Source organism: Diospyros lotus, chromosome 15 (assembly GCF_014633365.1).
Source record: "Diospyros lotus cultivar Yz01 chromosome 15, ASM1463336v1, whole genome shotgun sequence".
In the NCBI taxonomy this organism is placed as follows: Eukaryota; Viridiplantae; Streptophyta; class Magnoliopsida; order Ericales; family Ebenaceae; genus Diospyros; species Diospyros lotus.
The window spans coordinates 24,615,018-24,759,196 of record NC_068352.1 but is presented as its reverse complement, the minus strand read 5'-3'; the positions used below and the strand labels follow the sequence as shown (position 1 = coordinate 24,759,196).

At 35.1% G+C, this 144,179-nt stretch overlaps 5 protein-coding genes across 22 annotated transcripts in view; 1 reads left to right on the top strand and 4 right to left on the bottom strand.

The window, feature by feature from the left end:
- LOC127792342 (H/ACA ribonucleoprotein complex non-core subunit NAF1-like) overlaps positions 1 to 1,861 on the bottom strand; it is a 12,786-nt gene extending 10,925 nt beyond the window's left edge. Inside the window, exon 1 of the mRNA XM_052322807.1 lies at positions 909 to 1,861. Within this exon, the coding sequence (XP_052178767.1) occupies positions 909 to 1,730 (822 nt within the window). The 5' untranslated portion in view covers positions 1,731 to 1,861. The remainder of the gene's footprint in view (positions 1 to 908) is intronic.
- A 17,639-nt stretch (positions 1,862 to 19,500) lies between these two features.
- Positions 19,501 to 20,183, bottom strand: LOC127792400 (uncharacterized). Its single transcript, XM_052322874.1, has one exon. The coding sequence runs from the start codon at positions 20,109 to 20,111 to the stop codon at positions 19,905 to 19,907; it is 207 nt and encodes a 68-aa protein (XP_052178834.1). The 5' UTR covers positions 20,112 to 20,183; the 3' UTR covers positions 19,501 to 19,904.
- A 9,367-nt stretch (positions 20,184 to 29,550) lies between these two features.
- On the top strand, positions 29,551 to 31,837 carry LOC127791508 (pentatricopeptide repeat-containing protein At1g03540). The gene has a single exon (XM_052321426.1). It carries the CDS (start codon positions 29,652 to 29,654, stop codon positions 31,458 to 31,460), a length of 1,809 nt encoding a protein of 602 aa, XP_052177386.1. The 5' UTR covers positions 29,551 to 29,651; the 3' UTR covers positions 31,461 to 31,837.
- Positions 31,838 to 32,028: 191 nt separating this feature from the next.
- On the bottom strand, positions 32,029 to 86,820 carry LOC127791935 (secretory carrier-associated membrane protein 1). 3 transcript variants are annotated; one of them, XM_052322141.1, is made up of 13 exons: positions 86,530 to 86,820; positions 84,696 to 84,761; positions 78,523 to 78,633; positions 78,356 to 78,418; positions 77,923 to 77,956; positions 77,714 to 77,836; positions 41,704 to 41,766; positions 41,507 to 41,600; positions 40,377 to 40,422; positions 40,228 to 40,295; positions 38,450 to 38,498; positions 32,586 to 32,651; positions 32,029 to 32,504 (listed from the first exon to the last, which is right to left on the bottom strand). In XM_052322141.1, exons 1-13 carry the CDS (start codon positions 86,584 to 86,586, stop codon positions 32,418 to 32,420), a joined length of 927 nt encoding a protein of 308 aa, XP_052178101.1. In that variant the 5' UTR covers positions 86,587 to 86,820; the 3' UTR covers positions 32,029 to 32,417. The 3 variants fall into 3 exon arrangements, with proteins under 3 accessions (XP_052178101.1, XP_052178102.1, XP_052178103.1); XM_052322142.1 differs by lacking the exon at positions 84,696 to 84,761; XM_052322143.1 differs by lacking the exons at positions 32,029 to 32,504; positions 32,586 to 32,651 and adding an exon at positions 38,143 to 38,320.
- A 4,031-nt stretch (positions 86,821 to 90,851) lies between these two features.
- On the bottom strand, positions 90,852 to 135,506 carry LOC127791933 (protein STRUBBELIG-RECEPTOR FAMILY 3-like). 16 transcript variants are annotated; one of them, XM_052322130.1, is made up of 17 exons: positions 135,489 to 135,506; positions 135,117 to 135,312; positions 107,370 to 107,499; positions 107,208 to 107,279; positions 107,016 to 107,081; positions 106,815 to 106,886; positions 106,654 to 106,725; positions 106,494 to 106,565; positions 106,344 to 106,409; positions 106,140 to 106,205; positions 102,970 to 103,385; positions 102,422 to 102,852; positions 101,053 to 101,324; positions 95,556 to 95,694; positions 92,408 to 92,544; positions 92,163 to 92,319; positions 90,852 to 91,293 (listed from the first exon to the last, which is right to left on the bottom strand). In XM_052322130.1, exons 2-17 carry the CDS (start codon positions 135,229 to 135,231, stop codon positions 91,198 to 91,200), a joined length of 2,379 nt encoding a protein of 792 aa, XP_052178090.1. In that variant the 5' UTR covers positions 135,232 to 135,312; positions 135,489 to 135,506; the 3' UTR covers positions 90,852 to 91,197. The 16 variants fall into 16 exon arrangements, with proteins under 16 accessions (XP_052178090.1, XP_052178089.1, XP_052178084.1 ...); XM_052322129.1 differs by having other exon boundaries at positions 135,438 to 135,505; XM_052322124.1 differs by lacking the exons at positions 135,117 to 135,312; positions 135,489 to 135,506 and adding exons at positions 108,240 to 108,432; positions 108,852 to 109,018.
- Between the last annotated feature and the right edge of the window lie 8,673 nt (positions 135,507 to 144,179).

Below are 144,179 nucleotides of genomic sequence, written 5' to 3'. Positions count from 1 at the left end.
TAACTTGAATTGATTTTGGATGGAGAAAATGAAATTAGGAGTCTTATTTATAGATTCCAAGTGTCCAATTGTAAATGGTCATGTTGTTTGATTCGGATTAATTTAGATCAGTAGATCATATCAGTTCAAATTTGGGTGTGACCTAATGGTCCAAATCGCACTCTCTCGCGGAGGTCCCCGTCTCTTACCATGCACCTCTCACACTCGAACGGATGTGTCCACTCATCCGTGCCCCGTCAGCACCCATACGAACAGTAAGGCTTTTCCCTATATTTGGGCTTTGTTAACAGGTCTAGTCTTGGAGGCTTTTCCAATTCACACATTTTAGCCAAATAAATTCATTGACCCATCAATTCCAACAATTTTTATTCATTACATATACATGCATGTAGACATGAAGTATTGAGTTTAGATGATGATATACAGGAAAACATTATTGAAGAAGAAAGTTGTGGAAAGCATTAGATCAATGTCCTGGGAGGATAATAGCCGCATGATAACAGTGAAGTAAAAATTCTCATGGACTTCCCGTAGCAATTTTTCTACTGATTTTGCGTGCGTTGGATTCTTGCTGAATCTCGCCACCAGTAGTAGCAAGATTAGCTGAAACTCGTTGCTACCAGCTGCAAGATTTATTGGGGCAAACTTGCCACACTGGCCAGCCTCCAGCTGGAATCCCAAGTTGTAAGAATTGTAGTATTATTATAAATAGTTTTATGTTTGTAGTATTTTTAAAAGAACTTTTAAGTATAGCATTATTCGAAAAACTCAACTATGTCTCAGTCTAATATTCGAAATTAGCAACCCAATGCCCCTGAAACTGAAAAGAGCATCCTAAGTTCAATAACTAAACTATAACCAACTGGCAAGAAACATAACAACGTAATTGAATAATTATTTTCGATTACCTTCAGCTCATTTTTTGATCTAACAGGCCCTTTTGGAGCACCGTCATCCTCTTCATCCTCATTATCACTCCAAGGCACCATCTTTTCCACATCAGATTCTCTTATCTCACCTTCTTCCAAGTCCATCTCTCCCTCCAACTCATTCACGGCCTCATCCTCCTGGTCCTCTTCCTCTTCACCACTTGATGAAGACGATGACGAGGAAGAACTTTCGCTCTCTGAACCCGAACTACTATCGCTTTCGTCATCGCCATCACTCTCTGTTTCATCACTCTTTTCACCACCATTCCTAACACTTTCCCTGGCAACCAAAGTCTCACTGCTCTTCAAGCCACTGCCATCAACACTTGCTGCTTCGCCATTCTTTACACCATCTGTTTGATCATTCACTGCACCAACTCCATCACTCTTCGGCTCACTGGCATCTGCCCCCGCAGAACCATCCAAACAAACCTTTCTTATCTCCTCCTCAATCGAACAACCCAATTCGTCCAATTTCGGATTCCTATAACCACCATTTTCCTGCTCAATCTTTGGACCAGCCACATCAACACCCGGCTTTCCAGTCAGGCCTTCCATCATCACCGAAGCAGCATTGTCTTGATCACTCTTCAGATCAGCCATATCAAGAACCGAGTTTTCTTCAGTCCAATCCCTTATGGAGTCGAAATCAAGGAACGAATCGACGAAAGACAGAGAGAAATCGTCGAGATCAGATACAGAGTGTCCACGCGGAAATGAATCATCCGAGTTCTTGAGCTTCGGAGCTTGCTGGGAGAGGTCCTCCTCTTCAACGGTGGGATCGCCCAAAACGCCCACCATCTCCAGGGAATAAGATTAGGGTTTTGCTCGAAAACGTCATGGCTCTGCAACAGAAGGGGCTAGGGTGTTTATATACGTGGTGGAGCTTGAAAATTGGAGGCTTTGTTTGGGCAAAGTTTATGCCTCTTAAACCCTACCGACGTAGCAACTAGGGTTTTAAGGTCGAATTCTCCGTGGCCTCGATTTCTCTAGCAAACTCTTGTCGGGTCCGGGTCCGGGTACCATTTTATGGCGAAGCAGTTTAATACCTCCTTGTACATTTTTGTCTTTTTCACATTGAAGAAGTTAAAAATGGGGAAAATGTGTTCTGATCCATTGTGATTTTAGTTTTTGGTGTAGAGAATTTTCTTTTATTTAAAAATGTTTTTAGATATTAATATAATTTATTTTTTTACTCATACACACACCTTTTTGTCAATTTAAAAATATTTCAAAATGAGGTGTTCGAGCAACAAAATTAGGCCATAATAATTTTTAGAGAAATGTTTTTTGATAAGATTTTTTTTTAAGTAAGTATTTTATTTAAAAAAATCTCAAAGAACTTATAATTTATGTTAGGGCATATTTAGAATATTATAAAAAAATTAAATAAAAAAATATTAAATCTAAACTACCAATATATATTTATATTTCTCCGAATATATACAAATATTAAAGAAAATCACCTCACTTTCACCAATAATAGAAATATAATCAAATATGGGATGATACATTAATAAGTTCAATTTAAAAATCTTCATTTCAAATTTCATAAATCATAATATTTTTTCATTTTGGTCTTGTGTGCCATCTCTTTATTAACCACTAAGTTTACTAAGTCTAAAGTGGTAAAGAGATTAATAGTAATTATAAAGAATATTATTAATTAATAAATAACTCCTAAAGTTTAATAAAGAGGTTATTAAGTGTCGGACCACCTTTTTCAAAGCCTAACCTCATAAAAGACATGAAATACATGGGTCCCCAATTTCAAGCTGGGCATCTTCCATTCACGTGAAATTTGAAAAATTTTAGAAGAATTAGGGTTTTTCTTTTTTTTTTTTTTCTCTCCCATGAAATGTGATGGTTTCAATAAAGCCAGCAAATTAAGATATAACATGAGAAAGGAAAGACAACCTTTAGTTAATATTTATGATGTTTCGACAAGGCCCTTCAATTACGGGTTTCGTTTTTGTTTTTGTGTTTGTTTTTGTTTTTTATTTAAATGTAATAATATAATTTATAGTGGGGAATTCATTTTTAAATTTCAAAAATTCTATAAAAAAAAAACGACTATGGAATATAGAATATTATTTATGCAAATACTTCACTACTTATGTTAGATTTTTAGATAGAATTACAAAATTCTTTAAAAGAGTTGAAGTGTATTTCTTAGGAGAACGAGTTCTTTTCTATTTATAGGTGAGATAGGTGGGTAGTGATAACGATTTTTAATTTTTCAAAATTAATACTGATCTCATTCATTATAATATGTTACACAATTTTTGAAAAAGATCATGAATGTATATTTGCACATCTCTGTCATGGGAAGTGCCTTGTAGAAGGCCTTACGAGATACCTTGTAGATTCTCCCAGTGACCTTAGCCTTCCTTCTTGAAGGTTTCTTACCTTTGTTACTAAAGTCCTTTGACAGAATCTCTCAAAGCACATTTGTATTGCTTTTTCTCTTGTCTTGACCTTCATACTTCTTTCTTAGTGGGTTTATGTAATACCCCATATTTTTATGAGGTTATCACATAATTTAAATGAGTTCAAAATATTGAAAAATTAGTTTGATAGTAAAATAAGTCATTGAATCAACGAAAGGGAGTGTCTTGGAACTTAGATGTCTAAAGAAAATGGTATGATATTGACAAGTGTCTCAAGACAAAATTTATGAAACTGAAAGAAGTTAAAACAACGACAATTTTCGGTACAACTATAATATCGCTTAAAAAATCAAATGATTGGAAAATGGTCAAAAAGGACTTATGGGAAAATGATGGAATCCTAATGGGGTTCATATTTTTATGTAATGATCAATCCTAAAGTGGTTTTAAGACGAAACGATAATCCTGTGAGGACACTAGGGCAAAAACGTACTTATCGAGTAATATTGAGTTATTAATTTTGAATTTTAAATATTTTGATGATTATTAAGGGTGTAGTAGAAAATCTTAAAAGATTTAAAATGAATGTAGAAAATCTTAGAAGTTTTGGAATGATTTTAGAAGATTTGAAATTATTGGAGAAAATTTTAGAAGATTTGAAATGATTGTAGAAAATCTTAGAAAATTTGGAATGATTGGAGAATATTTTAGAAGATTTAGAATGATTGGAAAAGATTTAGAATAATTAGAGAAGATTTTAGAAGATTTGAAATGATTGTAGAAAATCTTAGAAGATTTGGAATGATTGGAAAAGATTTTAGAAGATTTGCAAAGATTATAGAAGATTTGAGAAAATCTTAAATGATTGGAATATCTTAAAAAATTTGAAATAATTAAGAAATATTATAATATAATATAGCGTACTTGGTGGTCAAGTTTCAAGACCTGTAAATAAGAGATACAATTTGGAGAAGTTGGAAATAAATGGAGAAAGAAGAAAGATTGAATATATATGATAGCTAGTCAGGGTATGTTGAGACTCGGATTTGAGAACCATTAAAAGCCTAGCATGAGAATCAATGTTGGGCAAGAATCGAGATGTTCTAGGTTTCATTCAAGGTAAGAGTTCCTACTTCAAACTCGATTTTTTGTGAGTGGTTTCTCGAAACTTAATTTTGTTTTATGTAAATGGTTTTGGCATGTGAATTGTTGATTTCTTGTAGATGGTTCATCCAAAATGTTTATTTACATGTGCATTGAAATATGTGTATTGAAATGTCATTTTATGTAATGCATCATTACATGTTGTGGTTATGGCATTGGCATGTGTGTGGAAATAGGTAGTGTTTTCCAGGATGCTTTTGAGTGGGAATATAATTTCTGACGTGATTGTGGTGAGCCGGGTTCCTGTGTTGATGTTGACCCTCTTGTGGCGGGAGTGATAACGATTGTTCCCGAGATGTCGGGGAGATGCATTGATGTTGCCCTTCTTAAGTCAGGATTGTGTTACGCCAATGTGTCAATGTGGTTATGTTGCTTTTAGAGAGATTGCTCATTCCTTGTAGTATAGGTTAAGCGCTGTATGGGATTCTCTTGGACTAGAATATGTTGGGATATGTCAGTTGGTCATGGTCTCGCATATATTCATGAAAATATTTTGAACTCTCAATTAAATGATTCAGCATCTAATTTGGACTTTGTCCCTGAAATATTCAAACGTTCCAAGTGAAAGCAACGTCGCCAAGGGAAAAGAAGTTATTGAGATGTAGCCATTATTTACATATTAGATCTATAGTAGGTCTTTGATTTTGTGCGAGATATTGAGTTATCATGTATTTTGTTTTGAAGATATGATATAAAACTATGATACGATTTCTATGTTATAAATGAAGCATTTGTAGTTATGTATCATTTGGGATTTCGATCTTGCTTCAGCATTTTTGATGATGTTACCTGTCTTAGTTTATTGATTATTATGTTTGATATGCTGAGAATGTAGAATTGGGATTATTGAAAAATGATTTATGTTGAGTGTATGTTAGAAAAAAATATATATTCTCGAAATCCTGGGTTAACGCACGCTTGAGAAAAATAAGGTGTTATAGTTTACTTTTTGGGCTTGTCTTTCATGGGCTTTGTTCATAGGCTTAGACCCATGTGTACATTAATTGATTTCCACTCTTTCTTAGGGTTTCTTGGAGAGAAGAGTATTATTTTGTCAAACTGTCCTCTTCAGGTGACTCTTATGGGAAAGGATCTGTTATTTCTGTCTTTTTGTTTTTGCTCTTGGGTGATTTTTAGTTAGTAGTAACTTCTTTGCCAAAGGATAGGATCATCACATTGAATTTTTTTCTCTCGTTACTCCAAAAGCCAAGGTTTCCCACTAGTTCTCTATCGGATGATCTACATTGCTTTTCATCAAAGATAAATATTCTAAGTTCTTCAAAACTTTCATAAGACTATCGAAATCTCTCGCAAACTTTCTTATGTCCCATCTAGTCTTCCACGAAATCTCGAACACTATCAAGTCTCCTTCAAGCTCTCTTATTTCACCTTCAAATCTGTTGGTAAGCTCCTCTAGTGCTTTAAGAGAATCTTCTAATTTTTAGTGGTAGTGAGAATGAAACATTCACAGAAGCTTGCCACTCCTCAGGATATATGGATAATCTAGGCAATAGGTCTAGATTTTTTGTGCTAGATCTTGCAAGGGTCCGAACATTTCGCATTTCCAGAAGATTATGAGTTAAGACTTCCCTTAGGGGGAGAATTTGTGTATTGCCTATTGTAATACTCAAGAAATTTGAGTTATTATTTTAAGGGAAAAATAAAAATTTGGAGAAATATGGTATCTGAAAAGCCTGAAAAATTTACCGAATCAGTCGAATGGAGGACCCTAAAGCTTAAATGTCTAAGGAAATAAGAACGTCTCTAACGAGCATATCGAAGCATGATTTTTAGGACCAAAAGAAATGGAGTTAGGAACCATTTTTGGTACAGCTAGGAATCGGGTTGAAAAATCAAATTCTCGTAGGAGACTCCCGAAAAGATGACGGAAGCCTCAGGGAGCTTCGGTTTATCGAGCAGAACAACCTTTCAAAAGTTTCAGGAAGAAACGAATAGGTTTAGGGTCAAAATGAAGAAACGAACCTAAGTGTAATTTTTCAAAGTTGCCCGAAGGGGTCAAAATGTTATTTTTTCCAAAATTTTCAAAAGGGAAATTGAAAGATATGAACTTGAGGGACTTAATAGCAATTAAGGAAGTCTAGGGGTTGTGAGAAAAAGAGGCAAATTGAGAAAACTAAAACAGTTTGGGTTAAAATGCAAAACAATGAAAACCTTGGCCATGGAATCCGACCAAGCCATGAGGGGTCGCCGAAAGCTTCTGGGGTTGCATGGGCAGTGGTCAGGGAGGGCTAAGGAGTGATGATGAGCCGACAATGGCCACCGGACTGGCCGGATTTTCAAAAAAAATCGGCAAAGAAAGCTAATCGAAAATGGTGAGACCTGCAACTCGCTTTTGCAGTCAATTATTAATGCTTTTAGGTCGATCTAGGGGTGGTGAAGACGCTTAAGGCAATGGGCAAGGTGGCCAAGACCATTTGGAGCTTCAACATCACCTATAAATAGAGCACATTGATGGCCAAAAATTTCAAAAATGGGAGGTTCAAATCAAATGTATTTTTGAACGAATTGGCCAACCAAAATAAGGGACTTTTGTTTCCCATAAGGTAAGGATTATTTCTGTACATTTTGAAGCATTTTGGTTGAAAAATGAAGGGGTTTCGAAGCTCGTCGGAGGTGGGTGGCGGACCGCCTGGCCGAGAGTTTGGCCGGCCCATTGAGGGCCTTGCGGTGGTTCTTTCAGGCTGAAACCTATGCCATTAGGATCGATTCAGCATAGGCTTCATCGTGGTGTAAAAAGCCAGATTTTTCGACAAGTCGTTGCCTAAGAAGATGACCGACGCGTAGGCTCCACGCGTCAGTCTCACACGCCCTACCATGTGTTGGCGCATGCAGGCTTGGAATTTTTTGAATATTTTTTAATATTCTTGAAAATTTATTTTAGAATTTTCTATGTAAAAATATTTTGAAAAATAGTGATATATGTATTTATTTTAGTTTATTAGAGAGAAATAATTGAAGAAAAATAGGGAAAAAGGCAAAAAAAATTAAAGAAAAATAGGTTTTATTGATTATTTAAATAAATATCTTGCCTAGGGTGCTTTTGGACTTGAGGTGTAACATTTGGTGCGAGTTTCAAAGTTGGCACGCAAATCGAGGCAGTTAGCATGCTTTTCGAGGTATCCCGATTTTCGTGTAAGGTGAGTGATTTTGTCCCTATAACCCATATTCGATATGATTACCTTTCTATGCATGATATTTATATATGTTATGATCAATTTTGTCATATTTGTTCATATACTATTGCATGAGAAGTCGTGATATATGCATGACACGATATCTTGACATATTGAAACTCGTGCATGAGGTTGGGATGTTACCCTAAGAATGTAGTCGTAATTCTCCTAGGGCAATTAATGGAACAACGTTAGGTTTATCCTGCAAAGGTTCGGGATTTTGCTTAAGGTTCCGTGCCGGACTGGTAGGCTAGGGAAGTTACAGTAAATGTATCTATTTATAAACGTCCATGTATCATTCATTCATGCTTTTTTAACCGTCACTTAGAAGATGAAATCTTCTAATATTAGACTATATTCCTGGAATATTCCACATTCCAGGCGAGGCAAGCGGCCAGAAGGGCAAAGAAGTGATCAAGGCCTGATCGCGACGGAAATTTTGTGGGTCCCATGTGGGGCTAGGACCATATGTTTCATTTGGCTATATTATTTAGATTTTAAATAAATGTGTTGGGTAAATGATGTTATGAACCCATATTATGTTTTCAAGATTTCTTGTAGATTCTGATCTTGCATCCGCTTATGTTTAAAATGTATCATTTCTTTACTATGTTTGGGAGTGTTATTAAATAAAGGTTATGTTGAGGATTTATTGCCAGTTTATGTTTGATGTATATAAAAAGAAAAAAAAAATCCTAGCATATATTTTAATGCCTTGGAAGTCGGGGTGTTACACCCATGTCAACCAAGATTGTGTAGGAGTCTATAAGGCTTTATTGATAGCCAGTATTCAGTTCCCCATCTTTAAGTTCAAGATACATTTTTTGAGGGGGAGTTGCTTGGTCCTAGCTCAACTTCATCTAAACAAATGGGCCCAACTACTGACTTTCTTAGTTTTATGCTACTAGAGAAATGTGATGCCTATTCTTGAACTTTTCATCTATTTTTACCAAGTGTGAAAAGTTGATAAACACATTGATTTTTTTACTCTTCAACGACTCTCAAGAGTTGTAGACTTTTTTGTTGACCTTCCAAATGAGGTAGATGACTTCAAAGTTGGATGGTTCATGGTGAAACCTTTTAATAGGTTGGAATGCGACTCTACAATGGCGTTAGGACGGAGAAGGAAAGACACATGCCTTATTTTAAGGATGTTTATGTTTGTTGCTGCCAGGTTATCAATCGACTACTCTCATAAAACCCTTTTCATCTTCGTTAAGTGTTAACCTATGGAAACATAGCTGTGGCTAAATGGGGCCTACCTATTTGCAAATGTCAAGTTCCTACTAATCCCTAGTGTTTTTAGTTGTGGAGGAAGGTTTTCCAGTTAACCCTCTAGTAGAAAAAGGCAATTCTTCTGATATCAAGGAAGAATGGGGCATCTTGCTTGGGTCTGTCTTCTAATTCTTCCTTTGTTGATACTCTTTCTTTTGATGGAAAATGGAGAGAGTGAATAAGCAAGATAATGGTGGAAAATTACTCATATACTATCACACCTCTAAAGGAGCAAGCGTTTTTTGAGGGTATTACAACAAGTGCTATGCCTTCTTGCAAGTCTTGAATCTCTGAGGTTGCATTTATGCATCGATCCACATATTGCCTAAAAGTTTCTTGCTAGTGATGTACTCTAATGCTAGATTTAGATGACGTATAGCATGCGTGTAAATAATTTAATGTATCTTTGTATCTATTTATAAATGCAAGTTTTTCATTATTCATTACTCTCCAGTTTGTTGTATGAATGAGTCCCTAGATTTCTTATTTTGAGATTCTCATTCTTAATGTGTTAAGAATATGTTACAGGTTTCTTTGGTAATGGAATTTCTTAAATATTGTTCTAGGTTCTTAGATTTTTCAGATAAGGATTCTAATTAATCAATTATGGACTAGAACGTAGTTTACTACCTTGATTTGTATGAGATACTAATGATTAAGTGTGGCGAGTCACATACCACATAACATGTGATGCTTATAGTAAACTCGTGGGTGGTTGTTGGAGAATAACGCATTAAACGTGACACCAATGATTGATCACATGGCATAGTGGATAAAAATCTGATCATCAAGTTGCTATTGTGTAACTGATTCTTTAACTTGAAACAACACAGTTGTCTTGTGTATTGGTGTGCGAGATTTGTTAATGAGTCAAATCATTTAACTGTAAGATGGAGATGTTTACTTATGTGGTCTAGTATTGCTGGTGCATGGAGGTAGGTGCTTGTGGATATGATTCGTCATTTTCTTTAAATTGAGATGAATGTCCTGTGTGTTCTACTGTCAGTGTGATGGAAAAGTCCTTAGCCAAGGTAGTATGATTAATAAGGAAAGAGTTTCCTGAGGTGTCATTTAGTCACGCTGATGAGATCAAATACATAATTATTGAGTTTGTGAGTTTATCATTCAATGACTCTTGCTTAGTCAGGATGTTTGGTGATGGAAATATTGTATTACACGGTAATCATCAATTATAATAGACTCGCTTAAAGTTAAAATTCATTGTCTTCTATATTGTTCTGGACCGTTGCTAAATACTACACAAGACCATTAGAACGTCTTGAGAAGATTAAGAGTTCTTGAGATGGGTTCAAATGTTCAACCGGTATCAAAAGGGTTTGATGTTATATGATTACTATTAGGCGGGGAACCTAAAAAGTCACACAATGTAAAGTGTAGCATCTAGAATAGAATCTGTGCACTCGTTATGTTCTTAACACCATTAATAGTTAATGGTGGGTTAGAATATGTCATTAAGTATTAATGATAGGGGTTCGTTAAATGTTAATGGACTGGATGCAGCTATATGTGGGACCATGCACCATGTAAGTTGAAGCTGTCAACTACTTTTGAAAATGGTTGACTGGGGTTTCCAATTGCTGGGAAAATGGTCTATAGTTTAATGGAGATGGTCAATCATTTTTCCAAAGAGTTGGAAAACCAATCGAAAGCTTGAAAGAAACGATTTACCATTTTTATTGCCTTTACTAGGTTTAGTGGCTTACAAATGTCTCTCTCTTGGATGTTCTTTGAAGGAGCTATGAGGGCTGCTATTGGGCCCCTGGATTAAGCAAATAGATAGGAGATTAAGAAGAGAGAAGTAGGTTTATGTGAGAGTTACAGGTTTTCCTCTTGCCATTCCGTTTTGCATTAATTGTCCTCTTTTACTCTTTGTTCTGTAACTTGTAGCAAATGGCTCAAGTGTTGAGCTAAAGATTTTACAAAACCAAGAGAACTAAATGAGTGTTGGTGACTTGGCATCCTCTGGTTAGCACGAGATGAGGACGAGTTGATTTCGGAAGGCTTGTTTGGTGTGGATGGACTAGGTCCTCCACAACTTAAAGAGAATACAATCTTAGTGTAGAAATAGTTTCTACACCCATTTGATATTGGGCCTTCAAGTACACATTCATTTTATTACATATGACATGATGTTGCATTGCTTAAATATTCAAGCTGCATATGGTTTGTGTAGATTTCTATTGTGCATCTTTGATGTAAAATTTTAAAATTACACACACAACCATATGACAATTTCAACATTTCCTTCCTACTTTGCCAGATACTAAGCAAGTATGTGACATCATTTTTTCGTTAGTTGTTAATTATGAAGGCCTTAATGAACTCTTTTCTCAATTGCTCAAAATATGAAATATCTTTTAGCCAAGCCATTAAACCAAGTGCACGCATGATCAATTAAAGTAAAGTTAAGGAAAAAGCTCGACACATAATAACACCCTACCAATCATGCAATAACATCACCGACTCATAATTCTAAAAATGATTATGGGATCCCTTTTTCTAGAGTAAGTGGCGACTTGGGGCATTTTGAATTTGAAAGGAAAGGGTCTTTCCATGATCTCAAGAGTGAAAGGAATCCTCTCCCTTTGTTGGTCTTTTTTTACTAGCACCATTTTTTTTTTTTTTTTGTTCTAAGACTTGCTCAATTATCTTCTTCATATCTGTGACTTCACGAGCACTAAAGATGGATTCATTATTAGCCTTTTGCTTATTCCAAGGATGATTCCTTAATGTGATCCTAACTTCATCCGCAATTGTGCTCTTCACGATTTCTTGGTACTTTTTCTTTATGGGGCTATTCGATTCTAGCTTCATCTCGACTTATGGCTACACTAACTCCTCATTGCCGATTGGGTTTGGGAGGTCTTGAACACCCCTCTCCTAATAGGTCTTTAAGAAAAGGTGGATTCTCCTGCTAGAGACTCTATTGCAAGGTCTTTTGCTAGGTCATTCTACCCACTCTTTACATAGTTATATAGAGTTGATGGTAGTGAGGTGTGAAGCATGACACTCTACAAGAAGATCTTGATCTCCTGGAGAGCCCTAGTGTTTTTTCATGCTGCTTTAGAAGGACTTCATACTCATTCATAGAGATAGTTTGCGAGGTAATCTCGAAGGCCCCAGGAGTCGCCACTGAGAGTCTCCTAGTGTCTCGGAGGGTTCAAAAAACAATTAATGTTATGTCCCTCTTTGCTTTATTTATTTCCAATTGCTTGAGATCTTGTGTGAACCATTTTAAAGGTTTTTATTTGGCTTTCCAATTGAGTTCCCACATACAACACTAATTATTGTCGTTCAATTACAACAATATAGTTTATACTAGGGAATCTATCTCTAGGCTTCAAGATTTTTGCAAAAAAGAAACAATCAAAGAGCATAGGACATTTTCTATGCAAATGCTTTGATGCTTAAGTCAAATTCTCAAATAGAATTACAAACCTTTTTAGCAAGGTTGAAGTGTGTTATATAGAAGCCCACAAGGCATAGATCGAGTGGTCAGATAAGTAATATGTCAGTGTCGAGTTGCGAGTTCGATCCTTGCTCTGTGTAAAGACTAAAGACTCAACTTGCGATTTACCTTCTTTAGCATAATTGAGGGCATGAGCATTAGGGGTCGCGCAAGGACGGTCATCCCAAGTGTGTTATATAGAAGAATGAGTTCTTTTTTATTTATAGTTGAGTTAGATAGGCAGCGATAACAATTCTTAATTTCTTGAGATTGACATTGATCTCATTAGATCGAGTGGTCAGATAAGTAATATGTCAGTGTCGAGTTGCGAGTTCGATCCTTGCTCTGTGTAAAGACTAAAGACTCAACTTGCGATTTACCTTCTTTAGCATAATTGAGGGCATGAGCATTAGGGGTCGCGCAAGGACGGTCATCCCAAGTGTGTTATATAGAAGAATGAGTTCTTTTTTATTTATAGTTGAGTTAGATAGGCAGCGATAACAATTCTTAATTTCTTGAGATTGACATTGATCTCATTAATCATAATCTATTACACAGTTTTCAAAAAAAGATCATGAAGGTATGTTTGTATGTCTTTATCATGGGAAGTACCATGTGAAATATATATTCATGTTTCAAATCCAATAAAATATTTTTCAATTATTAACTATATACTTGTTAGGGTTGATTTTAAGAATATTTATACTCTTAGGCAAGAGTTATTTTGGTGGCCCTTTAATAACATAAATAAATATTAAAAATTATTTAATTTTTACTTTACTTGCCTTTTGATATGCAAAATCACTAATTAAATTTTTGTTTTCAAGTTTAGAAAGTTAATCATTTTCAATTGACAATATAGACTAGAGAAAAATATCTAAAAATATAAAAGTTGAATAAACAAAAAATGTGGAGAGGTTATAATTATGTCATGCAAATTAAAAAGTCACCAATTTATTTACATTTTTTTTATTTGATGCCCATATCAATGTGGATTCCCTAGACGAAATTTCTGGCATCCAAAGAATCATTTTATCATATTGTTCTTTTAAAATAATACTAATTATTTTATTTATTATTATTATTAATTTACACCTCATTATTCATTACTTAATATTGAAAAATAGTTCGTAGACTAAGCGAGTTAGGGGATCTCATCGTCTAAATGACATCTCATTATTCATTATTTAAGAAATTATTTCACACACATACATGGCGGATTTAGAAATTTATGTAGGGGGAGACTGAAATTTTTTTTTTTTGAGATATAAAATTGTACATCACATATTTTGGGTGGGCTAAATTTTTTTTTGACTAATTTATTAATTTTAATTGTGAGCTACCCAGGACAACTCAAATGTAAATCCGCCACTGCACACATATCAACAAGTAAATACAAACTAGCCTCAGGGCATAGATCGAGCAATTAGATAAGTAATATGTTAGTATTAATCCGGTGGATTGCGAGTTCGATTCTCGTTCTGCGCAAGAATCAAAGGTCCAACTTATAATTTACTTTATTTGACATAATTGATGACACGAATATTGAGAACCGTGTAAGGACAATTATTCCAAATAAATACAAACTAAACTTAACTTATTTATTTTCTACCTACATATATCAATTCTTTTTATTTATTTTTATTATCAACAAATACAATGTTAAAAAGTAAATACAAACTAAACTTAACTTATACTTTATATTATAAATTGTAAAAGCTATGTTTTCCGTTAATGGGCCAACAATGCCTTTTTTAACATCTATGGGTGGAAGTGATATTATTGCTTTTATGGTATAATAACGTACAAGAAGTCATGCATTATGTCATCATCAACGGGTACTTATATCCAATTCTTCCCTTTTCTCCACGCTAGACGGTACAATACCATTGATGAGAGACAGAGACATGACATTCACTAAAGGACAACACCAAAGGACAATTGATGAGAGATGATGGGCTTCCCAAACCTTTCAATTCTGCAGCAGAAATTTTATTACGAGGTTGCAACCAACCCGCCCGCCCGCCCACCCAATCAAATAAATGAATATTAAGCCTTTTGAATTTTTAGGTTCTGTGTTAAAATTCTAGTCAAAAAAATAATTTAGTAGATAATGAATGATCTTAAAATATAAAAAATATTTATTGTCTTCACATTTGTGATTGTGCTAAAGGTTGAAACATATCTGCTGGATTTCCTAATTTACTTTTCCTGCTAAAATCATGAGGCCAAACAACGAGAGCATTGGTAATGGCAAGTTAACTAAAAAATAAAAAATAAATAAATAAATATCACTCTTTTTAGAATATATGTCAAGTGATGAACTAGTGATATACTAGAATTAATATTAGTAGATAACTAATTCGATACTTGGATTAAACAAGGTCTAAAGGTTCACCTACGATTTACTTTTTCTGTCGAAATCAAGAATATAAGCAACAAAATATTGCGTAAGAACCATAATCCTAAATAAATGAATAATCACTCTCCAAAACTCTTTATCTCTCCACCCCCAACCACACAAGTTATTAGATTGAACCAAATGTAGGTTCTTTTCAACTATTTCTCCTCCTGGAGCTCAAGTTTTGAACAGGATAAAGATGTATGAATCGTAATTAAGATAGTCTAAATGTGTAAGAAGAAATTATAGATGGAGTTCTTCTAAAAATCAAATTGTTTTGAGTTGAGTAGAGATGGGAGACAGAGGTGTAATAGCTACAGTAGTTGACACATCAAAGGCGCCTCAACAATCAGGATGTAACAATATTGTTGAGGTTCTGGGCCTGGCTGCTGGCACGGCTTTATACATTATACCTCAAGAGAGTTTTCTATTTTCCATACAAGAATTATGTTACAAGTAAGTAGGACCCACCCATTATTAATATTATTACTGGTGTGTCATGAGAAAAAAATACTGAAAAATAAATTAATAAACGGATCAATTCACCTTAATCAAGACAACCTGGCGATAGAAGGTAACAAGAGATCTGTGGCAAATGGCCAACATGGCTCACAGGCTGAGAAAGGAGACAGCAAAGGGTGTTCGCAAAAGGCACCTCTGCAACCCAGGGCGCCTGCAGGTGGCAGACCTTGCGGCCTGGTCTGGTAGTCGCAAAGGGGCAGCCCCTGCGGCCTACCTAGGCAGCCCCGTGGCCCTACGAGGCCCGCAGCCACAGCTGGTCACCCGACAGACCCCCGCAGCCCCATACCTCAACTGGTCACGTAACGCACCCCCGCGACTGTGAGTTGGTCGCAGCCTCAGAGGTGGCCTGGGAAATATCGCCGCCAGAGCATTTCCCTAGTATGGGGAAGGTCTATATTGTGTAAATTAGATAATTTTGATATTTAATTTTTTTTTATAAAAAGATAAGTAATCATTCATGAGGAATTATATTCTAAAAAAAATAAGATAAACGTTATTTATAAGAATCATAATTTCAATCAGGTTAAGAAAAGTCAAAATAGACGTTATCTATAAAAGTCTTAATCCTGAGCTATTTCAAATTATTTCATATCTTTTTATAAATATTGTTTTTGAATTTTTAGCATGTACAATGTCTAACTTAAGTATCATAATGTTAGCACGAGGACTCTTTTGCGCTCTCTGATTGTTTTTTTTCTTGCAAAGTCAGATAACTTGGCGACGACTTTTTTCGTTAAATAAATTTATTGTTATATCTTGACAATAATAGTTATTATTATTCAACTAAATTAATTCTTTTATATCATATTTATCTTAATTTTTATATGTTAATTTGTACGATATAATATTGTGAAATTCTATGCTACCCAAGTTTTCATGATATTATTGTACAACGGACGGAATGTGATGTACAATATAAAGAATTTTTATGTGTACCAAGGGAAGGACGGATTGTATAATATAATTAGTGTGTTGTATACTTAAAAAAGAATCCATAATAAGGGTTCATTTAGTCTGTGGACAGGATATCGCGGGATAAGTAATGACAGATTATTTATCTTTAGAAATTTTATTTTTGGACTTTTAAGTCTTTGATTAACATGAATACATTATAGGATATTCTGTATCTAATTCTATGTAAAAGCAGTTTCATTCTCACAATTATCTTGATATAAAAAGAAAAACAAACCAATCAAACAAAAATTATAAAAGAATTCTCGTGGGGTTTAAGAAATTTTGGGATTCCGACAAGGTTTTGCGAACTTGGGGTTTAAAACTCCAAGTTTTCCCGAAGCTTCAAATGACTATAAGTTCTACACCCACATTTTAAGCATATGCATATATATATATATATGTATGTGTATACAATGTTCATGGACACATTCAACGTTCAAACTATATATATATATATATATATCATACCAATTGTAGACAAATTCAACACTCGTATCCAATCTATCATCCAAAATCACAACCAAACACACAATATGTATATATGTGTGTCTTTTTTGGTCGAAGAAGACAATCAAAATGCCTTTTTTAGCAAGAGCTCGAACCCCCAGACTCGAGGGGCATGAAGGGCTGTCATCGTAGCCAGTATGGTTGCCGCCATGACTAACCTTCTTCCCTGACTACTTCTCTGGCATTTTTCGATTCTCTAATTGTGTGTTTGTGTATATATGTGTGTGTGTGTTTGTATACGCGTTTAGATGTATCCCGATTATTCTTCTATTTTATGACTATATTTCTATTTAATTTTTGTCTTTGCCGTATCGTCTTCGATGTGAATAGGCAACTGCATATGGCGACTCGTGGGTAATTCATTAAGGGGGTGTTTGTTAATCAAGATAAGAGGGAGAAAATGTCAAATATGGAAGCATTTCAGATATTTGGTATTTCCAATGTATTTATTAAATTTATCTGACCATTTTTGAAAAAGCCTCACGTGACCTCTTATCTCTCTCTTTCAAAATAAATTTATCTGATCTCCCCTCTCAAATAAATTTATCCGACTCTTTCAAGATAAGGCTTAATTACTTATATGTCCCTTACAGGATAGTTAATGCCATTAAATGCATTTTAAAGATTTAAATTTATTAAAAAAACTTATTTATTTAAGTATTATAATTAACATTATTTAATACATTTTAAAATTTTGACAATTTTTAAAATTTAAATGGTATTATTCATTTAATTGATCTTTAAAATTTAAATTTCTCTCTCTCTATATTTATATTTTATTAACTAATATAATTCATTTAACCAATTTTTAAATTATTTTATTTAATTTTATATTTTATTATTTATTATGAAAATATGTTTTGGCCATTTTTAATTATCTAGGTGGAATTATTGTAATTTTAATGATAATTCTAATAATAAATTAATTTTTATTTTTATTTTTATTTTTTTGATAATTCATATTAATCATAAAATAATATTTTAATCATAAATTTAATAATAGGGATATTTTGATAAAAAAAACTCTTATCTTGGTACTTATCATATACATTAACAAACACATAAAAAGAAAAAAAATACAATTATCAATGAATTCCAAAAAATTTAACAAACACTCTGATATAAATCTTGAAATATTTTTAAACTTTATCTTGATTATTCTATATTTTAATTGGAATACATTTCAAATTTATTTTAATATTTCTTACAGGGACGGAGCTAGCAAATGTAAGCAGGGGGCAAAAATGGTTGGGGAGAGGGGAGGGGGTGGGGACAAGGGGCAAAGATTAATACACTGTACAGTGATGTATAGTGAAAATTTTGCTTGGGCAGGGCTGTCCCCTTGTCCACATGTTGGATCCGTCTCTGACCTCTTATCTTACTCGTTTTAACAAATGGTTATAAGGGAGAGAGTGGTTGCAATTGTGAGGAAGAAAGTAACTATAATAATGAGGGTAAAAATAAATTTTTAAATAAGTATATTTTATGTATATTAAAAAGTGATTGTGGGGGAATAAAATAGTTACTTTCAAATAGAATTTTCGTAAGACTTTTATATTGTACAACACGCTTTTATATTAAATATGGATATTATTATGTACAGTGAGACGGATTGGAGAGCTGATTAAATTCCAGGAAGCACCAACCAAACATAAATGAGGATAGCTGTAGCGTGCAGTGGGCGGTCTCCCAAAAAGGATGTGAGCAGTAGTATTGCTGGAGAAATATTAAGTCCTATTAGTACAGCCGCCAGTTGCAAGCTGTCTGCAGTTTTTGAAAGGTGATATTTTTAGGAATATTTTATGTATTAATATATTATATATTATATTAATTTAGTATTAATATTAATATATAATTAGTATTATTATTAAGATTATCATAACCAAATATCCCAACAGCATTTCTAATTTTAAAAGGGCTTTCCATTTTCACGTGCATACAGGAGCATGAAGTATGGATGGCTGCAATGTTGACAGTAACTCCACGACGCTGCCTGGCTGTGGCTGCTTCTTCAAATACAGCTATTCTCGCCATTGCTACAGCAGGCAAGGTCGTTGTCCCGCCCTTGCCTTCATTTATCTCTCCTGCCCAAGGTAGTTGGTTTCGCCTTTTCCTCCTGTCAGGTGGTTGGTCTCTCTTCTTCACCATTCAAGTTTATATTAAGATATTAGTTTGCTGTAGTCCCGACTCGTTTGAGGTTTTACTAAATTGTGACTGTGACCCCTATTTTTGACGTCTTGAAACATTGTGTTGACATCCTGTTCTTCACATTTAGTTCATTTATTTGTACGTTTTTTTATTTAAATATTTAAAAATATAATTAAAATAATAAAAAATTATAAATATAATTGACTGAAATTATAAATTTAAAGATATCTTCAAAATAATAGAAAAATTAAGTGTTTAAATTAAAAAAAAAAAAGTGGAAGTAGAGGGGTTATTTTGCCCAACGAGAAATTAATAAAATGATATAATTTTTAAACAGTGAAGATGATTAATGTAATTTTTAAAATGTAAAAGTTATTCCCATCGTCGTACAGAACATCAGAGATATATGTTTTGCAATGCTCTTGGGTCATGTAACGTGATGGTAATTAATGTAAGTGCAATAACAATAGAAAATTGATCAGAGTATATATGGAAGGGCTCTCCGTTACTTTTTTGTATCTAACTTGACAAAGAAATTATCGTCAGAATTCGAACATACCTCCACTCGGACTTAGTTATGAATGTAGTAGAGGAGTGATAAAAAAGTTATAATAAAAAAGAAGGTGAAAACATTTAATCCAGATTCTGGATTAACCAAGAAAATAATGAAATACTCATTATTAATATATAAAAATAAAACCTCGCTGAACAATAAGAGACAAGCTAATATATAGAAATTAGAAAAAAAGAAATTCATTCCTGCTTCGCTACTACAAGATAACCACATTTCTTCTTCCATACACTGCAACTTGAACTTCTATATGTGTGAGTGATAAAGAATATACATAGTTATATATATGTGTGGACGAATGAAGGAAACTGAATAGATCAGATAGTCAGCAATCAACGCAGAGAGTTCATTAAATTCCATATCGATGGATGGAAGTTAGTTCATCTGTAAGATCGGAGAACGGATCCGCAGAAGGTGCAGATGATGGCTCTCCAAGACTTCCAGTAGAACGGCACGTAACAGAACCTGGTGGCGGTCTTCATGTCGGCGACGCTGGCTCCGCTGCCGCACCTGGAGCAGATCCCTGCCGCCGGCTTGCTCCGCCTCACCTTCCTCGTCTGATCCACCAAGAAACAGAAGCAAACCATCCCAGTTTTGCGTTGTCTCGGCCGCGTTTTGGCTTTTGCGCTTCGATGCTCTGTTTCGAGGTTTGAACTCGATCTGTTGAAGAATAGGAGTGGCTACAACTTGGGTGCTGCATTATATAGACGCGGGGGAGCGGTTAATGCTCGAGCAGCTTTGATGAGATTTGGACCGGTGGATGGGACAAATTGGAGTTTTTTGAAAATGTAAATTACATTTAAAAAAATTAAAGCCCCTCTGACAACATTTCTAATTTTTTTATTTTAAATTTCACAACTAAACATATCTTAACATTTTATATTTTAAAAATTCACAAAATTTATTTTTTTAAATTTAAAAATATCAAAAAGAATATTTTTTATTTTATATTATAAAGAGACATCACAGAGATGAAATCGACCAGATGTGACAATGACGGTGGCGTCTTCTTCAATGAGGGGTAGATCGAGAAGAAAATAAGTTTGTGAGATTAGAATTTTTTTTATTTATTTTTATATTAGATCAATGATATTGTGTATTTAATTATTAATTTTATATTTAATTATTAATTTTATATATATATTTGATTATTTTATATATTTAATTATTAATTTTATTTATGCATGTATCTAATTATTTTTGTATATTTTGTTATTAATTTATATATTTAATTATTATTTTGTACATGTATAAAAATTATAGATAATATAAAATAAATAAAATTAAAGTTTATTAAAATAAATAAATAAAATAAAGAATAAAATAGAAAAAAATTATAATTGAAGCACGAATAATTTTTTAAGTAAAATTAAAATAAAAAATAAATAATTTATAAAATAATTATAAATCATTTAAATATAAAATTATTATATTATTCACGACAAATAATATAAAATTTGTTGTGAAAGACAAAATTTCCTCCGTCCTTAGATGCCCGGGTGGTGGGAAATATTTCTCAACCTAAATAGCTGCCTCTTCCTTTGCCCTTATTTTGCTGCCATCCGTCCCTTTCTCCCACATCCAGATCTGGTCACTGCCGCAACCAAATCTGCCGGCCACCACTGGCACAGCTAGGCCCTTTTTCTGCCACCGTCCACCTCCTCCTCTGCAAACTTCGCTTTTTGCCTTTTACATATTTTGTTACAAATAAAAGATGATTTTTTAATTATATAAAATTTTGTTTTCATTGAATTTTTAAAAATAATTTTAGTTTTAAAAACGAGAATATATTTTTTTTATAATCAAATGCTTTTTTAGAATTGTAAATTAATTTTTATAAAAAAAATAATTTTATAATGCAAAAAAGAAAAAAACATTCTATAAATAGAGTTTAAAAATTTTATATTTACAAATAGCAATTTTGGTTTTTGAAAGAATTGAAGGGAGGATGGGGGAGAGATTTAGGTTTGTTTTTTAGGGTATAGACTTGTTTCAATAATAATAAAATAATATTGTTTGAAAAATTCGGAGGACCCGTTGGGCATTTATGTCTTGACTCTTTCGTTTCCAACCATAGCTGCTGCCTGCTGGTCTGCATCGTGGTGAATAGACCATGTGAGGTTTGAAAATGACGTAGAGACCTGGTAAGTGGTGGGCACAATAGGTGTTCTCATTTTAAAATTTTATTTTAAATTATTTTTAATTTTATATTTTAAATATCTATTTTAAAATTTTTAAAAATACTTTCATTTTATCATTATAAAAAACTATTTCTTAAAATAAAAAAATTAAAAAATACGTTTACTTGAAATTTTAAAAAAAATTATTTTATGATATTTTATTTAATAAATTTAATTATTAAATAATAAAATTAACTTTTTAAATATAATATTTTATATTAAATATTATTATACATAATATGTGTAATGCACTTAATAATATATTATATGTTATCTTATATTTTTAATTATAAAAAATATATATATATTATATTTTTAAAATTTCAAATAAATATATAATTTTATTTTCTAAATTTAAAAATATTTTTTTTCCTTTTCTTTTTTTATTCTCTCTAGTGCCTGCATCTTCTCCATCACCAATTAGCACCGTCTGTCGAGAATTTATACAATCAGAACCTACCATTAAAAAGGCAAAATCAAGGGGGTTACCATACATAAAAATAGACCAAATTTAATAGCTGAATTTTTATAAATCTAATTTTTAATTTTTAGCCAAAATGTAAAAACACAATTAGTCGCCACCAGCCATCATGGCCGATGGTTTTAGGTGATTAGAGACCTCAAGCGCCTTTGCCATGTTCGACCAACCATGATTTTATGCATCACCATACCATTCGGTCTTTATTCCTTTGCCATGGACGTCATTTGGATGTTGCTTGGCCATCGGCATCATCAAGCTATCATCACTGGTTTTATGTGGTCACTAGTGATGGAGGATGAAGGAGAATAGAGAAGTCGGCGATGGTAGTGGTGGTAGGCGAGGTCGACAAAAGCTTGAGAAGGAAGAGAATAGAGGAGAAAATAGAAAAGAGATGAGAGAGAAAGAGAGATAATGAGTTTTGTGTGAGATTGGGTTGGGAGGGAGCGAATGGGTTTGTTTTTTGTATTTTGGTGTTTTTAGTTAGTTTTGGGGACATTGACTTGACTTCAAAGCATTAGTTAGTTATGGTCTACATTTATTTCCTCTTAAATTTCAATGCCACTTATCCAATACTCTAAAGATATACTTCTTGTGATTTTATAAATAAAAATTAATATTAATTCTTAGAACAATGTGATTACCAACTATTTTGATATGTTTTGATTTTAAAAGGTGATTAAATTTATTAAATAATAATAATTTAATAACGATGAACTAATTACTCGAGTTGTAGTATAAAATCTCCAATTAAAATCTTTCTTTTTTCTCAAACCAAACACCCTTCTCTGGTAAAGGGCGTCGTAGAGGTTGGCTTAAATAATTTTCTCAAAAGGGTTCACACATTCACGTATTTGGCTATGACCAACATGCTATGGTACATTGAACATTGTCAATTCATTTTATATCAATTGGGTTGTGGTGGCCATCTCTAATAGGACCACCCCCATTTAATATTCAACTAACCTCTTCAATTGAATTGGTTGAATTTATCACACGTAAAAAATGTTTCCTTGGCATGTTTCTTGGGGGCACAATAATGTTCAATTCTTTTGGTCAAAATTATTACACTAGTTTCAATACATTCTAATGTGTTAAATGAGTTTGGCGAGATTATGTATTTTGGTACTATGTTTGATATTTTGTGCTCGTGTTACACGTAAAAATTGTTTAAATTATTATAATAGATGTATTTTAATGTATTTTTGTTGGGTCTCTATTATAAGACGTGTATAATTATTTTAATTTTTTTTAATAATTTATGTATAAAAAAATGTAAATATGTATAAAAAATTCACAATGAGCAACTTATTCACAAACAATTAATAAAGAACAGTCATGATCTATCGTCTGTGTCATGGGCTAGCAAGCCACTGTGTCCCACCGTCTTCCCCTGATTGCTCACGTTGGGCAATTGATATGTTACCCGATACGATACGGGCAAAAAACCTTAAAAGAAAGCTCCCATAGTCCAAAATATTGTTAAAAATACTAACGAAAACCTTAAAAGAAAGGTCTGATATTGGTGTAAAAAATTATTAAGATATTATTTACGAGCACAAGTATCACAAATTTATAGCATTAGTTTTCCTCTCCACTAAGTCATAAATGATATAATTTTTGACTTACCCAAAAAATACTTCTTTCATTATCGTGATTAATATTTCTCTTGCCCGTGAATGCTATTCCTTTTGTGTGTGTTTAAAATTATTTTTGTATTTATTTTAACAATTTGTGCCATTTTTGTAAAAACCAAAAATTTGCTTCATATTTATCATTTATTTACTATTAGACTAGAAAACAAAGTGAGAAAATCAATTTGACTTGGGACTAAAACTACATTTTAGGGCAAGCTAGTTTGATCCAGTATATTGTATATATAATCAATTATATCCTAAAAGGTGTTTAGGGTTTAGGGTAGAATTACATATATAATTCATTAATTCTACCCTAAAAGTATTTCTTGTATACCAAGCTCTTAATTTTGCAAGGGATAGAGAAGGATTTTTTTTTTTAAATATATGCAATCTTACTCTCATTTTACAAATAGTTTATTCTTTACAATATTGACCTCTTAATTAAAAAAGAATATTCTTATTATTAGAATGAAAGCTTGCTGTTGAGAAGAATAATGAGATCTAACAAAGGGTAAATAAGACAATTTCTATTAAAAAAAATCTTAAATATGATGTAAGTTATAATATATAAACTATTAAATATAAAGTTGGTATGTCAGTTGCGTCTAGTGTTGGCAAATGGGCCGGGTGGCCCATGGGCCCGCCTCCCAACCCAGCCTAGTACTGTAGTAAACGAGTCGTGCCAGGCCCGCGGTTTGTGGCCCGCGGCTTGGCTCACCCCATCAAAATAGCCTGGCCCGGCCCAACAATATGACCCGACAAGGCCCTTGAAAATTCTGATTCAAGAGTATTGTAAGAATAATTTTATAGGCTTTTGATGGCAGGAACAAGCATTTTCTAGGCTCAAAAATTTTCTAAGCTTTTGATGGCAGAGAATATGACATGAACAATTTCAAAATTTTCAAACATGATTCAACTGTACTTATATTTGATGGCAAGGAATATGGTAGGGAACAATTTCAAAATTTAAACAACATGATTCAACCCCACTTGCATTTGATGGCAACAAATATGGCAAGGAACCATAGGCTTTGGCAGGGAATATGGATTTATTTTTAAATAATATTTTTTCTTGTTGATAAATTATAACTAAAATGGCAATGTTGTTTAAGAATTTCTCAAAAAAATTGCAATTTTTTTGATTATATGGTCCGGTTGAGCAGTTTTACTTTTTTATTAAGCTAACAATTGTCACTATTAAGTGATTTTTTTATACATAGAAAAAAATAACTAAATATATAAAAAATAACTAAATAACTATCTCAACCATTTTAGACTTAGAGACATCCCTAATTAATAAGTGGTCAAGAAACTTTCTAAATAAAAAAAAATATTTTTTTATCTTTTTGGCTCATAATAATAAAATATTTTTATTAACCAGCTAAATTATTAAAAAGGCTAATAAACATAATTTAAGTTGAAAAGAATTGTTAAAAAGAATTGTTGTACGCAAGGAACCGTGGGTTTTTGCAGTGATTCATTTTGAAATTCAAAGTTTGAATTTTCATAGCATGTGATCAATTGTCAATAGTTTTCTAGGCTCCCATAATTGTTGATGGCAAAGAATATAGTAGAGATTCAAGGAACCATGAAATCAAATTTTCAATAGTTTTCTAGGCTTCCATGATTTGGATTACTTTGAAATTTAAAGTTTGAATTTTCATAGCATTTTCTAGGCTCTCATGATTCAACCCCGCTTGCATTTGATGACATGGAATATGAATTAATTTTTAAATAACATTTTCCCATATTGATAAATTGTAAATAAAATAGCAATGTTGTTTAGGAATTTCTCAAAAAGAATGTCAACTTTTTTTATCATATGACGCGATTGAGTAGTTTTATTTTTTTTTAAGCTGACAACTGTCACTATTAAGTGATTTTTTTATACATAGAAAAAAAAAACTAAATAACTGCCTCAATTATCTTAGACTAAGAGACATCCTTAATTAATAAGTGGTTAAGAAACTTTCTAAATATAAAAAAAATATTTTCTTACTTTTTTTAGCTCATAATAATAAAATATTTTTATTAATCATCTAAATTGTTAAAAAAGCTAATAAACATATTTAAGTTGAAAAGAATTGTTGAAAAGGATTGTTGTATGGAGGGAACCATGGGCATGGTCCGTGATTCTCTTTGAAATTTAAAATTTGAATTTTTATAGGATGTGATCAATTGTCAATCATTTTTTAGGTTCATATGATTGTTGATGGTAAGGAATATGACAAGGATTTAGGGAACCATGGCATCAAATTTTCAATAGTTTTCTAGGCTCTCATGATTCTGATCACTTTGAAATTCAAAATTTGAATTTTTATTACAACTCGTGGGAATATTCAAATGTTTGCGTCTATATATAAGTGATTGTTGAAGTTATTCAATTACAAAAATTGCTTTCACTATCTTACTCTCTTATTAATATACTATTTTATACGTTGTCCTACTCTGTTACTATTTTGCTAATTACTATACTTTCTAGTGTCTCAATATCTTTGATTGATGTTATTACTTTATATCTACAATCATGTCTTCCCTTTGTCGCTCCCTCACTACTCGCAGAAATGATCCTCACAGTGTTTCTTCCATGGAGCCTTCTCGAGCTAGTACATCTTCTGCAAACCCCTAATAGCCTTCTATTCCATCCCCAATGGGACCACTCCCCCATGAGTTTTTTAACTATTGTAGTGGCAGTCAATAGGCATGGTCACACCTATCATTTACTGAATCAGAAACACAATCTCCCAAAATCACAAGATCTTGATATGCAAATATTTGGTAACCTTCCACCTCTACCAATTGAGCAACCCTCATCAAATAAGGGTCAGACATCCTCAAAACAACCAAGTGAGGAGCTGTTCAGCTCACAATGCAACTCTAAGTGACAAAGAAGTAGTAATGTCTGGTAAGTGTTCGAGATCATTAATATAGTCGAGAATGGTCAAAGAGCTCTATGTAAATTTTGCAAAAAGACTACTCATGCCAACCAGGGAGTGAGACTAGACACTTGATGAGACATGCCTTGAAACATGATGATGGCGGCCTGGACGCAACGCAAACACAATTGCAACAAGGTAAGGATTTGATTTTTCGATATAATAGAGAACTTGATAAATCTAGCTTAGCAAAACTAATAATTAAAACTGAATCTTCTTTTTTATTTAGAGATGATGCAATGTTTAAATGGTATTATAAAAATGAATTACAACCTATAACTAGGGGTTTTTCACGAAAAACTATAAAAAATGAAGTGATGAGGTTATATCTAAAATATTTAGAACAATTGAAAAATAACGGAATTGTGTCATTAACGTCAAATATTTGGTATGATGTTATGACAAATAAACACTATATGTGTGTCACTATACATTAGATTGATGAAGAATGAAAAATTCAAAAAAAAAAAAAAAATTGGATTCATAGAATTAGTAGAACAACATAGAGGTAATTTAATTGTAAGTAAAATTCGAGAGACTAGTTATAATTACAATATTAGTGATAAAATAATGACAATCTCATTTGATAATGTAAGTAACATTGGCTCTGTTATTGAACGACTAAAATGCGAACTTTCATTAATTTTAGATGGACAATTGTTTCACAATAGATGTGCATGCCATATTTTAAACTTATGTATACATGATGGTCTACAAATATATAATGAGGCATTAGTTAAAATAAAGGGTGTTTTGACTTTAATTCGAAGTTGTGAATCCCGTTCTCGATAGTGGAAACAACTTGTTAATGGATTTGGCTTATCATATAGAAGATTTTTAACAGATATTCAAACTATATGGAATTCAACTTATTTGTTGTTACAAAAAATTAAACTATATAGATAACAATTTGAATTATTTTGGAATAAGGAAATGGTAGAAGCATATCAACTAAGGAATAGTGATTGGGAACAACTAGATGTTATTATATATATATATATATATATTAGAAATATTTTATAGTGCAACAAAAATATTTTTTGGTTATAAATATTCTATCATACATATTTTTATTCGTGAAATATTTCCTATTGTTAGTTGTTTTGCAAAACATAGGGATTCAAATATATATGGGCAATTTATAGCCCCCATGGAAAAAAAATTTAGAAAATATTGGACTAATATAATACTATTATATCTTATGGCAGTTGTATTAGATCCCACACAAAAATAGGAAGGTGTTAAATATTTTTTGGAGTTTTACGAAACGACTATGGGAGTTGACACACAAGAAATAAAAACAAAAGTTTGAAATTTAATTTTTGAAATGTATAATTTATATGAGTCTCGTTTTGGTAAAAAATCAAGTAGTGAAAATTCTTTTACACAAAGGAAGTATAAGGGATTCTTAAAATGAGGGTGGTCCACATACCTCAAATTGAAAAAATTAAAGGGCGGTCCATAAACATCTAGTGGGTTTAACGAGCTTGAATTCTATTTAAATAGGAGATCTTCATTTTCTGATGACCAAATTAATACATTTGATATTTTGTCATGGTAGAGTCAAAATCAACACACGTATCCGGTGTTGGTCACCATGGCCCGAGATCTACTAACCCCCTGATGTCCACAATGGCATCGGAGTCAGTTTTTGTGTGTGCAGGAAATAGGGTGCTCAACTCAAAGAGATCGGGATTGTAACATACGACACTGTAAATGTGTATATGTTTTAAGGATTGGTTTGATACTGAATTTGATGAACCAGAGATAGATTTGTACGATAAATCTAGCAAATCAAAACATAATAACAGTGTAGGGCTATCCACAACATAGTGATATTTCATTTTAAAGGGAATATGCCTCACAATTATTGGTTTGAGCTTTTTTATATATTTTAATAGTCAATTATTTTCTCGTATTTTAAATTTTATTATTTTTTCTTCAAACCATACTAACTTAAGCATCGGAGTGCTCTCGAGAGCAATCTCAAGGGCAATTCTTTGAAAGTATTTATACCATTTGAAGAAATCAAGGAGATTGGGCAACACTTAAAAATCAGTTTATTTTTTTAATGTCATTTAATAATATATTATTCATTTGCATATTAATATATGTTTGTTATTGAAATCGTACTAACTTGAGCATTGGAGTGCTCTCGAGGACAATTCAGATGGTAGTTTTTTGCAGGTATTTTTTAGCATATGAAGGAATTGGGCGCCCTTCAAGGAAAGGGATATTGAAAAATACAAAATCAACAATCACTTGTAATTATTTATAAACATATTTTAAAGAATATTTATTGCATTTAAAAAAAATAAAAAAAATAAAAATCAATGACCCACGAGCCGACCTGTCTTGGCCCATATATTAAGGGTCATAGGATCGTCGGGCCTCAATTCCCATTACCCCAACTCGCCTCCCTTACTGGCCAAATTCGGTCTGACCCACTAAATGGGTTGGCTAAGCGGGAGGTGGGCTGGCCCAACCCGTCCATTTGCCATCTTTACTTGTGTCGAACAAGCGGGCTAGTAGGGAGTAGGTGGTGTGTGGGCCTCACCATCTCCCATGGGCCCATACCTCTCTCTTAAATTACTTGCGTTGGACAATTGTTATGTTATTCAACGCAGATAACATAACAATTCTTATATTCAATGTACTAGTGTCACAAATAAATATTTAAATAATATTTTTATGTGAATGTTTAAATAATATTTTTATATTTAATATTATGTATACAGTAATTAAACTATATAGATTGATTTGAGGGGTATAACATATCAAAGTATAGAAAATCAGGGTGCTAAATCAGAAGTGAGTACTCAACCACCGGATCCCCCCAAACGTTCTAAATTTCAAAAATCAGTTGATCTCGCTTTCAAATTTCACTACCCATTTCATGAAGCTTTTCTACAGACGCCATTACAGCTCTCTCCTTCATCCCAACCTCAAAACCAGCAACTACCCATCAGCCAGAGAGTCCCAAATCCTCCAACTCTGCAAATCCGGCTCCATTTCCGAGGCCCTGCGACTCCTCAACTTGGCATCTTCCGCCGAAATCTCTCTAAAACCGATCCTATACGCTTCTCTGTTACAGACTTGCACCAAATTGCCGGCGTTGAACCGTGGACTCCAACTCCATGCCCGTGTCATCAAAACCGGGCTCGAGACAGACCGCTTTGTTGGGAACAGTTTGCTTGCTTTTTACTTTAAACTGGGTTCGAATTTATCCGAGACTAGAAGGGCTTTTGATGGGCTTTTTTACAAGGATGTTGTTTCTTGGACTTCGATGATATCGAGTTATATTCGTGTGGGAAAACCCAGAGATTCAATCCGTTTGTTCTTGGAAATGTTGGATTCTGGGGTCCAGCCCAACGCGTTTACTCTTTCTTCCGTGATTAAAGCATGCTCGGAGATTGGGGACCTAGAGATTGGTCAGTGCCTCCATGGAGTTGTTTTTAGAGAAGGGTTTGATTTAAATCATGTTATCACTAGTGTTCTGATAGATATGTATGGGAGGAATTATGAACCAAGGAAGGCACGCCAACTGTTCGATGAATTGGCCGAACCGGATGCTATTTGTTGGACTTCGGTTATTTCAGCGTTCACAAGGAATGATTTGTTTGGGGAGGCATTGGGGTTCTTTTATTCGATGCAGAGGGATTATTGTTTATTGCCTGACGGGTTCACATTTGGGACAGTCTTGACTGCTTGTGGGAATTTAGGGAGGCCAAGACAAGGTAAGGAAGTTCACGCTAAGGTAATTACAGCAGGATTTTGCGGAAATGTGGTTGTGGAGAGCAGTCTTGTGGACATGTATGGGAAATGTGGATTAGTTGATGAGTCTCGACGTGCTTTTGATTTTATGACCCAGAAGAACGGGGTATCTTGGTGTGCGTTGCTTTGGGGTTACTGTCAAAAGGGGAATTTCGACACTGTTATTGAGCTTTTCAGGGACATGAAAGAGGTTGATCTATACAGTTTTGGAATAGTTCTTCGAGCTTGTGCCGGTCTGGCAGCGGTTAGACAGGGGAAAGAGGTGCATTGCCAGTATCTGAGGAAGGGTGGATGGAGAGACGTCATTGTGGAATCAGCTTTAGTTGATGTGTATGCGAAGAGTGGCTCAATCAATTTTGCTTATAGGATTTTCATGCAGATGCAGGTTAGAAACTTGATAACTTGGAACTCAATGATTTGTGGGTTTGCTCAGAATGGTAAAGGAGAAGAAGCTCTAAGGATGTTTGATGAGATGGTTAAGGAGGGGATTAGGCCAGATTATATCACATTAGTTGGAGTTCTTTTCGCTTGTAGCCATACGGGTTTTGTTGATCAAGGGAGCGAACATTTTGCTTCTATGTCTGAGCAATACGGGATTAAACCAGGGATTGAGCATTACAATTGCATGGTTGATCTCCTAGGCCGCGCTGGGCAGATTGAAGAAGCTGAAAACTTGATACAGAGTTCAGAATTTAAAGATGATTCCTCTCTTTGGGCAGCTCTGCTTGGGGCTTGCTCAACCAGTACAAACTCTGTTGTTGCAGAGCGCATTGCTAACAGAATGATGGAATTGAAACCTGACTACCATTTGAGCTATGTTCTTCTAGCTAATGTGTATAGGGCTGTTGGACGTTGGAATGATGCTCTTTCAATTTGGAGGCTAATGCAACATAAAGGGGTTAAGAAGATGCCTGGGAAAAGCTGGATTTGAAACTAAGGACTTGATTATTATGATGCTCTTCTTTTGGCATCAATTATTTTGGCTTTCCCGGCCAGAACCTCAAACGAAGGAATGATGTAGAAAATAGAGAAAATTGGCTTTGAGATTGAGCTGATTCTAAAAAAACTCTTCCTAGAGGATTGCTAGCTGCATTTTAGATTCTATCCTCAGGTCCTTTGTCTGGTTGATTGCAGCACAAGAACTATATATTAAGATTCTTTCTTATTTTTTGCCAACTACAAAGTGGACGCGATTAGAATAACTCTTTGTTAATACGTGATTTAAGTGACTATGTGAAATGACCTTCATTTGTTTCCTTGGAGGATTTCCTCCAATCTGGTTCTACATTTCAATGATAAGCCAGTAAATGCAACTTCATCTACAAAAGAGAAATATTATGCTCTACTCTTTCCTCCCAGAAGACCCTTGACAAGAGAAAATGCAAGCACCCGAAGCCTCTTGACAAATGACAACTATACACCCCTGATTCTGGCTCTTGCTAATCATGTCAGTTCATCAGAGTGTCTGACCTAAAGCATACATAAATAAATGTCTTTTTATTTACTTTGATCCATCAAAACAACAGAAAGCTCCTATACATTTATTGTCAGGACACAAAAATCCAAGGGGAAACAGATTTAACAACATAATTTCAATGCAAGGTCTGAAAACCAATGAATTCAATATAGAATCTCAAAGACAGTGTGTATCAGGGTTGGCCCCAAAGAGTCTGGTGACTGACTATAAAATGTATCTTTTCTAACTAACCTTGTCTATCAAGGTTCTGTTTCTTCACATAGATGTTAAGTAATCATACGAACACCTTCACACTTGACACACTGAGAAGTGCATGAAAATAGTGACATGAGTTTCAGACTTTCAGTTTTCTACGCATTATCCAATCAAAGAATCTGTCCACAAATTCCATTTTCAGTCCTATCTGTCACATCATAGTGCCGCCATCATGCCCCGTCTTGCAGCTTCACGCTTCATCTCTGCTTCTTTACCACTGCCCCGGAAATATGTGTATACTTGCTGCAATATTGAGATGAAGGACAGGAATATCAAGATAAGGCAGGAAAGAAGAGAAAAGAGGACTTTGTAAGAAAAACCAACCTGGATAACCCACATGCTGATCAGTGACTCGAGGCTGAAAAGCCCAAACCCAATGAGGTAAAAAGTCTACAAGCAAGAAGAAAATGATTAAGTTGCTGAAAATAAACAAGCAGCCATTCTCTCACCGGCGGATGCAAAGCGGGCCCTTGGTCCCCCCCACCGCTGTCCAAATTTTTTTTACTGCATTCACTTAGGCCCTCAAAAATAAATTTGTTTCAGTTTAGCTCCCCCAATTTTTTTTTTATGTACAGCCTCCCAAAAGAATTTGTTAGCTAATACAATTATCCAGGTTAGATACTTAAAAACTTTGCTGTTACTTATTTTTATTTTTCAAATCACAAATTATAAGTGTATGTGTCATTTGCATATAAAAAAATAGTTGGCATGCGTCAGTGTATAATCATAGTTGGGAAACTGGAAGAATCACAATTTCATATTAGAAAGAAAGCATATACATCACCTCGCCTAAGTCTAGCTCCTACATCTGCCACTATATGCTCTCTCAATACATACATGTGAATATATAAATATTAATATGCAACTATGAGCAAATTATAAATCTTTCCGCCCAATTAAGGCCATTTGAGCCCCTACTGCTCTAGATGATGGTTGACCTGGACTACCAGGCCAGTAGGAAGTTGCCATCTACTTGAAACCATTAATCATGTACATTTAGAAGTGAACACAATCGGTTCCTAAACCAGGAACCTAGGATTTGGATCGAGCAATGAGATGAAAATTCTCGATACTTTCATTCAATGATAGGAACTCTATTTATATAAGTTTCTATGCTACCTAGTCCTATTATTTAGGAGATAATGTACAACAGATTTTAGAGAATAAATTAATCAAGATAATTGCTATTTTTACTCCTATCTTCTCCTATTATTTATCCTGATTTTTAGGTGTTTATCTTCATTGCCACTTGATCCTTATCTTCACTGGATTATCCATCTCTTGCTGCATATCAGCTCCGGTTTCTTCTTTTCTGGTAATTCCTTAGCAGCTAGGACTCTCCAACCCCCCCCCCCCCCCCTCAAGCCCAGGAATAGATATCTCTCATTCCTAGTTTGTCAATGAGAGTCTCAAAACCTGGTCTTGCCATGGATTTGGTGAGAACATCTGCCACTTGATTTGTTGTGGGAATATATATCAGCTTTATATCTCCCTCTTCAATCTCTCGTTGGATGAAACTTCGATCAATCCGAACATGCTTCATTCTATCATGTTGCACCGGGTTGTCGACAATGCTTATGGCCGGCTTGCTATCACAATAAAGCCTTGTTGGTTTGGTTAGAGACATTTGTAGATCCTCCATTAGTCTCACTACCCAAATTAGTTCACAAATCCCTTGGGCAACTGCCCTAAATTCTGCTTCCGCACTACTTCTTGCCACAACTGTTTGCTTCTTACTTCTCCATGTGACTAAGTTTCCCCATAACTTTGTACAAAAGCTTGATGTAGACCGACTATCAATAACTGAGCTTGCCCAATCTGCATCAGAAAAACCTTCAGCACCTCTTTCATTTGTCTTTTGGAACATCAATCTCTTACCCGGTGTGCCTTTTAGGTATCTCAAAATGTGATAAACAGCTATCAAATGTTGTTGAGTTGGAGCATGCATAAATTGACTTATGATACTCACTGAATAAGCTATGTATGGCCGTGTCAATGAAAGATAGATCAATCTTCCAACTAGCCATTGATACTTTCCCTTGTCAACTGATGGATCATCATCCTTTCTTTCATACTTCCAATTTCTTTCTAGTGGAGTATTTCTTGGTTTGCACCCAAGCATTCCTGTCTCTTTTAGAAGATCAAATGTATACCTTCTTTGAGATATTACCATACCTTCTTTGCTCCTTGCTATTTCCATCCCTAGAAAGTATTTCATTTTTCCCAAATCCTTTACCTCAAACTCTTCTTTCAGTCTCTATTTTAGGGCTGCCATTTTATCGATGTCATCCACATATACTATTAAGATGTATCTTTTTCTATCTCCATGTTTAATGAATAGAGTATGGTCGGCTTCACCTTGCTTATAGCCAAATTGTTTCAAAGTTGAGTTGAACTTCTTAAACCATGCTCTAGGGGATTGTTTCAAACCATAAGGATATTTATGTAACTTGCATACCTTGCCAATTGTTCCTTGATCCTCCAAACCGGGTGGAACCTTCATATAAACTTCCTCTTCCAACTCACCATTAAGGAATGCATTCTTGATGTCGAATTGGAACCACTCCCAGTCTAAATTCATAGCAATAGATAAAAGCACTCTAATTGAATTTAGTTTTGCCACCGGAGCAAATGTTTCCTCATAATCTATCCCATGGGTTTGAGAGTACCCTTGGGCAACTAACCTTGCTTTATAGCAGTCTATACTTCCATCTGATTTGTATTTGATGGTAAAAACCCATTTGCAGCCTATAATCTTCTTGGTTTTTGGTATATCAACCAGTTCCCATGTTTGATTGTTCTCCAATGCCTTCATCTCCTCCATCACAACCTTTTTCCAGTTTGGATCTCTCAAAGCTTCTTGTATACTGCCTGGGATCGACACTCCATCCATGGTTGTAGTAAATGCTTTAAACTGAGGAGATAACTTGGAATAGGTTAGGTAATTTGATATTGGATGTTTTGCCCAAGACCTTACCCCTTTCCTGATGGCAATTGGCAGATTCAAATAGCTGTTCACTGTGTTGTCTTCTTCACTTGGTGGACCTGTCATTGGTTCTAACAATTGGCTGATTTGAGGATCTGGTTGTTTTTGTCTCCTTGAATATATCTTAACAGGTTTTTCAGGACTCAAGTCTCCCTTTATATCAATCTCCAATAGTTATGCTGATGGGTGAATAGGTTTAGGGCTCGAGGCAGGCAGCATTTCAAGATTATTTTGGTTATAGGTGGCTGGCTGAGAACAATCAGTAGCATCTGTTTGAACCGGATCTTCACTTGGAGTAGAAGAGGAAATAGGTAGGATGACTGGTATTAAAACAGTGGGATCCCAATGGTTTTCCTGGATTCGTGACTGATTACTTGAGTGGTAGAATTTAGTTTCATCAAATGTTACATCACAAGAGACAAAGAACTTTTGTGATGTAGGACAATAACACTTGTACCCCTTTTGAGTGGATGAGTACCCAATGAATATGCACTTGAATGCCTTGGGTTATAGTTTATAGCGATTAGGGTTTGTTTGGTAGACATACACCACACATCCAAAGACTTTCGGAGGAAGAGTGTTGAGTATCCTAATGTGAGGAAAGATGGACATGAGGTTGTGCAATGGAGTTTGATATTTTAGAACTTTGGTTGGCAGCCTATTGATTAAATAAGAGGCTGTTAGGACAGCTTCACCCCAATATTTATTTGGAGTAGAACTAGTAAACATTAGGGCTCTAGCCACTTCAAGCAAGTGACGATTCTTTCTTTCAGCCACTCCGTTTTGTTGGGGTGTGTAGGGGCATGTGCTTTGATGTAGGATTCCATTTGTGGTGAGGTATTGAGTGAAAGGGTATGAAAAATATTCCCGACCATTATCAATCCTAAGAATACAAATGGAAGACTGAAATATGTTTAGAATCAACTTGTGGAAGTTTTGAAAAATTGCACAAACCTCAGATTTTTCCTTCATTAGGTATACCCAACATACTCTTGTGTGGTCATCTATGAAGGTCACAAACCACCTAGCACCACTCAAGTTTGGATCTCTAGCTGGTCTCCAAATATCGCTATGGATCAAGTGAAACGGTTTGGAAGGAGTATATGGTTTTGGTTGATGAGAGCTATGAGTTTGTTTGGCAAGAATACAATGATCACAATTGAGAACCAAATTATTTTTATTGATGAATAAATCAGGGTATAGGTGTTTCAAATATTGAAAACTAGGGTGATCAAGTCGTCTATGCCATAACAAAATTTCTGAATTTAAGCTAACTGAAAGAGAAAAACTAGGAGCTAACTGATTTGGAGGAGCCTTGTTGTCCAATATCCAATAAAGACCATCCTTTTCCTCAGCACTGCCAATCATCTTCCCCGTGGACTGGTCCTGAAAAATGCAATATGAAGGGAAGAGAGTTACAATGCAATCCAAATCCTCAGTGAGTTTATTCACTGATAGCAGGCTACATTTTAAATTTGGCACATACAAAACAGAATCAAGAGTTAAACCGGCCACACACACACTTCATCTTCTAGTAGTTAAGGAGAACACTGAATTACCTCTTTGTGCTATAGGCATTGAAGTGTTGGCTGTAACTCCATCTGATTCCTTTGACATATGGGTGCCATTCAACAATTTTTGTAAGAACTCCACCTGATTAGCTGTAAGATTCAATCCCATACCTTTTTCTGTTATCTGAGCACCTGCTGTTACTGCATTCTGAATGCTCGCAACTGCATATGCTGGTCTTTCCTTCTCCTTCTTACCCCTTGGTTGCCAGTTTGGTGGCTTTCCATGAAGCTTCCAGCATGTTTGCTTCGCATGATACGATTTGTTACAGTGTTCACACCACTGTTTGGCCTTGGTAACTTCTTCCCTCTTAGATGCAGCAAGTGCAGAACCAGCATTTGGTTTTGGTTGAGTCAGCATAACTCGTCTCCTACTTTCCTCTCTTTTGACTTCTGCAAAAACTTCTCTGAGAGTTGGCAATGGCTTGATGCCTAGAAGCTGACCTCTTACTTCATCCAAGTCCGAATTCAGGCCTTGGAGGAAGTCAAAACACCCGCTCTTTCTCCAACATTCTGTTGTACTTCTGCCTATCACTCGAGCACTCCCACTTTCGATCATAAAACAAATCCATCTCTTGCCAAAGCTCTACTAGGTTGTTGTAGTATTCGGTGACCCTGAGACCACCTTGTTTTGTAGTCCTAATAGCTGCTCTGATCTCAAAATACTGGGCTGTGTTTTCAAGATCAGAGTATAATTCTTGGACTGCATCCCACACCTCTTTTGCAGTCTTGTAAAACAGATAGGTTCGGCCTATCTTTGACTCCATAGAGTTGATCAGCCATGCCATGAGAATAGAGTTTTCTACTTCCCATCGCTGGTATTCTGTTGATTCTTTTGGAGGAGTATAGATAGCCCCGGTGAGGTAACCGAACTTCCCCTTGCCTTTGATCACCAGGGTCACGGACTGAAACCATTCCCTGAAGTTTCTTTCGTTTAACTTGTGCTGTGTAATCTGCAGCGTCTGGTTATCCATGGTGAGGATGTTGGTAGGAGGTATGGTCGCCTGTGTGATCGGTGGTTGAGGAACTGAACTACGAGAGGATTCTTCTACCGTAGGAGTTGGGGTTGTTGGATTGGAGCCAGCCATATTGATCGAGAGTCTTGGTTATGATAACCGAGCTCTAATACCATGAACACAATCGGTTCCTAAACCAGGAACCTAGGATTTGGATCGAGTAATGAGATGAAAATTCTCGATACTTTCATTCAATGATAGAAACTCTACTTATACAAGTTTCTATGCTATCTAGTCCTACTATTTAGGAGATAATGTACAACAGATTTTAGAGAATAAATTAATCAAGATAATTGCTATTTTTACTCCTATCTTCTCCTATTATTTATCCTGATTTTTAGGAGTTTATCTTCACTGCCACTTGATCCTTATCTTCACTGGATTATCCTTCTCTTGCTGCACATCAGCTATGGTTTCTTCTTTTCTGATAATTCCTTAGCAGCTAGGACTCTCCAACAAGAAGCAATTTCCCTCATACCATTTTACTCTCTGTTCAAAGGACCTTATAAATATGACAAAATTGTTGAAATGAAAAAAATTATAAATTATTAAACTTATGATTCTTTTGCACAAAATGATCAAGTGATACTATGCATGCGCTTAAATCTTAAAACTTACCCCAACCAAAACATGATCACCCAAAACATCTATTGCTGGCAAGATTCCCCTGTTGCACAATAAAAGTGATGCTTATCAGTTGCAGCAATACCAAGAAAATAAAACAAATTTGCAAGGTATGAAAAAAATCAAACAGACATCGTCCCCATACAGTCAATTTAGTCGTTTTGCAGTAAAAATACAGATGACATGATTTACTCACTGTCTAGTTGGTCATACAGCCTAGTTGATAAGACTCACATAACTTTGTTGATAAAGTCAAAGCCTTTTATTGGGAATAATTTTTAAGCATGGCATGCTATCTTCTAATATTTTGAAACGGATTAAAGTTTTAATGGAATATTGGGTTTAAAGTTGTTACTAACATGGATGGTTTTTCCCCCTCTAGGTAAATGCATATAAAGGAGAAAGCTCACAAAAGTGGGCAAATCTGGAGAATGAATAAAATTTGAATCTCTCTCTCTCTCTCTCTTTCTCTCATCTTCTTAAATCCTCTTTTACTATCCTCTGTTCTCTTGTTGGTGGTGGTTCTCCATTCTCTCCTTCAGGTCTCCATTTTCTGTAATGCCTCTCCTGCATTCTTCTTCTTCCTCCCTGTTCTGTATGCAACTTGTTCCTTGTTGCTGCACATCATTCTTCTCTGATTTCTGCTACTTATTGTCTATTTCTCCATCTTTGTTCCGTTCAGTCCTTCTCTCTGGATCTCTGTGTCTTCCCTCACTGGTCCACTACGCTTATTCATCTACTGCCTGTTGCCAGTGAAGCCCATTTTGCCTAGATTGTTGGTTTGGCTTCTTCCTAACAGTATTAGCTATGCTTATGGACATCAAACGATTATTTTTCTCATCACACATTACAGGAAATTCTCTAGGAGTCCAAGCTACATCAGTTGGTAGCAATGACCTTGCATACAGCCAGGGTGATTTTATCAGTTTATGTTAGTAGGCTATGGATGTCTCATTCAACAACTGTTCAAGTGGTATTATCATCTCCAACCAGCAGATATCCAGATTCTGTTCCTTCTTAGCCATTAAGCATTTTAAAAGAGATGCTTATGGTGATGCTAATGATTTCTGATGTATAAAAAGTAACAAAACTCATTTGGACACGATAGAGCTGTCATAATTAGATGGAAGTGGACAAAACCCAATGTTTCTGAGATGAACAGTTTGAAGAGAACTACACAGAGCTCTTCAGGGGAATCCTTTTCTTGAAAACCCAAATTAAATGGTTTGTCAGAAGTCTAGATCATTATGAATTCGCCTTGTCTTCCTATGATGTTGGTCATTATCCTCAAAATATAGGATTGTCTTTGCTCAAATACTAATTCCTTCCCTTTTATTTTCATTAATAATATCAATCACTTTTACCCGCAGAAATAACACAAATTTCAACAGGTTATATGCAAGTATCAGAACTAAACTGGATACTAAAGCAGTAAATGTGTTAGTTCTTGGTTCAGTGATTCAGCTTCCAGTTCCAAGTTCCCATAAAATGGAGCTGGGTTCAAAATTTCTGAACTTACAGCATTAAGTGTGTTCCAGATGGATCACACCATAACAATTCAAACTGGTAGCCAGTTTTTTATTCCTTGATACAATTAAGTGTCCAGACTGGGCCACCCAGTTCAACCAGTTTCTTAATTAGTTGAAGCAACTAACGGTACCAGACCGGGACCACCTGCCAGAGCCTAGTCAAAAGTGGCTGAACGTGCCAGTCTGGTCCATTCCTGATAAAAGTGGTTGTACTGCCATTACCCCTCTGAATAAAGAACTTACGTGAGAGATTTCCCCTTGAAAATAATTGGAGGAGCAACGGAAGCAAAGACGCAGAAGGCAATGTGGAACTGTATGAAAGAAAGAGGAAAAAAGGTTAAGGGTTCCTTCAACCCAGAAAACAATTCTAAGGAGGAGGAGCAAAAGCTTACCGCATAACTCAAGAAAAACCAGCCAAAGCTCAAAGCACTATCAGTCCTGTGATAGGTTAACAAACAATTATATAACAGAGCGTCCCAGGTGGATCCCAGTTTTTATGGACATTATTATACTGAAACTGTAGATAGTTATCAATACATCAATACATCAATATCTGTGCACTCCAATTACAATCCCATTCTGACCCCTGAAAGGTATACTTTAGTCAAGCATATATAAGGAGGGCAAGTAGGTGAATGGCATTTTTTTTAGTTGATGAATCCTATAAAAGATGATCCTATCCTTTTTAAAGAATCATTGGTATGTCAGTTCACCATGAATCTAACAAAAGTTCTTATTCATGGTGTTAAGGGTATTAATTTATCAGTATTAGGGGGAAAAATGGATACATTACAAGCATCCCCATAATTGCCAAAATAAAAACTGTAATCAGCGTATTAAATTCCTAAACCACCAGGCAATTTTAGCATGAAAACTTTCTTTTGAAGTTAGAACACTATTTTTGCTGCTTCCAACGTGAAATTAACATCATTCCTATGGTTCTTTAAATCTTCAACTCACTCTCCAACTTTAGCATCCTCATACTTGCTAGGAGTATTTACAATTTCAGTTATACCAAGGCCTTCATAAAATGTTGTTTACCAATGCCATTAAAGTAGATACATTTTTTGCCACTGACTCATATTTCATTTTATAAAGAGGATAAGTTGAGCTGTCCATAAAGTCTTCTCATGTACACATTCTCTTTTACTTGAGGTGGGGTGTTTGGAAGGTCTATGGACTTTTATACCATGTAAAACAATTTCAATGATTTGAAATCAACATTATATTGTTGCTTCAAGGAAAATGAGCCTGGTTAGGTCACAGGTTTAAAAAGTTACAGGTACTGCATCAGAATGGTAAAAACCACAAATGATTATGCCCCACATGTGAATTTTCTGAATCTGTTGGACAGAAGTATCTTTCTAAAATCGCTTCCAGACAGAAAAATTGTTTCTAAAAGATAATTGTAATAAATAAAACATCTAATCCCCAATTATATTAATAAATAAACTGTCAAAGCACAAGATACCCTAAGAGCCAACAGGCCACAAGGCAAATAGAAGGAGCATTAAGATAGTACCTCATAGCACGATAAAGAGGACGGTACCAGAATACATAGGCCCCTGGAACTCCAGATATAAAGTAGATAATAGCAAGGAACCAAATTGTTGGGCCTAACGGAAAGAAAATATTGAGAACAAGATATGCATCAGTTACTAACAGTGGTTTATAAGTCTCTATAAAGAAGATAGACATGTAAAGTAGTTTCAAACCAACCTTCTCCTTTAATCCAGGCTAAGGTAACTGCTATAAAGTTCCATGTGAGACATCCTACCAAGCCTACAAAGGCCAAGAAGTTGAAAAAATTTCTTAATAAATCTTATAATGACGGACAACAGTGAGCAATACAGTCAACAAAATATACAACCCGACTCCAGAAAGAGTCATTTTAACGAGATAAATACTTGATATGTCCTACCAATAAATCCAACCAAAGACTGCATGATTTTAAGGACACATGGGTACAGTTAAATAATATATATATGTATATGTATACGGAGAGATGTTTTTAACCTTCCTGTTCATTTAAATTTCCAGATGTCATCTGGAAATTCACATAATGAATAACAGATTTGGAAATTTTAAAAAAAATTCAGAGTACTAGAATTTGTACACAAAAGGTAATTCAGGAATATAACTTGAAACTTTGCCCTTCGGCCCCTTCCCAAGATCTATAAAAAGGATACATGGTTTCATTAAAAAAAGACCTTACCACCAGGGGCGGATCCAGAAATTTATGTAGGGGAGGCTAAATTTTTTTTTTTTTGAGGTATAAAATTACACATCACAAATTTTGGGGTGGGCTGAAATATTTTTTGACTGAATTATTAGTAAAATTTATTATTTTTTACATTAAAAAAATAATTTTTAATATTAAAAATTTATTTTTAATTGTGAGCTGAGCTCATGCATGGGTCCGCCCTGCTTACCACCAAGTCTTCAAGAAAGTGTACAATGTATAAATGGGTTCTCCATTTAATACAATCAAATGTTGTTATTATGAACTAAAAAATAGAAGAATCTTGTAAAAGATTCTCAAATAGGCAAGGCTTGCCACTAGGGATGATAGTTCAAGTGTAGTAGCTAGTGGAATCAAAAAGGTTCATGGTATCAACAACGAACATCTTATCCAATAGAACCTTTTTGAGACACCAATCATCATTATCATCATCACATGCACCTTATCCTAACCAAGTTAAGGTTAGTGGCACAACATTCATAATGTCAATTGACTTCTAAAAGTCACATTGACAATAAAAATCTATGCAAAAGAACAATGTGCCATAGTTTTACATTGGATGCCCTTCCTGATGCAACCCTCAACAAGGAATGGAGATAAAGTTCCAACACTATCTTTATATGGAAAAGTTTCATGAGATGGCAGTGAAAGAAAATAATTGATATCATTGTGTTCCATCACATTGTTGATATAGTGAAACCAAGTTATATGACATGGAAACACAACATTTTGTGAGACACTACTATTGCCACAAAAAAAGGACTTATCTACTACATCAGTAGCATTGAGGTAACTAGAAACCAAGTGGATAAAATTCACAAATTTCAAAAGAACATGAATGAGAAGGCCAAATGCCAAACTCAAGTATGTAGTAAATGCTACAATGCTATTCCATGAAGAGATCTTCCACAACAAATATCTTCCATAATATTATGAGTCCAAATATCAGAAAAAATTTATAGTTAACAAATAATAGGTCTGATTTGACTAAAGAAGATGCGGAGCATCAAGTTGGAACATTATATTTTATCAGGTAATTTTATAACTCAAAATAAGGTTCTAACTGAGGGTTTATCAGGTTATGTGCAATAGATTCATCAGTATCAGTCAGTTGCTATCCAGGTATGAAACGCCCTCCCTCCTCTCACCAAAATAGAGCATACACACAAGTTCAATCAGACTATTTTTAAGGCAACCAGTGAACCGGAATGGGGTACTTTGCATTCTCTCTTCAAGCATAACATCCATGGGGGCGACAAAAAGAATAAAGGCTGTGCTTAGAAAGAACCACCTTTTGCATTTTCTTTTTAATGACATTTTGCAACAATTTGTTCATGATCAAAGTTTAACATAATCACATATCATGTTCTTACATTATTGTTGCAAAATCATTAAATTAGCTTCAGAAAAAAATATTTATTCACAACATAATAAATTTTATTTATGCACAAATCTAGAAAAGTGTAGAACTCAGAAGGAAGGTTATCAGGCAAATTCATTTTTACCCCAAATCTAGATGAACATGATGCAGCTATTAACCCAAGTTCAGACTCAAATAGCCAAACCACAAAGCAAAACAAAGCATTGCAAGTATTTAAGACTTCCCAAAAGATGATGCATGCAGGCGTAAAATAAAAAGCAAAACAAGCAGCAGAATCTCCACAAAAGCTATAAAGGGACCAGAAAAATCATCCATGGCCCACTAATCCAGAAAATTTCAAAAGGATAAATCAGAAAAGATGTGCATTAAACTTGAATCCAACCATAAGAAGTAGATTCAAGTTTGATTTTGTCAACTAGTTCCTAGACTTTTCATCATAAATAATACCTTTTCGGTATAAATGACTCATCAGAGGGACAAAGACAACTTACTGTTTAGCAGGGACCAATGTGACTATCAAGTATCAACCCTCTAACTCACTGGGGGAGAAACCAGAACTAATCGCAATTGGCCAATTTTTGTCCAAGCGAGGCGTGCTCAAGTTTTGGAGAGCAAGAAACATAGAATTCATAAAGCTGATTTGAGTAAATATTTTATTCAGCTACTTGATTAAGTGTCAGACATCCATTGGTTTACATTCTTTAGTAATGGATTTATACTTATTCAACATTGTTTTTCTCTTTCAAAAGTCTCATTTCTTTTCTTTCCTGTTCCCAAAGGTGGTTTTTAGTTTTTAGGCCTCAGATACTTTCATCCTTATATGTTAAGGGAGCAGGAATTTTGTATAGACAAACCGCATTCAATAGTTTAGTAAAGGTTTTAGAGAGTAACATACAGGTTCTGTATTTCAATTTAATTCCCCATTCCCTCTTCCTCTAAATTTGCTTTGGAGCTGATAGCTTGCTAATTTGAGTCTGCAAAAGACTAGATTTTAACAAAATTTCTTGTTCATCCAAGTTTATCCTGTCTTAGTTATCTACCTTCAACCATAATCAGGTCTTGAGCCAATCATATTAATTTTGGCTCATATCGACACTATTCAAGTTGGATGCTTATTAATTCCTTCAACATGGCTTGTAGATTGAATAATCTCCCCAACAATTCTAGTTTTAATACGTTTTACTCCTTATCAAAGCTGATCCCAAACAAAGATGCAGGAGGGTTTTATTAGGCATCCAACAGGTAGCATAAAAAACATTAGATCTTTCATTATAAATTCTAGACAACATTATTTGAGGTGTAACCTGTCAAGTTCCTAGGGTTTTAATCTAGGAATTCAAGTGACAAACAAGAAGAAGAAGAAAGGAAGAGAGAAAGGAGAGAATTTCAAAGAGAGAGCTGAGAGAATGAGAGAGAGAAGCATAAAGCTGTAAAAAGAAAATGAGAGAATAACTTCCACAATTTACTTGATAATTTCAGAAACCTAGCATAGCTTAACATATAAAAGCTATCCAGGTTCTTTTTGCGGCAGTTACCACTAAACATGGCAATTCTTCTATGTTCTTCACTCTGAACTATAAAGTAGACCTCATTCAAAGATGGCAGTTTTTCTCGGCTAAGGATCTGTGCTCTAACTTGATCAAATTCAGGGTTAAGTCCAACTAAAAACTCTACTATTCTATCTCTTTCTAGCATTAAGGTTAGAATAATAGTGTCTTCACTACATACCCATCTTAATGTCTTGGTAGTGATCCAGTTCAAGCCAAAAACCATTCATCTTGTTATAATAATCTGTCACATTCATAGATCCTTGTTTTATGCCACTAATATTGGTCTTAATCTCATAAACAACATATGCATCTTGCACCTTTGAGTATGTCCTTTTTACCGTCTCCCATATATCCTTAGCCGTAGATAAAAACATGTAATTTTTACTTACCTCGAGCTGCATTGAACTCCATAACCATGACATTAACATGGAGTCCTCAATGTACCAAGTAGCAAACATAGAAACTGAGGACTTAGGGGCTGGTCCAGTGAGGTGAGAGATCTTCCCCCTTCCCTTCAAAAAGGTCCTTACCAATTGAGGCCATTGGAGGTAGTTGCCACCATCCAATCGGTATGATTGATGCATGCTGGGCAACTCACCAGAAGATGGGCCTCCATTCGTAGATTCAATAGATATTGCCTCTTTTGTTGGCGTGAGAGATGTGGCTTCTGTGATCTCCGACATTCTATAGGAAGATAATTAAATGAGAAAGGACAGGAAGCAAGTAGGGCAATGAAGGCCGGAAAGAACAAGATCGTAGCAGGGGCAATGAAGGTCGGAAAAACAATTCTAGGACTTCCTTAGGTTGGCTCTAATACCATGTAAAAATCGATGAGCAGAAAGGAAGTTTAGAATCAAAATCGTGTATTGAACAATAGGATACATTCCCTATTAATAGGGAAGAGGATACACTATAGGAAAGTTCTATGAAAGGAAATATATGCTACACAATAAACAAGGAAACCATATATACAACTTTACAGATTTAGGAAACTATTTTAAACTATGATCACATTCCTAATCTTTGGAGAGAATCCAATATATTCTTGGAAAGGCTGCTTGCAATCTTTCTCTCCAAATCATGTGTAATCTCGTGATTCATTCAACAATCCACTTCTGTCTATTTCTCTTGATTATATTTTATGTGTCCCTAGGCCCTTATGGTCTCATTTCTATTCGTCGTCTCACTCATTCTTTGAATTGTCGTGTTATCTTTGATTCCAATTCTATTCTTGTGCACATCGGGGTATGAGACGGATGATTGGCACCATACGTGAGTTTGAAGGACTTTACCATCTTGCCCTGCCGTCATCTACGACGTTTGCTTGTGCTACTATAGAGGCATCTCCTCTTTAGATTCATTCTCGGCTTAGTCATCCTCACTTATCTACTCTTTCGAAAAATGATTCCTTCATTGTCTGTTCTAGAATGCGAGTCTTGTCAGCTAGGAAAACATGTTCGTTCTTCTTATTCTAGTTGTGTTAATAAACGAGCCAATGCTCCTTTTAATCTTGTACATTCAGACATTTGGAGTCCTAGTAGAGTCAAGTCTAAACAAGGTTTTTCCAATTTTGTTACTGTAATATCAAGATTCTGTATAGCTTGTGTGTGTACAGGGTTGTGAGAGATTAGAGAACAATACATGTAATCGTCGGTTGTGATTTCAAGAAAGTGGAGAAAGGCCAAAGGCAGTCTGGACATAGGTTCTTCATTTGGAGAACTGAACCAGGATAAATCCCGACTTTGTATGTGTGTATGTGCTTCTGTTTCTACATTTTGTTTTCTTCTGTAGTGTGTGGGAAGTCGTCTATTTTGATTGAGTGCGATGGAAGACTGGGATTACAATTTGGTATCAAAGCTGCTGCCGTCACCTTTCGAGAAATCAAGAAACTCGAGAAAAGGGCATTGGTAAGGGTAGTTCATCATGTCTTCGTCTTCATCCATCTCAAGACATGACATTGAGAAGTTTGATGGGCAAAACGACTTTGCCCTCTGGAAGATGAAGATGAGTGCTCCCCTCAGCAATGCTCCCCTCGGCAATCTTGGTCTTAAGGAGTCATTGGAAGGAGAAACGAAAATGCCTAAATCCTACACGGAAGACCAAAAGAAGGATATCCTCAAGAAGGCCTACAACACGTTGATTCTAAGCCTCGGTGATAAGGTTTTAAGGGAGGTGTCCAAAATGAAGACGGCAACGGAGATTTGGCTCAAGTTGGAGAGTTTTTACATGACAAAAGTCCCTTTCAAGCCGTCTCTACCCAAAGGCCAGGTTCTTTACTTTTAAAATGCATGATAATCAAAGACTTTAAGATCACATAGATGAGTTTAATAAACTTTGTTTAGATCTTGAAAACATAGATGTGAAGCACGATGATGAGGACAAGGCTTTAGTCTTGCTCACTCATTACTTAGGTCTTATGAGACTTTTGTTGATATCTTGAAACACGGTAGAGACACCTTAACACTAGAGGATGTGATAAGTGCCCTAAACTTTAAGGATTTAAGGACCAAGGTGGAGGGAAAATCCTCCACTAGGGATGTCTTGACTGTAAGATCTAGAAGCCGTAAGAGAGACAATAAAGGTAAGGGAAAATCTAGGTCAAAATCTAGGATAGGAAAGAACCCTATAAGATGTTAGCACTGTCATGAAGAATGCCACATTAGGAGAAACTGCCACAAGAAAAAGAAGGATTTTCTTGATAAGGAGAATCCTGATGGGGGTGTAAATGTGTGTGAATTTGGTTATGACAGTTGCGATGCACTGATGGTTTCAGAAAAAGACGAGTCTAGTGATTAGGTTATAGACACCAACTGCTCTTACCACATGACCCCTAAAAAGCATTGGCTGCTTAATTATCAAGAAATAAATGGGGGAAAGGTCTTGCTAGGCAATGACCATGAGTGCAAAGTATTAGGGATTGGTGATGTAAGGTTGAAAATGCATGATGGATCATATAGAACTCTCTCTGCAGTGAGGCATGTTCCAAAACTCAAGAGAAACCTAATTTCTCTCGGGGAGCTGGATAGGAATGGCCTAAAATTTAAGGGCGAGGGTGTAGTATTGAAAATATCAAAAGGATCCCTAGTATGTATGAAGGCAGTGCTATAGAATGACATATACCTTCTACAAGCAACCACCTTGAGTGGTGAAGCTGTAGTGGTAAGCCACAATGACCAAAAATAGGCAAGGTTGTGGCATCTACGAATGTCACACATAAGTGAGCAAGGGCTCAAGGAACTTGCCAAGCAAGGTATTTTAGAGCATGGTCAAGTTACTGGACAGAGTAAATGTGAGTCTTGTATCTATGACAAAGCTGCAAAGGTAAAATTTAGCAAGAAAGCTATTCACTCATCTAAATCACCCCTAGATTATATTCACTCGGATTTATGGGGGCCAACTCAAACCCTAACCCATGGTGGCTCTCGATATTTCTTATCAATCATTGATGACTACTCTAGAATGCTTTGAGTCTATGTCTTAAAAACAAAGGATCATACCTTTGAGGCTTTTAGGACATGGAAAAAGATGATAGAGAACCAAAAGGGCAGATCTATCAAAATCATAAGAACTGATAATGGTCTTGAATTCTGCAATAATGAGTTGAACCAAATGTGCAAGGATAGTGGGATCCTTAGACATTTAACTGCCCTGAGTAACCCTAAACAAAATGGGTTGGCCGAAAGAATGAATAGGACCCTATTAGAAAGGGTAAGATGCATTCTCTTTCATTCAAATATACCCAAGGCATTCTGGGGAGAGGCAGTTTCAACAACAACTCATGTGATAAACAGGTCACCATCAACTGCTATTGATTTTCAAACTCCCCATGAAAGATGGACGGGGCATAAGCCAAGTCTAAGCCACCTTAGAGTATTTGGATGCGTAACCTATGCTCATGTGAAGCAAGGCAAGCTAGAACTTAGGGCAAAGAAATGTTTATTCACAAGATACCCAACAGGTGTAAAAGGTTACAAATTATGGAACCTTGAACCGGAAGGGCCAAGAACAATAGTCACAAGAGATGTGACATTTGATGAAAGTTCTACCATGAAAACAAGAAATACTGAAATCCAGCCAGACTTAGGGAACAATACTAAGTACATAGATGTGGATATTAAAGGAGTAGTGTCTGAAAACACCCTAGAAGTATCTGAAAAATGATTAGGATCTAGATGATCAGGTCCAGGAAGAGGATTAGGATCAGGACTCAACTCAATATGAGGAGAGTGAAGGAGGTAGTGATGTAGACTCTAGCCTAGGAGATCAGCCCGATGTATCTCGGTACAATGTGGCTAAGGACAGGCAGCAGAGGAGCCGAAAGCCTCCTCAGTGATATGTTTTCTCAGACCTGGTGGCATATGCCCTAATAAGTGCATTTGAAAGTATAGGAGATGAATCCCTCACCCATGAAGAGGCAGTGGCCTCTAAAGAATCAGGCAGAAATTGCATCCTTAAGAAAAAACCAGACTTGGGATCTGGTTGATAAACCAAAAGGACAGCATGTAGTGGCCTGTAAATGACTTTACAAAATAAAGAAAGGTGTTGGAGATAACCCTAAACCTAGGTATAAGGCTAGGTTGGTTGCTAAGGGTTTTACCCAAGTTCAAGGAATATATTTCAATGAGGTTTTCTCACCTGTTGTGAGACATACCTCAATCAGAGTGTTGTTGGCCATCACTGCTCATTTAAACCTAAAATTGGAGCAAATGGATGTAACAACAGCTTTCCTTCACGGAGACTTAGAAGAGAGAATTCTAATGGATCAACCTAAAGGCTTTGAGACTAGAGGAGAGGTGGAGAATGTGTGTTTGCTTAAGAAATCCCTTTATGGGCTTAAGCAGTCTCCAAGACAATGGTATAGGAAATTTGATATTGTTATGTTGAAACAGGGGTATCTTAGAAGTTCCTATGACTACTATGTTTACTTTAAACATATCTCACCTAACATCTAAATTTACTTGCTTCTCTATGTGGATGACATGCTCATAGCAAGTCAATCTGAGCAAGAGATTCAGCAACTAAAGTTAAGATTAAAATCTGAATTTGAGATGAAGGAACTAGGTGAAGCAAAGAAAATTCTAGGGATAGAAATCTCTAGAAACAAATAGCAAAGAAAAATTTACCTATCTCAAAAATCCTATCTAGAAAAGCTAATATCTAGATTTGGAATGGAAAATTCTAAGGTGGCAAATGTGCCATTTGCCTCTCATTTTAAGTTATCCTTGGATTAGTCCCCCAAGGATGAAGAAAGTTTGAAGGAAATGGATAATATACCATTCTCAAGTGCTGTGGGAAGCTTAATGTATAGTATGGTGTGCACTCGTCTTGACCTAGCTCATGCTATGAGTGCTGTGAATAGGTTTATGGAAAACCCAGGTAAAACCCACCGAAATGCTGTAAAATAGGTATTGAGGTATCTAAAGGGCTTATATAATACTGTTTTGTCTTATGGTGGAGCAAACATAGGAGAACATGCTAGCATCATAGGTTTCTCAGATGCAGACTATGTTGCTGATTTAGACAAAAGGAGATCCACAACCGGGTATGTATTTAAGTTGTGGAACTCAACAATCAGTTGGAAATCAAGCCTCCAACATGTGGTAGCTTTATCTATAACAGAAGCTGAATACATAGCTGTATCGGATGCTATAAAAGAAGCTATGTGGTTTAAGGGTCTAGTTAGTGAACTCCTAGGGTCAGATGTGAAAACCACTTTGATGTGTGATAGTCAAAGTGCCATTCATTTGTCAAAGAACCAGGCTCACCATGAGAGGGCTAAGCATATAGACATTAGGCACCACTTCAAAACAAGATGTTATACTAACCAAAGTTTCAAGTGAAGAGAATGCAGCTGACATGTTTACTAAAGCTGTACCCATCGCAAAGCTAAAGCATTGCATGAAGATACTGCAAATTATTCCAGATGCTAAGTGAAGAAGAGCATGGCAGTATGAGAGGATGCAAGTATAAGTCCTAAGGAAGAATAATCCAACTCAAATGGGTGGAGAATTTATTAAATCATTTGTCTTTGATTAGTTAGAAAAACTAGGGAGGGTATTTGTCAAGGATGTATTCAGTATTTCACTAGTTAGTTTCTATTAAGTTGGTTAGTAGTGTAATGGTTTTATCGGGATATTTTCTTGTAATGACCACCCCTTATGTATTATAAATAGGGGGTCAGGGCCTCATTGGGAGGCATGGGTTATTTCCTATCTTGAGCAAGAAAGTTCGAGAATGTGTTGTCTGCGAGAGTGAAGTAGAGTGCTTTGTAATCTCAAGATTTTGTATAGCCTGTGTGTGTATAGGGTTGTGAGAGATTAGGGAACAGTACATGTAATCGTCGATTGTGATTTCAAGATAGTGGAGAAAGGCCAAAGGCAGTCTGGACGTAGGTTCTTCATTTGAAGAACTGAACCAAAATAAATCCCAGCTTTGTATGTGTGCATGTGCTTCTGTTTCTACATTCTATTTTTTTCTTTAGTGTGTGGGAAGTCGTCTATTGTTCGTGAGGATTGAGGGTTTGATTGAGTGTGGTGGAAGACTGGGATTACAGTTACATTTATTGATGATCATTCTCGTTGTATTTGGCTCTACTTAATGAAAGATCGTACTCAATTACAATCTTTATTTACTTCCTTTTGTAATGAAATTTCTATTCAATTTGGTTGTACCATTCAGATCCTTCACAGTGATAATGCCAAGGAATATTGTTCTTGTGCATTTCAGGCCTTTCTCTCATCTTGGGGTATTGTTCATCAGTTGTCTTGTCCTTACAATCCGCAACAAAATGGGGTGGCTGAATGTAAAAACTGTCATCTCATTGAAACTGCTCGGACACTTCTCCTTTACATGCATGTTTCTGTTCTCTTTTAGGATGCCCTTTTTCTCACTTCTAGTTATCTGATCAACCAGATGTCATCCACTATTCTGAATGGGGCCATTCCACATACTGTACTTTTTCCTTGTGATCCCATCTATCCTACCCCCCCCCCCCCTCGCGTGTCTTTGGATCAACCTGTTTTATCCATCTTCTTTCCCTTGGTTGTGATAAATTGTCTCCTCACTTGATCAAGTGTGTGTTCCTAGACTACTCTTGCCATCAAAAGGGATACAAGTGCTACTCCCCTAAACTTGGTAGATACTTTCTCTCTTCTAATGTCACATTCTTTGAGTCTACACCTTTTTTCTCTTCTTCGTCTGATGGGTCTTCTTCCCCCCTTCATGAGGTTTTTCTTGTTCCTTCTTTTCCTCCTTTGGTCCTAGTACATGTTTCTATTCCTCTCCAAACTTATCAACGTCGTTCTAAGCCTCCGTCAGTGCCTTCAACTCCCGCTCCTCCTATTGCAGATGATGGTATTCCTCCAGATTCGTGTCTTCCTCCAGCTAGTGCCATTATGCCATCTCCCTCCAACTCTGCCCAAGCTCCTATTCCTCGTGGTACACGTTCCACTCGCAATCCTCATCCCATTTATACTTTTGTGAGGTATCACCGTCATATGTTTATCCTACTTTTGTCTCTGCTCTTTCTTCTGTTTCTATTCCTAAGACAGATGCTGAAGCTCTTTCTCACCCTGGGTGGAGACATGTTATGGATGAGGAGATGTCTGCCTTGTTGGCTAATGAGACATGGGATCTAGTTCCTCTCCCTCTGAGGAAGTCTACTGTTGGTTGTCGATGGGTGTTTACAGTTAAGGTTGGTCCAGATGGTTCTATTGACCATTTGAAGGCTCAGATGGTTGCTAAGGGCTATACTCAAATTTTTGGTCTAGATTATGGTGATACATTCTCTCTCGTTGCCAAGATTGCTTATGTTCGTGTTTTTCTTGCTATGGTCGCTATTCAACAGTGGCTTCTTTATCAGTTGGATATTAAAAATGCTTTTCTTCATGGCGGCCTTCAAGAGGAAGTGTATAATGAGCAACCTCCTGGTTTTGTTGCTTAGGGGGAGTCCCAACTAGTATGTCTCCTGAAGAAGTCCTTATATGGCCTAAAACAATCTCCTCGGTGCTGGTTTGGTCGCTTCAGTTCTATCATCTAGTCTTTTGGTATGAGTAGAAGTAAAGCTGATCATTCTGTTTTCTATCGCCATTCTCCCAGTGGAGTCATATTATTGGTGGTGTACATAGATGACATTGTTATTACAGGAGATGATAACGTCGGTATTGGGCAGTTGAAGAATCATTTGCATACTTATTTTTAGACCAAGGATTTGAGCAGGTTGAAGTATTTTCTTTGCATTGAAGTAGCTCAATTTGCCCATGGTGTGTCCATCTCTCAAAGGAAGTATGCCTTAGATATTTTGGAAGAGACTAGTATGCTTGATTCCCAACCTATAGATACTCCTATGGATCATCTTGCAATTTCACTTTCTCTGTTGCCTGCTTAATTGTTGTGGGCTGCAGCATTTTCACGGTAGGCCTAAGTTCTTCTCTAAGGCCACTTATAAAACTTGAAACAAAATAGGTCTCAAAGAGAGAAGGGTTAGTAATGATCATCAGTGCTTTAAGTTCTTCAAACTTGGACTGATATTCTGAAACCATTCCAACTTGTTTGAACTTGTTGAATTCCTCTATTACGTCCGTCATATTCTTGTCCCCAAATCTCTCACAAAATTCATCCACAAATTCCTGCCAACACACTCTCCTCTAAGCCTAGCCCAACCTTGATACCATGCATCCACTGCATCATTCAAGTAGGCTGAAGCTAGATTAACCTTTTGAGAATCCCCTATGTTGTAAAACTGGAAAAACTTTTGGCATCTCCTTACCCTCCATCTAAGATTTTTTCCATCAAACATAGGGATCTCCAATTTTGGCATTGGCACCATACTATGAGTATAGGAATTATTGGCTGAGTTATTTTCTGCCTTTTTCTCATTCAACCTTTCAGCCATAATTTCCTTGCCATTCATGTTTTCTACCACTACTGCAGAATTTCCAGGTTGGTTAAGACATGAGCCATTACCTTCTAAGATAGGATCTCCATGCTCCTTTGGTGGAAAGTCCTCCAATAGGCTTAGTTGAGGGATCTTAGAAAACATTTGCAAGAAACTGTCCATTCTCCTAGTCAAACCCTCCATCGAGGCATCCAGCTTATTTTCCAGCCCCTCATTCCTTCCTGGCTTTTGCTCGCCCCAGCCTCCAGTGCCTCCATTTGAGTCTGCAAACTTGACACCAAGCAGTTAACCTAACTAACTTGAGCCTCTAGTTGCTTCATTTGGGCACCTTTCGCCATTTCCTTAGTTTCAATTCGTCTAACTTAACTTTGAACACCAACTAATAACTGTCTGATTCTGCCTTCAAAGATTGATTGGATTCAACTGCTAGGGACCTATATCACAGCCGAGAACTGCTACTCTGATACCAAGTTATCAAGATCCTAGGGTTTTAATCTAGGAATTCGAGTGACAAATAGGAAGAAGAAGAAAGGAAGAAAGAAAGGAGAGAATTTTAGAGGGAGAGTCGAGGGAATGAGAGAGAGAAGTAGAAATCTGTAGGGAGAAAATGAGAGAATAACTTCCACAATTTACTTAATAATTTCAGAGTTCTAGCATAGCTTAATATATAAAAGCTATCCAGGTTCTTTTTACAGCAGTTACTGTTGGCGTAAAAGGGGATGGAATCAGTCTTCTAGAAGGAAAGGAGAAGAGGCGGCAAATCCTTATTGCTATTTTTGTTTAGTTTCCTAAATCAGATTAGAATACTTTCCTAATCTTTCAATGTATAATCTTTCCTCAATTGTTGTAAATCATTCCTATTGTATACTTTCTAAAGATGTACAGATTCAACCCTATAAGTAGGGCTACATATTAATGAAATATTCTATGCTTTTCCGTGCAAGTTTTGATGGTATTAGAGCCCAACGCCTAAGATCATCTTTTGAGTATTGTTGTTTTCTTGTTTCTGGACTTCATTGTCGATAGCCCTTTTTTGATTCTTTCGATTGTTTTTACTAGCCTCCTATTGCCTCATAAATTTTTCCTTACTACAGATCTTCTTCATTGTAGCAATTTTTTTTTTCTCTCACTCATGTCAGAAATCTCGGAAATGGCTCCATTTACTGCCACTAATGAGACCAGCACTATGGTTACTTCAATTGGAGCAGTGCAAACTGGCAATCTACCAAGGATGCACCAATCATATCGATTGGATGGTCGAAACTACCTGCAATGGGCGCAATTGGTCAAGACATTTCTGAAGGGGAGAGGGAAGATGACTTACTTAACATATCTGAGTCCCAAGGAATCAAATCCGGGGTTCCAAGCTTGGGATATAGAGGATTCCATGATCATGTCATGGTTGTGGAATGCAATGCAGCCAGAAGTTAGTAAAAAATACATGTTCTCATCCACTACTAAAGAAATATGGGACACGATTAAGAGAACCTATTTTAAGGTTCAAGATGTGTCAGTTATTTTTGAGATTAAGATGAAGTTGAGTAGCACAAAAACAAGGGGTTTTGACTATCACGGAATACTATAATAAAATGAATGGGTATTGGCTAGAGTTTGACCACTACCAGAACATTAAAATAGAATGTGGAAAAGATGCAGCCACCTTCAATTCTATTCTTGAAAGAGATAGAATCGTGGAATTTTTGGCCGGCCCCAATACTGAATATGATCATGTACATGTTCAAATCCTTGGAAGGGAAAATTTTTCATCCCTTAATAAAGTTTTTTCAGTGGTAAGAAGTGAGGAAAATAGGAGAATAGCGATGCTAGGAAATATCAGTGTTGAAGGATTGAAGGATCAGCAATGTTCACTAATAAAGGTGAAGGCTCAAAGTTCAAAATGCGATAGGGAAGAGTAGAAGGACAACCCCGAGTGCACGGTAAGGAGGGCTTGTGGTGCACCTATTGTTAGAAGCCGAGGCATACTTGTGAGACATGCTTCAAGTTGCATGGGAAGGATGTTTTGTTGCAGAAGCTAGGAGGATTCAAACATATGTCCTTCAAAAATCAGGCCATGCCTAAAAATCAGGCTTATCTCTCAAATAAGCCAGGAGATGTGGTGGAAAAGACTGATATGGAGGCAGAACTGGAGCTGCAGCAACTTAATGTTGATGAAATCAGCAAACTTAAGGAGTTTCTGAAATCAATTCAACGAGGATCATGTTCCATTGCCCAGCAAGGTGAATAGTCAGGTAAAAGTGTTTTGAGTTCTTTAATAGCCTCTAAAACTAATAGGAATAACATGTGGATTTTAGACTCGGGAGCTACAGATCATATGTCTTATGATTCCAATGTTTTTACCACCTATAAGCCTCTTGAAATATCCATATAGATTGTGATTGCTAATGGAACTTCTATTCCTATCAAAGGTCAGGGACAAGTGACTTTTAACCCTAATGTCTTTGTTAAAACAGTTTTACATGTCACAAATTTGTCCACAAACCTGATTTCTATTCATCAACTCACTAGAGATCTCAATTGCCGAGTAATTTTCTCTCCTTATTCGTGTGAATTTTAGGACATGGCTACGGGGAGGATGATTGGAGCTGCTGAGGAAAAACATGGACTGTATGTCCTTAAACAGGAGCGGCTGCAACCTGTCAAATTTCCGACCAAAGCAGCCTGCATCTCCCAGTCCTCTCATTCGGATATTTGGCTTCACCATTGCCATCTTGGGCATCCTTCTCTCTACTTACTAAAAGCTATGTTTCTTGTTTTATTCAAACAATCAGATCCTAGTGTTTTTCATTGTGATGTATGCGAACTTTCAAAACATCATCGAGTCTCTTATCCTATTAGTAATAAAAGATATGCTCATCCTTTTGCTCTTGTACATTCAGATGTTTGGGGACCATCTAGGACCCAATTGTTCTGGGCCTAGATGGTTCATCTCTTTTATTGATGATTGCACTAGAATGACTTGAGTATTTCTGAAAGGATAAGACAGCTATTAGCATTGTGTTACCTCATTTTTATTCCATGATTATGACTCAATTTGGCTCTCATATTCAGAAATTTCGGACTGATAACTCTAGGGATTATTGTAATCAGCATTTGCAAAAGCTTTTTCAAGACAAAGGAGTTATACACGAATCTTCTTGCATCAACACTCCACAACAAAATAGAGTTGTCAAGCGGAAGATTCACCTCCTAAATGTCACCAGATTCCTTCTTCATTCTCATAATGTCCCTAAAAGTTTTTGGGGAGAGGTTGTCTTAATTGCAGCCTACCTAATCAATCGAGTGCCATTTAAGCTTCTTGATCATTGCAGCCCATTTCAGTGTTTGTCCTCATTTTTCCCTTCCATAAGTTTACATACCCCTCTTCCTCTTAGGGTTTTTGGTTGTGTAGGCTATGTTCATATCCCTCAACAGGCCCATGACAAGCTAGATCCAAGGGCTCTTAAGTGTCTCTTACTTGATTACTCTCCTACCCAAAAAGGTTACAAATGTTATCACCCCCCTACTAGGAAGTTATTTGTTTCAAAGGATGTGACTTTTGTTGAATCTCAACCCTTCTTTGGTCCTCCTAATCTTGGTCTTCAAGGGGAGACTCCTTGGAATGAAGACCAAGCAGCCGCGACCCTTCCTAACCTAGATCTTGTTCTTCCCACAAATTTGACCGATACTTCCAGAGCTGTCCCTACTACTTATCCCACTACAGCCACTGATCAACCAGATACAACCACTGATCAAGATAGTAACCATGCTCTTCCTCTTCCCATCCTAAGCCCAAACCAAGCCAGGCCATCAAATTTCCCATCCCTGGTCAGATTCAAGGGTACTCCTTTCGTCTATCACAGGAAACAACAGTTTATGTCTTCACCTCAGCATGAAGCAACATCCTACTCCCAGCCAGGTACTGAAAAGGTTGACTCTCTTGACCTTTTTCATTCCATTTCTACTAATATCTCTATTGCTATTAGAAAAGGAGTTAGGAGATGCACTCAGCATCCTCTAGCCAATTATCTTTCTTACTACAGATTGTCCCCAAGACATAAGAGCTTCCTAACTTCTCTTAACTCCACTATTATTCCTAAGTCGGTGGAAGAGGCCTTAAAGGATCAAAACTGGAGGATGGCCATGCAGGAGGAGATGAGAGCATTAAAGAAAAACAATACATGGGATTTGGTGCCTAAGCCGAGAGCAATAGTTTCAGTGGGTTGTAGATGGGTTTTCAACCTAAAGTACAATGTAGATGGTTCCTTGGAAAGATACAAGGTTCGATTAGTAGCCAAGGGCTATACCCAAACTTATGGGATAGATTACTTGGAGACGTTTGCACTAGTAGCAAAGATGACTGCGATAAGAATTCTCTTGTCTTTGGCAGCATGCTATGGGTGGAGATTACATCAACTAAATGTGAAGAATGTATTTCTCCATGGTGAGTTAAAGGAGGAAGTATTTATGGAGTAGCCACCCGGATTTTAGGAAGGAAAAGGAGGAGAGGTGTGTCGACTTAAAAATGCACTTTATTGTCTCAAGCAGTCGCCAAAAGCCTGGTTTGACAGGTTCTCTAGAGCCATGAGACATATGGGATATCGACAGAGCAGGGGGGATCACACCCTTTTCTTTAAACACTCGGGGAAAGGGAATGTGACAACACTATTGGTGTATGTGGATGACATCATTGTGACAGGGGATGATATGGAGGAGCAGCAAGATCTAAAGAGGAAGTTGTCTCAAAATTTCGAAATCAAGGATCTTGGGTCACTCAAATATTTTTTAGGAATAGAGGTAGCCCACTCCAAAGAAGGTATATTCCTATCCCAAGGCAAATATATATTGGATCTTTTGAAGGAGACAGGGTTATTAGGAGGCAAAGGAGTAAACACTCCAGTAAAATTAAATGCAAAAGTAGGAGGAGACATTGAGAGCCCATCAGTGGACAAGGGAAGGTATCAAAGGTTGGTAGGGAGGTTGATTTACTTATTCACACTAGGCCATACATAGCCTATGCTGTGAGTTTAGTAAGTCAATTCATGCATTACCCTACTAAGAGTCATATGCAAGCTATCAGAAGAATACTGTGCTATTTGAAGACAACCCCGAGTAAAAGAATTCTATTTAAAACAGGAGGATCATTGGATATACATGGATATATGGATGCAGATTATGCTGGATCTCTATCTGATAAGAGATTTATGATAGGCCGCTGGTGCACCGAGCCTATCAAAGACGCAACAAGCAGCCGAAGGCATGAAGATGGGAGTAGGGGGCGGTCCGCACATGTAGGTGTAACAACCAACATGTGCGCATGGGGGTAAAGTTGTAATCCACACTGCTGAGGGAACATTCAGCATGTGAATGGGGAATTCAGTTAGAGTGGGGTCCGGGAGTGGTATAAGTAGGAGGGGAGGAGGGAGAGTGAGGTAGCTAAATTTTGATAGTGAATTGGGAGAGTTAGGGCCTCTTGAATGCCCTGTTTCATTCTTGTTTTGCTGCTGTAAGGAATTGGAACTATTGATAGTGGATTGTTTTTGGAATTCAATCGGGTTCCTATCAATTTGGTATCAGAGCCATTCCGAACCTGATGGTGAACTTAACGGAGAGAGTTGGTGAGTTGGAGTCGAAGATGGAAGGCGTACAAAGGGGAGTCGAAGGCATTAGAGGGAATGTCCAGACGGTGGAGCGCAATGTAGCGGTGATGCTTGAACAATTCACTTTCATGAGAACGAAGTGGGATGAACTAGAGCGGGAGAGAAAGAACAAGTCCATGGAGCAAGAAGGACCTTCGAAATTCACCATGGATTCCGAAGTAACCCCTGGGGTGGTGGGGGGTTGCGACTCAAAGGGGGGTATCGGGGGCGGGTACTGGTCGGACTTCGTGGGAGACGACTGGAGATGCCCATTTTCGAAGGAGAAAATCCGGATGAGTGGATCTTTCAAGCTGAAAGGTCTTTTGCTGTCAACCAACTAACGGATGAGGAGAAGATAGAATCCGCAGCCATGTGTTTCGAAGCAGCAGCACTGTCTTAGTTCCAATGGGAGACAAGGTGAAGAGGAATTCGGAGTTGGGAAGGCCTAAAGCAATGAATTCTGGGCCAGTTTTGCCCCACTCAGGAGGGGTCGCTAGAGGAGCGTTTCTTGGCTTTTCGGCAGGAGGGGTCGGTGAAGGAGTATCGCTTGAAGTTTGAGACCATGGCCGCGGCAGCGCCTGATGTTCCTGAGGTATTTTTGGAAGGCCAATTCCTCAACAGCCTCAACCCAGAGATAAGAGCTGAGATTAGGGTGTTACAATCGCGAGGGCTCGATCGAATTATAGTCGTGGCCCAGAACATTGAGGACAAGAACGTAGCTCTTCAGAATTGCCATCGGGCAATCGGACCAACCAGGAGCGGGTATTCCATAGCAACCGCAATCGCAAGTTGGATGTCGCCGGTGCCAGCGAAAAGTTTAGGTTCCTCCCAAAAGTCTGTAAATTAGCCAGTCCCTAGGATTCACCCCGCTGGTAATAGGGGCAACTTTCCTTTCAAGAAGCTTAGTGAGGCTGAGTGGAAGGCAAGGCAGGAGAAGGGCCTTTGCTTCCGTTGCGATGAGAAATACTCGATTGGCCATAGGTGCAAGAACAAAGAGCTCCAAGTGTTGATGATCTATGACGAAGAAATAGGCGAGGCTACGGCAGAAGAAGAGGCAGTGCAGGGGGGCGATGAAGGGTTGGGATATGGGGGAGAGGTGATTGAATTATCCATGAATTCGGTGGTGGGATTAACTACACCTCAAACGATGAAGCTAAGGGGACTCATAGAAGGGCAGTCGGTGGTCTTTCTAGTGGATGGCGGTGCAACTCACAACTTCATCGCATCCGAATTGGTGCAACGCTTGAGTTTGCCAAGGATAGAGACAGCTGGGTATGGGGTGATAATGGGAACTGGGATGGCTGTACAAGGAGCAGGAGTTTGCAAGGGGGTGAAACTGACACTGGATAACCTGCAGATAGTGGAAGATTTTCTTCCCCTTGAGTTAGGAAGTTCTAATGTCATTCTTGGCATGAAGTGGCTGGCTTCGGTGGGGAAGATGAGTGTGGATTGGAGGAATCTAACCATGAAGTTTCCAGTGGGGGGAATGGCAGTGACATTGTAGGGTGATCCTAGCTTAAGTAAGACATTAGTCTCTCTAAAAGCTATGATGAAGGTGTTTAAAGAGAATGGGGAGGGAGTGCTGCTGGAAATTGGAGAGGTGGCTGCCAAATGCAATGAACTGCAAGTGGGACTGCCCCGAAGGTTGGAGGAATTATTGGCTGAGTTTGAAGGAGTTTTTTCCAACCCGGAGGGACTGCCACCTACCAGAAATAAAGATCATGCCATCAATCTCCTACCCGACACTTCCCCGGTTAGTGTTTGACCTTACCGCTACCCGTATCTTCAAAAGAATGAGATTGAAAAGATGGTATGTGAGATGTTGGCAGTTGGTATTATTAAACCAAGTGTTAGCCCTTTTTCTAGCCTGGTGTTGCTCGTTAAAAAGAAAGATGGGGGATGGAGGTTTTGTGTAGATTACCGGGCTCTCAACAAGGTAATAGTTCCGGACAAGTTTCCTATTCCAGTCATCGATGAATTGCTGGATGAACTACATGGCGCGAAGGTTTTTTCAAAATTGGATCTCAAATCTGGTTACCACCAGATTCGAGTCAAGGCTGGAGACAAACCAAAGACCGCATTTCGAACACATGAGGGCCACTATGAATTCCTCGTCATGCCTTTCGGATTGACGAATGCCCCGGCCACCTTCCAATCTTTAATGAATGATGTATTCAGGGAGTATTTGCGTCGGTTTGTGCTGGTATTTTTTGATGATATTTTAATTTATATCCAAAATTTTGACCAACATTTGCAGCACTTGCGTTGTGTGCTGAAGGTGCTGGCTGCAAATCAGTTGTATGCCAACAAGAAGAAATGTTCCTTTGGGCAGTTGGAGGTCGAATATTTGGGCCATATCATCTCCCACCAAGGCGTGTTGGCTAATCGTTGCAAGGTGCAAGCCATGTTGGACTGGCTTGCGCCTACTACCTTGAAGGAATTGTGGGGATTCCTTGGTCTTACGGGGTACTATAGAAGGTTTGTAAAGGATTATGGCAAGTTGGCGTGGCCCCTCATCGAGAAACTAAAGAAGAACAATTTTCGTTGGGATGGAGAGGCTGAACGAGCATTCCAGCAGCTCAAAACAGCAATGGTGTCGCTGCCAGTTCTCGCACTACCGGACTTCAATCAGCCCTACATAATTGAGTCCGATGCTTCAGGGCATGGGTTAGGGGCGGTGTTGATGTAGAATCTTAGACCGATTGCATACTACAGCCATGCTCTTAAACCATCGGAGAGGAAAAAATCGGTTTACGAAAGGGAGCTGATGGCCATGGTGTTTGCAGTCCAGAAATGGAGACATTATCTCTGGGGAAGGAAGTTCATAGTAAGGACAGACCAAAAAAGCTTGAAGTTTTTGTTTGAGCAGCGAATGGTGAGCTCGGATTATCAAAAGTGGATGCTGAAACTGATGGGCTTTCATTTTGAGATACACTACCGGCCGGGGTTGGAAAACAAGGCTACATATAGCCTTTCGAGAATTAATCAACCAGCAGCTCTGTTCGCACTAACGGTTCCAAAGGTGGTGCAACTCGATCAGCTGGTCCAAGAGGTGGCGAAAGATGCTTATTTACAGGACATCATACGGAAGTTACGGGCGGATCCGGCTTACAGCTCAGATTTTCAGCTGGTGGGTGACCAACTCCTTTATAAAGGGCGGTTGTTCCTGCCTAAGGGTTCTTCCCTAATTCCTTTGGTGCTCCATGAGGGTCATGATGGCAGTATAGGAGGTCATTCCGAGTTCCTAAAGACATATAAACGAATTGCAGCGAGTGTTTACTGGGCTGGTATGAAGCGGGACATACGCCAACATGTGGGAAAGTGTCACATTTGCCAGCAATATAAGTATGAGGCTTTAACGCCAGGGGGTCTTTTATAGTCTCTTTCGGTTCCTGGCCAGATTTGGGATGATATAGCTATGGATTTTATTGAGGGGTTACCGAGATCGGGCCATGTGAATTCTATACTTGTGGTTGTAGATAGACTCAGCAAATATGGCCACTTTATTGGTCTCAAACACCCATTTACAACAGGAGTAGTAGCTGGTATTTTCGTAAAAGAGGTAGTGCGGCTGCACGGTATGCCTCGGACTATTGTTTCGGATCGAGACAAGGTGTTTATGAGCCGTTTTTGGGAGGAGTTGTTTCGACTTCAAGGTACTAAGCTCAATCGTAGTACGGCCTACCACCCGCAAACGGACGGGCAAACGGAGGTCCTCAATCGGACCCTAAAGACATGCTTGCGCTGTTTTGCATCAGCAAGACCTATGGGGTGGTATGTGTGGCTGCCATGGGCTGAATTGTGGTATAACACATCATACCACACTGCTTCAAAGGTTACTCCCTTCCAAGCTGTTTATGGGAGGGAACCACCAACCTTGATCAGGTTTGACAAGGGATCAACGTAGGTATCTGCAGTAGAACAACAACTGTTGGAGCGAAATTAGCATTGGAAGAGCTCAAAGACCAGTTGGTACGAGCTCAAGCGATCATGAAGAGGGGGGCTGACCGAAGAAGACGGGATGTGCAGTTTATGGTTGGTGACTTTGTCTACTTGAAACTAAGGCCGTATAGAAGGAAGTCCCTAGCTGCCCGCCCTAATGAGAAGCTGGCTCCTAGGTACTATGGGCCATTTGAAATTGAACGGAGGGTGGGACCGATGGCTTATAAACTTAAACTACCAGCCCACTGCCATGTCCACCCGGGTTTCCATGTGACCCAGTTGAGAGAGGCCAAGGGTGAGGTGGGCGCAAGGGTGCAAATTCCCCTCCAGTTGCAGGCTGACTTAGAACTGAAGGTTGAGCCAGAGGCAGTGCTGGGAGTTCGGCCTGGGAAGGGTTCTAACTTACGCGGGCTGGATATCTTGATCTAGTGGAAAGGCTTGCCACCGTTAGAGGCAACTTGGGAGCCCTACAACATGATTCAGCAATAGTTTCCAGCTTTTCACCTTGAGGACAAGGTGAAAGTCTGGGAGGGGAGTAATGATAGGCCGCCGGTGCACCGAACCTATCAAAGACGCAACAAGCAGCCGAAGGCATGAAGATGGGAGTAGGGGGGGGGGTCCGCACATGCAGGTGTAACAACCAACATGTGTGCATGGGGGTAAAGTTGTAATCCACACTGCTGAGGGAATATTCAGCATGTGAATGGGGAATTCAGTTAGAGTGAGGTCCGGGAGTGGTATAAGTAGGAGGGGAGGAGGGAGAGTGAGGTAGCTGAATTTTGATAGTGAATTGGGAAAGTTAAGGCCTCTCGAATGCCCTGTTTCATTCTTGTTTTGCTGCTGTAAGGAATTGGAACTATTGATAGTGGATTGTTTTTGGAATTCAATCAGGTTCCTATCAATTTACTACAAGCTACTGCATATTCTTAGGGGGCAATTTGATCTCTTAACGAAGTAAGAAGCAAAGCATAGTGGCAAGGTCAAGTGCTGAGGCAAAATTCAGAGCTATGGCACTTGGGTTATGTGAACTTCTATGGATGAGAATTGTGCTAGAAGATTTGAAGATAGTTATCAATGAACCAACCAGGTTATTTTGTGATAACCAATTGGTTATAAGCATTATCGTATAATCCTACACAACATGATAGGATTAAGCACATCGAGATCAATCGGCACTTTATAAAGGAAAAACTTGAGAACGGTATAATACAGATTACCTATGTTCCTTCTGAGCAACAAGTGGCTGATCTCCTAACAAAAGGATTGGCAACTAGAAGATTTGAAGGCTTAGTATGCAAGCTGAGAATGATGGATATTCATTCACCAGCTTGAGAGGGAGTGTTGGCGTAAAAGGGGATGGAAATCAGTCTTCTAGAAGGAAAGGAGAAGAGATAGCAAATCCTTATTGCTATTCTTTTTTAGTTTCCTAAATCAGATTAGAATACTTTCCTAATCTTTCAATGTATAATCTTTCCTTAATTGTTGTAAATCATTCATATTGTATACTTTCTAAAGATGTACAGATTCAACCCTATAATTAGGGCTACATATCAATGAAATATTCTATGCTTTTCCATGCAAGTTTTCAGTTACCACTAATCCACTACTTCCCCAGTCCACTACCCAGTTACTGTAAATAATTCAACAACTATAATAATAACAATTCCTAATTCTGTTTCCCGACATAACCCTCTTAGAGACATGTTGCATCATCCTATTGCAGTGAAAAATGAGCTGGGGTCGCTGCGTTGGTGCCCAAGTATGGCATTAAATTTGCAAGAGTTCTCACATTTCATAGATGAACTTGAGTAAAAAAGTTAGTCCAAGACCAGAGGCAGCAGAATGAATCACGTGCAGGAGTACTGGAACCTTGATCGGAAAATTTATCAAAGTAGTGAATGCAATGATTTAAGAGAAAAATTAATATCAATTTTCCTTAAAAAGATGAGCTAAGTTGGTGAGAAGGTTAGAATATTGTTGAGTTTGGATATAAACTTTCCTACAAAAAGATCATATGAGGAATACAATAGGGATTTATTATGAAAAACTAAATAATGAGATAGTGAATGTGAGGCGGCTGCGAGATAAAATTATCACAGTTAACACTATTGGAACAGAAGAGACTTTAAATATTGTTAGTACATATGCATCACAGGTAGTAAGGAGAAGAAATATAGGCAAAATTTTTAGAGTTAGGAGGACTATTGCGAGAAATACCTAGAAGAGAGAAGATCATTATAGGAGGTGACTTAAATGATCATGCAGGCAAAAAGTGAAAGGTTATAGAAATCTCTCTGCATGGAGACTATGGCTTTGGAGAAACAAATAGCAGGTGAAACTAGTGCATAAGGTTCCCACATTCAAGCTCTGAGGAAGGTCAATTGTATGCAGTCTCATCATTTTTTTTCCTGAGATGCAGTCTTATCCTTACTTTGCAAAGAGGCTATTTCTTGACTTGAACCTGTGACCTCTATGTCAGAATGGAGAAACCTTACTGTTATGCCAAGACTCACCTTCACATTGGAGAAAAGAAAATGAGGGAAAATTTATATGTGATCAAACATTCATCCCACTTCTTGAACATGGTACTAGCTATTATAAGATCATATGTTCAGTGAAATCCAAAATAAATTTTCCCTCAGAAAAATTATTTTTATTTTGGAATTTGCCACAATGTATGTGATCTTATCGTAGCTATGTCACATGTGCCTAAAGGTCCATCCCACTTCTTGAACTATGGTATTAGCAATGCAGAAACCTTACTGTTATGCCAAGACTCACCTTCACATTGAAGAAAAAAAAAATAATGAGGGAAAATTTATATGCGATCAGACATCCATCCCACTTCTAGAACACGGTACTAACTATTATAAGATCATATGTACGGTGAAATCCAAAATAAATTTTCCCTCAAAAATATTATTTTTATTTTGGATGTTGCCACAACATAAGCAAGATTAAAAACCTACAAAAATCAAAGGAAACCCCCTCCCCCCCCCCCCCCCAAAAAAAAAAAAAAAAAAGAGTCTGGAGTGAAGAGATATAAGAAAAAACCAAAACCAAGAGAGCTTGTACAAGTCTCTACAAGCTCTCTTGGTTAAAAAAAATTAAAACAAAAAAAAAAGTTAAATATGTACATTTTGGCAAAAAGAAAGTGAAAAGACAATTAATGGAGCAAGGTTAAAAACTTACAAAAATTTGTACCACTAACTTAACAAAAAAAAACAAGAAAAGATATATATATATATAAATAAGAGATTTGAGCCCAGGAAAGTGCATAAAGATGAAAATCAAAAAGTGGTAGTAAGGCAATCAAGGATAGACAGGAGCATTTCCTGAAATTATTGAATGAATGTAAGGAAACCAATCTTATATTGGGGCATCTTGATACTTCCAAAGAAGATAGGAATTACATAATCTATAAATACATTTGTTAGAATGAAGTAAATCAAGTTAAGAAAAAACAAATCATAAAGCAATAGAACCAAATAATATCCCAATAGAAACATGAAAATGCTGGAGAGGAGAAGGCATTTATGGTTAACAAAACTATTTAATGTGATCCTTAAATCAAAAAAATACCTAACAAGTGGAGAAAAGACACCAAAATACCTGTTTACAAGAATAAAGAACTTGTTGAAAGTTGTAAAAACTATATAGGGATTAAGCTAATGAGTCGTACTATGAAACTTTGAGAGAGGACAATTGAGAAAAGGTTAAAAGACAAACCAAGGTCTTAGAAAATCAATTTAGTTTCATGCACAACGGAAAATATCTACTTCATGACATGTTTGTCAGGACCCTAGTCCTAACTAAGGTTTACTTCGAAAATAGAATTGGAAGTGAGGGAGAAATAGAAAGAAATGAGGGAGAAACAAACAGAATAATAGGGGTAAACTGAGAGAAATGAGGGAGAGATATACAGAAAGTAGGGAGAAATAGAGTGAAATGAGGGAGAAACTAGAATTATGATATTCTTTCAATTCTAATCTGATATCCTCTCTCGAAATTGTGGCATAGCCTTATATAAAGCTATCCAACAGTTATTTACAACAGTTACCACCACTCCACTACTCCATAACTATAAATTAACTGTAAATAATACCCAACTACTCCTAATTCATAACTATAAGTAACAACTGAATAAAAATAACTTCCTAATTCATCTAGGTCGTGACATTTCCTCCCTCTTAAAAGATTTTATTCATCCTTCTCTTGTAGTTAACAAACTCAAGATTCCAATGTAATTTAGCCACTTGCACAAAATCCTCTACATCGTCAGCTACCAAGATATCTCCAACAATATCATCTCCAGTGACAGAAAATAACTCAAAGTTCTCTGCAAGCCAAGACCTGATTTGGCGCTACAACTCACCAACTATAGCATGAACAAACAAAGTAGCAAGAGCCCCATTCCCATTAGCAAAACTTTTAACTTCTTCAATTATTTCCCTTAGCTTTCCTCCGGTTACATGTTGTCTCCAAGTTTCCTTAAAACTTACAATCTACTCATCATTTGAGATAATTTTGTTAGGATCATAATGCATCGGAGACCTCTTAAAGTTCCAATCCTGGACATTAGTTGGTCCTTCAAACAATGGACTAGGCACTAGGGGTAATGCAATGGACTCTACTTTCCCTGTCAATCCATTGAACAGTTTCTCAATTTTTTTCCCGCAACCTCTCAATGGGCATATCATGATTTATTAGCTCTTCTTCTGGTTTCTTCGCAACTGCAACATAACTCATTTCAACACTGCTTGTTTTAAAAATTAATTGAGCCAATTTCACATTGCGAAAGACTGGATCTCCTACTGTTGCAAGGACTAGTCTCTTTTTTTTTTTTGAATAATTAGATTAGAATATTCCCTAGAAAGTAATTCAGCTAAAAGACTAACATGATATTGTTTGGCCATTATAATCATGAGTCCATCCATTTTCCTTTCAAAACTATCCATAGAAGCTTTGAGCGTTTGGTAACCATCAACCATGGAGAAAATCCAAAAAGAGCTAGATTTGGGGCCAAGGAACTGCCCTGAATCAACAGCCGAGAACCGATTGCTCTGATACCAAATGTCAAGACCCTAGTCCTAACTAAGGTTTACTTCGAAAATGGAATTGGAGATGAGGGAGAGCCAGACAAAATAATAGAGGTAAACTGAGAGAAATGAGGGAGAGATAGATGGAAAGTATGGAGAAACAAAGTGAAAAAAGGTAGAAACTAGAATTATGATATTCCTTAAATTCTGACCTAATATCCTCTCTTGGAATTATGGCATAACCTTATATAAAGGTATCCAACAGTTATTTACGGTGGTTACCACCACTCCACTACTCCATAATTGTAAATAATATCCAACTACTCCTAATTCATAACTGTAAATAACAACTGAATAGAAATAACTTCCTATTCATCTAGGCTTTGATACTAATGTCAGGACCCTAGTCCTAACTAAGGTTTACTTTGAACATAGAATTGGAAGTGAGGGAGAAATAGAAAGAAATGAGGGAGAAACAAACATAATAATAGGGGTAAACCAAGAGAAATGAGGGAGAGATAGAAAGTAGGGAGAAACAAAGTGAAATGAGGAAGAAACTAGAATTCTAATATTCCTTAAATTCTATCAAGAAAGATGTGGAAAAAGGCTTTCAATCTTATTCCCCTTTGAAGGGGTAGATCAAAATATATACAAGACTTCCTACTAAATTAGGAAGTTTCTAAAAAACAGAATAAGAAAGTTTCCAAATCTGATTTTGGAAACCTATACAATTTAGGATACAACAAATAATAGAAAGTTACAGCAATATATCTGCTAGAAGATACCCTATTGTTTTAGGAAACAAATAACAATTAATGCTGATCTGATTTTGCTCGAGAATGAGGACAAGATCAGCTCCTTCATCGTTGACACTCCCCCTCAAGATTGATAATGGATGTCATACATCCCAATCTTGCTAATCAACTTGTGAAACATAGCTGCAGGTAGTCCTTTAGTTAGCACATCCACCAATTGGTCACTTGAGGAGATATATGGGGTACAAATTAGGCCACTGTGCAATTTCTCCCTAATGAAATGTCTATCCACTTCAACATGCTTTGTTCTGTCACGTTGGACTAGATTATAAATAATACTTATTGCTGATTTTTTATCGCAGTAAAGCCTCATAGGAGCTGTCCACTTGATCTTAAGATCATCCAACAATATTTTCAGCCATAGGAACTCACACATCCCTAGGGCCATAGATATGAATTCAGCTTGTGCACTTGACCGAACCACTGCACTTTGTGTTTTACTTCTCCACATCACAAGATTACCCCCTAGAAAAGTGTAATAGCTTGACGTGGACCTCTTATCCATAATGGATCTTGCATAATCAGCATCCGTGTAAGCCTCAAGTGACATAGTCTCTCCCTTCTTAAATAGAATACCTTTCCCGAGTGTTCCTTCAAGTAGTGTAGTATCCCTATACACTACCCTTGAGTGAGCTTCTTTTGGATTGTGCATGAATTGGTTGACCACTCTAACTACATAGACAATGTCTGGCCAAGTATGAGCCAGATAGATCAGCTTTCCAACCAGCCTTTAATAGGATCCCTTATCAACCACACTATCTTCCGAAACTTCCCCCAACTTGTGATTCGATTCAATGGGAGTGTCTATTGCCTTTCAACCAAGCATTCCAGTTTCAGTTAGGAGATCTACTATGTACTTTTGCTAAGAAATGAAAATTCCCTCTTTTGAATGTGCCACTTCTATGCCCAAAAAGTACTTCAATCTCCCCAAGTCTTTAATTTCAAACTCACTGATTAAACACTCCCTTAGCTTATTCATGCCTTCCTCATCATTGCCAGTGACTACAATGTCATCCACATATACTATGAGTACTGCCACTTCCTTTGTGGCTAGGTGATGGACGAATAGGGTATGATCCCCTTGGCTTCGCCCGTATCCCATACTAAGCATCACACTTGAAAACCGGCCAAACTAGGCCCTTGAGGATTATTTTAGTCCATATAGGGCCTCTTTCAATTTGCACACTACCTTCTCCTATGTTGTTGGGCCATAACCTAGTGGTAATTCCATGTAAACCTCCTCTTCTAGATCTCCATGCAAGAAATTCATTTTTTACATCATATTCTTCTAGTGGCTAGCCTAGATTAGCAGCCAAATATAGAAAGACCCTGACTGTATTCAACTTTGCAACCGGTGCAAAGGTATCTAGGTAATTTACCCCATACACTTGTGTATACCCCTTAGCCACCAACCTTACTTTATACCTGTCCAATGATATATCAAACTTATATTTCATTGTATAAACCCCTTACAACCCACTCAGTGTTTCCCTGTAGGCAACTGAACAAACTCCCACGTTTGGTTCTTTTCTAGGGCTGCCATCTCAGCCTCCATGGCATTCTTCCAGTTCTTATTCCCTATTGCTTCAGAAAAAGTTTTGGGAATAGGAATGGTATGAAGACCGATGAGAAAGGCTTTGTGTGGGGACGACAACTTAGAGTAGAATAAGAACAAGTGTAAGGGATGTTTGGTGCAGGTTCTAGTACCCTTTCTAAGTACAATAGGCCACTCAAGATCACACTTAGAGATTTCTGTTTCGGGTATGGGTTTGATAGGTTCAACAAGCTTATCATTAGATATTAAAGGTTCAACAAATGAATTACCTGGTGATTTGTCAGAGGTATCTAGCCTTTTCCTCCTTGAGTAAACCTTTAGTGGACGAGGAGTATCTGGTGAAGTCTCATCTGATGTTATACCCAGTGAATCCTTTGGAATAGTTGATGGGGGAGAAAAGGATGATAGATCAAGATAAGGAAGAATAGGAAATTGATCCTTATCAGTCAAAGATAGACTATGTCCTTGAGGATTGGGATGGTTAAAATGAGGGTTATTCTCTGCAAAGGTTACATCAGCTGACACAAAAAATTTCTTGGAAGGAGGGTGATAGCACCAGTAGCCTTTTTGAGTAGAGGAATATCCAATGAATATGCACTTTAGAGCACGAGGGTCCAATTTACCTCTATTAGTAGTGGGGACATGAACAAAGGATACACACCCAAACACGTTTCCAATAGCTAGACACATGAACATCAGGGAAGTGCTTGGTTAACAGTTGAATTGGGTTGTGGGATTCAAGAGTTTGTGAGGGCAGTCTGTTAATAAGGAAGGTAGTTGTTAAAGCTGCTTCTCCTCAATAACGTTTAGGAACATTATGGTGGAATAGAAGAGCTCTGATAACAACTAGGAGGTGGCCATTCTTTCTCTCGACCACTCTGTTGAGGAGTGTAAGTGCAGGAAGATTCATGAATGATGCCCTTCTGTTGAAAGAAAACAGATAGGGATTGGTTGAAGAAATCCTTAGCATTATTAGACTTAAATCTTTTTATTTCTACCCCAAACCAATTCTTAATCATGTTGTAGAATATAGGGAAAATGTTGCCTACCTCAAACTTAGTTTTCAACAAATATAGCCATACTACCCTTGTGTAATCATCCATAAAAATAACAAACCAACGTGCCCTAGAAACATTGGGAATGGTTGAAGGGCCCCAAACATCACTGTGAATTAGAGAGAAAGGAAGATTAGCTCTTTTATTAGATGGAGGAAAAGACACTTTCTGGTGTTTTGCAAACTCACATACAACACAATGAAATTTTCTAATATCTAGACCCTTAGATAAATCTGGGAACATCACCCTAAAAGTCAAAAAAGAAGGGTGACCAAGTCAATAATGGTGCAACCATAATTGATCTTTGTTAGAATGAGCCAGGTATGACACAAGAGGAACTTTCTCCTTTTTGTCCTGTTCACCTGGTTCCTCGAGATAGTAAAGTCCAGCCCTAGCTCTAGCAAGCCCAATCATCCTTTTTGTGCCCTGTTCCTATATTTCACAGAGAGTTGAATGAAAAATAACACTGCAATTAGTGTCCAAGATGAGTTTTTGGATAGAGATGAGATTAGTGAACAATTTAGGAACATGAAGAACATTTTTTAGGGTGAGATGTTCTTTAAGAAAAACATCCCATTAGCCAACAACAGTGGTTAAAGAGTCATCTGCCATTGTAATTTTTCTAGAGCTTGAACAAGGGCTATAGGTGATGAAAAAATGGGAGAAAGGGGTTATGTGATCCGTAGCTCCAGAGTCTAGGGTCCAAGAATTAGGGTGAACAATTTTTGAAGCATGTAGAGTAAGAAAAGGGAAAGAAATACCTGTGAGAGCAAGGGAGCAGGTACCTTCTAGGTTGTACGGAAACGAGAAACGTTTTTTATATGAAACGGAAACGTGGAAACAAACATTCTTCTAAAAAAATAGGCATAAATAGGGTCTGAAACGGGAATAGAAAACGTTTCCGAAACATTTCAGAAACGGGGAAATGGCTCTTCTAAGCCGTTTCCGTGCAACATAGGGTACCTTTCTTAGCCTTCTTGTCGAGGGATCCCAAAAAACTTCTCAATTTTTCAATCTTAGCCCTGTTAAGCTCCAAGGCATCTCCTCGTTTTGAATCCTTCTGCTCAGGTTGTTGGTGGTTGTTGGCCATGCAAACCTGTCCTTGCCCTTAACTTCTTAGTTGTCCTCATTTGGATGGCTTTCCATGGAGCTTCCAACATTTCTCTATGGTGTGCCTAGGCTTTTTGCAGTAGGTACACCATAAAGAATCCCTGTCCACAGTCTTCTTCTCCTCTCTAGGTCCTTTACTCTGATTATGAGCTTTCAGAGACATCGGGGCAGAGCTTTCCACCAGAGAAGTTTCCAACATAACTCCCCTTCTTCCTTCTTCTGCACAAACTATAGAAATAACTTCATTTAAAGAAGGCAAATCCTCCTTACTGAGGATTTGTACCCTTACCACATCAAATTCCATATTGAGGCCGACTAGGAAGTCATATGTCCTCTCCTTTTCCACAAACCTTGTCTGTAATGCAACATCCTCACTGCACTTCATCTTCGAGCATTGGTAATGGTCCAATTCCTACCATAGGGTCTGCAACAAGTTTGCATATTATGTAATGGATCTTGTACCTTGGTGGCTGCCACTTTAGTCCTTATCTCATATATTTGTGCTGCATCATGAACCTTGGAGTAGGTAAGCTTTATTACCTCCCAAATATCCTTGGATATGGTTAGGAACATCAATGTATTGCTAATATTAGGAACCATGGAGTTACATAGCTAGGACATCACTAGGGAACCCTCCTCATCCCATGCTGCAAACGGAGGATATCTCCTCCTTAGGACCAGTTCCCAATAGATGGCTTAGCTTCCTATTTCCCTTTAGGAATGTGCGGATCAGTTGGGACCACTTCAAGTAGTTCTTACCGTTCAACCGGTAAGCTGCTTGAAGATTCTATAATTCTCCCCCTGAGCCCCCACTATTGGTTCTAGCAAACGGAATTTATGTTGTATTGCTGGAATCAGCCAAATCCGGCATAGGGTTTTGGGTATTGGACATATTGTCCTATGAAGAAGATTGATGAAGGCCACAATAGTCCCAAAAAAAAAAGAAACTGTGACTATGATCCTATGGCTCTAATACCATGTCAAGAAAGACGTGGAAAAAGGCTTTCAATCTTATTTCTCTTTGAAGGGGTAGAAAAAAAAATATACACTTCCTACTAAATTAAGAAGTTTCTAAAAAATAGAATAAGAAAGTTTCCAAATCTGATTTTGGAAACCTATATAATTTAGGATACAACAAATAATAGAAAGTTACAGCAATTTATCTTCTAAAAGATACCCTCTTGTTTTAGGAAACAAATGACAATTAATGCTGATCTGATCTTGCCCGAGAATAAGGACAAGATTAGATCCTTCATCGTTGACAAATTCTAATCAGATATCCTTTCTCAAAACTGTGGTATAACCTTATATAAAGCTATCCAGCAATTATTTACAGTGGTTACCACCACTCCACTACTTCTCCACTACTCCATAATTGTAAATTAGATGTAAATAATACACAACTACTCCTAATTGATAATTGTAAATAACAACTAAATAAAAATAACTTCCTAATTCATTAAAATCCTGACAATGTCCGGTGAAAAGATCTAGAGAAATCAAAAGGAACTGAATATTAAATTTATAGACTTGAAAAAAAAAAACCTATGATGGAGCCTCTAGAGTGTTTTAGAGAAGAAAAGAGTTTGGATAACTTATATGCAAGTTATTAAGGATATGTTTCATCAAGCATAAACATGTATTATGACAAAGATTTAAACCTGCCTATGGGTTCCTATTTACAGCCAATCCAAAGCCCAGATAAAGGAGGAGGTTTGTGTTAGGCAGGCAACAAGCAATGCAAAACTTGATAGATCAAACAACAAAGAGTGTTGTTGAATTACATAAAGAATTTACATTGAGCCTTCTCTCTTTACTACTGTAATAGATAAACTCAAATACCTTGGTGTATGTTAATAGTGGATGATATTGTCTTAGTGGATGAGAAGACACATGAATCCTAAGCTTAGAATGCCTTAAAATTCAAAAGGTATAAGTTCACTAGGCTGAAAACCAAATATATGGAATGCAAGTTTAGTAAAAATATAAGTGTGAATAAGGTTGTGCTGAGATTTGACGATCAAGTTATTCCTAAAAAAATATCAGTTTTTAGAAATCTCAAACCAAATGTTAAAAAAAAATGGGGATTATTGAGGATGTTACTAGAAAAGATGGTTAACATGGAGAAGTGTGCCAGCAGTTATGCACTCATCAAATCTCTTTAAAATTAAATGGGAAGTTTTAATGGATAGTTATAAGACCATCTTTGTTGTATAGCTCAAAATATTAAGTAACTAAATACCAACACGTGCAAACTATAAGCATGATTGAGATACATATGATACAGTGGATTTAGGATTAGGGTTAGGGTTTTTGTAGCTTTAGTGGCTCTGATACCATATTTTGAAGAAGAGAAAAAAAGTGTTAAATATTTTATTCATGTGTTAGGTATATATACAACTCTACAAGGTACAAATCAGGAAAGCTAATAACTATGTACAAGGCTAAGCATGTACAACACTATAAGTTAACAACAACTATACAAGAAGAGAATTAGAAATGAGATTATTCGCATTAAGGATGGAGTAGCATCTATTCAGAATATAATGTGTGAGACACTTGAATATGATATCTAAGATCTGAGGAATGGTCAGACTGTCATAAGAACATATTGAACCATTATTGCCACCAACAAGAAGGTACATTATGGGGACCAAAATGAAGGTAGACATGGAAATTCAACCTCTTCATCTGCAATTTGAAGAATGAGAGAACCCAACCAAAAGATTCCCCTCAAAGCATACAAAGTCATGTAAAACCATGGTACAACATAACTTTCTTTGCAGGCAACACAGCATAAACACACTCTACAATATGTTACAAGTAAGGTGGATTCTTCCAAAACCTGAAACATGGAATGTCATGTCCTAATGCAGCGCAATATAATGTAGAAATTATTGTATTATAATGTAAACACTTTTCATACAGTTTTCTTTATTTGATATCTAATGCAATAAGAATACAGTCCATTCTTTTTTCCAAATTAATCTTGAAAAAACGTATTCATAGATGAGACTTGATTTTTCCCCTTCTGACTAAACCTTCTGCTACATTTGAAGCTAGGATTTGTAAAGGAAGGGACAATGAATGCTCTGAGCACATGCAAAAGTGCATATAGATTAAAAAAAAAAGGTGTCCCACAGTGGACAACACTCCCCGCTTTGCAAGGGTCTATGGAGAGTTGTATTTGTAAGCAGCCTTGTCCCTGTTTTATTGCAAAGAGGCCATCTCTATGACTTGAAGCCATGATCTTCCAGCCACAAAGGAGAAACCTTACCTTTGATACCAAGGCTTTTACATGTACATAAAATAACTTTAGTACATGCATAAGTTATTTTATTCACTTTTCATTTTCCTCTCCATTGAAAATCCTAGTTCCAAAGATAACCTTAAGGAAAGAATTACTGAAAAGTTTGAGAAAGCTTTGGTTGCTAAATTTTTCTATGTATGGAGTACATCTACCTATTTAGAAATCGGGAAGGTATTAGAATTTTTTCAATAAAACTCATTTTATACCTAAATGCGAGTGCTAATAAATTGCCAGTAGACATCAATAGATGTTGACATCATATGCGCCGTCTTTACAATTGCTGAGACCAACCATGGACCAAAAAGGTAAGAGGCAAGTCTTGAATAAAATTATTTCATGGGGGACAAGGTATAAAGTTAGAAGTGACAGATCCTAAGACAAAGATAATGCAACAGTTTCTTTTACCATCTCTCGTTGGTATCAACTGGACCAAGGCAGGAAAACTCAATTTGCAAGGGCTAAGTCAAAATAAAAATGCAGTGAAAATAATTCAGGAACAAACATGAAGGCGCCAAAGTGAGTGGAAGAAAGGCTTGTTTACAGATAAATGCCTTAACAATGTTTAGAAAACCCTTTCTTTGAAATTCTATCATTTTCAGTAGTGAGACAAGGTACAAAGAAGCATCAAAACTTAAAAGGTTTCAATAACAGACTGAGATTGTGTTCCTTTAATAAACATCTTGTGCAGAAATATAAAAATAAAATAAAGAGCAAAGAAAACAAAGGAAAGTCTTGGTTTTTTATAAGTAATAAAGGAAAAAAAAATTATGCTCCTTAGTAAACAACTTGTACAGAAATTTAAAAGGTTTCAATAAAGAATTGAGATTATGTTGCTTTATGATCTTAAATCATTTCTTTGAATGAGATTCCTAAAAGACTTTAGTTAGGGTTGTATGTTCCCTTTCTATTGTTGATTCTAGTTCCAGCATTCTGTGCACCTCTTTCTCGATACTATTCAGACCCTCAGAGAACTCTTTTCTACCTTCAAGGCTCAAATCCTTCATCAAAAAAATATTAACCCATTTTTGCCCTCCATTTTGTTTTCCTTGCAGTAAAAGAATTTTTAGAAGCTTTTCCTTTCATTCCATCCAAAAGGAAATGAGAAGCATATATGTCCAATTCAAACCATCAGCATCTGGACATCTTAAAAATTAAACCTCAATAACCCAAAAAAAAATGAGAGCTAAAATTAACATACCCAGCAATGTTGTAAATGCAACATACTGCAACTTCTGTAAATGGATTGGAATTTCATTTGCAATATCATGATGAATGAGGGGAAAGAATGGCGGCCAATTTTTGTCCTCTAACACAATTCCAGCTGCCAAATGGAAGGAAGAATTTATGCTATAATTACAAGACCAAGTGAATATCATGTGTGAAATATAATTACAGACATAGAACTACCTCGTGCCGCCGCATCCTCCCTCCTTTTCAGTTCCTGCATGAAATCATCAAAGTTGATAACTGATTACCACAAGTACATATAATGCCTGAAGTCCAGGGATAATAAAGGTAATATTTACCCTATAAAGGACACATCCACACGTAGTGCCCAACAATAGAAAAAGGTTCTCACAAGAAGTTTTCAGGAAATCATGACTAGTGCATAAAATGAAGGTATAAAAGTCATGGAACCTGGCTATGAAAAAAAAAAAAGTCATGGAACCTCTATTACTAATATATAAATCTCCTAAAAGTTGCAATAACAAGAACGCTCAAGCGGGAGAGAAAAATAAATAAATAAACAAATAAAATGGATTTAATGAGTTGTGTGAAACTTTTTTAGTTTCAGAAAATATCGTCAGAGGAAGAATGTAAAGCACCAGTAAGCAAGTACCTGTTCTCTCTTCTTCAATTCAGACTCCTTTACTTGGAGTTCCTTCTCCTTCTTTTTCAAATCCTAAAATTCAGAAAGAGAATAAAATTAGTGAAGCCAGCATCTAATAAAGATCAAATGGTAAAACTGTGGGCATGGAATTCAGCATCTTCTGAACTTTAACCTACCGCTGCAGTATCAAGCGGGATATCAACCGTGGCACCGCGATCATAGTCAGCAGGTTCATGAGGAAGTGGTGATAGCCTTGAGGTTGGAGCAGAGGGAACACTTCCCGGGTTCTGGTATCTCAGCAGGAATAAGAATGAACCACAAACAAAAAGTAAATCATCACAGCTAATGAAGCAGTTCATTATGCAAACATAATTTGCTTCTTAACCGCATGCTGATTCTTGAGCATAAAAGAGCAAATAATGCCATTATATAACAGAGGCAATTCCAATTGTGAAAGAGCATATGACAGGAAAAAAAAACAATCAATGATTGAGAACGGAGACCAACATGAGGATAGCATTTACATGCAGTAGCTTCAAGAAAAACACTTGAAATAGTGATTAATCTGTTCCTTAATCTCTTATTCCAGTTTCACCTCTTACCCAAAATATTTATTGATCTCATCAGGAATTCAATAGGAGCTTTCATATAAAAAGCAGTACTTAGAACACCTTCAGGGCCTCATTCATAACAATAGCTAACAAGGACTGGCAGAAAAACAAAACAAAAGAGCACCACAACAAACAATCCATCTACCATCATCACTGCCTTTAGTGACTTATTGCCTCCACACAACCAGCTCAGGGAGCCACTGCTGTCATAATGAGTATTAGCAGCAGTAGAAATTTGGCTAACAAGATATTGTCAACACCCGTTCAACTGCTCAACTAAGAGTATTCTGTTGTCACCACTGGTTCTATGAACTATATTTGCCACCATAGCAGCCACCAATTCATTAATTGATGTTAATTGATCTTACAATGCTATTTCTGTCAAAACTCCAACACCAAATTGTCATGTCCCTAGGAGGATTAGAAGGATAATATTGGATAGAGATATAATAAAAGGGGTAATATTGTAATAGGCTCATATTAGTTTGTTAGGAGATATTTGGTTGTTTGTTAGGAGCACATGGGTGCTGTTAGAAATTAGTTAAGGGGCTACGTATGCCTATAAAAAGGCCATTGTAAGAGAAGATTGATATGCTGAAAATTATTGAATTGAAATTCCATTTTCTTTCCTCTACCATTCTTCCTCTCTCGTTCTTCTTCCTCTCTTTTCTGTTCTCTATTTCTCCCTCTCTTTCCCTTAATATCTCTCCCTCTAACTACTGATTTCTCCCTCCTACAATCTGATTTTCTTCCCCAATTCCTCTTCTATCCTATCACAAACCCTAGGTTCGTGGCACAAATCAACAAGTGACACAAGCAAGGTTAGTGCAACCATTCACACCATCATGTTAATTATTGTGCAGCTACCACCCATGGTCAAAAGCATTGGCCAGCCACTATGATATCTAAAAAACTAGGACTAAATGTTGCCTACAGCTGAGTTCATGGCAGGCTTAGACAAAAAAGATAAGGGCTTGGTTTTAACAAGTAGACAAAAATTTTGATAGTTGATAGATCGGGAAAGGCTTAAATTGGTTCAATCTTTAAAGTTGCATATTTTTGGATCTTAAAAGTTCACTTAACAGCTTTTACTTACCAAAAATAAATAAATATTATGGAAGTATTTGTTCAATCGGAGAGCAATAGGTAAAGTAAAGCGTAGGACTTGCTCTGGAAGAGTTCTGGGACAGCATCAAGACTATTCTGAGCCTGTGAACCGTGAACACAAAACAATAACTAGCTTCTTCTGCCAAAGAGAAGGGGGTGAATGAAGAAAGGGGAAGAACAGTGAAAACAATCTGAATTATCTTAAACTCAATCCCCTGTCATGACCCCAAGGATCCCCAAGGATAGATTAGTAAATATAATAGTAGGAGTTTTCATGCATTATATAATAATTGTAATTTCCTTTTGTATTTTCTGTTTTAGGGCCTTGTCTTTAGCTATAGGCAGTTAGGCTATTGTTGTATTGTACATTGGTGCATGTGGGAGACTGTTAGGCTATATATAAGCCACAACTGAGAATGAGAAATTCTATTTCTCTCTCTCTCGATCTTTCTCTCCCTCACTTTCTATTCTTCTGATTCTCCCTATTCCTCTTCTAAATTTCCCCCTTCATTCTTCCAATTTCCAATCCAATCCTAGGTTAAACCCTAGGTACACAACAATTGGTATCAGAGCAGTACCATCCTTGGTTGTGTTTCTGTTGCGGCTCTGATTTGAGGGCGAATCCGATTGGGGCTCGGTGGTGTGTTGCTCACTTGGATTGGAAGGTGATTCCGACCAGAGCCGACGGTCTTGCAATCGGACGGAGGTGAGTCGACTGGCAAGCACGTCGGAGAAGCGGACGACTATCGTTCGTGAGAAGAAGATGGTGGGGTGACGCGAAAGGACGTCGTTCATGAGAAACAACAATTCGTCGGAGAGTTAAGAAAAAAACCAGGTGTCAATGACGGTAGCGGACGTCCCGAACGGGCACAATCGTTGTAAATTCTTGGGGACAAGAACTCTCTCAAGGAGGGAAGAATTGTCATGGCCCCAAGGATCCCCAATGATAGATTAGTGAATATAATAGTAGGAGTTTTCATGTATTATACAATAATTGTAATTTGCTTTTGTATTTTCTATTATAGGGCCTTGTCCTTAGCTATAGGCAGTTAGGCTATTTGTTGTATTGCACACGGGTGCATGTGGGAGGCTGTTAGACTATATATAAGCCACAACTGAGGATGAGAAATTATGTGTTTTTGATTGATAAATGAAATTCTGATTTCCCTCCTCCAAATTCTCTCTCTCTCTTTCTCTCGATCTTTCTCTCGCTCACTTTTTGTTCTTCTAATTCTCCCTATTCTTCTTCTAAATTTCCCCCTTCATTCTTCCAATTTCCAATCCACTCCTAGGTTAAACTCTAGGTACACGACATCCCCTTAATGGAACAAATAGATATTTAACTTATAAGAAGAAAAGAACTATGTAGATATTTAGAGGCTATCAAAATTCTCAAATTCATATAAGTTTTTGACCAAGGAAACGATTGGCACAGAAATTTCAACCCATTACAACTAGGAGTCAAAATCTTAAAAGTGCAATGTGAAGCCTTAATAGATCAAATCTCATCATTTGTTTGTTACATTTCTCAATCTAACATCCATACATTTGATTCTTAATAGATCAAAACTCATTATCTGTTTGTTTTGTTTGTTAAACATTGATATATCTGATTCTTATTGCTTCTTGATGTTTTAAGTTTGCATATCACTCTTATGACTTAGACATCAAGTTGTAAGTGGGATGAAATTAGTGTACCCACATGAACAACTTGTTGATTTGTTAATCACCATCTTATCTAAAAGCTTAAACTAGTAGATAGAGTGTTAACTTTATATTTTACATTTATTATTTCTACTCTCAACACCCTCCCTCACGTGTGGCCAAGTTTTATTGCATAATAGGTCCAAACACATGCAACTATTTAAATATTGCATTAGTGATGAGCTTTGAACTCAAGACCTTTGCATACTCTGATACTATGTAAAATTGTTAACCACCATCTCATCTAAAAGGTTAAACTAGTAGATAGAGGGTTAACTTTATCTTTTATATTATTATTTTTACTCTCAACACAACAATACTTTCATTAATCACAGTATTCTATACCTACTAACAGCCAAAATTAAGATCTAAGATCAGAACTGGACTTAAATTGCAACTCATATACAATATGTTGCCTAACAATTATGAGAATTATAAAAATTACCATCTCTTGCGGCCTTAGAAAATATAAAGTATGTGATCCTTTAAATTATGGCTCTAAAACTCTACCAATGACACTTTCCATTCAACCAAAAAGTTTCATTCTGGGGAGTAGATGCATTATCTTTGTTTTCATTAGAATTAATGTGTATTGTTCAACAAAGTCGAAGCTGCTTCATACATTACTTTCACTAGTACCATTACCATCACTATTAAAGAGGACAAACACCTAGAAATTGACCAGCTTTCTTTCCATTCTGTTTTAAGACTCCTGAACATCACCAAAACTTGTGACAATCCATTATTTTCATATCTAGTCATGTTGAGAACAATTTTACAACTATTGCAATATCTTGTAATCCATCACTGCAGAAACCCTCTGCTATTACCATCAACAAGGGCAGACAACATCCAATACATAGAAAGCAAGGCCAGTGCCTCTCCACTAAACAAAGCCATCACCTTTAGCAGCCACAATAATCAATACCTTTAGCACTCACCACCAATCATCATCATATCTTAACCATGGCCCAATTAATCATCATCCAAAATGCCTTATCCTAGTTGAAAAAGAAATGGAAAGAACAAAAATTATCTCACGTCCTAGTTAAAGTTCAAGCTATCAAGTCTATCTCACTCTTGATTATCAAACACATGGCATGTCATCCATTCAGTACACAACCGTTAAATGAAAGACAGCCCCTGTGTCCTACCAATTAAACTTGATATAGCATGAACTTTCAGAGAAATAGACAGTACGCTATTCGTTTTCTTCATGCTATTGATGTCATTATGATGCTTGTATCCCAAAATTCTTCACATATTCTTAACTTTCTTCTATCATCAAATCAACATACTACTTACCAATATGCATATATCAAAATCAATATAGCTCATAGGAAAATATATGTATTTATATAGTTAAATATGCACAAGTAAACACACACACATCTAGACCCATACAGAGACAGATAACAGGGCACAACAATATTATATATGTGAAAAACAATACACACACACACACACATAAATATATATATTAATAAACATGAGTTGTAACACAAAACAATATATATCAGAAATTGACACTTGTTATTCAACTAAGACTAAAACCATTTAGATTTTATATTACAAGCTGGCTGCCAATTAGGAAGTTGCAAGAATCCCAGATGTTCTTCCTTTTCAACATTTAGAAATAAGTTTTTTGATTCAGTAACAATTTTGTAACTTCATATACTCACTAAAAATTTTATGGAATGCCATCTATAGTTAGTTCTGGGTCATTTTTACTCTTATAAACAATTTTTTTGTTATTGAAAATCAATGTGGCAGTTGCTGGTAAACAAATATTTACAAATTTGGACTGGTGAACATGGAACTTCATTTACTCACTAAAAATTTAGAAATAAGTTTTGTGATTCAGTAACAATTTTGTAACTTCATATACTCACTAAAAATTTTATGGAATGCCAACATATAGTTAGTTCTGGGTCATTTTTACTCTTATTAACAATTTTTTTGTTATTGAAAATTGTTGAAAATCCCACATCGCCTCCACAAGGGAGACCTGGGCTATATATAAAGAGGAGGATCCCTCCACCTGTTAAGCTAGCTTTTCAGGTTGGAGTTCTACCTCTAAATTCTCACAAAAATCAATGTGGCAGTTGCTGGTAAACAAATATTTACAAATTTGGACTGGTGAACATGGAACTTAACAGCATTGCTGCTGCAAGTTGTTTATTTTTGGAATATGTAAGAGGTAGAATCTGTTAAGGAACAACCAGGTCACTTAGACTGCATGCCCTCAACAAAAAGACTCAAGTTTCAGTTCCCTCAAGTTGCCAATAAAAGAATGAAAAAGTGAAGAAGCCAGACCAGATGATTAGCTGTAACCCTGCATTTTTTTGACGAATTACTGACAGAGAAATCTATTATTGACCAAGATACCTTTCCTGTAATTTTTCCTTTCAGGCTATTTAATCTTCTTCTGCTGTTGTTACAGACAATAGGAGAAAATAAAAAAAATCTATCTTGCATGTAGCTCCTTTCAATATATCCACTGCATCATTCAGAATTTTCATAGGCATCTAGCTTTATTATTTCTGCATCATCCTGAAAGTTCATTCCCTTTACTCTCCCATTACATGGACAAACCCATAAACACAAGTCGTTAATCATAGAAATGGGAAAGAACATGTATACACTCATCATCAACTTTGTAAGCCTTCACATAATATTTGTAACAAATCCATGCAAGATCTTAATGCTTTTGTTTTAAGAGGTAGTTTGTCATATAATATGGATACATAACATAATATTAAAATGCATATTGTTTTAACTTCAGGTATCAGAGGAAAAGGAACCCCCTTTTCCAGAAAGTGGTCCAAAAAGAACCAACCGGCTTTGTCTCAGTGATCACAAATAAAATAAGTACCACTCTTTAGAAGTAAGATTAACAAAATAATTTCAAGGAAGAGTGAGGTCACCGTCATATAAAATGCACCTCCACCATAATTTGATTGACCCGAACCTTTCCCTCGACCTGCCTGGTCCTGAAATTAATGATAATCCAATTACATATCAAAGCTGGCTTTTTGAAAACTATTCCTTAAAGAAGAGCATCCCATTGCACGAGGCTCTCTACTTTTGGAGGGTCCAAGAAGGTTTGTTTTTGTACACAGCCTTACCCTTGCTTTTTCCAAAGAGATTGTTTTCATCACTCAAAACCCATGACCTTCCAGTGACAAAGGAGCAACCTTACCATTGCTACTAACTGTTACCCCTTTTTTAAAAACTATTCCTTACCTTGTCAAAAAGGAGCAAACCCCCCCCCCCCCAAAAAAAAAATAAATAAATAAATAAATAAGTAAATAAATAAATAAAATGCTTAAGTGATGTATAATTTATAAAGGACCAATAAAAGCTCCTATGAGGAAATTAGATGGAATGAAACAAGTCTTTCATAAAAGAGGTAGAAGAAGACTAAGAAAAACCTAATGAGAGGTATGATATGAGTTATAAGGGGTCTTACAAAAAATATGGTTATAGATAGAAATGATTAGTGAGTTAGAATTTCACATAGCCAACCCCACTTAAATAGGATTAAGGCTTGACATTTTGTTTTAACATAAAATCCATAAACAATAGACAATCACAATATTTAGCTCCAAAATAATTTGTCAAAAGCAGTCATCCCTTACATGGTGGTTCTCTATAACTAAGCAAAGTACAAATTACTTTTCCAAAACAAGGAAAAGCTAAATATATGTCAGTACAAAATAGTTATAAAAAATTATCATGTGAATAATAATAGGATACAGCAATTAATAAGACTGATTCCAAATGCATCCTACACCTGATTTATAGGCTGAAGTTCAAGTAAAACATAAATACTCTAATTACACTTATCCAAATAAAAAAATAAAAAATCTAGATAAAATCAAATAAATCAAAAACTAAATATACTATCAATGACCCCCCCCCCCCCCCCCCCCCCACCCCCATCCCCGCGTAAAGCATCCAGACAAGTGAAATCGTCATTGTACAACCAAACAATGAGGTAAATATAAAATATGTTCACATTAGAATAGAGTTTTTTTTTTTTTTTTCCCTTTAACAAAAACCTCAATGCAGCTCCAAGAACGAGCTAACACCAAGATGGTGGACTCTCATAAATGCATGTAGACACGCTTATATGTTAGCGTGCGTCACGACAATTGTAATGCATTTTCCTTGTGCAGTGATCATGGAGTAAGTTTGCACGGATATTAATCAAAAAATAATATTAAAAACTGTCGTATGTAGAATTCTCGTCCACGAACAAATCTATGTGTGCCAAATAATTGCCATTTAAACCTCATCTCAATCACAGAAGTAATTTTATTTGGCTCTTGTAATGGCGATTTCCAGTTTGTATGTCAAAAACTACCAAAATCCAAATGCCAGATGGGTTGCTTCTTTCTCCTTAGTTTCTCAGCAGCCAAACAATGCAACATGGATTAATAAGAAATGGCGTAGCTGACTGGCGTTATTGGTGAAGAACAAAAGAAATTAGACGAGGCCATTTAATCAATCATAACAAAAACTTCAATTCCCCACCAGAATCAAATGCGACACACAGATCTGACAATTCAGACAACAAATTATCAAAATCAACCATCAAACACAAATATACAAATGCAATTGGCTGAATTTCAAACAAAGCAGGAAAATCCGCACCCAAAAATCTGCATCACATCAAACCACGCTTTTCCAAATTTGCCGCGCAATACGATTCGATACAAATGAACGTAAATATGAATAATTTTTTTCCCAACTTACAGCAAATGGATTCACTTCGTCTTCCGCAAAAGGATTGGAATCGTATCCACCGGCCATGAATCGGAGCCACAACACCAATGCCGCACAAAACCAGAGATCTGATGGAATTTTAGAGATGGGTCGAAATGCGCGATTCGGGAAACTCTTCTGGCGTTCTGATTTTGGGTGACAACAAAGAGAAGGTACGGGCGAGGTGAGACCCACGGAATTTGGTTTTTGTCTGGTGCTGTGCCGTTCTGTTTTTTTTTTTTTTTTTTTCTTTCTCTCTCTTCTGTTTGTTTCGTAGGAAAATTGCGGGGAAGAAACAGATTCAGGGAAAGTTTTATGTCCGTTGGCTGCTTTATACGGGGATTTGGTGGGACACAGCTTAATGAATGCAAACCATCCTTTGATTTATTTTTAAGTTTAAATTCATTAAATCTTTCAAAATGTAATATTTAACTTTTTATAATTTTATTTTTTTTAATTAATAATATTTTTAATCAAAAAATATATTTATATGTAAAAAAAGATTGTCATAATGTCTCAGTTAATTTTAAAGAATTAAACATAATTCTATTATTATAAAATAATTAAAATTAAAATATCAAACTTACATTATAAGAAAGCAACTCTAATTGATGATTTGAAAGAAAAATAATTAAAAAATGCAACCACTAATCATATTTAGTCTCTAAAGTCAAGTAAAATCTTAATTTATTTCCAAATAAATTAAAAAATTAATCAATTCATAATCTAAGTCAAATCCATTTTATCTTTAAATAAAATAAATTAATTAATTTTCAATTTATTTTTGAATCTTAAAAGTAAACTAATATCCGAAAATTTGAATTTTCTTTTTTTAGTAAATACAGCTTTTATTTTTAATTAATTTATTTTTGTAGCAAACTAATATTACTTCCATTTAATGGTAAGTTTGATATTTTATTTTTAATTAATTTATAATAATAAATTTGTGTAAGTATTTAAGATAAATTAGAGCATTGTAGTCATTTATTTTTTTAGTATAGAAATATATTTTTTTACTAAAAAATAATATCAAAGAAATATCCAAAATTATAAATTTTGAAAGGTTTAGTAGATTTTAATTTCATATTTATTATATATATATTGAGAAATTCAATGCCATTCTCATGATTATTTTACCATGGTTGATTGATTTGTTAACTTGCTTGGTATTTTTCTATTATGTGTCGTCAAATTATTAGATTTATTTTGTCATAAATTCTAACTTCCCGTATTGAATTTGAATTAAATAATAACAATATAAAATAACAATGGGTTTAAGTAATATTATACCACATTTGGTAAACACAAGTTTTGGATGAAGTTATATTATTTCATGTTTGGTATGTTAAATTATGAATGAGCTATTATTAGTTATTAATATAAAATGATTAATTTGCTTAAATATATATTTTGATATTTTTAATAGAAATGTTATACATATAATTGTTATAAATATTATTTATATATAATATAATATAAAATTAAAAAAAATGGCTGATGAACCCAGCGGCTAGCTCTAATGCACGAAAACAGTTCGAAGACATTTTTTGGTGTTTCTGAGATGTTTCTCATTTCCGAAATAGTAAAGATAGCCCAAAACATTTTTTAGGTTGTTTTTGTAATTTATAAAATATTTCAGGAGCGTATCGCAATTATAGAAAATTTTTGAAAATGCATTTTCGACGACCAAATATGGTTAGAGATCGAATTGCTTCTGTCTCTAACCTGCAATTATATATATATATATATATTATATCCTTCTTTTTTTCAATCCTCACATTGTATTTTCTTTAGCCCTAATTTTTGTTTTCGAATCCTAAAGATCACCATACCTAAAACCTCTCATTGTCATCATTCCTTCTCGTCTTCGTTGCTGATTCTTTCTTGCTAGGAGCCTCTGTCATCATCGATCGAGCCTCGGTCCTCTCGTGGTCATTCTTTCTTACGCATCATCGTCGATTACTTCTTGCTCGATGCTTGTGTCATTGTCAATTGAGCCTTAGTCTTCTAGCGGTCGTTCCCTCTCGCCATTGTAGTTGATTGTTTCTTACTCGGTGTTCATGTTGTTGTTGATTGAGCATCAGTCCTCTCGCAGTCGTTCCTTCTCATCGTCGCCACCAATTTCTTAGTACACGATGCTCATGTTGTCGTCGATTTGGTGACTCAATAGTATATGTTGTGCTCAATTGCCCTCTCTTGTTGCTGTTGATTTGGTTGCTTGGTGCTTGGCTCACTTGCCCCCTCTTATCGCCGTCAATATATTGTTTATATTTATTTATATTATATTTGAATTATTTTTTATATTAAAAATTATATTCATAAAAAAATTATATTTTTTTAATTTACATTTTATCTCATGTTTCCATTTCATATCTTTTTTTTTTTTTAAATATTATCATTTTCCCATTTTGGTGCAATTTAAGCGACTAGTTCATATATTGGTGGGAAAATGAGGATGAGAGAGAAGGTGGTAAAGGTGGCCGCGGGCAGTGGAAACGAACAAATTCTGCTGAGAGATAACATGAGAAGGGGTAAAATAGTCTAACAAAATAGATCTAGTACTATTAAAGTAGGATTATGTAAAAGAAAATTCTATATGTAGCCATTTTTTTTTTTTTTTTTGTTTTCTACACCCACATTAAAAAATATCAAAGGAAAAAAATTATTTTTACTCTCACTTGCCGCCACCAATCATTGCCGGCTACCGCCTATCATCGCCAGCAACCCAAGCTCCCACCTTCCACCCATCATCACACCCACTTTTCTCTCTCTCTTCCTTTGATGTCATTCCTATCAAACCCACCCACAATTGCATTGCCCATCATCACACCCGACCATTATCACCTATCATCGTCGGCAGCTCAAGCTCCTATAGGTGGTTAGAGCCATCAATTCCCACCTCTCACCCACCCATATCTCTCTCTCTCTCTCTCTCTCTCCTGCAAGCTTTGCTACCACTAAACCCTCGGGATCGGGGGCTTTGAAAGCACCCCCAAGCCTCAAGGTTCGATGGGAGAGAGAGAAAGAAGGAGAGAGGGAGAGAGGAAAGTGGATACAATGATTGGTGGGATGTGGGAGCTGATGGCGGCTGCCTATGGGAGTTTGGGCCACTAGTGATGATAGGTGATGATGGTCGGGTGTGATGATAGCCAATGATAATGGGCGATGCAAGTGAGATTACTGTGTATAAGAGTATTTTTGAAAAATAATTATACAATTGTAGAAAATGACTCCAGAGAGCAAAAGGGATGGGTACGAATAGAATTTCCCATATGTAAAATCACCCACTCGAAGAGGTGATTATTTGATAGAATTATTTTATTCATAAATCAGTTAATCTCTTTTTATTGTTTGTATCAAATGGAGCAATACAAATTTTGGGCGTGTTACGACTTTTAATCTGTTTATCAAAACGTCATAAGTGCACATAATAAAATATAATAAATATATATTTTAAAAAATATATTTATTCTTATCAACTATGATAACTTATATTTATTACACCTTATTTACTTATTAGATAATGCTATTGATTGTCTAAAATCAATAATTAAAGTGCAATAAATACATCTTATTTTTAAAAAATATATATATTTATTACATCTTATTTTAATTTAAGATAACTATATTGGTTGTTGGTAATAAAAAAATATTTTTTTAAATTTTAAAACATTTTATCAAACAATAAAATTATTTTAAAATTAAAAATAAAATACAATAACTATATTAGAAATCTTTTTGTGGGAAAGTTGTTTAAAAATTATTTCCGAGAATCTTATTTTCTATGATTTTTTTTATAAAAAAATTGTACCAAACATGGAAATACAAATTCTCAACCTAACATTCCCAAAAATTTTAAAATTTCTCATGTACTAAACGCTCATCGAATACAAAACACATTTACCGTACAATAATTATTATCCGGACAATGGATAGCATTAAACTTGGTTATTTGGTTTCACTAATTTGAGAGATGCTTGCAATGGTAGAAGTGTTTTAAGGTCTAAAATTAATATTACATCTTATTTTGTGTTTTAGTTTTTTAAAGATATATAGTATAAAAACCCTATTCGAAGTTGATTCCAAATCCACATAAAAGTTGGAAGATGAAGAGTTATACTAGTGCTAAAGACTAATATAAAACTCGAAAATTGATATTTTTGGGGGGAAAAAAATCACTAAAACGATATATTAACAATATTTTTATAATTAAGAGCCGACGAAACATTTTTTCCCCTTAAACTAGAAAGAGTACAATGCAATTACAACAATCAGGAGGAAACGCCATGATAAAAAAAATAGATCACTCAGCATTATCAAAAATTAATTAATAAATAACTATCATGGACCCAACCCCAACTTACGCAGCCTAGTGTCCTGGCATAATTGAACTGTAACATTGTAATGATTCCAAACAATTGAGCAGAAGAAGGGAATAAACTATAAAGATGACCCATTACAGACAAATATGATCTGTGGCTTCAGTTGATGTTTCCATTGGGCAGGCTTTTGGTGTTGGGTGTGTTAGCAGGGGTGTCAACTCTGCAGTTTGTTTACAGATAGGATCTTCCTGGGTTAACTATCTGGAGCATCAAATCTCTGGGAATTCACTAGTTCTTGAGCTCAGTTACCAGTTTCCTCTGCGCAATCCACATCATTTCATTCCCCCTCCTGTCTAGTCGGAGGCTCTCTTCGTATCATTTGTAGCAGGTCCTGAACAACCTCAGACATTGGCGGCCTGAACTCGGGCTCCGCCTGCAGAAGAAGCTTAATGTTAGGGAAAAGAAAAGATCGCCGACCATTATTGTGCATGTACAAGACGAGCAAACATGAAAAAAGACGATACTGGAAAGGGGTGCTTATTAACAAATAAAGGTAGACCAACTAACCCGAGTTTTAATAAAGCATCGAGCAAGTCTAGGGAAGATTTTATTGGAACGTGATTGATGTGCCACTCATGTTTGTCAACTTCGATGACATGCTAGGTTCTTATATGATATATCACATATAATTGACTCTAATATACCAGTAAAAGTTACAAGATTTCACTCAAAAGAGACTAGCCAAAGAGTTGAAAATCGGTTTCTCATGTCTATTTTTATGGTCAATATGACCTCTCTCATACAACTTCTGATACAGGAGTAGGCTGAATTTCCTCCCTCAATATTTTTACACACTTCCATCACCAGGAGCTCATCGCCTACACAGGAAGTGAGTTCTAATACGTCACACTACATTCAATTCTGGGATGGTGACTTCTCTCTTTCTGAATTAGATCCTCATCCCTAAGTATAGGAATGTAGAACCTTGTAGGATTTTTTATATTTGAAGAGCATGAATAGTGTTGGTCATCATGATCCTAGACTGTAGTTAACCTAGATATCTTTCAACAGCGTGAAAGCCTCAGGCAGTTCCAAAGTATATCACCGAAAAGGAAAAACTTCAGGAGGTGTAAGGAAGTAGTGGAGGTGAAATCTGTGTAGGCTTGCAATACTGCAAGATTGAGACAATTTCTCACACAAACATATCACAGACAATCATAGACTCTAAACCCCAAAGAGCCAGTTAGTGAAAGAATGTGACTATTTATATATGCAGTCAATCCATTATTGTAAAGCACTCACCTGAACACATCGGGCAATAATATCAGCAAAGAAGGACAAGGATTTGACAGGGTATTCTCCATGTAGAGAAGGATCAACCATCCTTGACAAAGCATCAATGTCATGAAGCTGAGGGATTGCCCATCTCACCAGGAATTGCTCACCTCGATTCCGTGTCCTAAACATTTTTTAAAGATGATCAAATATAGTTGCAAAAGAAATGCAAAACATTGAAACCAATCTTGGTTCAGTTTGGGTGTCTTTACCTGTCATGTGATTTTCTGCCTGTCAAGAGTTCCAACATCACCACTCCAAAGCTGTAAACATCACTTTTGGAGGTATAAATTCCTGACTCAAATTCAGGAGCTCCATAACCATAAGCTGTGAGGAGGTGCCCGGACAACTGGGTAAGCATAACATTATCAGATTAGAGCACGGTACCATTTGTTCTAGGGGAAAATAGAGGAAAATTCATTGTCACCATGCAACTGTAATAGAATATTAATTTAATTTTTAAGGAAGTAAAATTTGCACAATAGAAAATCATAAATAGCAGTAAGATCCAACTATAGGTGACAACTTGAATCAATTTTTAAGGAATTCGAATAATCATGAACAGCAAGCATAATAATATTGAGAACATCCAATTTTATTTCCAGAACTCAACTTCTTTTCCAGAATCTACTGCCACTGCTTAATTATTGAAGAGTAGCTACAGAAGTAAAAGGGTTAAGAATAAATACGTAAAATGTTTTAGTGCAAACCAAAATAAAAGTGAAGAAGCAATCAGTATTGAAGGCATGGAGAGATTGGTGTTAGTGAAATGGTTCAGACATTATGCAACATGTACAGCAGTAAGACTCAAAGAAAAATCTAATAGATAGGTATAAGTCCAGCCATCCTTATGAAACAAGAGTGTTTGGCATTAAAAACAACAGTTTAGCAAAAGTGTCACGAGGATAAAACCAGAGAAATTGGTTGAGATGGTTAGGATATAAAAAAGAAGACCAATACGTACCTTGATTAGGGAAAGTGAAAGAATATACAACAAAGATAATCCTGGGGGGCAAGGTAGGCCACAATAAAGAAATAGTCGTATGTTATTGTTTAATTGAATCATGGCCCTTGATGAGAGTATAATGGAGAAGGAAGATCTATGTAGTTGACTCCAAATAGTAGGGAAAAGGCTGGGGGAGTTGGTATTGCTTTATGCAAACATAGTGATTCTAAGTTTTAGTCACAAAATATTGCTACAAAATTAATTTCTTTGATTGCATCACCAAGTCTCTTTATGATAAATAGGCTTCGAACTCTTCAATTTGCAAATAACAAAGCTTGCAAATCTTTTCTGGAAATGTGAACTCACCGTCATCTCCACTACTCAAAATCAAACATAAAGAAGTATAAACATGCAAATTAAATCAATTTGGTCATTCATGTAGCAGATATAAGCATCCTGCCTTGGACAGTTTAACCACAAAAAAGCCAATTTGAAGTAATTGAGATCCAAATGGAAGAAACAATTATTGTGCATTGCAAAAGGGATGAATGATCTTAGGAAGCTGGACTTGTTTATTTATAATTAGGGATGAAGATGTATGATTTAAGTTTGAATTTAGGCCCCACCGCACTTAAAAAGGAATTCTGTAATTGGTGTAGATTGTAAGTTTCCATAATTGAAAACCAATCTCTTTGAGGTGACTATTTTTAGTGTCTTTGAGGTAATTTTTGAAGCATTTGTCACCAGAGGCCAATCAACTTGGTCATGTTTATGCAACTTGTAATTTCCTAGCATGTCTCCACTTCAACTTAAAGTACTTGACTAGTTCAGAAGCTCTAATCTCCTATTAAGGCTTTATGTTCAGGATATGATTTTAGATTAGTAAATTTTACTTTGTATTTCTCTATATTTTTATAGCATAATTTTGAGTCTTGTAGCTCATGGATTTGAGCTTCTTTGTTGACAATTATAGAAATCAGTGGTTTGATCCTGTTTTTTCATATTCCAGGCCATGATCCAAGTACTCATCCACGTTTAACCATTGCTATTGGAACCTCCAACCAATAACACTGCCTTTGGTTATAGAAGCTGAAAACAAAGTCTTTAGTCCCAACAACAGAAAAAACCACATCAAACGAATTGAACTTTAATCCACTTGATTAATGTTATTAAACTCAAGGCAGATTTTCAAGTGTACCCATAATTTAGTCAAATTATCCTACTTACAACAGCAATGCCAAGCCTTACTGCCACTACATGGGATCGAACATGTAGGTCACCCATCAATTCCATCCATGACCATATGTCCTGTGAGGCCATGATATCTCATGTTATGCCCAAGATTTTTTAAATAATTGCTCCAAGATATCTAAGTTGATCTTTTTCTTAAATAACATGGTCTTTAAGTCTCACGACAAATTCAATCCTGCCATATAACTGCATTCAGGGTAAGGTTTCTCAAACAGCATTTTGGCTATCACATGTTCCATTAAAGACAAAGTCCAAAGTATCCTCTTATATGAGGCTTTTCTCATAAATCAGCAAAGGCAGAAAGCTAACTAATTGACTACACCACCATTGCCATTCATAGAAATTTAAAAACCAATAGTATGCTGCAAGCAGATAATTGCAAAATTCTGATGACTAATTCATCATATTGTTATCATTGCAGAGACGTGAGGATTAATAGGAAAATAAGCAACTGTAGAGATCAAATTGAACAACCATCCTACAACACGACTGCCAAGGTGTAATATCACCATGGAGCTAGCCATTGAAATAAAGTGGCATGGATACAACATGGAGCAGACAAGAAACCCATTTTCTCAAATTTCTTCCCTATTTTTCTCTTTTCCCTATGATCATCCTATACGTTGAAGGCCCAAAATCAAATAGATTTTATTCATCTCCGGAGTTGTTTCTCTCATTATCCAGAGTCAAATCATCTTATCTTTGGTACCCAAAGAAATAAGGCAGCCTCTTGTTCCCTCACCATGTACTGAGCCTTCTGTTCTTTTTGTTAACTACTGTCTCAACTAAAAAGATTAAGTTTGTAATGAGAGAGGTCACTTTACCTTATATATTATATTTATACTCTCAGCACAACCCTCATGTGAGTAGACTTCACTGTAAAACTGGGTCAAAGTTCAAACATGTGCAATTATTTAAATATCACATAGGCATTGAGACTTGAGTTCAGAACCCCTCCTACTCTGATCTCCTACTGAATTGTTAACCACCATCTCATTGAAAAACTTAAATTTATAGGAAGAGAGGTAACCTCATCTTTTATGTTTTTTTTTTTTCTCCAAACATGTTTAAAGTATTTTGCAAAATATACCAGTATCTTGATTCAGCTCAACAGCCACAAATACCTAAATTTTATATTTAAAGATACTAATGTCACAACTTACCTGACTCACAGAGCCTGATGATATTAAAGTAGCCAAGCCACAGTCAGAGACATGTACATGAAGTTCGTCATCAATGAGAACATTGGCAGATTTGAAATTCCTATGGATAATGGGGGGCTCAGAGACCTCATGCAGGTACCTTCATTGAATAAAGAGAGAGAGAGAGATTATACACCAAATAAAATTTGTCCCTTTCAGCAGACTCATGTAACAAGCAGGAAAAAAAGAATGCCACAATACTACCAGCCCACCCTTCTACTTTGGATGCTGCATAGTCTATTTTGATGCTCAAAGAATTTCTTTTAATAAATGGAAGCATGGCCTATTAAAAAGCTCCATTTGACATGAGTTTTCTGTTGGCTATTAACCACCATTTTGTCTCAGTTTTGTCCTTACCTCCTGAAATTAATTATAACAAAGTTCGTGAACTAGAGAAGGTTTGTCAAATATCATATTCAAACTATTTAAAGTATCACGGTTGCCCTATGGTTTCAGTAATACGTAGAAGATCAATTAAATATCATTCTTAAGTTAATTAAAACAAATGTTTGGCAGTCAATAAGTAGCAACTACAGTAGACAGATTTGAGATATTAGAACAAACCTGTTAAATAAGATAAATAAGGGATATTAGTATAATTAATTTTAAATACTTGTATGTATATATATACTCTTGTATTGTACACTATTAGTGGAATATACACATTATTTTTATCCACATAATATAGTATTCGAGCCACAAACCCTAACCCTAGACCTAGCCGTTGCCGCTGTCGTTGTCGCTGCTGCCATCGCCACTATCGTTGCCGTCGTCGCCATCTAGATCCGCCCACCCAGATCGCGCGGCCGCTTAAATTCACCGTTGCTACTTCTTCTTGGCCGACCACAGATCCAACCACCGTTCGCAGCCACTCAAATCACGACCCTTTCTCAGATCGCACAGCCGCCCAGATCCGTCGTCGTTGCTTCTTCCTGGCCACCGTTTGCACCCAGCCGCTGCTGCGCCGTTGTTCCAGATCTGGCGACTCCTAGCTTTGCGCGCCCAGATCCGTCGTTCCAGTCCCAGCGACTCTCAGCTTTGTGCACTCCCTCCAGTATTCTTTTTGGTTCAAGTCTGCTTCAGATCAGACAACAGATCTGGTTTCAATCTGTTGTACCCATCAAATTTGCTTCAGATCTAACCCACCACTCTAGATTCAGACCTAGTCAGCCAGAACAGCTGTATCATGTCTTCATCTACCTCCACAAGCCTTTTCACTACGTCCACAACTATGACTATTTCCCATTTTTCGAGCACACCAGTTATTACTACGGAGAAATTGAATGGCCAAAATTACTTGACTTGGTTATCTGCAGTTAAAATTTGGTTTCTTGGACATGACCTTGAGGCTCATTTATCAATGACCATCTCATCTATTCCCACAGGAAATCAATCTCTTTGGCGATAGGTGGATGTACAATTACTCAGTTTGTTGTGGCAAACTATTGCACCAACATCACTCGTATTTATGATGTGATTGGTGTTTTGTTCAATTTACAACAAGTTGATTTGGATATGACCACATATTTGGGTACACTCTAAGCTTCTATTACTGATTTTATCAAGTTGATGCACTTTGATCCAGATATCAAGAAACAATAGCAACGACAAGATCAAATGTTTATTGTCCTCTGTCTTCATGGAATTCGACCGGAGCTTGAATTCATTAAGACACAGATTCTCAGCAGTGCTTCTCTCCATCCTTTGACACTGCTAATCATGGCATGTCCATCCCTGGAGATCACTCCGCCCTTATTACTACCCCGACTGATCATGGTCGTCGGGGTGGTGATTGTTCTCGGTCCCAATGCTCCTATTGTAATCGTCTTAGTCACAGTAGAAAGACTTGCTATCGCCTACATGGTCGTCCACCTCAGGCAGCTAGTACTGCTAACATGGTTGTTGGTGCTTCGAAGGGTCAGGCATCTATCACACCCAGTGATTCCTCACCAGTGACTATCTCCAAGGGGGAGTATGCTCGTTCCTTCAGTTTCGAGCAACACAACAAGCTACTTCACCCATCACATCCCTTGCTGATATCGGTAACCCTATTGCCTGCTTTACTAAGTCCTCCTTTTCTCTAGGCCCATGGATCTTCGACTTCGGTGCCACTAATCACATGTCTGGTAATCGCTCTCTCCTATCTCATATTCAAAATCTACAGTCTTTACCTCATGTTACATTGGTTGATGGCTCTCAAGCCTTAGTCACGGGTATTGGCACAACATCCCTTCTTCCTACTTTACCATTGTCATATGTTTTCCATTTACCACAATATTCATTTAATTTGCTCTCTATCAGTCAACTTAGTCGTAGTCTTAATTGCTCTATAACATTTTTGTTTGATTCTATTCTTGTGCAGGATCGGAGGACTAAACAAACGATTGGCACGAGGCTTGAGTCTCATGGCCTCTACTATCTGTCTTCCCCTGCTTCCTCAATGGCGTGCACAACAACTACTTCCCCACTACAGGTCCATTGTCAGTTGGGGTACCCATCTCTTCCCAATCTCAAGAAAATGGTTCCCAATCTCTCTAGTATTTCTTTCTTAGAGTGTGAGTCCTGTCAACTTTGAAAACATAGTCATAGTTCTTTCCCAAGTAGAGTCAATAAACGTGTTAGTTCTCTTTTTTTAGTAGTCCATTCAGATGTATGGGGTCCCAGTCGTGTCAGTTTGAAAGACGATTTTCGTTATTTTATAACATTTATTGATGATTTCTCTCGAACTACATGGCTATATTTAATGAAAACGCGTTCATAATTAGTTTCAGTCTTCACTACGTTTTGTGATGAAATTAGAACTCAGTTTAATTTTCCTCTCCGTGTTCTTCGTAGTGATAATGCTCTTGAATATTTGTTTCTCCCATTTCAATCTTATATGACATCCAATGGGATTCTTCATCAAACTTCATGTCCTAGAACCCACAACAAAATAGGGTGGCTAAACGCAAGAATCGTCATTTAATTGAGATAGCACGCACGCTTCTTCTTAATATGCATGTTCCGCTTCAATACTGAGGTGATATCTTAACTGCATGTTAATTAACCGCATGCCATCTTCTGTCCTTAATGACCAGATTCCTCATTCTGTTCTTTTTTCTCGGATTGACTTATATTCTCTTCCCCCTTGTATCTTTAAGAGTACTTGCTTTGTTCACCATCTTGCCCTAGGTCGTGATAAGCTATCTACTCGTTCCGTCAAATGTGTTTTCCTGGGTTATTCCCGCCCTCAGAAGGAGTATTGTTGCTATCTTCTCAATTAACTCGATATTTTGTTTCAACAAATGTTACCTTCTTTGAATCATCTCCTTATTTCCCCTATTCATCTAAGGTCTCCGAGTCTGTGTCTGTTGGCTTACCGTTGCCTATTCCTTTTCTTAACCTTTCATCATCTCCATCTCTACCATCATTTGCCTCTCGCCCTGATCATCCCGATCTTTAGGTCTATCAACGGCATCCACAACCTGTGACCCAACCAGCATCGCCTATCGTCTCTAGTCTGAGGGAGTCGTCTCCTGCCTCATCCTCTGTGCCAATTAGTTCTTCCTCCTCTGGTCCATCGCCTCCAACTTTTGATCTTAACTTACCTATTGCTCTTCGTAAAGGTACTCATCATTGCACCACTTTCCATCCCCTTTCACATTTTGTCAACTATGATTCTTTGTCCCTTGGATATTATGCTTTTGTTTCTTCTTTATCTTATGTTTCTTTTCCTAAAATCTGTTCCTGAAGCTCTTTCCCATCTAGGGCGGCGGGCTACTATGGTTGAAGAAATGTTTGCCTTACATTCCATTGAGACTTGAGACTTGGTACCTCTTCTCAAGGGTAAGTCTACCATTGGTTGTCACTGGGTTTACACTATTAAAATTGGCCCTGACGATCGAATTGATCGTCTTAAGGCTCGCCTTGTTGTCAAAGAATACACTCAGGTTTTTAGTCTTGATTATGGCGATACATTTTCTCTTGTTACTAAAATCTCCTTCGTTCACCTTTTCTTGTCCCTTGTTGTTATGTTTCACTGGCCTCTTCATCAACTAGACATCAAAAATGCCTTCCTTTATGGCAATTTACAAGAAGAGGTGTATATGGAGCAACCTCCTAGCTTTGTTGCTCAGGGTGAGTCTGGGTTGGTGTGTCGCCTTCAAAAATCTTTATACGGTTTAAAACAATCTCCTTGAGCTTGGTTTGGTCGATTTGGTTAAGCTATTCTTGAATTTGGGTTAACTCGGAATGAAGCTGATCATTCTGTTTTTTATCGCTCTTAGTCTAGCCGGCACATTCTTCTAGTGGTATATGTTGATGATATAATACTTACTGGGGATGATGATATTGGTATCACTGAATTGAAGGCGCATCTTCACCAACAGTTTCAGACTAAGGATTTGGGTCCTTTGAAATATTTTTTGGGTAATTGAGATAGCTAGATCAAAGCAAGGCATCTATATTTCTCAAAGGAAGTAGGCCTTGGATATGCTAGAGGAGATAGGATTGCTTGGATGTAAGCCCATAGATACCCCTATGGATCCAAATATCAGGTTGTTACCGAGACAAGGGGAGTCTCTTTTTGATCCTAAGAGCTAATTGGGAAACTTAATTATCTCACAATCACACGTCCTGATATTTCATTTGCTGTGAGTATGGTAAGTCAATTCTTGGATTCACCTTGTGACAGTCACTGGGATGCAGTGATTCATATTCTTCGGTATATTAAGACTGCCCCCGATCGGGGTGTATTGTATCAAAATCATGGGCACAGTCAGATTGTGGGATATATGGATACTGATTGGACATGATCACCTAGTGACAGGCGATCCATATCTGGATATTGTGTATTTATGGGTGGAAACCTAATCTCTTAGAAAAGTAAGAAGCAAACTGTTGTCGCCAAATCTAGTGCAGAAGTTAAATATAGGGCAATGGTCATAACAACATGTGAACCAGTGTGGTTGAAACAATTAATTGAGAAATTAGGAGTTACGCAGGTTAAGTCTATGCAATTGATTTGTGACAACCAGGCTGCAATGCATATTGTTTCTAATCATGTGTTTCATGAGAGAACCAAGCATATTGAAATTGATTACTACTTTGTTAGAGAAAATGTGCTCTCTAGGAATATAGTTACAACATATGTGGATTCCAACGATCAATTGGTTGATTTACTCACCAAGTTGCTTAGAGGTTCTCGTGTGAATTATATTTGTACCAATTTGGGCATGCTCAATATATATGCTCCAGATTAAGGGAGAGTGTTAAATAAGATAAATAAGAGATATTAGTATAATTAATTTTAAATACTTGTATGTATATATATACTCTTGTATTGTACACTCTTAGTGGAATATACACATTATTTTTATTCACATAACAAAACCAAACATAGCAGCAATACCTGCAAAAGTTCTAAATGCAATATAACGAGTTGGGTTAGAAACAGTCATCAAGTAGTTGTTTGACTTACTCCAAAGCTCTTGCAGCACCAAGGGCCATGCGGATGCGGGTATTCCATGAAAGCTGTTTCTTGAATTCATCATCTGAGTGCAAAGCATCCTGTAGTGTCCCATTACTGCAATATTCATAAATCAGAAGCCTTTGCCCATGCTCTGCACTATAACCCATGAGCTCGACAACATTAGCATGACGAATTTGATCTAGGGTATTCACCAGATGAAGAAACTCATCATCCTTTTGTTGACTGGAAGCCTTCTTGTCCAGTTTTTTAACAGCGAGTAACTACAGCATCCAGAAAGATCAGCCATCAAAACTGAATTCCACAGAGATTCAGACAGCTTCTAAATAGAAGCTAAAGAAATTAAGCAAGAGAAAGAAAGTGTGCATTGAGAATTTTCCATAAATTAGAGCCACAAAACACATATCAAACGCATCCAGATTCAATCTAAAGAGAACTAGTGAGATGAATATATGACACACCTACATTTCCATAATTTAATACCTTGGACCAATAACTGAATCCATCAAACTCTAACCTTCCCAAAACAAAAACAAAAAATAAAGAAAATTGGTTGAACAGGGTTGACTAATTTGAATGGGTAGAAAAGAAAGATTCACAAGGCTGGTATGCCAATAACTTTTTATGAACTTGTTGCTACGATAGTTTCATTTGATGTTCTGTTTCAATTTTAGCAGTTAGGCGCCCATTGAAATATCAGTTCTTAGGTTTGAGCACAATTTCAACTGAATACGTGCCTCCCTGGCCAGTTCAGTTGAACTAAGCACAAAGTGAAAGTGAATCTGGTATGGACACAATAAGAAGAAGTCACAGCCCAAAGACAACCTAGAAAGCAATTGCCATAAGATGGAAAAGAGAAAAAGGAGGATGTTAACAGATAAACAATGGAAGAACTGACATCGTGCAACAGGTTTCTAAGAATGGAAAACATTTCAACAACCACTCAAAAGAAAGGGAGCATTTAGGTCATGACTTTGGCTCCTGCCTTTGCCATAAATTTGGTCACAAATATAATAATAGGGAACAGACTTACGTCCTATATCATTGTTTTAAGTAGTGCAACAATCACCAATAAACGCTATGATCTCATTTTGATGGTGTTTACTCTTAGAGCAGTTAAAATGTACATTTATCTGCTCTGCCTACTCTTGTTGTGGTTTCAATCATAGGTGGGGTTACATATATAACTGGCAAAGCAATCAACAGCCAGTAAGCTTAGAAAATCAAAATGGTGAACTAAAACAGTAACCTAGCATAAGAAGACAAGAAATGCCTAACATCATAAAAGATCCACAATAAACACCCCGGTTAACAGATATGCAAATTCTCTCAGCAAAAGAAATTCATTCAAGAATCAAACCTTTCTGTCAGGAAGCTCAGCCCTATAGACACTTCCTAGCATGCCTGCTCCAATAAGATTTTCTTGGGAGAAGCTATTTGTATGTTGCTGAAGAAAAGCAATTGTGTAGGACTTAGCAGAAATTCGAGGACCTGAAGATTTTGCGGAAGGCCTCTCTATGGTTGCTGTAGCAGGTGAAATTGGCTCTACAATGACCTTCTCAAAATGAGTTGGAGGCAGTGGAGGAGGGGGTGGAGGTGGTGGTGGCGGCGGCGGCGGCAGTAGTGAATCAATATCGTATCTGCTCACGTCTATTTCACGACCATCCTGTCTTGGTATCGCACTCATCCTTGACATGTTTAGCTCTGACTCATTCCGTGGCTTTGAAGTCAAGCCTGTTCTTGATCCTGTTTGATGATCTTCCTTTGGCTTCACAACTGCCACTTTTGGTACTGTTCAAAGAATTTTAAGATAGCCATTTATCATCCAAGAAGATAAATTGAAGTGAAAAACCAAAAAAAAAAACAATACAAAATATATAACAGGCTAAGCATCAAACTTATACTTACCTTTATCAATTTGATTGCTTGCCGGAACTATAGATCCACTATCGGGTCCATTATCTCTACTGCCTTCATATGGAGCTATTTCATGGCGCTTAGAAATTCTGTCTGCTTCTAGCCTCCTCCTTTGATACCTTGGCATGAAAAGCAAAATTGCTAATACCAAAATTATAAATGATAACACCCCAGCAATTGATATCCAAACTACCCTTTTGGTAGTTTTTTTGCTTCTTTTGGCATTTGATTCCTCTGGTGCAGATGGTCCATCAGCCTTTCCCCCTGGAGCTTTTCCAGAAGATGATGCCCCAGGAGCTTTTCCAGAAGATGGTGGCCCAGAAAATGATGGGGCTGGAGGTGGTGTTGTTGGGGATGTGGCTGAAGGTAATGGAGCAATACTACTGTTGAATGGATTCCCATCTTTTCTGCAAGACAAAAATAAAATTGGAATTTACGAGTATAAAATAACAAATTTAGATTGATCCCTTAGGTGTCCCCTCTGCAGATCCTAAAAAGTTTGCGAAGACCAAAAAGATGAGAACACTTGATTGATTTGTATATCAGATATGACTTGAAGCAACAGCTTCAATTGAGAATAACAGTCTGCCAAGAGCCTTATTATTCTGATTAGTGCTTTAGAAACCTATACAGGGTATGTGGACAGTGATAAAATTAAAAATGAAAGAAAATATCTACACTGCATTCAAATTTCTGTGGCATTAGGAATGGACGGGCATATATTTTAATAATATAAAGCCTGCATCTATTTGCAGCATATTTACTTTTAAATTATAGGTGAAACATAATTAGAGCTCCATCTAAGGATCCTAAATTTTGTAATTATTAAACTATGAAATAGCGTGTATCACTTCAAAGCAAGAGTGCCATGACAACCAACACAAAGGAAACAGGGTGATTTTCAGAAAATGCAAGAGCTCACACAGCTAGATGTGGTAACAGTATGCATTATTCTATGTGTCATGTATATTAATGTCTATCTTAAGATAATAAAATATGAAAGATAATGCTAATTAAAATCAACAAGAAGTGTTACATTCCATAACTTACTAGTCAACAAATTAGTCAAGGTAAATGCATTTCATCAGATTGATAAAGTAAACCAACAAATGACGAACAGGACTCTGTTCCATGAATCCATAAACTCAAATATCATTACAATGCATCTAAAATAAAATACAATAAGATATTCATGGAACTGCAAATTAAAGTTGTGGTAATAAAGCATTCGGGACTTTTTGACATGAACAAAAGCATATACATGTTTCTTCTCCAACTCTCAATATAAACTAAGCAATAATATAAAAGACATCTTTTCTCTAAATTCATTGATTTCTCAAAAGACAAAAAAGATATTGAAAATAATAATATCTTCAGTAAATAAGTATTTCTCTTTTGAAAGAAGAAGAAGAGAGGGTAAACTCACATGATTTCTTAGCTTTGAATTATTTATTGAAAGAATAACACTAAGATGGATTTTGAAATAGTTTACCTCTTAGAGGTGTGTGTCTAAGCACTTTAATGGGAGCAAAAATTTACTCTATTTAGTTTTAGGGAACATGTGAGTGAAGACTTATTCAGACCCTATTAGCTTATTTTTATATAATTATTTAATTGTAAGTTAATCATACTTGAGAAGGTTTAAAAATTAGGTTTAAGAAGTAGATCCTTGACTCAGATACTTGTTTCATAACATATTCACTATTGAGAGTAAAAATGATAATATAAAAAAGTTAAGTCTTGTATCTAATAGCTTAACCTTTTAGATTAGATGATGGTTAACAATTTAACATGATATTAGAGCAAGTAAAGATCCTAAGTTCAAACCTCACCGTTAGCCTAATATTTAAATTGTTACATACGTTTGGACTAGTTATACAGTGAAAACTAGCCACAAGTGAAGGATGTGTAAAGAGTAAAAATAATATTTCAAAAGATAAAGTTAGCCCTTCGTCTAATAGTTTAACCTTTTACATAAAATAGCGGTTAGCAATTCAACATTCACAACTGGGACACAAGTGTCCCAAGCATGTTTGAAACTTGTACATGCACGCCCCAAATATGACCTCATGAGGAAAAAAATGAAATAGAAACATTGGACACAGCCAATAGCACATTAATACATCCCTAGCGTGTCCTACCTGTGTTGGATCCATGGTGTCCAGATCCTGTACATCAAGCTATGCTACATATTCATGCTTACTAGCTCTCGCCTAACCTTTTATGGCTTCAGAGTGTAGATCTACCCAGCTTACTAGACAACTTCATTAACTGAAGCAACTCAGATGTTTCAGGATTTCTCAATAGTAATATAAAAGGTTTTCCATGCATTTCACATTTCATATTTCTCCAATAGCCAAAACTGAAACATAAAATGACGAGATAAGTCATTTCTCAGAACAATCTTCCAAATTTCAATCAAATGCTTCAGGAGAAATAGAAAATCTATCAGAAACTTGTCATATTTATTCCAGTGACTCAAAGAGAAATCATAAAAGCCTGACTGAAATTTCTTGGTAAACCATGTCGTAAACATTTAGCATGGTCTTAATATTGGTAAACTACACACATAATGAGATGTAAGCCATAACAAAATGGTATTGGATAACATATTTTAATCAATTAGGAGAATATGAACGGTGACATTAGGTCACTAAGACCAAGTGCACCATTCTATTTGCAATGCAATTTTTCAGCAAAGCATGGAGCAAAAATGAATAAAAACAGTAAACTATAAAGGTACTAGTCTACTAATAAGTGCACACATGTTCAGACAATTACATGTATGACCCGGTCAGTATGAGAGTGCCCAAAGTCTAATGTGTCTAGCTATTCTTTTACAACAACTTTACTTTTTTGGAACTCACTAACAGTACTCCAAAATTTGTTCATTCAGAAAATATGAAAGCTAGGAATCTCATATTCAATGAAGACTTCTACAAAATTGGTAAACAAAGATGAAGTGTTCTAACAAATGGTAAAATGATCTCCAGGCATCTAACTGCTTATCCTTTATTATGAGGTGCTTCCCATAAGTACACCCACTACAAATAATGAACTTTCCAGAGAGAAGAGAATATCAAACATCTACACTAACCTCATATGTTAAAGTATGCATGAAAAGAAGAAATAAGCCAAAATTTTAGAGCTGAGGCTCTTACTTGAAATTGGGAATGCTCAGCAACTTATCAGGTATAGGCCCATTGAACAAATTATTCTCTATGTTCCTGTTCAAAAGAAAAGGAAAAGAAAATGTAGGTCAAGAAACTATGGGCTGGCAGTATCTCACCCTACCAACTTAGTTATGCAGTTTTTTTCCTCAGAACATAAGCATTCTACGAAAGTGTCATGGTTGAGAAGAGTACAAATCTTTGAGTGTAAGATCTTGCAGAACATCAAGAGTCCCAGAAAGCTGATTATTCTGCAAATGACTGTCAAGTCAATTACAATGTTAGCTTCATTCACACAGATGGAATGGGTGCAAAGCAAGTGCATGAATGAGATAAATTACTCACAGAGTGGTCAGAGATGACAAATTCTCCAGTGAGGGCGGGAGTTGCCCGCTCAAATTGTTGCTGGATAAATCTCTGCATCAAGATCAATAGTCTAAGAATTACCAACGACTGGAGAAATAAAACGTGACGGTAGACACTTGCCAAAGAAATAAAGCCTTACAGATTGAACAACCCTATAAGGCCCTGAAAGGCGTCAGGTATTTCTCCAGTCAATTGATTGCCATTGAGAGACCTGAAACATGAAAAGAAATATTGTCAGCGAACCAAGCTCTTTGCAACAAGCAACCTTGATAACATAGAGAAAAGAGGGAGAAAACCTACATAGCGGACAGTTGAGTTAGAGACGACAAAGAACTTGGGATGCTTCCACTTAGATCATTATCTGAAAGGAAGCTGCCAAAGGTAAAGGCTATTATATGTTCTGCATAAATGGATAGAAAATGCTAAGGAAATTCAAGATCATAAATAACCTGAAGTACAAAATGAAACAAATCCAACATAATATAATATGGCATTACATACAGGGTCTGCAAGGTCACTGGAAGATTGGAAGGAATGCTACCCCCAATGTGGTTGTTGCTCAGTTGTCTGCAACAAATAATAGCAAAAGCATTGGGATGGCATTAATAGAGAAATTAAAGTGCACGCATGCATGCATCATACTCTGTGTGTGTGTGTGTGTGTGAGAAAGAGAGAGAGAGAGTTGCAACATACATTCCTTTGATAGAAGTAAAAGAGCTTAAGCTGTCGCCTAGCTCTCCTCCCAAATTTGCATCAATAAGAATTCTGAAAAATTGTACAATTGTATGAGGATTGAAAGTTGACAATGTTGACAAAATCATATCTCAAGATGCAATAGCAGAAGGGTTTCCATACATTGAACTAATATCTGTATTGTTACATAGAACTCCTTGCCAAGATTCAGTGCATGGGTCTCCACCATTAGGAACCCATCCAGGAAGGGACGGGGATCCAAGTGCAACATATAAACCATTAATTGCAGCAACTGATCCAGCATAGAAAATGAATCCAGTGAACAATGATACAGAAATTCCATAGGAAAAGAAGCAGCAATGGGAAAAATTTTAGTAAAGCATTAAAGATGCCGCAAGAAGGAATCTAGGAGGCAGTTAGGAGAAAGTTCCCAGAAAGGCAGATATAGTTTCGGGGAATGTGAAACATGAAAAAGAAAATGACAAGCCATTCTTTTCATTCTCAACGGCAAAAACAAGAGAAACAAAGGAAGATATAGTACACTACGTTTGTGAGAAAATTTCAGTAACTTATCAACTTTAAACTCCAATGGAGGGCATAAAGCAACAACCAGTTATACAATCCAAAAGTTGTAGAAAACGCGCACATAAACAAGAAGAAATTCAAAAGCAAAAATGCTTTGGAGAGGGAATGCATCAGAATTTTAAGACTATCCCTCAGGAGCTGTAGCCGAAGCAGGAAGACAATAATATTCAAAGTAAATATTACACCATTTATTTAATGCCACCCCAGGAAAATAAAAATAGCCAAAAAAGAAAAAAAAAATTACTCCAATTGAACTAAGTAAGCACTACCCTCTAACTTACTGTGCATGAGCCTCCGGTTTTAAGGAGGCATGGTAACAGAAGCCTCTCTCTTTCTTCCTTCTCTTTTTCTTTTTTTTTTTGTTTTTGTTTATTTTCTTCCCCTTCAATTTCTAATCAACCAACCAGCACAAGAAAGTAAGAAGTACTTGAGTGAGTTCACCCTTACCGTCGGCAGGATTAGTATATCCATGCAAAATTCGTGCCGCATAGATCAATACAAACGCCGTAAAGACCTGTGCACAGCTCAGACAATTTATAGCAGATCTCTTGCTAGCCATCATTCAAACCCAGCCTCTCTCTTCAATTCCCTCTTTCCAACAAGCCACCTCTCATCACACGCCCACGGACCAACCTCCAATCTGAAAAGCCAAGCAAAAACAGAATCAATGCCAGTGATCTCATCACAGCTATACAATTCACAAGCACCACTCGCCTCGCAAAACCGAAATCCAGCAGACAATAAATTAGAATTACATTCCAAGCAGGTACAAAGTAGGAGACAGAAAAAGGAAAAAGAAGTCAAATCTGGGAACAGAAATGAGCGTAAAGAGAGCTTGAACATGGAGGGGGACGAAGACAGAGACCAAATGTCAAGCGAAATTCAAGCAAATGATGGCAGTAACAGTGATAGAGAAGTGATTTGTTTCCACTAAGGCAGGTATTTTGGCAGAGATCAAGCAGCTAAGATTCAGCAAATCCACAAACGCACATAGACGCAAGAAGCAAGAAGCAAGCATCAAATTAAAGTACACCTGAAATTGCTCACAGATGGAGCTACCTGCGAATCTGGAGCGAGAAAGCCCTAACCACGGGAAAGCACTAGGAAGCAGAGACAGTGAGAAAGAAAAGCAAGACGTAGAAAGTTGGGACGACTATATACTCAGAAAAGGAGTCTCCGAGCGAGAAACTCTCGTTGTTTTCTTTTCTTTTCCTTTTTAACTTTTCTTCTTCCCCCTCTCTCCCTCTCGAATAAAAAAATAATTAATAACACCAACAACATGATGGCATGGAGCAAGCTCATGCATATCTGCTTCCTTGTAGCCACGTCCGACGGTGGTTTCGCATTTCCACGCTCCCCCCATCTCGCGTGGATCAGAACGTTACTCATTGCCAATCTCACTTCAAGGGATAAATTAGGCATTTTATTTCCTCGTGTCTTTTAAGTCACTTTAGAATTTTTGATTCCAAAATCATTGTACGTATGGAGAGAATAATAATAATAATTTTAAATTCGCCCCCTTAACCAACTTCTCTCCCAAATTTGTGAAATTATTATTCTTTTATTATTTTTGTCTAATATAAATCCTATTTTACCCTCCCTGACTCAACTTGAAAATGAAGGCTTAAAATAGGATTTTCAACTATTATTCATTAGATGATATACTTAAATCTTTTATTAATATGACCAGGAATACAACAAAGGTTAGCAGAGCATCCACACCACATACTCCAAAATCAAAACCAATTTAAAGCCTTTAAAATTTATTCAGTTGAATTGTGCCATGGCACTACAATTCAATCCATACTACCCTAATAAATTAACTTTGTCATATACCCGCGGAGATGAGTAAATTTGTTGTCCCTATGTTTCGATCAAATGGCAAGGCACAATTATAATAAAATAATATAAATTAATAATTTAATTAAAATTAATTAAGCCTAAACATATTAAATAACTGTATAATTTACAGAACGAATGATCCACCACAAATATATCTAAGCAAGTCAAACTCAATTAAACTAATTTATAATTATATTTTTAAAAAAAAATCAATAAAAGAACAATGTTAAAAAATTTAAGGAACATTTCAGAAATCTATCATATATATTGGAATTTGAGGGTATTTATATGTATTTATGATACCAAATTACATGATGTTTGAGTAAAATTTATGTAATTAATTATTGAAATTGATTTGTCATATCAAAGGATGTGACCTCATGAGTAAAGAAAATTATTATGCTCATATGATTTAATGATGATTATTAAATTCAAATTTAATATAACAAAGGGCAATACGTACATGCCTGATATCTACACACATAAATATAAAATAATTTATTATGCATAAATGTTGTCAATGCTTAGTTATTAGGGGGAAAAAATCAACTGGTTGATACCCTAGTTTCTAGTTGAAATTAGATTGAACCATTCAATGTGACTGAAAATTTTGTTACTAGTTGATATCCTAGTTTGATTAACATATAAAAATCAACTATCAAAATAAATGGTCCGATTCAATAGTTATTCATTCCTCAAATGACATTTTTCCTTTGTTGCACAATAATTATTTTTATATTTTTGTATGGTCATCTAATTTAACCTCATATATTTTGATTTTTTTTGTATGATAACTCAATTTTTTCATTATTTCGATTACATCATTATATTTGCATTTTTAAATTAATTTAATATTATAATTTGATGTATAAAAAAAAACATAAAATAAGATATTCAATACTTTGGACAACAACTTTGGCTAATTTGTCAAGTTGGAAACATTGCCAATAATTATTTTCTTTCGTTCTCATACTCTCTTCATAAAAGATATTATGATCTTTGTCAAACATCATATGTCAGTATTTTTTATAAAATTACAAATCTATTAATAAGAAAACCCTAATAAAATATGAGAATAACGATACAAGCTGAAATTATCTCATTTTCTACAACCGTGTAACCTTTTCTTGTGGTTCGTCTTAGTATATAACACTTTCGACTATGCAATTATCCCACAATGGCAGTTAACAAGTCTATATGTTCGATTATTCTCCATTATTGTCAATGGTTGCCAAATCCAACTTCAAGTTAGCAAAGCTACTACTTTAATACTCTAAATAATAGATGGAGAAAATAGAGTAAGCTGAAAGAAACAAAGAGAGATAGAGGCAAAATGCTGACTCATCTTATCTTTTTATATATATATATATATATATATATCAAAGTATAAGAGTTAAATTAACTTAAAAAATGTAGGTACATAGGTGCAATTAAAATAACGAAAAATTTGAATTGACATACAAAAAAAGATTAAAGTACAAGAGTTAGTTAACTTGAAAATGAAAGTGTGGGATGTAATTGAAATAATAAAAAAAATTGAATAACCATAAAAAATGTAAAAATATAGGAACAAAAATATAAGTTTTATTATGCATAAATATAAAATAATTTATTATGCATAAATGTTGTTAATGCTTAGTTATTAGGAAAAAAAATCAACTAGTTGATACCCTAGTTTCTAGTTGAAATTAGATCGAACCATGAAAAATTTGTTACTAGTTGATACCCTAGTTTGGTTAATGTATAAAAATCAACTATCAAAATAAATGGTTCGATTCAATAGTTATTCATTCCTCAAATGGCATTTCCCCTTTGTTGCACAATAATTATTTTTATATTTTTGTATGGTTATCTAATTTTTTTATTTTAATTATACCATTATATTATATTTTTTAATCAATTTAATCTCATATATTTTGATTTTTTTTGTATGACAATTCGAATTTTTTATTATTTCAATTACATTCTTATATTTACATTTTCGAGTCAATTTAATATTATAATTTAATGTATAAAAAAATATAAAATAAGATGATTCAATACTTTGGACAAAAACTTTGACTGATTTGTCAAGTTAAAAACATTGCTAATAATTGTTTTCTTTCATTCTCATGTTTTTTTACTTTCTTCACGAGAGATATTATGATCTCAGTCAAGCATCATCTGTCAACATTTTTTATAAAATTACAAATCTATTCACAAGAAAACCTCTCATTTTCTGCGACCATATAAACTCTTCCTATGGTTTGTCTTAGTATATAACACTATGCAGTCACCCACAAAGGCAGGTAACAAGTCAATATGTTTGATTATTCTCCATTGTTGTCAATGGTTTCCAAATCCAACTTCGAGTTAGCAGGTTATTACTTAAATACTCCAGATAATAGATGGAGAAGAGAGTAATCTAAAAGAAACAGAGAGAAACAAAGAGAGATAGAGGCAAAATGTTGACTCATCTTATCTTTTTTTTTTTTTTTTACATATCAAAATATAAGAGTTAAATTAATTTGAAAAATATTAGTACATAGGTACAATTAAAATAATAAAAAATTCAAATTGACACACAAAAAAGATTATAGTATAAGAGTTAGTTAACTTGAAAATGAAGTGTGAGATGTAATTGAAACAATAAAAAATTTAAATAATCATAAAAAATGTAAAAATATAGGAATTAAAATATAAATTTTATCTCAAAAATATGATTAAAAAAAACATGAAAAATGAGAGGACTGAAGACATTACATTTACCAATAATAATGGTGACGAACATTTATTTATGAACAATGACAAATAAAAAGAGCTAAAACAATCATTCTTGCCCAAATCAATCACTTCCACCGCCTATTTTGATCCACCAAATAGGACAAATCAAAACCTTTTATCACTCAAGAGTGGAAGGAATTAAAGTCCGAAGAGATGAAAGATTCTCAAAAAAAGGCTATAGATTGTTCTATTTCATACTCATGAATTCTTCTGTACATGCAATGCATCATCCATGTAACATATATTGGGTGGGGGAATCTCAATTGATGGCACTAGGGGTGGCAATTCGGGTCGTAATCATGTTGTATTGAGACACACGTATAACACTTATCATGGTAACTCAAATGCGACCTATTTAATAATTGTGTTAAATTTTTTAAACCCAAACATAACATGTTTATTAAACGTGTAACACGACATGACCCGTTTAACTAAACGTGTCGTGTCGTATCATCTGTTAACCCGTTTTATTTAAACTGGTCGTACTGTGTCACATGTTAAACGTAGTATTTAGTTTTAAACGTGTTATTTCGTGTATAATCATGTTGACGTGTTTAAATCAACCCACTAACTCTTTTAATTAAACGTGTCATTTCGTATATAATCCTGTTAACTTGTTCGAGTTAACTCGTTAACACATTTAATTAAACGTGTCATTTCGTATCTAAATGAGTTGACCCATTTATGATCCAAACTCAATTAATCTCAACCATAATTTACTTACCTTCTGTCATGTCTTATAATTGGGTCGTGTTCAAAATTACCAGCTCTAATGGCACACTAGAAGCATTGATTGTGCCACACCTGCCATCTAATCGTAGTTCCAAATGCCCCCAATATTTTTACTTGACCATTGATAATCCTTCCTCTCCCTTTTTAATTGGATACCCTGTCTAATTTTTATAACGATAGTCATAATTTATAAATAATTAGCAACCCAACCCCAATCACGATAGAACTTTATTGTCGTATACATTCCTATTATTCCTCTTTCTTTAATGGTAGTTTATTCTACTATCAGAGTTAATGTGATTCAGTTTCAGCGTAAGAATTATTATCATATCCTTTGTTTAAAAAAAAAAAAAAAAGAACACAAGTGAAAAAATTATTATTTAAAAAAACAAAAATGAATGTAGGAAAAGATTTATAATATCTACAAATACCAATATTATATATAATACAAAACTGGTAATTTACAACATGAAAATATATTATAAACACAAAAATATATCATGCAACTATAATTACATCACATTTTTACATCACAAAAAGATGTTCAATGTATGTAATGCTCCCTTTATATTATACATGATATTTTTTTTATATTAAACTAAATACCAACTCGATTGGATGTCATAGAATTTCCGGTAGTTGGAAAAAATTGGGGGTGAGTGAGGAAAAATAAAAATGTTCAAACCGACTGAAACCACCAAATTTTTAAACTGTAAAATAAGTGATCGGTTATAATGAGGCCATTTTTAAAATTACCTAAATTTACTTAGCTTATGTTTTGTGTTTTGGTAAATCTCCAAATTGATCGGCTGCAAAATTTAAATTTTTTATTTATTCACAAATTTATAAATGTTGATTGATTGTCAAGTAAAATAATAGATTTATAATTAAAATAAAAGTTTTAAATGAATTAAAATATCATTGATTTTTTTTTGCCTCACTCTTGACAGAAAATAAAATATTATTGCTGATGTATTTCTTATTTTTTTATTAATTATTGCTAATTATCATAATTAAAATGACTTAAATCTCTTGCACCACTAAACTATAATCCGAGTAATTTCACGTATATAATAATTTAAATATAAATAAAATTTAATTTAAACAGCACATTTTAAATCTACGAGTGGACAGCGAGCGTGGGGTGAGTGGTTGATGTTATTATTTGCAAGAAATAATGAGTAAATTATAGCCGCCACTGCTCGTCGGAACGACGGACGTAAGCGTGTCAGTTTGAGTCTTTCAATGCCCCCCCCGTGAGCTGAACTCTGTTTATTTAACACTACAATATTTTATTACTATTATTATTATTATTTTTTTAATATTTTTAGAGATATCCGAATTTTGTTCGCCTAATTTTAAAATAAATTGGTCTTTTTTCTTGAGTCGACCGCTGAATAAATCGGATGCAATCATAAACTTATACATTCTCAATTAGACACAGTTAATTTTTACCAAATAAGATATTTTTACCACTATTTAGAGTTAATTTCCCCATCTTTTCCTAAAAAGTTTAAGAATTTTACCACTTTTATCATATGGCGGGAGCTATTATTTCTTTTTCTCGCTCACATTTGAGGTAAAATTATTTGTCTCAGTGATACATTATTCGCTTATTAAGATGAATTATAAATCATGACTGATACTCATTAGTTAATTATGTTAATTAAAAATATACCTTATCTCATGTTGTTTTGAATATAAAATTATTATTATTATTATTATTATTATAGTTAAATCAAACTCAAAACAGTTTGGGATGTATATTTATTTGCTCAAAAACAAACTTCAAAGTTCATCATTGCATTGGTTGGCAGTGATGACAAATTTTTAGTTTTTGGTTGAATAATCTGCGTGCCTTTCTTCCTTTCACATTGTCTAAATCCATTGATTCGGTTATCCTTACGGATAACATTTCTATCTTTACTTGCTTTCTTCTACTTTTACCTTTGCTAATTGCGTAGAACAAATTATGAGATTAGCCATGTTTCAACCGGAAGACCAAAATACATACTTTTCTAATCTATTTAATCTACCGGAAATTAAAGGAAATGTTATATTTATAAATAAATGTAATAATTAATCTACTATTACTACTATGACTTACTTATTATTAATATTCGGAGGTAACATTTGTTAAAATGAGTAAGATAAAATTATATTAAGATAAGATTTGAATATTTTTTGAATTAAAATATAAAATAATCAAGATAAGTCTGAGAAATATTTTAAATTTTTTATCAAACTGTTTGTTAAAATTTTTAGAATGCATTGGAGGACATGTACTTTATTTTTTTAATTTGCAAAGTATAATATATATTTATTTAGGTAGTGTTTGTTAAAATAAGCAAGATAAGGGAGTATCAAGATAAACCCGAAATGGTTTTCGGACTAAGATATGGAATTGTCAAGATAAGGTTGTGAAGCATTTCAAGATGTTTATCAAATTATTTGTTAAATTCTCTAGAATGCATTAGATGACACATGCGTCATTTTATTTTTCTATGTAGGGACTAAGATATACTTATTTTGAGGGGAATGAAAGATATGCATATCTTGAAAAATCAAGACAAGAGATCACAAGATGATTTTTTCAAGAATAGTCAGATAAGCTTAAAGGGCATTTGTTAAAATGAGCAAGATAAGAGGCATTAAGATAAGGTTGGAATGCATTCTGGATTAAGATATAAAATGATCAAGATAAGGTTGAAAAACATTTCAAGATTTTTATTAAGTTATTTTTTAAATTTTTTAAAATGCACTAGATGACACAAATGTTTTTTTTTTTTTTTTTCTTATCTATAAAGATCAAGATATGCTTATCTTAAGGAGGGGAGAGATAAGCATATCTTAAAAGATCAAGATAAGCGATCATTAATGATTTTTTAAAAAAATTTCATATATGCTTAACAAACATGTTGGAAATGATAGAAATCCGGAATGCATCCTATATCTTGGCTTTTCTATTCCATATCTTGATTAGCAAACTTCCCCTTAATAAACATATTAAAAATGATAGAAGTTCGAGATGTATCCCATATCTTGATTTTTTCACCCTATATTTTGATTAACAAACGCCCCTTAGAGGGAGTGAAAAATAAATATATCTAAAAAAATGTCAGATAAAAAGTTACGCGACTTTTTTTTTAAGAGTTGTTAGATAAGTTCAACAAATACATTAAAAATAATAAAAGTATAAAATATTTTTTATATTTTAATTTTTTTAACCTATATATTAATTAACAAATACGATATAATATCTTAAAAAATTATCCTATTAAACCTAATTGAGAGCAAGCAATTAAATGGGTTTCCTCAAGAAAAAGCAACCTTTGCAAAGGATGGATGTAAAAAATCTACCAACTTTATGAGGAGAAAAACTACATTTTAAGAAAAGGAATTGGAAGATATTTCTTGGAGCGGAAAAGGGTTTTGGCCATTCGTTGTCTTTTTCCTAAATTAACAGGGAATCTGTTTCTTCATTGGACACTGCCAAATCACCGAAGACGAAAAGCCTCACCTTTGTGTTTTATCTTTATCTTAACACCACCACTCCACCGCCTAAATTACTATTTTGGCCCCCAGGTGAAAGGTCGTCAGTCACCCAGACGAGGAACCATTCATATTATTATACAGTTAAAAACCCACCAAATCAATTTGTTAAATAGTGATTTTATTAAATGAGCAGCAGTTGGTTATAATTTAATAATTTTCATAATTGTTTAAAGTTATTTAATTTGAAATTTTTGGTTCAAATTAAATTATTTAATTATTTAAACTCAATTATTCATACAATATACAGTTCAAATATAAATTTATTAATTTTAATCCTCGATTAAAAGTCATACATTTATGACATTAAATATATTATTATTAGTCGTACATTTACGACTTATTCACATTGCCTTATCTCCATGTCCACTTAAGTGTTAAAAGGACATCTTTTTTTGATAATCTGTAAGATACTTTCCTTTAATGGGTGAACTTGAAAAGGTGTGTGATTAGATTAACATTATCAAAATTATTGTCTATTTTTTATTAAAAGGATAAATAAATAAAAAAAATTAAGTCAAAACTATAGACAGATACATCACATCCAAATTAATAATCGCAACCGCAACATTACGTATCAATCCGATAGTCTCACTCTCATTTTCATAGAATTAAATTAAGGAACAAAAATAAGGGTCACACTCAAATTAATTTAGACATTCAATTTGATTTGATGACAGGGGCAATTGAGCCCTCAGAAAACAAGACAATATAGACAAATACAGCTCACTTGGAGACACTCTTTTCAGCATTAATAGTTAATTAAGGTTGTTGGGTTCCTGTCCATTTTGGATATTTTGAATTTTCAGCGTGAGGCCATCCCATGCTACATCAAAATGAACCTTCCACAAGTTTTTCACTATCAATCGATTGTAGCCAATTAGGAAAGATAAAATTCAAATTAGAACATGGCATGATGATATTATTAGATTATTATAATAATGCTTTAGTATAGTAAAAAAATAAAATTCAAATTAAAAATATAAAAAACATGTTTTTTATTTTTAAAATAAAATCAAGACAATTAATTTAATTTTAATTTATTGACAAAAATTACGAATCCCTTAAAATTCAAAAGTTTCAAGTTGAATTATTGTTATATAAATTTTTTTTATAATTTTAAAACTTATATTATGTATAGAGGTGTTTACAGTACGATTTGAACGATTTAGGTTATTTTTAACATGCGACATTAAATTAAACTGTACAATTTGATTTATTTTGTAAAAATCACATCAATTTTTCCGATCTGATGCAATATTGATCAAAAGTAGAGCAACAAGCACATATCTAAAAGTTTTAAGAATTATTGTTATATAGTTTTTTTTTTATAATTTTAAAACTTGTGTTATGTAATTGTGGTTGAAATATTCTTATATTTATAAAAAAAACTTAAAAAACAAAAAAAAGTCTCTAACTGCAAACATGTGGTGAGCCCCCCTGCATTTGATGCTTTCTGAGAGGAGAAAAGATAAGGTGACCAGTTGGTGCCCAGAGTTAGGCAATCAAAAACTGACACGTATGCAAAAGTGAGTTCAATCAAAGAATAATTAATTATTTGCCATAATGTGTTGGATTGCCATTTTGGCTTTTGGCCGTTGATTTTGATTGGTTCCCCGTTTGACGAATCTCTGTAGTGACATTAAGTGTGTTTGATAGTTTTAAAAGTTTATGAAAAATGTTTTATTTAAAAAATTAAATTTTATCTTTATTATTTAACACATTATATTTTTTATAAAATTTAATTTTATAGTACAACTATTAAAACATGTTTTGACCTATTTTTCATGAAAAATTCTATCTAGATGAGGTGATTTTTATTTTTCATATAAGTTGAAAAATATATTTTTTTTAACTAAATACTATCAAACACACTTTTAGATCTTTATAAAATTATAAAAATAGAAACAGAAATATTTAATTCAAATCGATTCATTTTATGTTGCCAAATGTCTAATAATGTTAAAATGGTAAATTGATTATATCCTTTAAACTTTAATAATTTAGTCTAAATATATATACGTTTTGAACTTTAAGATTTACTAAATCGTCTTATTTAAAAAAAAATAGCCATGATACCATAAATAACGACATTAGGTAAATTGACCACACACTCCTTTTAAATTTTGAATATTTGACTTAAACACCTCTTAATCTTTTATTTTACATCAAATTAATTTTTATTTTTTTTTAAAAATAGCCAGAACACCCTTTCATATCTATCAAAACTAATTAAACTAAATTAGATAAACTAACTTTGTTTCTTACATATCGTTCAAGATTTAGGTTTAAGTGGTGTCCTAGTCTTTCTAGAAAAGTTGAAGGACTACTTTGGAAAAAAGTAAAAGTTGATGAGATTCGAAATTTATGAAATATATAGTCAACTTACTTAATGTCAAAGTAATAGAAGGGTGTTGTGATTAATTTTAAAATATTTTAGTATTGAGTAGACAAATTTTAAAATTTAGCACATATCTAAGCCAAATACTAAACATTAAGGAGATATAAAGTGAAAAGAATTGATTAAAAAGTGAAACAGATGGTTAATGTAGATTTAGGCTCTGTTTGATTGATCATATTTTTCATAAAAAATGGTTACTTTTCACTCAAATTTCAGATTTTGATGTATTTGATTATATAAATTTTTATAAAAAATGATTTTCATCTTTTGATCACGTGATGACTAATTCTCACTTTTGCTGGAAAACAGATTCTCAGGGGGGGTTGAAATTGATTTTCCATGAAAATGGTAAAAATCCACCTAGCAGTTGGTATTTCCCTTCCACCACCGCCTATCAATAGAGACTTGCAGTGGCAATGATGTGGACGGTGATTGGAAAATGGCAACGGCAACGGCCATTGACCATAGGCAAGCAGTGACAGGGCTGATCAACCATGAGTGAGTAGCGATGGTTGTAACATCCCGTTCGGGCGATAGGAAGATCCGGAACAACTTACCCTGATGGGCCTATACGAACTTCCCAGGGGGATCACCCATCATTAGATTGCCTCAGGTCAAGCACGCTTAACTTGAGAGTTCTTTGCCAACATTCAGCCCAAAAGGTATCCAGCTAGTGTCGTTTCCTTTCTTACACTATCCTCGATATATACTAACTTCTCTAGGCTCTTGGGGTATTACAATGGTTGCCATCAGCCATCAATGAGCCATCGATCATGGGCGAGCAGTATAATAATTTATAGGTAAAAAATTAAGTCAATTAAACACATTTAATTGATATTTTTTTTATAATTTAATTTTAGGTAATTAAATTATTTAAAAAATATTTTTTATACAAATTTTATATTTATAATTAAACGCACCTTTGAAACTAGGAGGGGTGAAAGAGAGACATGAATTTGGTAAAATAAGAAGTAATATAATAATTTCAGAATGTGAGAATACTTAACAGTTGCAACGAAGGCAAGTGAAACGTAAAGTGCAATTTATCTTAAATAATATAATATTAATTTTAAAATATACGACATCTTGAATTCTGACAATGATTTATTTTGAATTCATTTATAAAGTTGACAATAAAATTCAAAAATTCCAAAAATTAAATTCAAAAGAAACGCCCCTTTCGAATACTCAGTTGTTGCAGTTATTAATTTTGAACCTTCCAGACTATTGTAGTAGCTATCCATTCCATGGAAGGCACTGCTTTTTGTGCTTTTTGTGAAAGAGGAGAAGCATAAGCAAGATAAAACTTAGGGCAGAGGGCAGGGGCTTAACCGGGTTTTTAATTTTTTAAGATTATCTCTTGAATCTAAAATGTTGATTTTTTAAATAAAAAAATAAGATCAACTCAGAGACAATAAAAAGGTATTTTTATAAATTATTTTTTGTATACAAGAATATAAATTATTTAAAAATAACTGTTTAAAAAAAATTTGATGAAGGTATTTTTTAATGAGATTTTATCGATGAATGTTTGAAGAATACTCACTAGAGTTTATTTAATATATCTAATTTTTAAAATTTAAATATTTTTATTAATTGATAAAATATTTTTAAATATAATAAAAATATTTAAATACCATAAAAAATACATTAAATGTGCCTTAACGCATCAAAGAAAATCCTGGGAAAAAAACCCTACACATTACATGAGAAAGTCATTCCTATTTTTTCTTAGCTTCAAAGTGATGGGCCAGTTCTAGTTTGGGCTTGTGGGCCTTTGTTTTAAAGCCCAAAGTGCCTCATCCAAATTGAATTGTTCAAAGCAAGTTAATTTACCTAATTGTGAAACCCAACATTTTGTAGTGTACCTTACTTCTAAAGATGTATTCTTATAACCGTAATGTTATTTATATATTATTTTTTGAAAAATATTTAATAATTTACGAACAAATGTTATTAATTTCTTAAAAAATATCTCTGATTATGTAAGTGTTAAAAGTTAGTGTATAAATAAATTAGTGTTTTACAATTCAAATGTGTGAATTTTTAAGTCATAATTTTATAAACAAATTGATTATATTTATTATTTTATATATCTTAATATTAATGTGATTATTTGCTATATATTACCACGTGGCACATTAATTTTCAATTTGGACAAATAGGTCCAAGACAATGTTAGACTAAGTCTAACTAGATAGATATTGTAGATTATTTAGACATTAAAAAACTCGTGACAAATATGTCAAAAACAATGTTAGACTCTTTTTTTACGAGTTTACTATATTAATGTGATTATTTGCTATATCTACTTAGCCCAGATTAATTTTTATCTCCCAATTACTCAAGAATTTTAATATCTTTGGATTCTTGAAAATGCATGTATAGACGATAGGGTGTGTAGCAATAAAAATATAACAATAATAACAAAAACTAAATGGGTTTCACTAAGGGTGTGTTTGATAGCATTTAGTTGAAAAGGAAAATATTTTTCAATTTGTATGAAAAACAAAAACCATCTCCCCTAAATGAAAATTTTCATGGAAAAGAGCTAAAAATATGCTTTAATGGTTGTACCATAGAATTGAATTCCATAAAAAAATATAGTGTGTCAAACAAACACCAAAGATAGAATTTAATTCCTTGAATGTGATATTTTTCATGCATTTTATATACTATCAAACACATCCTGAATAAATTATAATTTATCAATAATTACGGTGATCTTCTTTTTCATAAACTCCTTGTATCTAAATAAATTGACCATATATTTAATTTTTTTAAAATTAGTCATGACACTTTTTTAAATGGACAAAGTTCAGGGTGTTATGACTAATTTAAAAAATATATATAAATTAATTCATAAATTTTAAAATTTAGGATAAGCTCGAACCAGGTAATCAAAGTTCATAGAGTATTTAATCAATTTACCTTTATATTAATTGGGTTAAATATATTTTATTTTCAATAAAAATCACTATAATATTATTATAAATAACTGTTTGATCTTTATACATATATATATATATATATATAATATGGTAGATTTTACACATCCCTAAAGTTTGGCTAAAAGACGCCAACCATCATATATTTACAGAAATGTCATTAATTTCCTTTGAGCTTAACTTCTACATAACTCATAATTTTCTGTCATTAATTAATGTCAATTAATTTTATAAAATTTTCAAAATGCTCTCCCCTATATTTTTTTGAAATTACAACAAAAATACTATCAAAAACCAATATGAATTTCACACAAACTCATTTTGGGTTCCATTATATGAGAGAAAATTTTATTGCCTTTTCTTATTAGAGACAAAGAGATAGGTGATAACACAAAGAGAAAGAGACAAGAGAAGAGAGAGATAAAGAAGAAAGGAAACTTTAGGTGGTGTTTTCTTCGTATTTTAGTTTTTAGTTTTAAGCTCTGGATTTATTCAGAATTGGTATTCCCAAAACATACCAGTCCCCCAAACAAGGCTAATAGGGGTTGGTTCTTGCCTCTTCCCTTCATTTCTTGACATGAAAAGCAAAATTGCTAATACCAAAAATATAAATGATAACAACGTCGGTGACGACAATTGACAAAGACAACGTTAGCAACGAGAGAGGGAACAAAAGAGTGAGAAATAGGGGTATTCGGGTGAGAGGAGAGTGAGAGTGAGAGAACGATGTCAACAATCAGCGAGCTGATACTAGAGAAAACAAAGAGGGTTTTAAAGGAGAAGGGCCGATAGAGAGGATCTGATGGAACGGTGAACCATATCGTGGATCTGGGTCGGCCTTTTAATTTATTTATTTTTTAAGAATAAAAACAAAATTTGCACAATTTAAAATTCTAAGCTACCCAATATCACAAAATGAGAATTTTTATACAGTCCAAAATCCAAACACTCAAGTCAGTTCCTTGATTGAATTAAAAAAAATTATAATTAAATGATCCAGATATAGATGATCTAATGCCAAGTCTTCTATCAAGCCATGAAGTATCACCAACATCAATATTATCTATTACAATTTCCTCAAGACCTTCATCTGCAGCTTCCTCAAGTCTTTCTTGAATATTTTCATCAAGCTCCATAAGATTTTTAAGATCAATTACTTTTCTATCATACATCTCCAAATGAGAGGTGGGTGAAAAGTGGGAAACCGATGGGATCTTATTAGCAGCAGAGCCATTAGCCATTAGTCATAGTCATCATGGACCATTAGTGCCATTACAATAATTAAAAAAAATTTCTGATCAGATAAGATCTTTTTGCTCTGCACATGGTCTTATAGGAGCACGCAATGGATTTTTAAGTCGAATTTTTGAAAAATTTGACTAATACACGTTTTATACCTTTTAAATTTAAAGTACGCAAATTATTTCGAATATTTCAAAAATACGTGAGTATAATACTTTTAATAAAAATATGAAATAATTTGCGTATAATACACGAATAAATCGGTGAATTGCTAACAAGTCTTTCATTAACATTTTCATCAAGCTCCACAAGATTTTTAAGATCAATTACTTTTCTATCATGCATCTCAAAAGGAATGGGTGAAAAGTGGGACATCGATGCAATCTTGTTAGCAGCAGGGCCATTAGTCATAGTCATAATAACTCATCATGAGCTATTAGTGCCATTACAATAATTAAAAACTTTTTTGATCAGATAAGGTCTTTTTTCTCTGCACATGGTCTTATGGGAGCACGCAATGGATTTTTTAGCCAAATTTTTCAAAGATTTGGCTAATACACATTTTATACTTTTTAGATTTAAAATACGCGAATTATTCTAAATATTTCAAAAATATGTGAGTATAATACTTTTAATAAAAATATGAAATAATTCGCGTATAATATGTGAATAATTCGACGAATTGCTAACAAGTCTTTCATTAACATTTTCATCAAACTCCATAAGATTTTCAAGATCAATTACTTTTCTATCATGCATCTCAAAACGAGAGGTGGGTGAAAAGTGGGAAATCGATGGAATTTTATTAGCAGCACAGCCATTAGCCATTAGTCATAGTCATCATGAGCCATTAGTGCCATTACAATAATTAAAAAAAAATTCTGATCAGATAGGGTCTTTTTGCTCTGCACATGGTCTTATGGGAGCACACAATGGATTTTTAAGCCGAATTTTTGAAAAATTTAACTAATACACGTTTTATACTTTTTAAATTTAAAGTACGCAAATTATTCCGAATATTTAAAAAATACGTGAGTATAATACTTTTAATAAAAATATGAAATAATTCACGTATAATACACGAATAATTCGACGAATTGCTAACAAGTCTTTCATTAACATTTTCATCAAGCTCCACAAGATTTTCAAGATCAATTACTTTTCTATCATGCATCTCAAAAGGAATGGGTGAAAAGTGAGACACCAATGGAATCTTGTTAGCAGCAAAGCCATTAGTCATAGTCATAATAAGTCATCATGAGCCATTAGTGCCATTACAATAATTAAAAAACTTTTTTGATCAGACAAGGTCTCTTTGCTCTTCACATGATCTTATAGGAGTAAGCAGTGGATTTTTCAGTCAAATTTTTCAAAAATTCGGCTAATACACATTTTATACTTTTTAGATTTAAAATATGCGAATTATTTTGAATATTTTAAAAATACGTGAGTATAATATTTTTAATAAAAATACGAAATAATTCACGTATAATACACGAATAATTCGACGAATTGCTAACAAGTATTTCGTTAACATTTTCATTAAGCTCCATAAGATTTTCAAGATCAATTACTTTTCTATCATGCATCTCAAAAGGGGAAGTGGGTGAAAAGTGAGAAACTGATGGAATCTTGTTAGCAGCAGAGCCATTAGCCATTAGTCATAGTCATTATGAGCCATTAGTGCCATTACAATAATTAAAAAAAATTCTGATCAGGCAAGGTCTTTTTACTCTGCACATGGTCTTATGGGAGCACGCAATGGATTTTTAAGCAGAATTTTTGAAAAATTCGACTAATACACGTTTTATACTTTTTAAATTTAAAGTACACAAATTATTTCGAATATTTCAAAAATATGTGAGTATAATACTTTTAATAAAAATATGAAATAATTTGCGTATAATACACGAATAATTCGACGAATTGCTAACAAGTCTTTCATTAACATTTTCATCAAGCTCCACAAGATTTTTAAGATCAATTACTTTTCTATCATGCATCTCAAAAGTAATGGGTGAAAAGTGAGACATCAATGGAATCTTGTTAGCAACATAGCCATTAGTCATAGTCATAATAAGTCATCATGAGCCATTAGTACAATTACAATAATTAAAAAACTTTGTTGATCAGACAAGGTCTTCTTGCTCTTCACATGATCTTATGGGAGCAAGCAATGGATTTTTCAGTCGAATTTTTCAAAAATTCAGCTAATACACGTTTTATACTTTTTAGATTTAAAATACGCGAATTATTTTGAATATTTTAAAAATATGAGTATAATATTTTTAATAAAAATACGAAATAATTCGCGTATAATACACGAATAATTCGACGAATTGCTAACAAGTCTTTCGTTAACATTTTCATTAAGCTCCATAAGATTTTCAAGATCAATTACTTTTCTATCATGCATCTCAAAAGGGGAGGTGGGTGAAAAGTGGAAAATCGATGGAATCTTGTTAGCAGCAGAGCCATTAGCCATTAGTCATAGTCATCATGAGCCATTAGTGCCATTACAATAATTAAAAAAAAATTCTGATCAGACAAGGTCTTTTTGCTTTGCACATGGTCTTATGGGGCCACGCAATGGATTTTTAAGTCGAATTTTTGAAAAATTCGACTAATACACGTTTTATACTTTTTAAATTTAAAGTAGGCAAATTATTCCAAATATTTCAAAAATATGTGAGTATAATACTTTTAATAAAAATATGAAATAATTTGCGTATAATACATGAATAATTCGGCGAATTGCTAACAAGTCTTTCATTAACATTTTCATCAAGTTCCACAAGATTTTCAAGATCAATTACTTTTCTATCACGCATCTCAAAAGGTATGGGTGAAAAGTGAGACACCGATAGAATCTTGTTAGCAGTAAAGCCATTAGTCATAGTCATAATAAGTCATCATGAGCCATTAGTGCCATTACAATAATTAAAAAACTTTTTTGATTAGACAAGGTCTTTTTTCTCTTCACATGATCTTATGGGAGCAAGTAATGGATTTTTTAGTCAAATTTTTCAAAAATTCGGCTAATACACGTTTTATACTTTTTAGATTTAAAATACGTGAATTATTTTGAATATTTTAAAAATACGTGAGTATAATATTTTTAATAAAAATACAAAGCAATTCACATATAATACACGAATAATTCAACGAATTGCTAACAAGTCTTTCGTTAACATTTTCATTAAGCTCCATAGGATTTTCAAGATCAATTACTTTTCTATCATGCATCTCAAAAGGGGAGGTGGGTGAAAAGTGAGAAACTGATGGAATCTTGTTAGCAGCAGAGCCATTAGCCATTAGTCACAGTCATCATGAGCCATTAATGCCATTACAATAATTAAAAAAAATTTCTGATCAGACAAGGTCTTTTTGCTCTGCATATGGTCTTATGGGAGCACGCAATGGATTTTTAAGTCGAATTTTTGAAAAATTCAACTAATACACGTTTTATACTTTTTAAATTTAAAGTAGGCAAATTATTCCGAATATTTCAAAAATATGTGAGTATAATACTTTTAATAAAAATATAAAATAATTTGCGTATAATACACAAATAATTCGGTGAATTACTAACAAGTCTTTCATTAACATTTTCATCAAGCTCCATAAGATTTTCAAGATCAATTACTTTTCTTTTTATGCATCTCAAAAGGAGAGGTGGGTGAAAAGTGGGAAGCCGATGGAATTTTGTTAACAGTAGAGCCATTGTCCATTAGTCATAGTCATAATGAGCCATTAGTGCCATTACAATAATTAAATTTTTTTTTTGATCAGACAAGGTCCTTTTGCTCTGCAGATGATTTTATGGGAGCACTTACGGATTTTTCAGCTGAATTTTTAAAAAATTTGACTAATACACGTTTTATACTTTTTAGATTTAAAATACGCGAATTATTCTGAATATTTTAAAAATATGTGATTATAATATTTTTAATAAAAATATAAAATAATTCACGTATAATACGCGAATAATTCAGTGAATTGCAAACAAGGATCCAAATTACCCTATTGGTAGTTTTTTTTTGCATCTTTTGGCATTTGATTCCTCACACGATCCATCAGCCTTTCCCCCTGGAGCTTTTCCAGAACATGGTGCCCAAGGAAATGGTGGGGCTGGAGGTGATGGTGGCCCAGAAAATGATGGGGGTGGAGGTGGTGTTGTCGAGGATGTGACTGAAGGTAATGCAACAATAGTAGTACTGTTGAATGGATTCCCATCTTTTCTGCAAGACAAAAATAAAATTGGAAATTATGGGTATAAAATAAGAAAAGGTTAGTTGACAGAAAAAATGTATGCATCCTGTTAGTTGACAGAATAAAAGAGTTTGTCGACTAACTGAGGATTTAGTCAACAGATGGAGAAGATTTAGTCGACTAAATGAGAACTTAGTCGACAGATTAAAACACTAGTCGACTAACAAAAGCCAAATTACCAACTTAGTCGATATATGTAAAAATTTAGTAGACTAACAGAATCTAAAACACCCACTTAGTCGATAAATGCAAACAAATAGTCGACTAACAGAAACCAAAACACCAAAAACACACGACATACGCAAAATTTTTAATCCTCCAAAGCAAGATAAGACAAAATCTTGCTTCCCTACAGTTTCTACTCAACAAATCTCATTCCTTGAAAAACATATAGGGTGATTCAAGACCCTATTGAGACTTCCAATGAGACATCCTAAAGTTTTTAAGAAAACTAACATTTTCGCCAAGAAAATCCCATAAGGATTTACTAGGATGGAAAACAAGACCCATTTAGATTCAAAGAGAGATTTATTTTTTTGCAATCAAGATTAAAAAAGATAAAGCTTGAGATTTAAGTAATTTCAAGAGCTTAAAAGAGCTTTCCCTTGAAATGAAAAATTAACCGAAGATAAACGAACTTACATTTTTAAGAGAAACAAGGGAAGTAAACTTGCTCAATGGAGAAAGATAAGTAGAAAGCTTGCATAACCAAAAAGAGATGCAATAAGAACTTGCCTTAATGATGCTTAAACCAAGAGAAGAAGAAACAACCAGCTGCAATCCCTTCATTTGAAGCTTCAATGGAGATTAACAATGGAGGAAGAGGAAAAGAAGATGAAAGAAGAGATGAATAAGAACAAGAAGAATAAGAAAATGAGATGGCCGATCAAGAAAGGAGGGAAGAGAGAGAGCAAAAAAAGACAAGAAAAATAACCACTTTGCCCTTCTCTTTAAAACACACCCAATGCCTTCCTTAAACCTATTTTGGACATTTGCCTTTCTTTTCTTTTCTTTTCTCATTTTCTTTTCACCCAATAATACACACAAAATTATTTATATAAAATACCCATTTATGAAATTTCCATTTTACCCTTTGCTTTATCACACTCAACATATAAGGCAAACCCTCTTTGGTCATTTCACCATTTCATTTTCATTTAATTAAAACACCTCATATTATGCACATGGACTCAAGCCCAATTCAATAGCCCAACTCATTTTTAGGCCCAATGGATTAACTTTTCAACTTGGGTTCAACTCATTTCCTTTTAACTTAACAAAATACAACACAATTTGCACTTGAACTTAACCTAATTCCAGTAGCCCAATCCATTAGAGATGGGCTTATTTTAATTTTTCCAACTATCCATTGCATTAGACCTTTCAACCCTTGGCCTAAACCTAATTTAGGCCCACTATTTAAGAATTTTCAATTCATTGCTAAGGCCCATGCCTTAATACTTAACATCCAAATCAATTCACTCATGGCCTCATTAAATCACAATATTTCTAGCACTAAATTCTCGATGCTAAATTATCTTACATAATGAATCATAATTCAAATAAAACTCTTGATCCACTAACGAGTCGTTACATGCGCAACCTTACGGGCGTCTCACCGAGACTCTAATTGGTGGAGGACAGGTACATTGCGGCACATCCAAGCAAGTGGGTGTGGGGGAATTCGATTATGGACATTTGGGCTTTTTCACCCTCGGTGGAAGCTGCTTGGGCGCCCCTGGGGCGACAAAGAAAATTGGTAATTCTGGCTTCCTTGGCATGGAACGCAAAATTGTTAATACCAAAATTATAAATGATGACACCGCCCCACCAGTTGATATCCAAACTACCCTATTGGTAGTTTTTTTTGCATCTTTTGGCATTTGATTCCTCACATGGTCCATCAGCCTTTCCCCCTGGAACTTTTCCAGAACATGGTGGCTGAGGAAATGATGGGGCTGGAGGTGATGGTGGCCCAGAAAATGGTGGGGGTGGAGGTGGTGTTGTTGGGGATGTGGGTGAAGGTAATGGGGTGAATGGATTCCCATCTTTTCTGCAAGACAAAAATAAAATTAGAAATTACGAGTATAAAATAACAAATTTAGATTGATCCCTTAGGTGTCCCCTCTGCAGATCCTAAAAAGTTTGCGAAGACCAAAAAGATGAGAACACTTAATTGATTTGTATATCAGATATGACTTGAAGCAATAGCTTCAATTGAGAATAACAATCATAAGTGAGGAATGTGTTGAGAGCAAAAATAATATTCTACCTCTGTTTAATTATATAAATAATATTATCATTTATATAATTAATTGATTATTTAAATTATTTTTATTTTATATATAGTTTAATTAATTTAAATTTATTTTCTTATAATTTTAAATATTATAATTTTATATATAACTTAAATGTTATAATTTTATTTTTTAACTTTTTTTTTTTTTGCTTCCTTAAAAATTTGACCTGTCTTAATTGTGGTAATTAATTGTTAGGAGAAATATGTAAAGTCATGTATGGATAATCAATTTTGAAAATTTGATTATTATTATTTATATAATTAATTAATTATTTAAATTATCTTTATTTTACATACAATTTAATTAATTTAAATTTATTTTTTATAATTTTAAATGTAATAATTTTATTTTTCAAGTTAATTGATTATTGTCATTTATTTAATTCTCCTTTTTCCCATTAGTTTACTTCGAAGATGTGCTATATGTTGGACTTGGAGAAATTAAATGCAAATTAAATTTGTGTTTTGAAAATTATATTAAGTGAGTAAGATTCAAATTGTGTGGCAAAGCGGAAAAACAGAGAAACTTAATGGTGGCATGTGATTTGATAAATTGAGAGAAATAGGAGAATTTGAAGGAAGAGAAACTAATAAAAGATAGCAAATATCTCTCTCTCTTCTTCTTCTCCATTCTCGTTCAACTCTTCCATTTCCTCTATTCTTCTTTCTTGATTTTTCTTCTCAAATTTTTTCTTTTTCTTTACTTTTATTTAGTAAATTTTAACTGTATTTTTTTATCCAGTTTGGTCTTCTGGTGTAACATGGCACCACTATTCTGTCAAGTGAGTGATGTGAATGTAACTAAGAAAAATTAGGCCTTAAGGGTTCATGTGATACACACATATGAGACAAATACACGTGAAAATAATAAAAAAAAAAAACGTCTACCTTTGAATGCATATTTCAGAATAAAAATGTTAGTTATCATTTATTTTTTTTTTCCTATTATTGTGTAATTTTTGTATTTTTTACGCATTGCTTATTATATTACATGTTAATTTAGGTTTATTTTTTATATGGTTTCGGGATAGAGTTATGTGCTTTTAATTGTTCGTCTATCCTTGAATGCATATAAGGAAATATTTCAAAATCTATAATCCTTTTGTTGTATTCTCATGATTGTAACACGATTATTTTATTTATTTTTTACTTCTTTATTGTAATTTTCATTTATTGTAACTACTAAATTATATAACTTTCACTTTAATAATTTTTTTTTTTTACGATATTCATACATCACATGGGTGATCCACTAGTATTAATTAATATGCAATGAAGTCAAGTCAAGCCAAACATAGAGTGCAATTTATTTTAAATAATATAATATTTATTTTAAAATATATAACATCCTGACCACGGAAAATGATTTATTTTGAATTCATTTATAAAGTTGACAATAAAATTCAACAATTCCAAAAGTTCAAGTCAAAAGAAATGCCCTTTTCGAATACTCAGTTTAGGCAAATCGTCATAATTATTAATTTTGAACATTCCAGACTATTGCAATAGCTATCCATTGGGTGGAAGTTACTTCTTTTTGTAAAAGAGGAGAAGCATAAGCAAGATAAAACTTAGAACGGGTGTCCGGGGCAGGGGCAAGGGCAAGGCTTGGGGTAGTGGTAGGGGCAGGGGCATGGGCATGGGCGGAAGCTTAATTGGTATTTTATCTGACTGCTTAGGTGGGAGAATTCGGTTTTTATGTCACTGCCTAGGTCGGACAACCGGGTTTTTATCTCACCTAGGTCGGAGGATTGGGTTTTTATAGCAATGTCTATGTTGGACGCTAAGCCCAGGAGACGCTCAAGTAACTCCAGCACATTCTTTATGTTATCGCTCAAACTATTCCCTGACTTGAAATTTAAAATTGTTAATACCGAAATTCCAAGTGATAACACCACCCCAGCAGTTGCTATCCAAGCTACCCTATTGGTAGTTTTTTTTGCATCTTTGGCCTTTGATTCCTCACATGGTCCATCACATGGTACATCACATGGTCCATCACAAGGTCCATCAGCCTCTCCCCATGGAGCTTTTCCACAACATGGTGGCCAAGGAAATGGAGGGGCTGGAGGTGATGGTGGCCCAGAAAATGGCGGGGGTTGAAGTGGTGTTGTCGAGGATGTGGCTGAAGGTAATGCAGTAATAGTAGTACCGTTGAATGGATTCCCATCTTTTCTGCAAGACAAAAATAAAATTGGAAATTACGAGTACAAAATAACAAATTTAGATTGATCCCTTAGGTGTCCCCTCTGCAGATCCTAAAAAGTTTGTGAAGACCAAAAAGACGAGAACACTTAATTGATTTGTATATTAGATATGACTTGAAGCAACAGCTTTAATCGAGAATAACAGTCTACAGATAGCCTTATTATTATGATTAATTAGTGCTTTAGAAAACCTATATAGGGTAGGTATGTGGACGTACAGTGATGATAAAATTAAAAATGAAAGAAAAAAATCTGCACTCCATTCAAATTTCTGGGGCATTAGGAATGGACGGACCTATAATTTAAATTTTAATAATATAATAAAGCCTGCATCTATTTGCAGCATATTTACTTTTAAATGATAGGTGAAACATAATTAGAGCTCCATCTAAGGATCCTAAATTTTATAATTATTAAATTATGAAATGAAATAGCGTGTATCACTTCGAAGCAAGAGTGCCATGACAACCAACACAAAGGAAACAGGGTGATTTTCGGAAAATGCAGGAGCTCACACAGCTAGATGTGGTGACAGTATGCATTAATGTCTATCTTAAGATAATGCTAATTAAAATCAACAAGAAGTGTTACATTACATTCCATAACTTACTTGTCAAGGAAATTGCATTTCATCAGATTGATAAAGTAAACCAACAAGAAGTGTTACATTACATGTTATGACACTGCATTCAACATAAAATAATTTTTTTTTATCTATTCAGACAATTACATGTATGACCGGGTCAGTATGAGAGTGCTCAAAATTTAACGTGGCTACCTATTTTTTTACGACAACTTTACTTTTTTGGAACTCACTAACAACCCTAAAAAATTTAGTCATTCAGAAATTATGAATGCTACGAATCTCATATGCAATGAAGACTTCTACAAAATTGGTAAACAAAGGTGAAGTGTTCTAACAAATGGTAAAATAATCTTCAGGTATCTAACTGCTTATCCTTTATGAAATAATGAAATTTCCAAAGAGAAGAGAATATCAAACATCTACACCAACCTCATATGTTAAAGTATGCATAAAAAGAAGAAATAAGCCAAAATTTTAGAGCTGAGGCTCTTACTTGAAATTGGGAATGCTCAGCAACTTATCAGGTATAGGCCCATTGAATAAATTATTCTCTATGTTCCTGTTCAAAAGAAAGGGAAAAGAAAATGTAGGTAAAAAAATTACGGGCTGACAGTATCTCACCCTAGCAACTTAGTTATATAGTTATTTTCCTCGGAACATAAGCATTCTACGAAAGTGTCATGGTTGAGAAGAGTACAAATCTTTGAGTGTAAGATCTTGCAGAACATCAAGAATCCCAGAAAGCTGATTATTCTGCAAATGACTGTCAAGTCAATTATAATGTTAGCTTCATTCACACAAATGGAATGAGTGCAAAGCAAGTGCATGAATGAGATAAATTACTCACAGAGTGGTCAGACATGACAAATTCTCCAGTGAGGGCGGAAGTTGGCCATTCAAATTGTTGCTGGATAAATCTCTGCATCAAGATCAATAGTCTAAGAATAACTAACAACTGGGGAAGTAAAACGTGATGGTAGACACTTGCCAAAGAAATAAAGCCTTACAGATTGAACAACCCTATAAGACCCTGAAAGACATCAGGTATTTCTCCAATCAATTGATTACTATCGAGAGACCTGAAACATGAAAAGAAATATTATCAGTGAACCAAGCTCTTTGCAACCAGCAAACTTGATAACATATATAGAGAAAATGCTAAGGAAAATCAAGATCATAAATAACCTGGAGTACAAAATGAAACAAATCCAACATAATATAATATGGCATTACGTACAGGGTCTGCAAGGTCACTGGAAGATTGGAAGGAATGCTACCCCTAATGTTGTTGTTGCCCAGTTGTCTGCAACAAAATAATAGCAAAAGCATTGGGATGGCATTAAAAGAGAAATTAAAGTGCATGCATGCACACGCATCATACTCTGTGTGTGTGTGTGTGCGCGCGCGCGCGTGTGTGTGTGTGTGAGAGAGAGAGAGAGAGAGAGTTGCAACATACATCTCTTTGATTGAAGAAAATGAGCTTAAGCAGTCGCCTAGCTCTCCTCCCAAATTTGCATCAATAAGAATTCTGAAAAATTGTACAATTGTATGAGGATTGAAAGTTGACATTGTTGGCAAAATTATATCTCAAGATGCAATAGCAGAAGGGTTTCCATACATTGAACTAATATCTGTATTGTTACATAAAACTCCTTGCCAAGACTCAGTGCATGGGTCTCCACCATTAGGAACCCATCCAGGAAGCGACGGGTATCCAAGTGCAGCATATAAACAATTAATTGCAGCAACTGATCCAGCATAGAAAATGAATCCAGTGAACAATCATAGAGAAATTCCATAGGAAAAGAGGCAGCAGCAATGGGAAAAATTTTAGTGAAGCATCAAGATGCCGCAAGAAGGAATGTAGGAGGCAGTTAGGAGAAAGTTCCCAGAAAGGCAGATATAGTTTGGGGGAATGTGAAACATGAAAAAGAAAATGACAAGCCATTCTTTTCATTCTCAACGGAAAAAACAAGAGAAACAAAGGAAGATTTAATACACCAGGTTTGTGAGAAATTTTCAGTAACTTACCAACTTTAAACTCCAATGGAGGGCGTAAAGCAACAACCAGTTATACAATCAAAAAGTTGTAGAAAACACACTCATAAACAAGAACAAATTCAAAAGCAAAAATGCTTTAGAGAGGGAATGGATCAGAATTTTAAGACTATCACTCAGGAGATGTAGCCGAAGCAGGAAGACAATAATTCAAAGTAAATATTACACCAAAAAAAATTTAACGCCACCCCAGGAAAATAAAAATAACCAAAAAAAAAATTTATTGATCCAATTGAACTAAGAAAGCACTACCCTCTAGCTTACTATGCATGAGCTTTCGGTTTTAATTAAGGAGGCATGGTAACAGAAGCCTCTCTCTTTCTTCTTCTTTTTTTTTTTTTTTTTTATTTATTTTCTGCCCCTTCAATTTCTAATCAACTAACCAGCACAAGAAAGTAAGAAGTACTTGAGTGAGTCCTTACCGTCGGCAGGATTAGTATATCCATGCAAAAGTCGTGCCGCATATATAAATACAAACGCCGTAAAGACCTGTGCACAGCTCAGACAATTTATAGCAGATCTCTTGCTAGCCATCATTCAAACCCAGCCTGTCTCTTCAATTCCCTCTTTCCAACAAGCTACCTCTCATTACACGCCAACGGACCAACCTCCAATGATCTGAAAAGCCAAGCAAAAACAAAACTAATGTCAGTGATCTCATCGTAACTCTACTATTCACAAACAGCACTCGCCTCGAAAAACCGAAATCCCTCGAAATCCAGCAGACAACAAACTAGAATTACATTCCAAGCAGATACAAAGTAGGAGACAGAAAAAGGAAAAACAAGTCAAACCTGGGAACAGAAATGATCGTAAAGAGAGCTTGAACTTGGAGGAGGACGAAGACAGATTTATACACTTATTTTTGATAAATTTAGTATTTATTTATTTAATGGATATAATTTTTATTTAATTTATTTTTTTGTGTGATTATATAAATAATAAACTTATTTAAAAATATTTGAAATGAAAATAATTATTTTCATGTTTGATCGAAGCTGAACCTGACATGAAAAGTATGGATAGCCACCTATTTAGGGTCAATGTAGAGGAAGTCACAAAACGGCAAGATAAAAATAGAAGGTGAAGAGTTGAGAGGTCAAATTGCTGTATATTATGGTTTTAAAGTGAAATGCATTTCGTGGTAGGATCGTTGTGGAAGAAAGTTATTGGAGCTCACAGTTCTAACGCAATAAGCATACCGTGATTAGACATCTTTGCTAGAGCTTACGATCCTGCCACGATACCGCAACAAGATTGTGGTAGGGCTCAAATATTCGCGAAAAGGTCATTTCGAGTCTGTTTTCTTCCAAATCAATTGGGGATAGACTCCTTCAAGGTGCATGACTCTAAAGATCTAAAAAACACAATATAAATATTAATCATTTGAGGGCTTAGGAGTGTTTTGCAGACGAAGGAAAAGAAAAACCGAAGAAGAAAGGAGAAGACTTGAAGAACTTAATTGTTTGGTTGTATTTTTTTGTTCCTTCTTTTATTCCATATCATGATTTTCGTTTTTATTGTTCTATCATTGATTGAATTCATGTTAGGCTAGGTGTTTTGTAATTAAGCTGAATGATGAAACCTCATTTATTGTTGGTTTAATTCAAAGTATTCGATTTTTGCTATAATATTGTCTTTTAGGTTGATTGTTTATTATATTCTTATTCCATTGATGCTTGATCACCATTAAAACGTGTTTGCGATTCATATTATTTTCAAGAGATTGAATATGAATAAACAATATGGTAATAAACAACATAAGATCCGATAAACAGATAGAGATATCGTTATACTTTGTGAAATCGTATGGAGATGATTACTAAGGGTAAGTGCATGTCTATATATTCATAGGCATCATTCAAATCCACCCTTTCTCTTCAATTCCCTTTTTCCAACAAGCCACATCACATTGCCTTGGACATTCAGTAGGATTAATATAATTTTAGTTTAGTCTCAAAAATTAGAACTAGATTTACTACTCATTCACATTGTCTTATCCCTATGTCCACTCAAGTGCTAAAAATACCTCTTTTTTTTAACAATCTGTAAGATACTATCCTTCGGTTCAGTATCCTTGAGAAAGTTCAATTTTGTTCATCTCTTTAATAGGGGTTATTTTAACTCTCGTGAAAAACTAACGACCTCACCTCTCTTTGCTTCCCTCTTCTTCTCTAAGTCTCTATCTATCATCTCTTTTCTCCCCCTTTCCTCTTTTTCTCTAACCAATCTCATGCCATTGCCGCCTCCTCTCATAGGTTAACCATTGAGGTTTCCTCGCGCACCGATTGCCTCGCCTCGCTGCTACATCCTTGCCTCGCCAACCGCAAAGTGGCGAGGCTACGATGAAACGACGAGGCGGGGCAAAGCGACAATGTAGCGATGAGGCAGTGATGCAACGGCGAGGTGAGGCGGTCGGCGGTGAGAGAAAGGCTGTGAGAGGGTCGGCGGCTAGAGCAAGGGAATGGGAGAGAGATGAGAGAGAGAAACGGGGTGGGTATAGACCCCCCCTCGAGATGACCTTTTTGTCCCCAAACTAACTTGGGAGTAAAGTTACCCCCCGTTGAATGGGGTGAACAAAATTGCACTTGCCTTGAGAGGGTGTGTGATTTGATTAGTATTATCAAAATCATTGTTCTTCCTTAGTCAAAAAGACAAATAAATAAAGAAAATTAAGTCCAAACTACAAGTTGATGCATCACATCCAAATTAAGGTCATGCTATTTGTACAAGAAGACTTCTTTAGATTGGGTTACATGGTGATATTATCGCGATAAATTGAAGATATTTTGGAACTAAATTGAAGCAATTTATAACTACAAATTAGATAAGTCAAATGGTGGCAGCCTGCGGCGGTCTACGAAGGGCGAGGGGGTGATGTAGTTGGCAGTAGTGGTTGCTGAGGTAGCGGCGAGGATGCAACGATGGGGGCGAGAAAGGGAGAAGGCGACGGCAAGGAGATAGTGAGATGCAACAGCAAGGACGAGGCTACGATGGTCGGGCGATGAAAATGCAGTAGCAAGACGATAGCAGTCGACGAAAACGGCGACTAAAGCCTGGTTGTTGGAGGGGAACGGGAGAGAAAGGGGAGAAAGGGCAAAATGGTACATGAAAATGACAATCGTACAAGTTTTTCACTATCAATTGATTGTAGCCAATTAGGAAAGATAAAATTCAAATTAAAACATGGTATGGTATTTTTGGATTATAATAGCACTTTAGTATAGTTAAAAAAATAAAACTCAAATTAAAAATATAAAAAACATGTTTTTTTATTTTTAAAATAAAATTACAACAATTACGAGTCCCTTAAAATTCAGCAGTTTCAAGTTGAATTATTGTTATATAGGCTTTTTTTTTATAATTTTAAAACTTGTGTGTATGTAATTGTGGTTGAAATATTCCAATATTTATAAAAAAAAATTAAAAATAAAAAAAGAAGTCTCTGAGTGTGAACATGTGATGAGCCCCCCACATTTGATGATTACTGAGAGGAGAAAAGATGAGAAAAATTGTCGGTGCCTAGAGATAACTAGTCAAAAGCTGACACATATGCAAACGTGAATTCAATCAAACAATAATTGATTATTTATCATAATGTGTTGGATTGTCAATTCGGCTTTTGGCAGTTAATTATGATTGATTTCTCTTTTAACATGTGCTGAGTCCTTGTTAGATGTTTGGAATCTTTTCATGACATTACTTTTTAGATTTTTATAAAAATATAAAAATAAAAACAAAAATATTTAGTGCAAATCGAATCATCTTACGTTGCCAAATATCTAATAATGCTCTTGTGTTAATTTTGTAAACATTATGATTGTTAAAATGGTAAATTGATCATATCCTTTAAACTTTAATAATTTAGTCTAAATATATGTTTTGAACTTTAAAATTTACTGAGTCACCTTATTTAAAAAAATAGCCATAATACTATAAATAACAATATTAGGTAAATTGACCACACACTCCTTTAAATTTTAAATATTTGACTTAAACACCTCTTAACCTTTTATTTTACACCAAATCAATCTCTAATTTGTCTTGAATTGTCCAGAACACCCTTACATATCTATCAATACTAATTAAACTAAATTAGGTTAGCAAACGTTATTTCTTACATATCGTTTAAGACTTGGATTTACAGATCGTGAGCCCATCCCATGCTACATGAAAATGACCATCGTACAAGTTGTTCACTATCAATTGATTGTAGCCAATTAGGAAGATAAAATTCAAATTAAAACATGGCATAATATTATTGAATAATAATAACGCTTTAGTATAGTAAAAAGAATAAAATTCAAATTAAAAATGTAAAAAAAATATTTTAAATTTTAAAAATAAAATTAAGATGATTAATGTAATTTTAGTTTATTGACAAAAATTAAAACCAAATTTACTACTCATTCACATTGTCTTATCCCCATGTCCACTCAAGTGTTGAAAGGACATATTTTTTTGACAATTTGTAAGATATTGTCTTTCGGTTCGATAGCCTTGAGAGTGCGATTTTGTTCATCCTTTTAATGGGAGTTATTTTAACTCCCATGAAAAACTAACAGCTTCTTCTCTCTCTACTTCCCTCTTCTTCTCCAAGCCTCCCTTTCTCCTCTCCCCCTTTCCTTTTCTTCTCCAGCTAGCCTTATGTTGTCGTCGCCTTCTTTTGCGCGTCAACCACCAAGGTTTTCTCACTTGCTAATCACTTTCCTTCGCAGCTAATCCCATGCAACGGCGAGGCTGTGGTGAGGCAGCGATGCAACGGTGAGACGGGGTGAGGTAGCGATGTAGCAACAAGGCGATCGAGGCAATCAATGATGAGAGAAAGATGGTGAGAAGGTCGGCGACAAGAGTAAAAGAAAGGGAGAGAGATGAGAGAGAGAAACGGAATGTGTATAAACCCCCCAAAATGACCTTTTTACTCTCCAAAACTAACTAGGGATAAAGTTACCCCCGTTAAAGGGGGGTGAACAATGTCGCACTTTTCTTGAGAGGGTGTGTGATTAGATTAACATTATCAAAATCATTGTTTTTCTTTAGGCAAGGGACAAAGGGGTGGGGAGGTAGTGGTGAAGAGGTGAGAAGGCAGTGAGATGTAGTGTTAAGGTCGAGCAGCGAAGATGTAGTGATGAGGGGCGAGACAACAATGAAGTGGTGAGATGCATCGTTGAGGGGTGAGGAGGCGGCGCAAGGCGAGAAAGGAGAGGAAAGGCAAAATGGTCAACCAAAAAATGAGAGAAAGAGAAGAGATGAGACAAAAGAATAAAATAATCTTTTCAACACCCTATAACTCTTATGTAAAATCTGTCTGTACAAATAATTTTATTCTCCAAATTAATGATCACAACTGTAACATTGGATATCAATCCGAGAGTCTCACTCTCATTTTGTTAGGATTAAATTAAGGAACAAAAATATGGTCTCGCACAAATTAATTTAGACATTCGATTTGATTTGATGACAGGGGCAATTGAGCCCTCAGAAAACATGACAATATAGACAAAGACATCCAACTTTGAGACACTGTTTTCAGCATTAATCATTAATTAAGGTTGAATTTTCAGCGTGAGCCCATCCCATGCTACATAAAAATGACACTTGCACATGTAGTTCACTATCAATTGATTGTAGCCAATTAGGAAAGATAAAATTCAAATTAAAATATGCCATGATATTATTGGGTTATTATAATAACGCTTTAGTGTAGGAAAAAAACTAAAATCTAAATTAAAAATATAAAAAACATGTTTTTTTATTTTAAAAATAAAATTAAAATAATTAATATAATTTTAATTTAGTGACAAAAATTAAAATCAGATTTATTACTCATTCACATTGCCTTATCCTCATATCCACTAAAGTGTTGAAAGAATATCTTTTTTTGATAATATGTAAGATATTATTTTTTTGGTTTGATAATATCGAGAAGGTGTGTAATTAGATTAGATTATCAAAATTATTATTTTTCTTTAATCAAAAAGATAAATAAAAAAAAAATTAAGTCCAAACTGCATAATGATACATTATATCTAAATCAATGATCACAACTGCAACTTTGCATATTAATCACACTCTCTCACTCTCATTTTCATAAGATTGAATTAAAAAATAAAAATATGGGTCACACTCAAATTAATTTACACATTCGATGTGATTGGATGACAGGGGCAACTGAGCACTCAGAAAACTTGACAATTTAGACAAAGACAGCTCACTTTGAGACACTGTTTTAATTAAGGTTGTTGCGTTACATTCATAAAGCAGCATCCCATGCTAGATAAAAATGACACTTGCACATGTAGTTCACTATCAATTGATTGTAGCCAATTAGGAAAGATAAAATTCAAATTAAAACATGGCACGATATTGTTGGGTTATTATAATAACGCTTTAGTGTAGGAAAAAAAATAAAATTTAAATTAAAAATATAGAAAACATGTTTTTTATTTTAAAAATAAAATTAAAATGATTAATGTAATTTTAATTTAGTGACAAAAATTAAAATCAGATTTATTACTCATTCACATTGCCTTATTCTCGTGTCCGCTAAAATATTGAAAGGACCTCTTTTTTTGACAATATATAAGATATTGTTCTTAGATAATCTCAAGAAAGTGTGTAATTAGATTAGATTAACAAAATTATTGTTTTTCTTTAATCAAAAAGATAAATGAATAAAAAAATTAAGTCCAAACTAGGACTGATACTGCAACATTGCATATTAATAAGATTGAATTAAAAAACAAAATTATGGGTCACGCTCAAATTAATTTAGACATTCAATTTGATTGGATCACAGGGGCAATTGAGCACTCAGAAAATTTGACAATTTTGACAAAGACAGCTCACTTTGAGACACTGTTTTCAGCATTAATAATTAATTACGGTTGTTGGGTTCCATTCACGATGTAGCATCCCATGCTACAAGAAAATGACACTTGCACATGTAGTTCACTATCAATTGATTGTAGCCAATTAAGAAAGATAAAATTCAAATTAAAACATGGCATGATATTATTGGATTATTATAATAAGGCTTTAATATAGTAAAAAGAATAAAATTTAAATTAAAAATATAAAAAACATGTTTTTTATTTTAAAAATAAAAGTAAGACAATTAATTTGATGCTTTGGAATAAAAAAAAGACAGCCCTACTGTGAACATGTGAACGTGTGGTGACCCCTCCCCCCCCAATTTGATGCTTCTGAAGAGGAGAAAAGTCTAGAGAGTCGAGAAAAATGACCAATGGAATTATTAAAAGGGGATAAAAAGATGAAATTGCCTCCGCCTATTTTGTAAATTTATAAAGTGGGCCACTGCCTTCTTCATTCCCCTTCCATAATTGCCGCCTCGCCTCTACCTTTGCTTTGTCACTACGTCTTGCTATCATGCCACCGTTGCCACGCTGTCTCGTCGTCGTCGTTGCATCACGGTAGCGAAGCGACGGTGGCATGGCAGCTAGGTAAGGGCAAAGACAAGGTGACGACCATTAGTGGGGAGAGGAGAAAGCAGGGGCAGTGACTCACTTTACAAATTTACAAAGTAGGTGGGAGTAATTTCGTCTTTTTGCTCCCATTCTATAAGCTTATCTATCATCCTCTCTAGCCCTAGCCCCGTAATAGAATAAGACAACTTTTTGGTGTCCAAAGATAATCAGTCAAAAACTGACATGTATGCAAAAGCAAATTCAATTAAAGAATAATTAATTATTTGTCATAATGTGTTGGATTGTCATTTTGGCTCTTGGTCATTGATTATTTGTAATAATGTGTTAGATTCTCGTAATGTGTAAGAATAATTAACAAGGACTCACCATATGTGTGACATTACCTCTTAGATTTTTATAAAAATGTAAAACTAGGAACAAAAAATATTTAGTTCAAATCAAATAATTTTACATTGGCAAATGTCTAATAATGCTCTTGTGTTAATTTTGTAAATATTATGATTGTTAAAATGGTAAATTGATTTTATCCTTTAAACTTTAATAATTTAATCTAAAAATATGTTTTGAACTTTAAAATTTATTTAATCACCTTATTTTTTAAAAAAAAAAACCATGACTATAAATAATGAGATTAGGTAAATTGACCACACACTCCTTTTAAATTTTGAATAGTTAACTTAAATACCTCTTAACCTTTTATTTTACATCAAATTAATCTCTATTTTTTTTTTAAATAACCAGAACACTCTTACATATCTATCAACACTAATTAAACTGAATTAGGTAAACTAACTTTATTTCTTACATATCATTTAAGTATTAGATTTAAGTGGTGTCGTTGTAATGCCACGTTTTCCCAAAATGTGTGTTAACTCGAAATTTTGGGAATATATATTTTTTTTCAACAATCACACAACGTAAACTAAAACCCGACAATCCCGATCTACCATTTCTGCATATAAACTTAAAAGAACAAGTTAAGACTTGGAAGTAGAATAAAAATCTCGAATATTACATAACAGAATTCACTTTATTCATAACGTAGAAATTGTTTGACAAGATATTTCAAAACAAAATACATCGAATCTCATCTTTCAACAACCTAACACCTTGAGCATAAACAGAATATATACTAACGATTACTAATGAAATCAACAGCTACATCTCAAAAACCCCATTTTCTTCGGCACCATTAATTTTACCTGAAACGTTTGAATATTCCAGAGGTATAGTCAAAATTAAATGATGAATCATCTAAATGAGAGTTCAAAAATATTTTCATGAATATATGCAGACCATGAATAAAACCGACATGTCCCAACCCAAGAGATTCTCACACAGCACTTTGCCCTAACTGGGGAAAATGCAATCTTTCTAAAGACAACACAACCACATCGACACATTGGTATAATGCAATCCTGCTTAAGAGAGACAACCTCAACGCATGAATCCGAGTATCACCCCTATATCATGTTAGATATTACGCTCCTACACAAAAGCATTTTGGATCTCAACACAACCTTGCCCATAAGTTGATCAACGTTATCCCCGGAATCAACGTGGACCTAGATAATAATGCTATTTCTTAAAGGCTCTTAGGGTGGTGTCCACTTTTTGCCCCTGCCACTTGAGCTAACAACCGGGGTGATATTCACTCTCAGCCCTGCCACTTGAGTACTGTAGGGTAAAGTCCATCTCAACCTCGTCCCAAGTAGGTCACAAAGCATTAATCCTTGTCATGCATCCTGAGTGCTATTACTAAAGTGCCAGCTTAAGAGAGGACAATCTCAACTCATGAACTCGGGTATCACCCCTATATCATGTTAGACATTACGCTCCCACACAAAAGCATTTTGGATCTCAACATAACCCTGCCCATAAGATAATCAACACTATCCTCGGAATCAACGTTCACCTAGGCAATAATGCTATTTCTCAAAGACATCTGGGTGGTGTCCACTCTTAGCCCATACCACTTGAGCCGACAACTGAGGTGGTGTCCACTCTCAGCCTTGTCACTTGAGTACCGTAGGGTGA

Excerpts from the sequence above, each read along its gene's own strand:
- LOC127792400 (XM_052322874.1), bottom strand. The coding sequence starts at position 20,111 with ATGGTTTGCTTCTGTTTCTTGGTGGATCAGACGAGGAAGGTGAGGCGG.
- LOC127791508 (XM_052321426.1), top strand. The coding sequence starts at position 29,652 with ATGAAGCTTTTCTACAGACGCCATTACAGCTCTCTCCTTCATCCCAAC.
- LOC127791935 (XM_052322141.1), bottom strand. The coding sequence starts at position 86,586 with ATGGCCGGTGGATACGATTCCAATCCTTTTGCGGAAGACGAAGTGAAT. Across the intron at positions 77,837-77,922 it reads GGAGGATGCGGCGGCACGAG|CTGGAATTGTGTTAGAGGAC; the intron begins GTAGTTCTATGT and ends TCCATTTGGCAG. Across the intron at positions 40,423-41,506 it reads CCTCTTTATCGTGCTATGAG|GACTGATAGTGCTTTGAGCT; the intron begins GTACTATCTTAA and ends AACCTATCACAG.
- LOC127791933 (XM_052322130.1), bottom strand. The coding sequence starts at position 135,231 with ATGATGGCTAGCAAGAGATCTGCTATAAATTGTCTGAGCTGTGCACAG. Across the intron at positions 106,726-106,814 it reads CTAACTCAACTGTCCGCTAT|GTCTCTCAATGGCAATCAAT; the intron begins GTAGGTTTTCTC and ends TTCATGTTTCAG. Across the intron at positions 106,566-106,653 it reads CTTATAGGGTTGTTCAATCT|AGATTTATCCAGCAACAATT; the intron begins GTAAGGCTTTAT and ends ATCTTGATGCAG.